This window comes from Arachis stenosperma, chromosome 5, assembly GCF_014773155.1.
Source record: "Arachis stenosperma cultivar V10309 chromosome 5, arast.V10309.gnm1.PFL2, whole genome shotgun sequence".
Lineage (NCBI taxonomy): Eukaryota > Viridiplantae > Streptophyta > Magnoliopsida > Fabales > Fabaceae > Arachis > Arachis stenosperma.
This window is the reverse complement of record NC_080381.1, coordinates 137,875,759-137,999,042: the sequence shown is the minus strand read 5'-3', so window position 1 is coordinate 137,999,042 and position 123,284 is coordinate 137,875,759. Positions and strand designations below refer to the sequence as shown.

The 123,284-nt window shown below is 31.6% G+C and overlaps 12 protein-coding genes across 17 annotated transcripts; 7 read left to right on the top strand and 5 right to left on the bottom strand.

Moving 5' to 3' along the window:
• The first annotated feature begins 18,254 nt into the window (after positions 1-18,254).
• On the top strand, positions 18,255-20,756 carry LOC130980040 (remorin-like). The gene is made up of 6 exons (XM_057903639.1): positions 18,255-18,509; positions 18,590-18,786; positions 19,402-19,446; positions 19,567-19,654; positions 19,854-19,935; positions 20,331-20,756. The coding sequence occupies exons 2-6, from the start codon at positions 18,594-18,596 to the stop codon at positions 20,523-20,525; spliced, it is 603 nt and encodes a 200-aa protein (XP_057759622.1). The 5' UTR covers positions 18,255-18,509; positions 18,590-18,593; the 3' UTR covers positions 20,526-20,756.
• A 201-nt stretch (positions 20,757-20,957) lies between these two features.
• LOC130980039 (transcription factor MYB17-like) lies at positions 20,958-22,369 on the bottom strand. The gene is made up of 3 exons (XM_057903638.1): positions 22,237-22,369; positions 21,763-21,892; positions 20,958-21,588 (listed from the first exon to the last, which is right to left on the bottom strand). Exons 1-3 carry the CDS (start codon positions 22,367-22,369, stop codon positions 20,958-20,960), a joined length of 894 nt encoding a protein of 297 aa, XP_057759621.1.
• A 1,360-nt stretch (positions 22,370-23,729) lies between these two features.
• Positions 23,730-26,968, bottom strand: LOC130980038 (transcription factor LAF1-like). Its single transcript, XM_057903637.1, has 3 exons — positions 26,675-26,968; positions 26,010-26,139; positions 23,730-24,499 (listed from the first exon to the last, which is right to left on the bottom strand). Exons 1-3 carry the CDS (start codon positions 26,808-26,810, stop codon positions 23,824-23,826), a joined length of 942 nt encoding a protein of 313 aa, XP_057759620.1. The 5' UTR covers positions 26,811-26,968; the 3' UTR covers positions 23,730-23,823.
• A 9,667-nt stretch (positions 26,969-36,635) lies between these two features.
• LOC130982808 (single-strand DNA endonuclease 1) lies at positions 36,636-40,891 on the bottom strand. The gene is made up of 14 exons (XM_057906907.1): positions 40,735-40,891; positions 40,472-40,629; positions 39,616-39,677; positions 39,339-39,466; positions 39,026-39,077; positions 38,812-38,884; positions 38,632-38,705; positions 38,407-38,466; positions 38,214-38,307; positions 37,995-38,094; positions 37,837-37,919; positions 37,547-37,647; positions 37,320-37,450; positions 36,636-37,234 (listed from the first exon to the last, which is right to left on the bottom strand). The coding sequence occupies exons 1-14, from the start codon at positions 40,800-40,802 to the stop codon at positions 36,721-36,723; spliced, it is 1,698 nt and encodes a 565-aa protein (XP_057762890.1). The 5' UTR covers positions 40,803-40,891; the 3' UTR covers positions 36,636-36,720.
• A 5,309-nt stretch (positions 40,892-46,200) lies between these two features.
• On the top strand, positions 46,201-48,399 carry LOC130982273 (membrane steroid-binding protein 1-like). Its single transcript, XM_057906212.1, has 2 exons — positions 46,201-46,576; positions 47,809-48,399. Exons 1-2 carry the CDS (start codon positions 46,266-46,268, stop codon positions 48,164-48,166), a joined length of 669 nt encoding a protein of 222 aa, XP_057762195.1. The 5' UTR covers positions 46,201-46,265; the 3' UTR covers positions 48,167-48,399.
• Positions 48,400-58,272: 9,873 nt separating this feature from the next.
• On the top strand, positions 58,273-62,503 carry LOC130982162 (uncharacterized). Of its 5 annotated transcripts, none has more exons than XM_057906039.1 (6): positions 58,273-58,571; positions 59,251-59,292; positions 59,461-59,544; positions 60,378-60,518; positions 60,902-61,049; positions 61,207-62,503. In XM_057906039.1, the coding sequence occupies exons 1-6, from the start codon at positions 58,488-58,490 to the stop codon at positions 62,208-62,210; spliced, it is 1,503 nt and encodes a 500-aa protein (XP_057762022.1). In that variant the 5' UTR covers positions 58,273-58,487; the 3' UTR covers positions 62,211-62,503. The 5 variants fall into 5 exon arrangements, with proteins under 5 accessions (XP_057762022.1, XP_057762021.1, XP_057762023.1 ...); XM_057906038.1 differs by having other exon boundaries at positions 59,251-59,358; XM_057906040.1 differs by lacking the exon at positions 59,461-59,544 and having other exon boundaries at positions 58,274-58,571; positions 59,251-59,358.
• A 5,921-nt stretch (positions 62,504-68,424) lies between these two features.
• LOC130982567 (uncharacterized) lies at positions 68,425-72,955 on the top strand. The gene is made up of 3 exons (XM_057906604.1): positions 68,425-68,641; positions 68,758-68,962; positions 72,577-72,955. The coding sequence occupies exons 1-3, from the start codon at positions 68,480-68,482 to the stop codon at positions 72,648-72,650; spliced, it is 441 nt and encodes a 146-aa protein (XP_057762587.1). The 5' UTR covers positions 68,425-68,479; the 3' UTR covers positions 72,651-72,955.
• Positions 72,956-74,776: 1,821 nt separating this feature from the next.
• On the bottom strand, positions 74,777-76,508 carry LOC130979179 (E3 ubiquitin-protein ligase ATL31-like). Its single transcript, XM_057902552.1, has one exon. The coding sequence runs from the start codon at positions 76,166-76,168 to the stop codon at positions 75,158-75,160; it is 1,011 nt and encodes a 336-aa protein (XP_057758535.1). The 5' UTR covers positions 76,169-76,508; the 3' UTR covers positions 74,777-75,157.
• A 7,724-nt stretch (positions 76,509-84,232) lies between these two features.
• Positions 84,233-86,278, bottom strand: LOC130979271 (E3 ubiquitin-protein ligase ATL31-like). The gene is made up of 2 exons (XM_057902676.1): positions 85,019-86,278; positions 84,233-84,667 (listed from the first exon to the last, which is right to left on the bottom strand). The coding sequence occupies exon 1, from the start codon at positions 86,204-86,206 to the stop codon at positions 85,124-85,126; it is 1,083 nt and encodes a 360-aa protein (XP_057758659.1). The 5' UTR covers positions 86,207-86,278; the 3' UTR covers positions 84,233-84,667; positions 85,019-85,123.
• A 3,760-nt stretch (positions 86,279-90,038) lies between these two features.
• On the top strand, positions 90,039-93,035 carry LOC130979616 (protein phosphatase inhibitor 2-like). 2 transcript variants are annotated; one of them, XM_057903092.1, is made up of 5 exons: positions 90,039-90,246; positions 90,903-90,973; positions 91,704-91,816; positions 92,187-92,375; positions 92,669-93,035. In XM_057903092.1, exons 2-5 carry the CDS (start codon positions 90,969-90,971, stop codon positions 92,911-92,913), a joined length of 552 nt encoding a protein of 183 aa, XP_057759075.1. In that variant the 5' UTR covers positions 90,039-90,246; positions 90,903-90,968; the 3' UTR covers positions 92,914-93,035. The 2 variants fall into 2 exon arrangements, with proteins under 2 accessions (XP_057759075.1, XP_057759076.1); XM_057903093.1 differs by lacking the exon at positions 90,039-90,246 and adding an exon at positions 90,290-90,313.
• Positions 93,036-96,571: 3,536 nt separating this feature from the next.
• On the top strand, positions 96,572-101,221 carry LOC130982919 (uncharacterized). Its single transcript, XM_057907061.1, has 3 exons — positions 96,572-96,890; positions 100,420-100,484; positions 100,870-101,221. The coding sequence occupies exons 1-3, from the start codon at positions 96,683-96,685 to the stop codon at positions 100,918-100,920; spliced, it is 324 nt and encodes a 107-aa protein (XP_057763044.1). The 5' UTR covers positions 96,572-96,682; the 3' UTR covers positions 100,921-101,221.
• A 7,283-nt stretch (positions 101,222-108,504) lies between these two features.
• On the top strand, positions 108,505-110,368 carry LOC130982165 (heat stress transcription factor B-2b-like). Its single transcript, XM_057906044.1, has 2 exons — positions 108,505-108,914; positions 109,002-110,368. The coding sequence occupies exons 1-2, from the start codon at positions 108,654-108,656 to the stop codon at positions 109,851-109,853; spliced, it is 1,113 nt and encodes a 370-aa protein (XP_057762027.1). The 5' UTR covers positions 108,505-108,653; the 3' UTR covers positions 109,854-110,368.
• Positions 110,369-123,284: the final 12,916 nt, after the last annotated feature.

Below are 123,284 nucleotides of genomic sequence, written 5' to 3'. Positions count from 1 at the left end.
ATAATAATAATAATAATAAATTATTATTATTATTATTTTATTATTATCAAAATAATTAAAAATATTTTTGATAATTGATAAGTTTTAATAATGCATTAAATATTAATTTTATATAACTAAAAAGATATTTTATAAAATAAACCTAGAAGAGAAAATAGTGCATTCATTTTAGCGAAAAAATGGATTAATGAAAAATCGACACCTCACTTTTATTAGTTGGGGAAAAACCCAGTTTTAGTATATATTATATATATATATATAGATATATATATATATATATATATATATTATACTGTCCACATTAATTATATAACAAAATTGAGAAAAGAGATGAACAGGAAATATATAAATGTATAATATTATTATTATATATGAAGCGGTTTATATTGCTATAATTATAGAAACTTACTATAATTATATCAATTTTAATTATGAATGTAAATAAATAAAATAAAAATAATCAAAATAATTTTTTTTTATAGTCAAAATTGACTGTAAATGTAAAAAATAAAATCATTAATATTGATTGAGAAATAAAACTCCATAATAAATTTAATTTGTTAACTAATTATTCTTGTGTATAATAAAATAATAATAATAATTAATTTTAATTTTTATTATTATTATTATTATTATTATTATTATTATATGATTAAAATATGATATATATTAGATTATTAAATATGAATGAGAATTAGATTAATCAAATTATTATTATTATTATTATTATTATTATTATATTATTATTATTGCATAATAGGTTATTAGACACGTGAATTATTATTATGAAGTCACGTTAATTATGCTTGAAATTGATAATTGCTATAATTGCCATACTCTCAATCATATGATATATCAATTTAATTATATCAATTATATTCAAATTATTAGTCAATTATTTTAATGAAATTCTTGCTATAATTAGGTTATTACTTATTATTATCTTGTATGAATTGTTATAATTAATTCAATAAAGATATTTATTCATTATATAGTTATCTATATTAATTATATGGCATATTTTATAAGAATGAGTTAAAAAAAAGTGGTATATAAATATATATAATATTATTGTTATATAAAAAATAATATAATGGATAAAAACTGTATTAAAAAAATAAAGCCTATATATAGGAATAAAAAACTCAAGTAATTATTTATTAGTTTTTATGGTTTCTATTACGCTTAATGAATATTAAGTGATCTAAAATAAATATGGAGGTGACATGCATACGTATATAATACGAAAGAATATATTTAGAAGCATTTTTTTATTATATCACTTATTACTCACATCCTTACAGTCTTTAAAAATATACATTGTATTATCATTCAAACACAGATTCATCTTTTATTTTTATTAAATATTAGATTAATTCAGTTAGATGAGTGTTTTAATAAAAGGATAGACTATTATTATTATTACTATTAAAAAAAAATCATTAATTGATAATTTTTAATAATATATTAAATATTAATTTGATATAATTATAATAAAATATTTTTTCAAAATAATATAATCATACATTATTCATGAGCTAATTATTATACAATTAAAGATATTATTATAACATAATATTTACTTACTATATTTTCTATTACACTTGTATATATCATCAAAAAAATTGCTTTTCATTATTTTTTTTCTAAATAAAATCCGTTTTTTATCGGCAAAGAAATTGTGTTTAGGTCAATGATTACTATATATTAGGTGGAGATTTTTTTTCGAATATAATGAAAATACAATTAATAAATAAAGGATAAAAATAAACTTAAAGTCTTAAATATATCTGACACCACTTTATTTATTAAAAAGGAAATTTCTTAAAAAGGAATAAAAAATTTCTCAAAAATAAACTTAAACCCCTGAATGGCATTGCATGCATGCAAAAGAAAGCCGTAGTTTCTCAAAAAAATAACAATATGTTATAAAATTATTCTAATAACAAAAAACTTAAAATAAGAAAATTTAAATATATTACGAATGTTGAAATTCGTGGAACAATTCCTCAATAAAAATCGAACTCCTCCAAGAAAGCTATCTTAACCACATTCCATTAGGTGTCATAATATGTGAGTAGATCTAACCATCCTTCGGTAAAGTAGAGATTATTGCCCCTTCTTTGAACGCTTACATTCATGTAGTGAAACGAATCAGTGAAGACACTCGATGAGGTATTCATGGATGTGATACATTGTAAACGATTATGGCAAAGACAATTGAACTGGAACATTAGACGATAAGAATAACTAGAGTAACAACAATTAATAAATATTAAAGAATAATATAATAGAATGGAGTAATGGAAAAACATTACAAAAAATTATAATTGTACCTTAAAAGGATCAACTTCAATAAAAAACAAAGAATACATTCTTATTCTATGAAGTAGTAAAAAATACTAAATAAATTATGACTGATCTCTCAAATTTAGATTCATGTACGCCAAAAACACTATTTATAGACCTTAGTAAAACAAAATAAATATGTAATTAATACTAAGGCAATTTTTATTATGTACATTATTACGCATTATAATTGATAAGTAGTTAATAGTGCATTAAATATTGATTGATATAATTATAATGAAGATATGTTCCTAAATTAGTTAGATTATATATTTAAATATTAAATAAATATAATATAATATAAATAATATAATAAATAATTTAGAATAGATGAAAAAATTCATTCATTTGGAGGGAAAATGACTCACGAGAGAGCGCACGTCACTTATTAGCTGGGGGAAAACCCAATTTAGTATATTAAGTAGATTTTCCTGAGATAACCTCTTATAAATTTACGCGTAAATCTAAGTGTTATTTCTCTTATTACTTTAATAATCTGGTCTATCTCATATTAGTTATGAAATTACCGAAACTTTATCACATTAGTGTCACAACAAACTACGATGATCCCATACTAAAATACTCAACCACATAGATTAAATTTACATGAGAAAATTCAAAAATTACATGCAAAAATAATCTCATGCATATCTATTTTAACTTGAATAAAAATTCTATTTTATTCGGTGACAGACTCGATGAAACTGCAACGGCAACATCCGGACATAGCGAAGGTGACTAAGTAATGAGTCTATAGAAGAAGAAAGAACTTAACAGACTCACAATGAGAGAGAAAGAGAAAGAGAGAGAGAGAGGAAAATTTACCTAGAGAAAAAACTCGGAAGGAGAATGGTGCGACGGGCTCAACAACGACGGTAACGGGGATGAGCAGCGCTGATGACATAAGCTGAACAGGCCGGACCCAGAAAAATTTAGTAATGGAGACAAAATATAATAAAATTTAGGTATAGATATTTTTTTGCTTCCCACGATATTCAACAAGTTAAGGACTAATCCGTCGTGAATTTGAATTCCATTTAAGAATCTACAATTGGCCGCAACGAGTTGCTATACATACGACAGAATTCGAACCCTCAATACTTATTTAAGCGGACGACTAAGTTGATCACTTGATCAATCTAAATTAGTTTAGATATATTCAAAATTTAAATTAGAACTATCTAATACATATTGATAAGAACTATAAATATACACACAATCATTATTATATATATTAATAATAAAAAATAATTTCATACACATAGTATAATATTTAAAATAACAAAAAAATATTTATAAGGATCTTTTTTTTTTTAACATGATTAAATATATTTGTTTTATATATATTTTTAAACAATTATTTTACTTATTTGTCAAATCTACTTATTAATTTTTATAGTATAAATAAATTTTTTAACCAAAATAATTACAGTATATTAATACATAGATAATAAATTTTTTATCTTAAACAATTTTTAAAAAATCACTAATAATTTAAGTTGTATTTAATTAGAAAACTAAGTTTTAATTTAAGTATTAATTAATTAACTAATAATATAATTAATCATCACTATTTTTTGAGTGTATTTATTTATTTTTCATACTAAATCAATTTAACAATATAATTATTATTATGTGTTAAGTTTAACAATATTTTTTAACATAAAATACAAAAAAACTATTTATATTTTATTTGATATAAAATATATAATAAGCGGTATATGTATATAAGTATTACTTTTTAAAAAAAAATTGTGGGGGCATAAACGTGGGTCCGTCTCTGGCTATGAAGGAAGATGAGAGTTGTGAATAGGTAAGTGACGATGGACTCAGCAACAATATAACAGGAGCTATGCGGTTTTTTTGTGAAGAAGTCGAGAAGAAGATTTAGCTAAGATGATGAGTTTATCTTGCATGGCTATAAAGTATAGACCGAAACTATGAATCATGTGTGATGTGAGGCAAATTCTAATTTCTAAAAAGTGTTTATACGTATATATTTGGGGCGGGTACACTCTAAACTCCATCCTGTCTTGAGCAAAATCTGTCCTGACTCGGGTCAAGATATTACCCTTTTCATCCGGGTATGGACGGGTCGGGTACCTGCATATTCGAAAACTCCTGCCAAGTCTAACCACATATTGATACTCTATTTATTAAGGTTTATCGCTAGTCAATGGATTATTATATACATGTTCATACCCTGGTCCAAGGTTAAGGGCCCAGGTCCAATTGAAGGCCTGATCCAATAGATTAAGCCTAGCAAAGCACCCACCTCCATTCAAGAGGTCGGTGTCAACCCCGACTTAGTACAAAGAAGTCGGTTGTGAGATTAGCTGGCATATAAATACTCATTCAAATGAGTAACCGCCCCTAAAATCTCTCTAACCACTTCCTAAAGCCATATCTTAACCTCCCTACGATAGTGGGACGGTTATTATCCTAAAGATACGGCACTCCAACGGTGGTTATGGCTCACCACTATAAGACACTGACACGCCTCAGGTATTCCTAAGTCCAATACTCTCTAAGACCTGCTTACACCCTTGCTAACTTAGGCATCGAGTGTCTTTGCAGGTACCACCCCCCATTCGCACGCGAGCACAAGTCGGACGGAGCCTCCCGAGTTGCGAACCTACCTGGAGTCCTCCTCTATTATACACTTGGGCCGCCGAACGCCATCCATTGGACCAATCTCCGGTTACCTACCGTAACATTGGCGCCGTTGCCGGGGACCCGCGAGATCATCCCTCGATGGCAGAAAGATCCATGAAGAAGGCCATGTCGAAACGGATTTGAGCAAGAGAATCTAGACATGGGCAATGACAACGAAGACACAGCCCACATCAAGACAATGATCAACATAGAGAGGGTACCTCCGGAGTAAAGAATCCGAAGGTAAATTCCTCAGATGGGCGTGAATCAGAAAAAGGAGGGACCATCCCACGTAGCTGAACTAATAGGATTGGTCCATAGCCGCCTGGAGCAATTGGAACAAGAACGGGAAAGGCAAAAGGAAACCGAAAGGTACCTTAAAGAAGAGATGGAACGGCGAAAAGAGTTAGAAAGAAAACTCTTGCAGCTAAATCCTCTCTCAAGAACTCCCGCGATGAAGGAGAAGATCAACTCCCAGGCGGAGAAGATCCTTTCAGCGAGGACATAATGAGGCAAAAGTTCCAAGAAACTTCAAAAGCCCTGATATGGACCTCTATGATGGAACTACGGATCCAAAGCATCATCTTAGCAATTTTAAAAGTCGGATGTATCTGGCTGACGCCTCCGACGCTACGAGATGCAAGGCCTTCCCGACCACTTTGTCGAAAGCAGCGATGAAGTGGTTCGATAGCCTTCCCCCAAGATCCATCACCAGTTTTGAAGACCTCTCAAGAAAATTCTTGATGAGGTTCTCAATCCAAAAAGATAAGGTAAAACATGCACCGAGCCTCCTGGGGATAAAACAGGAGGTCGGAGAATCTCTACGAGCCTATATGGAAAGGTTCAATAAAGCATGTTTAGAAATCCAAGACCTGCCCACGGAGGCAGTAATAATGGGGTTAGTCAATGGACTTAGAGAAGGTCCCTTCTCACAGTCCATATCTAAAAGACACCCCGTTTCTCTAAGTGATGTACAAGAAAGGGCCGAGAAGTACATCAACATGGAAGAGAATGCCAAACTAAGAGACCTAAGTTCACGACCTGGACCTACTTCCTCCTCTAGGGAGAGGGAAAGGGAAGTCAGGAAGAAGGAAGAACCCGGTCTCGAAAGGCCCAGAAAGTATCACTCTTATACTCCTCTAAAGACTTCTATAGTGGACGTATACAGAGAGATCTGCAACACTGAAAGGCTGCCACCCCCAAGACCTATTAAAATAAAAAAGGGGGAAGTCGCAGCGAATATTGCGAGTACCATAAGATATATGGTCACTCCACCAACGACTGTTACGACCTCAAAAATGTGATAGAAAAGCTGGCTAGAGAAGGTCGGCTTGATAGATATCTCATGGAGAGGTCGGACACCCATGGAAAGAGAAAGCGAGATGACATGGACAGGAGAGATCCTCCACCACAGACCCCTGAGAGACACATTCACATGATCTCAGAGGATTTGCGGGAGGAGGGATCACCAAATCTTCTCGCAAAAGACATCTCAAAAGAGTCTACCAAGTCGAGGAAGAGATCCCCGACTTCCCCACTATCTCATTTACAAAAGAAGATGGGCAAGGGATATACCCGGGCATGATGATCCCGTGGTAATAACCATGATCCTAGCTAATGCCCATCTCCATAGAACCCTAGTAGACCAAGGAAGCTCGGCGGACATCCTTTTCAAGCCCGCCTTCGACAACTAGGGTTAGATGAGAAAGAGCTGAGAGCCTACCCCGACACTCTATATGGGTTAGGGGATACGCCAATAAAGCCGCTAGGTTTTTTACCCCTTCACACAACTTTCGGAAAAGGGGAAAAATCAAGAACTCTAAGCATAGACTTCATAGTCATGATGAAGGGTCAGCCTACAATGCCCTAATTGGCAGGACTACCCTTAATCGTCTTGGAGCAGTGGTATCAACTCCTCACCTCTGCATGAAATTCCCAACCCCAGGAGGAATAGCCACGGTGAGGGGAGATCAAAAATTGGCAAGGAAGTGCTATAACGAAAGCCTAAATCTGAGAGGAAAGGGCAAAGAAGTCCACACCATAGAGTTAGGTGGGACAAGAACCAAAGAAGAGCTACGACCTCAGCCGGGAGGAAAACCGAGGAGATACAAGTCGGTGAAGGGGAAGAAAAGAATACCTACATAGGAGCCAACCTAGGGGAAACCCTGAAACAAAGGTTGGGTGAACTCCTAAAAGCTAATTCCGACCTCTTCGCCTGGAAGGCTTCCGACATGCCCGGGATTGACCCCGAGCTCATGTCTCACAGGCTCTCGGTTTACCCAGGGTCCCGACCTGTACATCAAAGAAGACGCAAGCTCGGCCCAGAGAGGGCCTCCATAGTAGAAGAGCAAGTACAGGCGCTCCTGGAAGCCGGCTTTATCAGAGAGGTCAAATACCCAACATGGCTAGCCAATGTAGTGCTAGTCAAAAAACAAAACGGTAAATGGAGAATGTGCGTCGACTATACCGACTTGAATAAGGCGTGTCCTAAGGACCCTTATCCTCTACCGAATATTGATACCCTGGTAGACTCCAGCTCAGGGTACCAATACCTATCATTCATGGACGCCTACTCGGGATATAACCAGATCCCGATGCATGAACCCGACCAGGAGAAAACATCGTTCATCACACCAAAAGCCAACTATTGCTACGTGGTCATGCCATTCGGATTGAAGAATGCAGGAGCCACGTATCAAAGGCTGATGAACAAAGTGTTTTCCTCCCATTTAGGGAGCCTAATGGAGGTATACGTCGACGACATGTTAGTAAAAACCAAGCAAGAAGTCGACCTCTTAACCGACCTCTCAAAAGTCTTCGACACTATAAGGTTGCATGGGATGAGATTAAATCCCGCAAAATGCGCCTTCGCAGTAGAGGCAGGGAAATTTCTAGGCTTCATGCTAACACAAAGAGGGATTGAGACCAATCCCGACAAGTGCAGAGCCATCCTAGAAATGAAGAGCCCGACTTGTTTAAGAGAGGTTCAACAGCTCAACGGCCGACTTGCAGCCCTCTCCAGATTTATGGCAGGATCGGCACTAAAATCCCTTCCATTATTCTCCCTGTTAAGGAAGGGATGCCAGTTTGAATGGACCCCGGAATGTGAGGAGGCGTTCCAGGAGTTCAAAAAATTCTTAAGCCAACCTCCTATCTTGACCCGACCAATACCGGGAAAAGACCTAGTCCTATACCTATCCGTCGCAAACAGGGCTGTCTCATCAGCCCTGATCACAGAAGACGAGGTCGGTCAACGCCCGGTCTACTTTACCAGTAAGGTTCTACAAGGCCCTGAGCTAAGGTACCACAAACTAGAGAAGTTTGCCTACTCCTTAGTGATAGCCTCACGAAGGCTACGACCTTACTTTCAGGCTCATACAATAAGAGTCCGCACAAACCAACCCATAAAGCAAATCCTCCAAAAGACGGACGTTGCAGGGAGAATGGTTCAATGGGCGATAGAACTCTCCGAGTTCGATTTGAGATACGAAACTCGGACTGCAATTAAAGCCCAATGCCTCGCCGACTTCATCGCGGAATACGCAGGTGAACAAGAGGAAAAACCGACCACATGGGAACTCTATGTAGACGGATCCTCCAACAAGACAGGGAGCGGCGCAGGCATAATATTGGTAGATGAAAAAGGGACCCAGATAGAGGTCTCCTTAAAATTTGAATTTCCAGCTTCAAACAATCAGGCAGAATATGAAGCCTTGATTGCCGGATTAAAGTTAGCAGAAGAAGTTGGCACTACAAAGGTGATGGTCCACAGCGACTCACAAGTGGTAACTTCCCAAATAAGTGGAGAGTATCAGGCAAAGGACCCCAATATGAAGAAATACTTGGAAAAAACCTTGGAACACCTCGGGCACTTTGCGGAAACCGAGGTTAAGCACATAACTCGGGATCTAAATAGCAGAGCTGACGCCCTATCCAAGTTAGCAAGTACCAAACCCGGAGGAAACAATAGAAGCCTGATCCAGGAAACCCTCCAAGAACCCTCGGTATCAAAAACAGAGGATCAACAAAAGGTACTTGAGGTAGTCGGCCTAAACCTCGGATGGATGAACCCCTTAGTCGAATACCTGAAGTTCGACATCCTCCCCAAAGAGGAGAAAGAGGCTAAAAGATCCGAAGGGAAGCACAACATTATACTTTGGTGAGAAATGTCCTTTACAGAAGAGGGATATCAACGCCATTACTAAAGTGCGTACCGACCTCAAAAACCACCGAGGTGTTGGAGGAAGTACATAGTGGGATCTGCGGAAACCATCTCGGAGCGAGGTCGCTGGCCAGAAAAGTGATCCGAGCAGGATTCTATTGGCCGACCTTGCAGAAAGAGGCAACAGACTTTGTGAAAAAATGCCAGCCATGTCAGATGCATGCAAATTTCCACGTGGCTCCACCAGAAGAGCTCATCAGTATAACTTCCCCCTGGCCCTTCGCAAAATGGGGAATGGATTTGTTAGGTCCTTTTCCCCAAGCACCAGGGCAAGTCAAATACTTGATCGTGGGAATAGATTACTTCACAAAGTGGATAGAAGCAGAACCACTAGCTACTATCACCGCTCAAAGAAGTCGCAGGTTCCTCTACAAAAACATTATCACAAGGTATGGAATACCTTATTCCATCACCACGGATAATGGGACTCAGTTCACCGACGCCTCCTTCAGAAGTTTTGTAGCCAGTATGAAAATCAAACATCAATTCACCTCGGTAGAACACCCACAAGCCAATGGGCAAGCCGAGGCAGCTAACAAAGTCATACTGGCAGGACTGAAGAAGAGATTACAAGAAGCCAAGGGAGCTTGGGCTGACGAGCTCCCCCAAGTGCTATGGGCTTATAGGACGACCCCCCAATCCGCCACAGGAGAAACACCCTTCCGACTAGTCTACGGCGTAGAAGCCATGATTCCTATAGAAATCAGTGAGCAAAGCCCAAGGGTAATTCTCCATGATGAGGTCGGAAATGTACAGGGGCACAAAGAGGAGCTCGACTTGCTCCCCGAAGTCCGAGAGAACGCCCAGATAAGAGAAGCGGCATTAAAGCAAAGGATGACTACCAGATACAACAAGAAAGTCATTCGAAGAACATTCGCCGTAGACGACTTGGTCCTAACCAGAAACGACATTGGAGTCCACAAGACGGGGGAAGGAAAGCTCGCCGCCAATTGGAAAGGGCCATACAAAATTAAAGAAGTGTTAGGGAAAGGTTATTATAAAATAACCGACCTGGATGGCACTGAGTTACCAAGGTCGTGGCATGCTTGTAATATGAAAAGGTACTACAGCTAGAAGCGAACTCTACTCCCTGATGTACTCTTTTCCCAGCTTCATGATTTTTTCCCAAAAAAGGGTTTTTTCTGGAGAGGGGTTTTTAACGAGGCATCATAGTAGAGGCTAAGGGAAAATATACTGTCAAGACCCTTAGTAGCAAAAAGGTACCTTCCCGATTAATAAAGATCTTTTTCATTCATATGTCTCTATTAAATATCCTCCTGTATTTTTCTAAGTCTTTCTACGAAACGCGCCGACTTAAGCTCGACAAAACGTGAAAATCCCATGAACCGACCTAGACGGTCGTCAGGATAAAACGACGAGGTACAAGTCGGTGTAAAGAGGTTATATAAGTCGATCGTAAAAAACTCGTAAATCAACCCGACTCATAAGTCGGAGAGTGATCCCGAGTAAGGAAACTTGGAAAACTTTGATCCACAGATCGGAGTATAACACCGAGTAAGAAGAAAAACGCATCGCAAAAATAACCTAAGTCATAAAAACTCACTAAAGCAAAAGCTGAGTAAAAAGGATAACAAAAGAGATAGGAGAGCCTGAGAAAGTTTAAAGTTTGCACGCAGGCCTTTTCACGAAAAAGGCTCAAGAAAACAATGCAAGCAAACAAAAGGCTTTTCCGAAAAGATCAAACATATCAAAATAAAAAAGCATGCATACGCGCAAAGTAACTTATAACCCCTATCTAAAAAGGGGCACCCACTCCGACTAGAAAACCCTTATCCAAAAAAGGGAATTTATTTTGTTTAAACCCTTATCCAAAAAAGGGAAACAAACGAAATATTTTGTTTACGGCCTTAAAAGGCCAGAAGCAAATTGTTCACAAATCACCAACAAATAAATATAAGTTCAAAAAAGGGGGACCCACAGGCCGGGCCCCCATATAGCCACAAAAATAAAAAGAAGTCATTTCTTGGAAGCAGAGGAATCACCACCACCAGGAGGAACACCACCAGGACCGGGAGGAGGAACGGAAGAAGAACCGGAGGCATCTGTAGGACGAGGAGGAGACTCGATAATTCTCTGTCCCCGAGTCTTCAGGTCTGACTCGGAAATGACCTCGGGGACGGGAGGATCAACGATGGCGCCGTCAATAACCACCTTGTCGGGATGGAGCGGAGAGAGGTCCAAGTCGGGAGCGATAACTCTGACTTGTTCCAAGAAAATCCTCCAGGACTCCTCGGCACCATCGGCGATAGAGTCCTCCAACTCGGCATATGCGTTCCGAGAATTCAGCAAGTCCTTCCTCACGGCCACAATATCTTGAAATAAGCTGTGGTAGCTGTCTTGCGCCGTCTTCCTCAGATTAGCCTCCAGGGTACATTGGGCCCGTAGCTTACCCTCCTCCTCCTTCAGGTGATCCCTCTCCTTCCTCAACCTATCCTTCTCCTCTTTTAGCTCCTTTTCATGTTTTTCAAAATACGAAGTCTCCCCTCTAACTCCTCAACCCTCGAGGTTGCACCCAAAGAGCTAAGGGGAGCCTTCTCAAAGATATCCAAAAGCTTGCCACAGACACCCGCCGTCCTAAAACTCTCCTCAGCCATGGTGGTAAGGTGGTTCCGAACAGAAGCATCATCCATATGTATAAAAGGATAGATGTTCTTTCGGACGAATGCCATAGCATCCGCCTTAACCCCACCATCGAAGGAAGAAGAGCCAGACTCTGAAGTCTTGCGCTTCTTCTTCTCAGGTTCAGCGAGAATTTGGGCAGAAGGGGGTGGTCGGGGCAAGCTCGAGGAAGAAAGTACAATAGGTTGAGTAGGAGTGCCAGTGTTCTTAGGAGGAGGAGGCGGAGGGGGTGGAGAGATGACCACCCCGGACCTAGCCCGGGACTTCGCCTTAGCCTCCCGGACCCTTTGGTAGGCCTCCTGAGCGTTCCTTTTTGCCATATCTACAAAAGAAAACAAATAACAACCGAGTTACAAGTCGGTAAAATATAAGGCAACAACTCGTCGGCAAAATATAAGTCGGCGAAAACTACTCGGAGATAAAGAATGCATGCACTACCTATTTGAGATTGAACAAAGGTCGGTGTACCCTGGAGAATTTTCCTGGTATCCAAGTAGGGGGACTTCCCCACGCCTCTCGGAAAAACCCTACAATGGCCGCCTCCACCTCGTCTAGGTCGTCTAGACCAATCTTTTCGCAAGGGGTGGCCGGCAGCCAGTAAAGGGGAAAGCGAGGGGAGGAATGCTCATCCAGAAAAAAGGGGTGGTGACCCTCTACAGCTTGAACCTTGAAGAAGAAGTTTTTGAAGTCGTGGAAAGACTCGTCAAAAAGGGTGAAAATCCTCCGACCTTGAATGGCTCGGAAGGATACCCATTGTTGCTTATTATTTAGCCCACTAAAGGGCTTAGTCATATGGAAAAGATAAAAAAAGATTCTCAAGGAAGTCGGGAAGTCCAGAGCGTGGCTTATAAACTGATAAATCTTCAAAAAACCCCAGGAATTGGGATGGAGTTGAGTAGGGGCAACCTTACAATGGTGCAGAACGGATATCTCAAAATCCGAGAAAGGAAGAAAAACACCCAAACGGGTGATCATGCATTCATATATAAAGAAAAAATGAGAGGCTGCCTCATCAACTCTCCCAAAACAGACCCGGTCTTCAAGACCCGGGATTATCAGTTCATATTTGGGCTCGTCCTCATCCGAAGTACAGAGCCTGTGATGAGTACGGAGGTGGGTGATGAACTCAGCGTCAACCAACGGTTCCTCCCCAAGAACCGTATCGTCAACCCACTGAGAAAGAATGTCTACAGAAGCCATTTTTTATAAAAGAGAAAGTGGCAGAAAACCTACAAAAAGGAAAAAGAAAAAGAAAATCAAAAAACAAGGCCGCTAAAGAAGAAAAATTCGAAACTAGAACCTACGGGTCAACCTATCTACTCGCCAAACAAAACATGCAAACAAAAATGACATGGGAAAAGCAGAACTAACCTTTATCCGAAAATGAAGGTTGGAGAGAGCTGACGTCTTCAAACACAAGAATGCAACACGAACAGGATAAGGAGAAGTTTGAAAGATTGCAGAAACGGAAAATGGAAAGAGAGGGAAAGTATTTATAAATAGGCTAAGGGGCATAGTGGTAAAAATGGGGCAGTCATTAAATGCGACTGCACCGTTACCAAAGCCCTCAATCCCTAAATAATCCCTCAACGGACACGACGCTTGAATTGACGTAACTGTCAGAAACCAAAAGTCGCGAAAATCACGTCGGTTTCCAAGATCCGTGTTCTTTCAAACAGGTCGACTACAAACCCGAGCTAAATACTTGAACCTAAACTTTAAAAAGATTTGGGCTCAAGTAGGGGCAATGTTCATACCCTGGTCCAAGGTTAAGGGCCCAGGTCCAATTGAAAGGCCTGATCCAATAGATTAAGCCTAGCAAAGCACCCACCTCCATTCAAGAGGTCGGTGTCAACCCCGACTTGGTACAAAGAAGTCGGTTGTGAGATTAGCTGGCATATAAATACTCATTCAAATGAGTAACCGCCCCTAAAATCTCTCTAACCACTTCCTAAAGCCATATCTTAACCTCCCTACGATAGTGGGACGGTTATTATCCTAAAGATACGGCACTACTCCAACGGTGGTTATTGGCTCACCACTATAAGTACACTGACACGCCTCAGGTATTCCTAAGTTCCAATACTCTCTAAGGCCTGCTTGCACCCTTGCTAACTTAGGCATCGGAGTGTCTTTGCAGGTACCACCCCCCATTCGCACGCGAGCACAAGTCGGACGGAGCCTCCCGAGTTGCGAACCTACCTGGAGTCCTCCTCTATTATACACTTGGGCCGCCGAACGCCATCCATTGGACCAATCTCCGGTTACCTACCGTAACAACATACATATTCATATTTACTTGAAACTATATTTAATTTCACAAATTAAAATTAATTGTTTCATGCAATAATAAATATTTTACTCTTTAACTATTGGATCTATAGCATTTACAAATATAAATACAATTCTATTTCTTTTTCTAATAGGGATACTTTAATTTTTCTGGTTTGTGTTTCCTTGTGTGAGATATACATTTTCCTAATTTTTTTCTTCGACAAAAAGAAGAATAGTACCTTCGATTTTTTTTTTAAATTGGAGGACCACAATAAAATTAGGTTGGTTCACCAGATTTTTCTACTATTCATAATTGGGTTGGACTATCCTGATTATCTCGAAACAAAAAATAGAATTTTACAAATAATATAATTTTATTTGTTTATGAAAATATTATTACTTTTATCTTGAATCCAACATTTTATATTTTTATTACATGACTTAAGAGTTAGATGAACAATAAATAAAGAAATAATGGAGGACATGCTATGTTGTACCTGTAATTTAGATTGTCGAGAATGATCCTGAGAAATAAGGAGAAGCCCAATAATGGCTGATATTTTTTACTAACAAATATGGCTTGCACTCTCTAATAAAGTGGAAGCTAATGGGATAACTATTGATGATAACAAAATTAATAAATTATGCTTTATAAAGTAAAACTATTGATGATACTACTTTTTTCTACACATTTCCTATAATAATTCTCAGGATTAGATACCCTTCTATGAGAAAAAATCCTATTTGAAATTTGATATGCCCACTCATCACTAAATCAATAAAAAATAATTAATAGAAAATATAAGAATCAAATGTAATTAGTTAATAATATTAGTGTTCGGTTGCTTGTCAAGATTAGAAGTCAATTGGGTGTTGGATCAAGAACAACTACTAAATAGAGGAAGGTATTTGGACCTGAACGCAGAATTTATAAAAAAAAGGTGCTATTACGATCGTTGGTGGGTCGGCGGATGGGACCACTTATAAAGATATTCTGATAACAAAATAAGTGTCTGTACGACGAGACGACTAATTAGAATAAAGATAATATATCTTGGAGGAGGGGAATGTCCCTCCTCATTTATACTTTGTACTTGAGTGGGTCTTTTGACTTAGACTCATTCGCTTGAAAGCTTTTGCTAGCTGTTTAGGTTTTTCTCGAAAAGTAGAGTAACACGCAGGTCATTTTTGCACATATGGATCAAAGATCCGTCAGATCGGTGGTCCACAAATTGAATTTTTGGCTTTTATTGAGTTGGGTTAGAACAATTAATTAATTTTAAAATTTAAATTTATAATTTAAGATTTAGAAGTAATAGTTTATAATTTAGACTCTAAATTTAAAATAAATAAATTAATTTAAAAAACTAATTGATATTAATTGAAAAAATTAGTTATGTAATATTATTCAAAAATTAAAAATCCGTTATCAAGTGAGCTATGCACTCCATATTGTTGTTTATGGTATCAATTAGTAATTAGTTAGACTAATTTGCAATAATGAGTTCAGCTGCTTTATAAAATCACTTAAATAGTAGCATACTAGCATGTATTATACTATTATTTCAAACAGTTATTATCAACACTTGAATGTTTATAATAATTTTCAGTAAATATAATTCAACAATAAAAGGACCTTTGTTACTTCTCAGAGAGAGATAATGTAGTAATAATAATTAGTAACAATCACACCCTCAACTTTATTGCAATAAATAAAAGGACCCTCACCCCTTATAATAATCTTCTATATCTTCCAGCTAAGATTTGTCTTCAAAATGATAAATACATTGAAAGCAAAAGAAAATTATGAAAAGCATTATTAATAAATAAATATATAAATAAATAAAGGGTTGGACAAGTTGAGCAAGAAACCAACGTTGGTCGATTGGGATTGATTGTGAGAGATTTAATGAGCTGTGTTTTTCTAAGGTTGTCCCACAAACAAAATAAGATTCCGTTTTGTGCACGATTATGAAAACTCTAAAGAATCTCTATGAAGTTATTGAATCTTTCTCCGTTTTCTCTTTCATCATGGAATTGAAGCTACTCCACACACAAATTTAACACCGTTTGATATATATATATATATATATATATATATATATATATCATTCTAAAATTAAGGTTAATACTTAAATTAATCTTTAATTAATCGTATGTCAATTTAATTTTTTAAAAATTAAACGTCTTAAAAAGACGAATGTGATTATATAACTGTGTAAAATATTTTATATTGTTAGTATATCAAATTAAATTCATATTATATATGTTTATTTAATTAAAGTAGAGACCAATTTAATTTATTATAAGTGTATTTTTTAAAGATAACATTTTAATCTCTTAAAAATAAAATTAACACATGAGTGGGTTTTTAGAGATTATTGACCTTTAGAACTAAACTCATTAATTTGTTACACCTGGTGAAACCTTGATTAATACGATACTGCCAACGAATTATGTTCAACTTTATAGTATCCACCAATATTCCCATTTGGAAGATTATGAAATGATTAAATTAAAGAATATTTTCCTCACAAAAAGGAAGGCATGTTTATTGGCGTGAAATGTTTTGATTTAGGTATTTATATTATGGACATAATAATTTAGGGTGTTGGCTTATTGATTAAGGAGATGTTCTTTCTATATTAACTATTTCGGTTCAGATCTTAGGGCTATTATTATTGAACTTAATGATTAATTAAATTGCTCCTTTTTAGTTATCATTTTTCAAAGAAAGAGATTTACATACCCACAAAATTAAGAGTTATTAAATATGAGATCCTTTGTTAATGAAATAATAAAAAGAACTGATGCCCTTGGCCTTATAAATAAAATCTCGAATATAACTGAGTATTCATTATCAAATATTATTTCGTTTTGAGAACCTTTATGTTTGAGGTTTTTTTTTTTATTTTTTTTTATTAGAGCTATGTAACCCTTCCACTAGACTAATATTCATATTCATCTAATTAGAATTGATTCCATCTTTGTTATCTACGGTTTTTTCTTTTCTCTCCGAGAATAAAGTATATTTTTTATTTTTAAAATTTATTAAAAATTTAAAAAATAATATATTTAAATTTTATTTTATTTTAATATTGTCTCAAAAAAATTTTATTTGTATCAAATATACTCTTTACGACTAATTTTTTAGGATAAATTTAACAATAATTTTACAAGAACAACTTTTAATATAAACAAATCAGACATAAATGTCATACGTTATTGCTGAATTGATTCTAAATTTTTTAAAAATTTAGTTATTAACTATGATGCACGAACATGGATACGGGATACGACACGACACGAGACACGGCGACACGAATTTTAAAATCTTATACGACAAGGGGACACGCATACATATAAAATATAAAGTAATTTTTAGATAAATTGTAATGCTATTCTGATATTTTATTGATATTAAAATATAAATTAATTTTTAATTATTTTTAATGTCTTATTTTAGTTATATAAAATATTTAAAATATTTTTTGTTTCAATAAATAATAATATATACTATATCTAAATTTATTTCAAGAATATATGTTAAAAATAAAACTGGACACACAGACACGTGATGGTATTTAGGTGTGTCCAAGCATGTCCGGAGTAGAATTTTTCACTTTTTATTAAGACACGGTTGGACACAATAGACATGCGTATCAGACGAGTATCAGTGAGTGTTGTGTCCAACACACGGACACGATAACTCAGGGAAGTGTCCGTACTTCATAGGTTATTAGGAGTATATTTGATACAAATCAAAACTTATTCAAAGATAAAATTAAAATAAAATAAAAATTAAAGATATTTTTAAAATTTTTAACAAACTCCATTCAGCGATAAAAATATACTCTCTGTCTCGCTAATAGTTATACTTTCCTCAATTCAAAATTATGTTTGCTTATTAAAAATAGTTATCATATATATTTTTGTGTATTAACAATTATGGCAATCAAATTACTTTTTTTTTTTTCGTTTTAATCCTATCTGAATGAATCATACATGAAAACTCAAAGGAGAAAAATGATGAAACAAATGAAATCAAGGGGGAAAAAAAAAGAAAATGGATCCCACAAAGGGGTATGTGTAAAAGAGTGATTGAAACTTTGAAGTTTGGTTATCCATTTTGGTGTTGTTTTGTGTGTATAAATAATTTGATTGGAAGATAGCATGTGGAGCTGCTTTCATACTCCATAATCTGTTACTGTGCCAACTCATTCTGAGGCCAATTTGTACCTAACACACCCCCTAAGAAATCAGAAAAATCCTTCTTCATATTCTTCATTTAACAGCTACAACCATAATATCTCAACCAACCCCTTACTTCTCTCTCTCTTTCTTTCAACTTTGAACTACTTCTTCCCTAGTAAGTGAAACTGCTTTCTTTGTTTTCTGTTACATATAATTCAATTTTCTAAACTAAACTGAGCTCTCTTATTGGTAAAGAAAAATGACAGAAGAGCAACCTCAAACTAGTGTGGAATCACAAAAACCTTCTTCTGATGATCCTTCTCCAGCTGCTACAACTGAGGCTCCTTCTCATGAAGAACATGTTCATGAAGCTTCTAAGGATGTGGCTGAGGAGAAATCTGTAATTCCAGATACCAAGCCTGATGAATCCAAGGCTCTTGTTCTAGTTGAGAGTATGATATAATTATATATATACTATACCTACTACCCTTTTTATTATTATATTATATGCTCCAAAAGGATTCTTGTTTCTATTCTTTTATTAATGATTAATATATGTTTGGTTGTGAGCAAGTGTTGTTTATATTTTTCTGTTGTTCTTCTGAATTTCAACTTACAAGGTTGTTTTTTTTCCAAATTTTAGTGCCAAAACAAAAATCTTGCATCATGGTGTTTATAGATATTATATTTCTCTTCTTTCCCAAACAAGTATAAAAATCACTGAAATTTTTAATTGTTATAATTCTATAGAATAGGTTGTTGTTATTTTATCATATCCCTTCCCCCTTTTGGAAATAAAATTAGAAATTGTATTTGATTATTTTTGTTCTTGTTCTTTTATGTGTTAACTCTATGCTAGGATTTTTCTATTTAAGTTAAATTACTCTGCACCCTTCAGCTTCTATTAGCAGAGAGATTGATTCTTCTATTAGCAAAGAATTCATTTAGCTCAAACTTTCTAAACTTTCACCATGCAGTTTAGTTCATAAACATGAGTATAATCACAATCATAAGTTGATGTTAATTGTTTTTGTTATGTTTATTCTTGTTAATTTGGTGATTGCCAGAGCCTCTTGTTGAAGAGAAACCATCTGAGGGCTCCGTTGACCGAGGTATGTCGATTTTCTTTGTGAATTTTGGTTTCTCTTTTATGCAACATTATCTTCAAATTACAGATTATGAAACATGTTTTTTCTTTTTCTTTTTTCTTTTTTTGTTTTTGGGGTTTGTAGATGCTGTGCTTGCAAGAGTTGCAACAGAGAAGAGGCTATCACTAGTCAAAGCATGGGAAGAAAGTGAAAAGTCAAAAGCAGAAAACAAGTAAGAGCATCCATTACTTGCTTCAAATGAAAACATCTTGTTCTTCTTTTGGTCTTTTAAATGAAAATTTTCTATTAGAAAGTAGCTTTGTTTTTGCTAATTTAGCATTAGGCATTCATATTAGTTTATCATATTCTTTTGTTCTTTGGCTTTATTTAATAATGTTTTCAATACTAATTGAAATGAAAATGTTGAGCAGGGCTCACAAGAAGCTTTCAGCCATTTCTGCATGGGAGAACAGCAAGAAAGCTTCTGTGGAGGCTGAGTTGAGAAAAATTGAAGTAAGAATTTATTTCATTACTAATTTCATTAGTTATTTTCTCTTTCTGTTTTATTAGACTTGATTCTACAAGCAAATAGAAGTTAATTCTCAAAGTGGTCCTCGAAATTGATCGCATGCATTAAAATAAGTCTCTGATATTTTAATCACATCAATTACGTCCTTAAGATTGACAAAAAAACATTAGTATCTAACGACATGACAAAACTAACGTGATGCACTTTCGCTAATCTCGTGCAATTGGGATCTCGAGAACTATTTCAATGCATGCGAGCCAATTTGAGGGACCACTTAGATTTAAATACCAAATTGTGGCTTATTTCATATCACTTTCTTGGGATTTTTTATGGAAAAAGAGAGGAATCTAAGTTGACAAATTTTTTCACATGTGAGTAGGAGCAACTAGAGAAGAAAAAGGCAGAATATGCAGAGAAAATAAAGAACAAAATAGCTGCAATCCACAAAGAAGCTGAAGAAAAGAGAGCTATCATTGAAGCTAAAAAAGGAGAGGATCTCTTGAAGGCAGAGGAGGTAGCTGCAAAGTATAGGGCTACTGGGACTGCTCCAAAGAAACTCCTTGGTTGTTTCTAATGCCTCTCATTCAAGCAAAAAAGCCTGTTTGGAAATCAAAGATGTGAATTACTATTTGTGCATTTCTTTCATCTCTTCCCATTCATATATCAATACAACTGTGTGATCTGAGTTTAATTTTATGTCATGCAAAATTTAGTTCAATGTTCCTTTCATTATGTGTCTATAGAGATTGTTATGTTGGAGTGTATATATATATATATATTTATATTTATTTATATATACCATCTACTTTGAGGACAATGAAATTAAATTATTCCATTCCTTTTGTCCAATAATTACTCTTTGATTAGTCTAGGACCCTGGAAAAATGATATAATCAATGATAAGGACATTATTAAGATCTCAAATTAGTTGCTGCAACATTATGACTACATTAGGAAAAAGCAATAAAATGATCCTAAAATCAAAGCATATTATTAAGACTCTTTCTTACTCACATCTACCATCAAGGGTATTGAGGAAATTGTCATTCTGTCCTAAGAACAACACTTCACCATCAGGCACATCTAGCAGATGATTTATTGAAGAATCAGAAGTATCAAGAAATTCATAATAGCCTAAACTCGACTCGGCCGTGCCACCATCTTCAAGCTTTGCCTTAGAGCTACTTTTTTGTTGTTCATGTGTAATGTCAGCAAAGAAACTGCTTTCTGTGTTCTTCAGCTTCAATGAAACTTCAGAACTCGACTCCAATTTGGACGAAGATAATGATGCTTGTGACACAAGGTTCTGAGTCACAACTGCTCCTTCTTCTTTCGCCTTGATCACGCGAAAAGACTGTCCAACCTCAGAATGCCAGAGTTGGAGAAAGTGATCCTGGTATGATTCACTTGCTGAGAATGAATTATGCAATGAGGATTCCATTGACAACCTTGCCTCAGCTTCAACTCTTGCACTTTCCCATTGCACCATATGGCGCGTAGAAGGAGACTCAGATTTAACATTGTTATGATCAGGCACGAAGGAGGATCGAGGCAGGCGCTTCTTCAGTTGCGTGTTCCAAAAGTTCTTGATTTCATTATCTGTTCTTCCTGGAAGATGGGATGCTATAGCAGCCCACCTAAAAAGTATTTGTTTTTTTACATGCAAATTGAATGTAACATTACAAGCATAATGGAATTGCAACATAAATGCTGAAACTGAAGAAATCAACATTAAAGGAATCAACTAGAGTTCATTCATTCATTCATTCAAGCACTATTATTGTTCTTTGTTAACTCATAATGTGAGGTACCTGTTTCCAAGCATGCCATGAAGCTGAATAATTGTACCCTCTTCTTCAGTTGTAAATGGACCACGTTTTATGTCAGGGCGAAGGTAATTTATCCACCTTAGACGACAGCTTTTGCCACATCTCAGGAGACCTTAGTTAGTGCCAAGTTTAAAGATTAGAGTTCACCAACAGAATCATATAATGTGTCATGTTTGTTCATTTTTTCATACAACATTTAACCAATTTTTAGGACCTATAGTTAGATACTTAGATATACATGGTTCTGTGAACCATTTCTCAAGGGTATAAAAGTTATATTCATCTAAGACTTGACCAGTTAAATTCAAGAATTTGAGTTGGTGCAATTTTAAGACACCCCACTTGGTTTTTCTGTTTTTTTCTAGCTTCAAAAAGTTCTAAAAAACTCCACACTAGAAAAGAAAGCAAAAAAAGAAGAAAAAGAAATGCAATGACACAGGGAATTCAAACTTGCACCTGCTTGCTTTGGAACTGTTCTCCAACTTCCATGGCCATGTTTCTTAATGTATTCAATCAATGCTTCATCTTCTTCAGGAGTCCAAGCACCTCTTCTCACTCCATGTTTATCACAGCATGGTGTTTTCCCCATCTTCACCACCACTACTTCTACTACTAGTGCCTCATCACCACAACAATAATAATAAAACTCTCACTCTAAAATAAGAGTTGGAGTGTTGCAGAAGTAAAAAGATCAAGTGAAGTGAAGTGATGGGATGAGTCAAATTGAAAACAACTGAGGGCAATAAATGCATAATGTATAGGACAATTGAGTTTTCAGGCTTGCATTTAATGAAGTTCATGACCACTATGGCAATGCATCAAGGTTCTCAATGACAGCATAAAAAGCAAAAAAATAATAAACATCACAATCCCTTTAAAGAGAATGGTGCAAAATGACAAAATACTCAGAGAAACAAGTGTTGGGATGTGAAGAATCCTCAAAAAAGCTATCAGATAGTGAGAGATTCCTGCATCAAGATAAATAGCAGTGATCACAGTTTGAAATAAACTGAATTGATTGATATACAAATTTTGATAAGTAAATATCACATTTGACACATTGTTAATATCATAAAGATATATATATTAGACATTTGATGATTAATGTTACTTATGAGTTTGTTATTAAATGTTTAGGGAGAGTATAGAAGCTGCATTGTGATTGTGTGAGTGAAAAAATATATGAACCAATGGACAAAAGTTAGAAAAGACAAGGCACAGATGTATATATCATAAATGGGAAAAAATCATTAGAATTGAACTATTCCAAGGAATGTCATAGAGGGGCCATATTCCACGTGTCAGCTAACAAGACTTATTGCTATTAAATGAACAATAATGATGATGTCAATTGCATTGCAGGGTAACTGAGGAGTCAAATATGTCAACTTGGCTTCTATATTTTGGTACTTTGGTCACTGGTAAATGTTACTTTCACAAATATGTTGGGTACAATTCCAACCCAAAGGATTAAAATTCAATGCTTGGTCCATAGATTATAAAAACCTTTGTTTCATTCATGTGCTGAAAAGGCCATCAAAGTTAGTATGAAGTACTTTTTCTGTTTCTTTCTAATTATTTATTACTATAAAATTCTGATACATTTTAGGTTCATGTGTATATTAAATTGAGGGTGTACTGAATTTGCAATAACTTTAAGTGAAAGGATCGTTATCAATGCCAAAGATATGAGTTAATTTCTTGATCATGACAAAATTAAATGCTAAAGATTTGGCATATATGCTTGGATTTTTTCTCACACTTTAGCCTTATAAGTTCCAATGCTAGAAATTTTAAACATTTACAGACAAACAAATTGATTTAATTAAGACCAGCAGATTTTGACATCTTTATTTGAATCAAATTTACATCAGCAAAAAATATATATATATGAAGAATAACAACTAAATACAGATACATGTCTTGTATATATATATATATCCTTCTGAACTCATATAAGTATACTATAATGCTGAGATTTGTTTGGTTTCAGTATGTAATGTAAGACAATAATAAATTAGAAGACATTTGGAAACTTTGTCCTCATAGTGAATTACTCATAACATACATTGCACCATTGTTGAGGCTGAAATTGCTGCACAAATCAGCATCATCATCAATGAAATGTTGAATGTAGTCATTTCCAACAACCTGATTTGAGAACTTATTAACCTGTGAATTGTACACTTCAGTTGCTGAACATTGACTTAGACTATTCTGATATTCTCCACCAAAGGGTCCTTCTGATGATGACATATGCATCAAATCTTCTTGAAAAGTTGAATTTTGATCAAACCCATTTCCCAATATCATCAAAGACTCATCTGAGTTCATAGAACTACCACCATTTACTTGGTCTAAAGAAAGCCACTCAGCAAACAACAATTTTGGTAAGGAGCCATGTGAAGCCTCCTTGGATAATTGGTAATTATTATTAGTAATATTATTATGATTATGTTCATATGAGTGATCAACTAAATTTGGTGCTGGTTTATCCATGTTTTGTAGTAACAATCCATAGTTTGGATCATTAGTTACAAGTTTATTGGGAGAGAATGAATAGTCTATTGTTTCTGAGCTTGAGGTAGCATACTGAACTTGTTGATGAGATTCATCAATCTCTTTTTCTTTGGCAACTTTCTTCTTCAAATATGAATGCCAATAATTCTTTATCTCATTGTCAGTTCTTCCTGGCAATTTTTGTGCTATCTGAGACCACCTATAACCAAACATAATTCAAGTTAGTCTATAATATTCAGAATAAAATGTTTTCAATTATAGAGAGATTTTATGAAAAAATTTGTGCTTGTTTTTTAAGATAATGTGTTGATTCATATTATTCGTTGATTTAAAATGGATGTAGAGGTGTGGACTTAACTTAGATAAGATTTATATTTCATTTGGAATACACTATATATCATTTTTACTATTAAAATTTTAGATGCTAATAAATTTATTATACATCACAAAAAATAGTATTTATAAACATGATTTTTGTATAACAAATATATTCCGATGTTAATTTTATTCATGAATAGATTTATCAGTATTTTCTTATAAAAAAAATAGTTTATTATCTCATTTGATAGTGAATAATACCTACTTTAGTATTATAGGATTAGCAAATATTATTATTTTAGATTAATATTTGATCAACAATAATTTATACTCATATTTATAAAAAAATTGTACTCATAATTATATTTGCATATATTTATTAGAATTTACATATATAAATTTATATTAAAGACAATTTGATACTTGTGCTAATTAAATACCAACCAAAATTGATAATAAAAAGAAAACCTACTCGCCTCTATTTTTTGTAATACCTAAATCAATATGGTATTTTGTATCATATATTGTATGAACAAATGACAAAGTTCTAAATTTTGCATAAATAATATATTAAATATCAATGATGTCAGATATATATTAAAATTAATTATTAATATAAAATATATATTAAAAATAAATTAAAAAATATATATTTATACACAAATATATAATACTGATTTTAGTGTTAAATTAGTGTATATGCAGCAATTTTTTATTAAATATTATAGGTAACATTTTTTACATAGCAAAGGAAGTTATGCAAGTGCTTTGTTATTAGAAATAAATGAAATCTGGACCCCCACAATAGCACAAGTAGGGATAAAATTTTGTTGACTTTCTGTTCTAAAAATTGGAGGATGGAGGTCTTAGTTAAGCTTATCATGTTCACTACAATGATCATACACATTTCAAAGCATGATAATTGTGAAGAAAGAATAAAGAAGAATTATCCAATTATAAAATGTATAAATAAATGATTGAATGTGATGGAGGGTCAGATAAACAAATAAGGAATATTAGCCCATGTGTCTTTTCTTCTAAGTACATTCACTTAAAAACAAAGGAGCATGCTTTCTATGCCAGTTGTTCATGGTCTACTAACCTATTAGATTTTCCATTTAGCATAAAATATCATTAAATGGAAAATAAGCTGCCAAATCCAATTGAATTCTTTAACTTAAGAGCTTAGAAGAAAAAAACAATGAAATGAATAAAATTTCCTTTCCTTGAACCATTTGCACTAATTATTATTAGGTGATTAAGACTTTAAAATGTTATCATAATTTTGACTTGCAAAGCAATTATCCAATTCAGTTTTAAAATAATAATAATAAATTAATAATTTAATAATTATGAAAAAAAGTACAATTATTTGTGTATGTGTTGCTTACTTGTTTCCCAACATGTGGTGAAAAGTGAGAATTGTATCCTCCTCTTGTTTGGTGAACATGCCTCTTTTTAATCCTGGCCTCAAGTAATTAATCCACCTTAATCTGCAACTCTTTCCATTTCTTTGCAACCCTATGTATTTATATATACATTTAATTATATATGGAGAATACTAGATAAATAATGACTATCTTGAATAACATGAATAATCACCAATTAAATAAAAACACACTACATCTCTAAATTAATCATCTAAATTTTAATATTAAAATAATTATCCGTACGCCTAATGAAATAAACATCCGATATATCTATTGTTCACATTGTTTAAAATTTTCCTTATCTATCTGTACTTTTTCCATTATATATAACAACTCACCATGTAGTAAAATAATGAATACTACCAATCAAAATGATCCTGAACTTCAAATCACATTTCTGATTCTCAATTTGTATTGGAATTAGTGATTAATTATATTGAACAAGCTTATCATTGATGTCAAATTCATTGAAGCATGCCAGCATTAGAAAATAACTAATTAGTATCAAGGCACATTTTATCATATGAAACTATAATTAAAGCAAAGCTTTATATATATATGGAATTAATGAGTGGTAAAGAGAAAGAGAAAGAGAAAGATGAAGAGAAAAATGATGAAACACTAACCTGCTTTAATGGGGACTGAACTCCAACAACCATGACCATAGTTTAGGATATAATTTCTGAGCTTGTTATCTTCTTCAGGTGACCATAACCCTTTTCTGTGTTTTGCTTTTGTTTTTTCTATTTGCTGGCACCCCATTTTCTGTTTCTTAATTATAACACACAAAATTCAGTTTAATGTATGGTATATATATGTAAGCTTTATTGATTCCTTAAAAACAGATATATATGAGGAAGTAGAGACACACGGAATAGACACAAAGAGGCTAAGAGAAAGAGAGAAAGAGAGACAGAGAAAAAAATTAAGAATAATATTTGGCATGGAAACGCTGATTGATATATATAAAGCAGTGAATAATAGTGTTGCTATAATTAATTCAGTTATTCACATACACAAGAGCTTTAATTTGAAATAAAAAGATGTATATAAAAACAAAAGCATGTAACTTCCTTATGTAATAACTATAAATAAATAAATAAACTTTTGTTTTATATATTGGTGTGTGAGTTTGAAACCAGGTTCATTTCATTCTATATACCTCTCTCAAAGGTTACCAACTTGAAAAATGTTGGAATAGTTTTGTACAATTTTTTTTCTATTTGCCATTTTTCTCTGCACCAATCATAGAATTTCTTCAAAAAAATTTTACGATATTTTTCAACCCGATAGATCAAAGGTTAATCTGGGGAGTGAATCCTCTCAAATGAAGAAAAAACTGGATGGTGTCAATTGTGATCTCTCATCTTTCAATACTCTCTCTCATATTTAATTTTGACCCCACTTATAAAGTTAATGGTGGGAGATCACACTGCATTTCCTCAAGTGTTAAAAAAACGGGAGATGATCCATTTCCGTTAATCTGTCGCGAATCTGAATTTCATCTAAAAATTTGCTACTGGTCAATAAATTATTGCCAATATTTACTTAAGCAAACGAGTAAGTTGACCACTCGACCAACTCAAGTTGATTATACTCAAATTAAAAACCACGTCAATGTGCATGGTTTGATTTTTTGCAAAAGGACTGGCCCATTTTGATCATTGTTATTAATTTGTTATATGAGACAGTATATTTTAAACCTTAAGTAGGGTTTATAATAGTTTAATGTCTAATGATTTCCTTTCTTACCTAATAATATCAAAATCTTATTTTATGTTATATTTGGCCTTTGTTAATGATACATGATAAGAATCTTCCAACTTCACCTACAACCTAAAATCCTAAACTATGCCTAATTGATTCAAATTTAATTAATTAATTTGTCTAAGTCCTTAAACACCTAATGTTTTAGGACACTCAATTAGCTTGTTCAAGGTCAACCTTTACCTGCTTTTGTGCCGACACATTTTTTATCCCAAAAGCAATAATTAACATAAAGTACTGTGTGTGTATACAAGACTTGATAAACTCAAACTCTTTGATTTCCTGTTTCGTTATAGTTGTGACCTATGAATAGTAAAATAAAATAAAAATATGTGGAAAAGATAAGTTAAACAAACTTGTAAAATTGTTCTTTCTAGTTTCTTCAAACATTATTTACATCCCAAAGATTTCAAGTATAGTTTAAATTTGGTAAGAGAAAAAATACTGTGTATTTATTTTATTAATATATACACTACAACAAAAATTATTTTTAATAATAAAAATTTAATAACAATAATATAACGATTGTTATATATCTTATTTAACTTATATTTTTGTGTCAATTATATATTTATTGTAATTACTATATATATGTTATAATGATAATTATATACTATTTTTTGTGGCAATTAAACAAATTTTTACCAACAATAATTATATAATTATCATTAAAATCTTTCAGCAACGAAGTATAAAATAATTAATATCTAATTGTTGGTAATTTATTAACGATTATTTTGTTTATTGTTAAAAATAAAATAAATGACTGCTAAAAAAATAATTTTTCTGTAATATAGTAGATGAATAAATATTATGGTATATTTAAATTAATATTAATTAAGTTTATATACTTATTAAATCTAACCTTAAACTTAGTAAATAAGGAAAAAATAAGCAAAGTCCATAATTTGATAAAATTGATGATGTGAAAAGAAAGACCAAATAAACTTAATTAATTAATCTCAAGGGATATGCTTTGATTAAAAAAGGCACTATATATAGATATCTAGGAATATATATGTTATTGCATAAGGAAAAAGACAAAAAGAATTATATATTGTATAGTAACTGATCAAATAATTCCCCTATTCTTGTGGCACACGTCAAATTTTCTCTTACAAAAAATATCCCCTATGATTGGATGATGTATGCATCTAATGAGTGGTGACATAAAATACCAGCTCCAACTAATTAACTATGCAAGAATCAGCGATAAGATTATATTCAAGAATTATTTGAACCAAAATCAACCTTGCCAGAATAATTGCACCTTCAAAAAATTATATGTCTATGATTATTATTATTAAATATATATTAATTAGGTCCACAAAATTATACATTAATAGCTTAGAGGCTGTAATTATTGGAGAAGTATAATAATCTTGATTGACAATAATGTCAAGGTATTATCCACATTATTAACACATACATATGGTTTTGATTCAAAAAAATTTTGTTCCACATGGTTTCAAAACTGACATATATATATATTCTGTCTTCATTGTTTTCCTTAGTTGGCACACATAAAGTATTTGGGAAGCTCCAATAAAAATGCGTAAAACGCTTTTTTATAGAAATATTTATGTGTTATATTATTATTAAACGTATTAGTGAATTGATTATTTTTTAATTTTTTAATAAATTAGAATAAAATCAAATTTTTTATAATAATAACAATAAATTCAATTTTTTTATGAATTTAATTGTATTTTTAAATTTTTAGGAATTTAAATATCCACGAACAAAAATTTAGGGATATATTTATTTTTTTATTAAAAAAATTAAAAATATTCGATTTAAATTGTATAATTTGATCAGATTAAACTAAGTCTAATAATTATAATGCTGACATTTAGATATTAAATTTATTATTATTGTTATAATAAATCGATTTTGTACTGATTTATTAAAAATAAATTATTAATCAATTTAATAAAAATGTCTAATAATAATATGATACATATAACATCTTTAAAAAAATATATTTTTAATGTCTTTATTAAAATAGTCTCCTAAATACATAACCACCTCTATGGCTTTCTCCATCCAAAATTATGAAGGAAAAAGCGTGTATTAGGTTTTGGAATTTTACTTATTAGAAAAATCTTATTAATAACAATAATAAATTAAAGGAACACCCAAAACGAGTACTATTGCCACATCTCTCTCATTTATTTTTGTATGCTCTTCTTAATATACCCTTTATTTTTTATATAAATGAATAATTCAAAGGAAAAATTATTTAATATATTTTATTATAATATTTTTTATTTTTATGAAGTTATAATTAATAAATACTAATTAAATTCATATATAATCTAATTAATATAAAACATGGATTTTTTTTTTTACTATTTTAGTTTTTAAAATAAAATTTTATGTTTCATTTCTTAATTAAAAATAAATTACAATAAAACTACTCTAAAATATTATAATATCTAACATGTATATCCAATATTATACCATTCAGTGTTGGTATTAATCAATAAATAATTTTACTATTATTCAATACACATACAAACACATATATAAAAGAGAACCCAAAAAGACTAATATTATAAATTCTTTAGGTTTTTGTTTCACCTTTTTTTTATTATTATTCTCATTAAATAAACATGATTAATTAGTTTCAGAATACTTAATTAAGAGATGGATAAAATTAAAATACAAATCACTTTAACTAATGTAATTTATTTGGTAGATTATTTTAGTCTAATCCTTAATGGGGATGAAAAGTCTAATCCTTTAATATTATATTAATTACTTCAGTTGATATTAACAAATTACTTTCACTTCATCAAATATTTAGATGGTCTTTTTAAAGCTCACGAAACATGAGAAAAGATTTTAGTTAATAAATTAGTTGGCACATTTTATTCAAATAGAGAAAAATACATAAGCTGAGAAGCAAGGTCATATTTTATTCAAATATTTTAAAATATATAAAAATTTTGGTAGGTTCCGTTTAATATATAATTAATGAAGCATATGCCAAATTCAAAACAGGAACATTTATCCCATCATTGACTCTAATGTGATCTCAATTTGGTCAACGGACACAGGAATATGAGAGAGATGGGACAAACAAAAAAGATTACTCAGTAAGTTCCAAAACTCGTGCAAGGTACATTATTACAAATTTGAGAAGATTTAATCAATAATTAATAATAAAATAGTTAAATGAGATCAACAAGAAATCTTAAATATTGCTGATAATTGAAAATGCGATTCTTTAAAACATAAAATAATGAAGAAATTTTAATAATTGGGTTTTAGTTAAATAAATTAACATACTAGTAATCTCTTTGCCAGATTATTGTTGTACATGCATTAAAAATTTATTAAAAAAATTAGAATTGTTGTACATGCATTGAAAATTGATTAAAAAAATTAGACATCAAGTTAATTGGTTTTAAATCTGGCCACGTACTCGGTACCAAGAGATGTTCATTTCATAATGGACTATATATATTATTATGGTTGAAAATAGCTAGTGATGATAAAATTTTGAGACAGACTTATTTTAATTTATAGTTAGTATTCTTTAACCTATCTATGATTTGGTGTGTTAATATTAAATTGTCCATCAAAATTTCAAAGGTATAATACAAGCATTAAATTAGAATGCCAAAGAAAATATGTAATAAATAGGAAAGTTCATGTGATAAATTTTCTAGAAACTTGTATTGTATTCCAACCATTTTTATTTTATTATGTTATTAAAATTAAATCAATCTTGTCATAGAATCTTAAAAGTTTTGAGAGTTAGAAGAAGTCGCATATTATTTTTTTTTTGTGATAGAGAGATGTGTATCATAAAATAGTATAAGAGAAGAGTGTTTTTATACAAATTGGTGTCTTCAATTTCTTTGTATTTTTAATTTTTTAAATAAACAATGATAAATTGGATGGTTCGATTTATGTTTTTAAAATTAAAAAATTTTTAATACTAAAATTGGATCGTCTGATTTTTATTTTTAAAAATAAAAAAAATTAAAAATATAAATGGAATAGTTTATTTTTTTTCAAATAAATTGGACCATCCAATTTAAATAATATTAATTAAAAAAATATTATATAAAAAATACCTAATTTTTCAATAATAACGTATTACACATATATTTAATTATTATAAAAAAATTAACCTAAAAGAAGTAGTTTTATGAACTCAGAATAAAAATTTAACTCAAAAAAATTACTTCACACTTATAATAAATATCATAATATTATTTTCACAAATATATTTGGTATCACAATTTTATTATATTCTAAAAAACACTCTAAAAAAGTGACTTTTTTTAGGCACAGTACTGAGAAGTTAAAAACTAATTTGTCGCATACATACACAAGATAAGATTTAAATTCCAACATTTGTTTAAGCGGACAAATAAACTGACAACTCAGACCAAACCATGTTAATTGTGTGACAAAGTGAATTGAGGTAATATTAAATGTGGAATCCAAACGTGCTTTCTGCGTTGAAAAAGTTTGTGATGTAAATCTTTTGTTCATAAGAGATCTTAGATTTGTCCATATAAATATCAGAACATGGAGCATGCGACACAGAAAGTTATGAAGTCCTTCTTAAAAGATCAATTCATGGTAGAGCATGCTTAATAAATTAATTGAATTTTTAGATCTAATTGCATTGTTTTCTTGTGTATTAGCTAGGATCTTACTGTGATGGCTTATAACTTATAAGCGTGTAATATTTGGATATAGGTCGTTTGGGAGTCTTCAATAATTACCACAAATTTTGTGTGGTTTTATTTTTCCTTACACAATCTTTGTACTAATTAACAATAATAAAAGAATATTTTACAATACTACTACTATGACGATTATTACTATTTACATAAATAGAGAAACCACAAACAACATTGAATGAAAATAAAATATAATTTAATTATATTATAATTTTTTATTATATTTTTTTACTTAATAAAGAGTTATCAATTATTATTTATTAATAAATTATTATATACATAAAACAATATTTAAATTTTAAAATTATTTTAATAAATGAGTAAACTAATTATTAGATCAAGTAAAATTGTTAGTTATAATTTAATTATATTAATTTAAAACAATGTAGATATTCTTATGGAAGAATTCAATTATGGAAAAATTTAGGGGCTAGTAATTTTATTAAATTTTGGCCAGCATGTAATCAATAGAGAAAAATGAGTCATTGGATGAAATTTCACACTAATCTCACACCATCAAATCATCATTAATAATTAATTAATGACTAATAATCACAAAAATTACTGACCCGTAACATTCCTCTTCAATTATTACATTCACGTATCTAGACGGCGGCCTTTCTCCAAGGTTTTGACTATAATTTTCATTCTAATTTTAGCTAACTCAATTCATTAATTAAGCTGGACTATGATTTGAGATAATATTATTAATAATATCTAATGTTTCGGTTAAGTTTATTTCGTCTTTAACATTTAAAATATTTTATTTTTTTATTTTTGTCTTATTTGATTAAAATTAAAAGTTTTTCTTTTTAAAAATATTACCGTTATCCGTTTCTTTTTCTTATTCTTCTATTATTTTCATTTTCAAATTACACTAGTTACAATTATGATTTTTGCTGCTACTTTAAACAAAAAACAAAACATATTTTAGAAAAAAATTAATTTATTTTAGTTAAAAAATTAAAATATGACGAAATAAAATACTTAAAATAAAAATACATAAGAGATTTTAAAAGTTAAACATAAAATTAAAATTTAATATAAATATCAAAAATTAAAATATACTTTTTATAATAATAATAATAATAATAATAATAATAATAATATTTTATACACTCGTAAACGAAGTCCGATCTTTTGCTCGACCACACTTAATTATATTTTTATTAGTTTAGTAAATCATACTTAGTTTTAATTAATTAAGAGCCGACGGACAAAATAACAACTTATTTTAATCCAATTTAAATTTAACAAAATTATCATTTTATTTTATATACACGAGATATACATTAATTAATATTTTTAAATAATATAATTTCTCCATACTCAATTAAGAGGTTGCGAGTTCGAGTCTCCTATTTTTAGTAAAAAAAATAAAAAAAATCAAAGAAAGTAAAATATTTATTCTTAAAATTTTATAAATCAATAATGAATGAATATATATAGACGGTCTTTTGGTTCTAGCAACATGTGTCCTCATGACAATGATAATGTGGACTTGGTTTAGCTCAACTTTCAACTCATCATAATTGGAGAAACTTACGCATCGAATTATTAATGATTTGACACATTATATTGATTGTGACATCCTTGTAATATACTATACTATACATGAAAAACCAGCTAGCCAATTGAACATTGTTAAAAACTATAATTCCTGCATGGTTAGTATGTATCCAAGTTATTTATTAGCAACGATTATACAGGTCAATTCATATTATGATATAAAATTATCTCCCATAAAAACTTAAATTATTAGATAGAAGTATGTAATAAATTTTAGGTTTAATTACTCTATTATTAATTCTTATATTTTCATAAAATTTATAATTATATTTTTATATATTTTCTTTTAATTATATTTTTAAATTTTATAATTAGGTTTTTTTTATGTAAAAATGATTACAATTAATAAAATATTTTTTCTAAAAAATATATAATAAAAAATTTAATTAAATTTTTAATTATAGATATTTTTAATTTATAAAAAAAATTCTATTAACTACTTTAATATTTTTTATATTGATAAAAATTTAATTATAAAATTAAACTAAAACAGTATATATATTCAAATAAAAAATATAAAAATATAATTATAAATTTTATAAATTTACAAAAATGAATACAATAATTTAACCTAAATTTTATATCTAATAATAATTTCATCGCCTCTCTATTTTAAACTTATAGGTTATTGTATTATTGTGTCATTAACTTAATTATACCAAAGAGAGATTCTCTTCTGTTCAATTCAATAATTTATCTTCTGGTACAATAATTGTTATAAGTTATTCATTTCTTGAGCATGCTTTGCTTCTTTGACTATCTCAATCATAATAAATAATAATAGGCTATACAATTTTGGACAATAATTAAGAAAACAGTATATAAGCTAAGAGTTTATACGTAATTTTGGATTCCCTGTACTACTTACGTGTGCATTTGCATTGCTAAACTTAAAATAAGGTTGGCTGAAATTAAATAGTATTATTTTAAAAAATTACCTACAAGTTATATGTTTAACTTATAAAAGTAGTATATTAAAGTTTAATTCTGATGTATTCATAATTTTTATACAATATTTTAAATTGTATTTATTTTTAAAAATATTTTTTTATATGTTAAATATAAAAAAATAGTTATTTTTATTAATAATATTTGATTAAAAGTGAATCAAAATTAAGTTCATAGATTTAAAATAAAAAAATACTAAAAAAAAAAAGTAAAAGCTTAGGATCTTAACGTATCACTGGCAAAGAATGAAATTCTACTTGAAAAGAATGACCGAATGACACTATAAATGGATGAGGTTCTTTTGGCATTATTGTTAACACGTGGTCCTTATCAAGAGATTGACCAAGACTTTTATACATCTTGTATTTTAATTACTTTACTATGTCTATATTATTTTATGCCGTACAATAGTTTCAATATAGAATTGATCAATATGAACATTTTATATATATGATTTTTCTTATATTTATAATGAATATTCGTTCAAAAAACTTATCCATGATAATAAATAACAAGATTAACATAATCGACCAATATTATGAATAGGGGTGGTAAAACCGGTCGATTCCGTCGGGTTGGCCCGTCGAATCTATTAAAAATATAGATTGGACTAAATTTTGGAACCTGTCAAATTAAAAAAATCCGTCAAACTCGCACTGTCAAATTTGTGGGTTTTGGCGGGACGGGGTGGGCTAATCCATCAGGCCAAGAATTTTTGTTTTTTTTTTTTATTAAATAAAAGAGTGATTACTACTACAAAATTAATAATTATATAATTTTCAAACACTTTTTTTTATTTTTTATTTTTATTCTTTTTTTGATTATTAACTTTATTTATTTAATTTTACAATTTCGTATATATGCTTAAATTATATGACTTATTTTTTAAAACAAAGATGATTCTATTGATAAATATTATTTTGAACAATTTTATTGAAGTTAAAAATAAAAAAAAATAGTAAAAAAAATATATTATAATTTAACTATTTTTTATTTGTATTTAATTTTTTAATTATTATTTTTTGATTAATTTTAATAAATTTTATTCTTAAAAAAAAAAGATCAAGCGAGCTAGCTCGTCAGCCCGCCAATCTGCCATAAAGTAGGACAGGCTAGCATTTTAAACCCACTTTAATTGGCGGGAGGCCCACTCCATTTATAGTACGGACCTAGACAGGGCAAAACGAATTGAGACAGACCGGCTCACTTTGCCACCCCTAAAATTTCAATATTTCAGTAACTTTAAAAAGTGAAGACAAGAGACTGAAAATTTTGAAAATAGAGACCGAAATTTTAATAATATTTTATACCTTAAATACCCTATTTTAATTAATTAATTCTAATTTTATTCTTTGTGCAAATTAAATTAGAACGTCATTCTTATTTTAGTCTTTGTCTCCTATTTTACATAAAAACACAATATTAAAACTTATTTCAATCTGTGTCTCTTAATCTCTAATCCTCAATCTCATTCTCCCAATCATTGTCTCTCTTCCAAACACTACCTCAATGTAGTAGCCAAATCTAAATAATAATGATAACACCAGCAACAATAATTCGAGCTTAATATAATCAAATAAGCGTTAGAATTCTTTCATCAACATATTTAACATCGAAGATGAGTAACAATAATACATCTGTTTTTTACATATTAGTTTACAATTAGAAACAAACATTGCCATTCAGTGCATTTCATTTCTAATACTTGCTAAGAACAATCTCAAGTCTTTTGCTTTCTCCTTGTGTTCAGGTGACATGTCATTTTCTATGTCACTCAAATTAATCACTTCAACATTTTGTTTACTTGATCGTTGTTCATGAGATTTCTTAGGTGCTGGTGAAGGGCTCAGAAGATCTATGACCTCAACTTTATGCATACTTGAAATGGTAATGGAACTAGAAACAGCATCATTGGTAGATATGTTCCTGGTATGTTCGATGTTACCATGAGATTGATATGAAAACTCTGAGGTGCTGAGATCAGTTGCAGCCATTGCAGTTGAAAATCCGAAACTCTCACCATTGTGGTTGCCTTTGTCTCCCAGATTAATATCCAGCAACAAATTCTGAAGCTTTTCATCAAGTTCAGCCACAGATGATGCAGTTTCATTCTTCTTTGATCTTCTTTTCTGAATGTTTTGTTTCTTCTTTTGAGCTTTTTTCTCCTCAAACTCCAAAATCTTCTCAGGACATGCACTGCACATCATGAATAACATAACAAATACTACTTTAAGTGTGATTAAAGGAAGGAATTAAACAGGTTCATCAGTTACATTACTACCTTTCTATAAGATCTGCAGGTACTATTGAAGTTTCAAGTCCATCCATTTTTTCCCAAGAAACTTCATAGCATTCCCTCCCTTGAACTCTTCTGTTCTTGACTATTTCGGAAACAGGACACTTCACAGGGATCTGTAATACAAGAGAGACATCTTCACATTCTATTTCAATTGTGCATCCAATAATATAACATTCTAAGTAAAAACAATACAAGGGGATTAGCAGAACCTCATGTAAAGGAGGGTTCAATCCAAGTTCAGATGAAGTTATCCGCAAATTAGCAAATCTTCGTAAATCTCTCTCAGCGATGCTCGGAAGGATGTAACCATCTATTTCATGAAATGAAACTTCAATCAGCATAACTAACCATCTATTATTGCAAACTTGTAACATTTCTTAATATTAGAATAACATTGAATATAAACTCTATAGTTCTGAACCAATATCATTATTGTCACATAGCAACCCAACTAAAGCATAAGAATATAAGATCTTGACTAATTATGAAGATTAAGAACCTGTTTTCTCTGAAGGCCACTCAAACAATTCAGTACATATCTGATGGAGTTTAATACGTTGAAACTGGTACTGAGCCAAAGCCCTAAAAATAGTTGAAATTACTGATGTCACTCAACAACTATGGTTTACTTGTAACGAATGAACGAAATAAGCCTACCTATGCACGACATCTGAATCTGCTGAGTGACATTTTGGTTTCATATAAGCATTAATTACTTGCAAAACCTTCTCGTCTTTCTGTAAATTATTTACACCTCCTACATAGATAAAAATAGAAGACAAAAAATTCTCACTGATAAGTATCTTGAAAAATGTTCCTGACATGAGTAAAAGTTGTATAAAACTAATGGAACTAAAATGTAGCATAGAAGATAACCTTTTCTTTTTTTGGCCCATTCAAGCCCTTCAGAAGCAATTTTTTTAAGAACAAATTTGTCCCCAATTGATTTTACAATCTGGCAAGCTGATTCCTACAGAAAAGGAGAAAATCAGGCAAAAATATAAGCATCTGTATAACATGTAATCCCCAGCTCTGCTAAGCAACATGGTGTTATTCTGGACCGACTTACCGGACCCAAACCATGAACCCCTTGGTAATAGTCACAGCCAAGAAGTAAAGAGAGAGCAATCTGAAGAATGAACAATTCGAATTAGCAACAGAACTGTTTGAATTAGCAATATACAAACACAGTGCCCAATGACACATAATCAATCAGTTATAAAATGTAAAAATAAAAGAAAACAAGTGTGATGATTCTTAAGTACTACTACTTGAAACTCAATCAGAAGGTTACCAGTGAATCTCTTCCAAATCCAAGTTTTGTTTCAATGTCTGCCATCTCATAACAAACAATATGTCCACCGTCACCTAACCAATAATAAAAAGTTTCTTATAAGTTGTATGTATGGATATAATGAGTAATCAATGCCCAAAAAAATCAACATATGATAAAAAAAAATGGTGTTCTGCTCACCGAGACAGATATCCCTATACACCGTCCTTGCACCAAAAAGAAATATATCTGAATCTGAACTGAAACATCCATCCTACCAAAATTAAAATGGATGGCAAGAGTAACAATACTTTAGTCAACAAAAATAGCATAAGGCATAAGCATCACACGAAAATCAAATAATAATGAGTAAAACAACAGTGTTTGTGGCCAAATAAGTATACATGGTACCCACACATAATGACTCAAAGTTCAACAAAGCACACTGAGCTTCAGCTTCTTCAATCCTGATTTTTGAAAAAAACAGCAATTCAACATTAGTTCAAAATAACACACTTTTAAATCATTTGGTGCAACCTTTTCAATCAACCACTAAAAAGAACTAAAGTAGATACTAGATGTATTCATTTACTCTAGAACTAATATCATCTTAAATTTACAAAAATTAACTGAGAGATTTTCATGGTCTATTAAATACAAAGTTAAATGTACTTTCATGTAGACAAATTATGACAGCATTATTTAGAGGAAAACAGATTACATTATACCCATTCAAACAAGAAATGCCAAGAGCCATCCCCAAGGCTTTAGCCTCCTTTATCATTATAGAAAACTCAGACCCCATGTTTCTTCTTAATGATGTCACTTGCTGTGAGTTAGTTTCATTATGTTCCACCTGTTATTATTAATGTTAGTTAGTTAGTTAGTGAGTTTAAAAGAGGCAAGAAAGGGAATGGGAGAAATATAACATATACAAGTAAATATTTATAAAGTGTGCTATATTTAAAAATGGAAAAAGGAAACAAATATGAGAGGGCAACTAACCTCTTTCCCCATGTTCAAGCGACGCCTATAAGTTGATAATTTGATGGCAGGAATTGACCCGTCTGCCAGACATTGAAGATTACTCATTATCAAGGGTTACAAGAGGCTAATGTAAAAGCAAGCAAATTCAACAGGGATGCATATAGGCAGAATACACGATAATAAAAACATCATAATTAATGTAGGAAGATAAACCCTAACTATCACCACTATAAAAGATGCCATAAGTCAATAGCATACATCGTTACATCCAATTACTGAAAAAACAAGAGCCAGGAAAAAGCATTCACCCCATTGCTTCCTGAATCAAGGGTTTATCCTTAAGTTTGGGACCATTGGTTGTTATGCATATGGTGGATAGGATAACTAATAAAAACCATCAGTAATTCTATACCAATGAAACTAACCTTTAGATGTTTGAACAGTGAAATTCCCAAACTAAAATCAAATTCAGATCCATACTCGTCTCATCATTCTTAAATTACCCCTGCAACTTCAATAACTATACTTCCAGCTCCAATGGTCAATCCAATCACAGTGGACAACCACCACAGTGGAAGAAATAGATACATGTATGCCTAAAGTGTATCACCTCTAACCATAAATAAAAATCACTCACTTTGTTCATATCTATCACAATTCAACTACCCTCCCTGCATTCACTATACCCAAACCTCACCAGTAAAAAATGGAGGCCAAAAAAAAAAGACTCAAATTTGCATTTGAAAGCTACAATCATATAGTTACATAAAAAAAAAAAAAAAAAAAAAATAGAAAACACCCCTTTTCTCTAAAGACTGTGTTTTTAGTTCACCCAAATCTGAAAACTTGAGAAGAAAAATTCTCAGTGGCACACCTGCGACGAAAACAACGTTGCAATTGAGAGCAATGAGAGCTCTGAGGCGGTGAAAGAGGCCTCTGAGGTAAACCTTCTCCTTCATGCAAGCGTGTGACTTGCTCACATTCTGAAGCTGCACCATCCAGCACGATAGGTCCACGCACACCCTCTTGTTCCTGTAGCTCAAAATGAAAAATCCAACATACACCAACTTCAATTCAGCAAAAAGGGTACACAATTCTGCATAAAAAACAGATTTTGACAGTGAAAGTGCGCTTAACTGGAGATGGTGAAGCGGAACCGTTTTCTTGCATGATTCGAGGATGTCCCACAAATTCTTGACACCCATTTTTAGAACGGAGAATGAGAGTATGAGACGTTGCTCTGATTGAGAGGCAGAGACAGTGTTGCTTCTTCAAAAGGAGGGAAAAATGCGAAACTTTTTGGAGAGAGAACGAGAGGTTTCGATTTCAAACTCGTTAGATTGGAAGTAGTTTCGAACAAAGGGACCAAAGAACGACGCCGTTTTGAGACAAATTACGTTTATAATTTAATTCACTAGCTATAATTAACAAAATTTTTAAAATAATTGTTCAGCACAAAAAATTTACTTTTCAACTATAATTATTATCATTTGAAAAGAACCTAAATAATATTGATTTTGATACATCTTTTTATAAACAATACAATACACTTAATAGTTTTAAGTTTTAAAATAATTATTCATATTTATTTATAAAATTTTATGAAAAATAAAATTATTTTACAATTTAACATAATTTAATAGTAATAATTATAATTAATCTATATCCCAAACACTTTGCAAATATGATCGTAACATAATTTAAAGAGTAATTTACCTAAATAAATTAAAATACAACCAAAATTATTCAATTATAATTTTCTATAATTCATTATCTGAATAAATTTTTTCACCTATCATATCTTACACAACAAAATATTTTTACTTTATATTAATCTTTTTACACTACTAATTTATGTGAAATGAATCTTTAATCATCGTTTAAATAAGATAATTAAGTTTAAAATATAATTTTATTTTTCTTTCTTTGATACAGTACAATAATTATATTTCAATATAAATTAATTGTATTTTATTATATCTTAGACATAATAAAATATAATTAATTTATATTTAAAGTGTAATTATTATACTGTATCCAAAAGAGAACAATAAAATTGTATTTTAAACTTAATTATCTTATTTAAACAATGATTAAAAATTCGTTTCACATAGATGGGTAGTGTAAAAAAATTAATATAAAATAAAAATATTTTATTGTGTAGAATATGATATGTAAAAAAATTATTGTATAACTAATATTTAGTATTTTATTGTGTATGATATGGTAGGTAAAAATAAAAAACAAATGTAAAATATGTGTTATGTATATTTTATTGGGGTCTAGAACTTTGTACTATAAAAAAATAGCAAACTATATAAAAACAAAACCAAATGTGAAAAAAATATAATTAAAATTGAAATTTCATACCACACACAATGTTAAATATAAATTTAATAATAAAAATAAAGTGGTAAAATATAAAAAATTTCTATTATAAATGATTTTATTTTTATAAAAAAAATCCGTATAAACGTTTTAAATAGTTTTATTTTGATATAGAAATTAAATTAATTTTTTAATATTTTTATTTTTTATATTAAGATATAAGAAAATATAATACTTGACAAAATAAAATAGGTTAATTATTTAATTTGGAGCTTATTCAAGATTAAGTTAAATATGTAACGGCCGTAAAAATAGAAAACTCTCTCCATCCTCCATTATGAAGAATGGCACTCAACTATTTCACATTTGCCTATCACTTGTCACGATCTTGGACACACTTCAATGCTATCATGCCGACACTCGAATTTACTCAACCTCTCGAGTTAAGACCAAGTCAGTCTAACCCTAAATACTAGCAAGAAAGCTAAGAACACAAGAGAAATGAAGTTTTGGTGGAAATAACATTTTATTACTCAAGTGTTCGTTACAAATGACTCACACATGACCGTTATAAATGCCTCACACATGACCCACACACAAACTCTAACTCTCACCTCCTATTTATAGTCATCCACCTCTTCAATAGATGGTTGGGATTAAATCTAATCTACGGTCTAGATTAATCATCTAAAACCTTCATTACAAATATCTATCATACCACAACTTTCTAAACATTTCTAGATTATTCCATACTACTATTCATATTTCTATATATATCCACACTCTTCTAGAATACTCCATGACCTTCTAAAGTCTTCTAAAACCTTTTAGGGTATTTCGGGACCTTCTAGGACATTCTAGAATGTTCCGGAACCATTTAGAGCATTCTCAAACACTCCAGAAAACTATACAAAAACGGTTAAATTTAACTTTCTAAAATTTATCGTGATATCACCAACCACTCATACAATCCATACCTCGTGACACATGTGGTCTTAGGCTCATCACCATCAGCAATTCTCACTTGGTGATATCCTAACCTCAATCCAATTTTGAGAACCACTTAACTCTACTAAGTTGATCAAACAAATCAGCTATCACAGGAATAAAGTATTTATTCTTGATGGGTTACCTTGTTAAGTGCTCGATAGTCAATGCATAGTCTCAACAAACCATCATGCTTCTTTTGGAATAAGGCTGGTGCGCCATAAGGTGCCTTCGATGGACAGATGAATCCAGCATCTAGCAAATCCTTGAGTTGCTTATTCAACTCCTCAAGTTTTGATGGTGCCATCCTATAAGGTGTTGAGGCAAGCGGCTTTGCTCCTTAATCCAATTCAATCTTGTGGTTCACCTTCCTCTTAGGTAGTGGTTGTTTTGGCAACTCGGGAGGCATCACATCTTTAATTTCTTCAAGGACTTTCTTGATTTTAGGACGAACGTATTCTCTTTCAGATATTGACTCCTCTTGTAATAGAGCCAAATATGTAATCTCTCATTTCTTAAACCCTTTCTTGAGCTGCATAATAGAGAACATCGATGGTCCTCCAACTTTAGAGACTGTAGGGACCATGCATGGAGACCTTTTCTCCATGACGCATACTATGTCATACTATAGCATATGTATTATATTTGCCTTCCTTTGCAAATCAAGCCCGATGACTATTTTGAAATCGTCCATGGAAGTTACTGAGAAATCCACAAGACCCTTCTAAGAACCAAGAGTCATCTCAATCCCTTTTGCTACTCCTTTAAGAGGTTTATCATTGGTATTCACGGGTTTGAACCAACCATTCTTTTCGGTGATCTTCAACCTAAGCCTCTTTACTTCATCAGGCGTGATGAAGTTGTGTGTAGCACCAGTGTCGATCATAGCCATGATGGATTTTTCATTGATAAAGGCATTTACATATATCAAGCCTTTCTTGTCTGCGGTGCTTGCCTCTTTGCCATTTACAGTATTCATGAGTTGAATAGATCCAACACACTCATTTACTTGAGTTTGGGCCTCTCGTTCCTCGGCGATAGATGCCAGAGTCCCTAGCTTGGGACAGTCATTCATTTGGTGTGGTCCCTTGCACATGAAGCATCCTCCTTTGGGCACGAAAATCTTCTTCTTTTTCTTGTACTCTTTCTTTGAATAGTATTTTCCTTCCTTAGCTTCTTGGTTGAGAAACTCTTCTCCTTGCCTCCCCCACCTTTAGTAGAACTAGATTTGGAGGAAAACTTGGGTTTAGAGTCTCCCCTATGATATTCAATGAGTGATTCGGCCACCACGATGGCCTCATCGACATCATTAATATTCCTTCTTTGTAGTTGTTGCTTTGTCCAAGGTTGGAGTCCATCAATGAAAAAAAACAATGCATCATCTGATGCTAAGTTGAGGATTTGAAGCGTGAGAGTAGTGAACTCCTTTACATAGTCGTTAATCATACTCTTGTGCTTCAACTCCCTCAACTTCTTTCTTACTTCATAAACCACATTCTCAGGGAAGAATTTTATTTTCAATTCCCTTTTGAAATCTCTCCGTGTGGCTGTGTTGCAAGTACCCTTCTCCATATCTACGCATTTTATCCTCCACCACAAAGTAGCATTATCAGAAAGGTAGAGAGGTGCAGTGCGTACCTTTATTGCTTCTTCGACCACCCCTTGGCCTTCAAAGTACCTCTCCATTTGCCATAGGAAGTTTTTCACCTCTCGAGCATCCCTCACACCCTTGAATTCCTTTGGCTTTGGAAGATCAATCTTTGTCGTCTCCCTTATAAAGGTTGGTAAAGATTTTGCTTCCTCGAACCAAACTCAAACTTCCTCAAATAGTTTCAAAGAATTCTCAAGTTTCTCTTCGATTTGGAGCATGCTTTCTTTAAAGCATCTAGTTCTCCTAACACATGAACCTCGAGGGTCTCCTTTTCATGTTCTATCCTTTGAAAACGCTCATCCATAGAGGATAGAACATTCTCCAACATAGAAACTCTCTCTTCTAAGAAATTAGAGTTCTTACCTCTAAGCTCACTTGAAGAGCGCACCTTCTTGCTTCCCCATTAAGAAGGAATAATATCCCTTCCCTTTTGAGACTCAACATGCTCTATAGTTGCGCTAGAAGTCATACCCACAAACTATTTGTACTCCCTCTCGAACTTTGATCTGATACCGAATTGTCACGGCCTTGAATACACTCCAACGCTACCATGTCGGCGCTCGAACTTACTCAACCTCTCGAGTTAAGACCAAGTCAGCCTAACCCTCAATACTTAACAAGAAAGTTAAGAACACAAGAGAAAAGAAGTTTTGGTGAAAAGACTACTTTATTACTCAAGTGTTTGTTACAAATGACTCACACATGACCCACACACAAACTCTAATTCTCACCTCCTATTTATAGCTATCCAGCTCCTCAATGGATGGTTGGGATTAAATCTAATCAACGGTCTAGATTAATCATCTAAAACCTTCATTATAAATATCTATCATATCACAACTTTCTAAACATTTATAGATTATTCCATACTACTATTCATACTTCTATATATATCCACACTCTTCTAGAATACTCCATGATCTTCCAGAGTCTTCTAGAACCTTCTAGGGTATTCTGAGATTTTCTAGGACATTTTAGAACGTTTTGAAACCATCTAGAGCATTCTCAAACACTCCAGAAAACCATACAAACACTATTAAATTTAACTTTTTAAAATTTACAATGACACAGCTATATATAGGGAGTTTAGCTATGAATAATCCGTGGCTCCCTCCCACAGATTCCATAAGTCTCTATTTTCGCATAAACAACTACACCCTCTAACAATTTATGCATGTTTATTCTTTCTTAGAAATTGTTCCACTCTATAGCGATTTCTAGTCAATCAGCTTTTCTTCATAATTCGTACTAGATTGTTGCAGATTTTTTATGTTTCGTAATCTGCTACACCCTGCATCGGTTTACATAAAAGTGTGAAAATGTATATAATACTAATTATGTATATAAGGTAAAACTGAAAATTGTATGTATATTTATAAATGATACTATAAATTTGTATAAAAATATATAAATTATTTTACACATAGTACAATATTTACTAATATATTTTTAAAATTAGAATAAATAATTTGAAATAATTTTTTTTTAAAAAAAATCATTTATATTGTACTTTTTTTTACCCACTAGTTAAAAATAAAAAAGATAACGTTTTTACTTTTTAGTTTTTACAAATCTAAGGCACCAAATAAGCTACGGAGTTTGATGCTGTTCTGTTCCTATAAAAATCTCACTTGTCTCTTTGTACGTGTCACTCTCTCTCTTCTCTTTTCTCTCTCTCTCTCTCTCTCACAGTCACACACAAATGGCTCTGCAACTGTGGGAGACTTTGAAGGAAGCAATAGTGGCTTACACTGGCCTCTCTCCACCCACCTTCTTCACTCTTTTGGCACTCTTCCTTGCCATTTACTACGTCGTTTCGGGCCTCTTTGGTTCCTCCGCTAATAACACCCATGGAGCCACCAGGGATTTCGAGCCGCAGATGCAGCCTCTGAAACCGCCGGTTCAGCTCGGTGAGGTCACGGAGGAGGAGCTCAAGGCCTATGATGGCACTGATCCTGAGAAGCCTCTTCTCATGGCCATCAAGGGTGAGATCTATGATGTTTCACAGAGCAGGTATATATAGTTTGGGGGAAAGGGGAAAAATTTGATTTTTTTTTTTTTTTTGGTATTTGGAAAAATTTGATTTTGATGATGACTCTTTTTGCTTTTTGTGATTGGGGATATGGGTCTTGTTTTTGATGGTCAAAGTATTTTTTTTTGGGTATATTTTGTATTTTGAACCGAGTGTGAGTTTCAAGGAACTTTTTTTGTTTGCTTTTTAATGAAAAGGTAAAAATAGAAAATTGGGTATTGTATATTTCTGGAATTTCATTCTGTTTGTTTAACTTTAATACTTCTTGTGCCTTTTTTCTTTTTGTGTTGTAATCAGGTGATGATTTTATTTCATGCTTGTTTCTTATTTATTTATTTATATTTCTGTTGGGTTTGAAACTGATTTGTTTTTGTTTGCATGGAGGTCTTATTATTGTTTTTTAGAATGTGATTAGTGGTTATTTTGTTGTTGATATCATGAAAAGAGGATGTGCTTCTATAAAAGTTCTGAAATTTGGTGTGTTAAGCTAACTGAAACTATGGATGTATGTAGACCTATGTGGTATCCAAGTACACTCTTAAATTCTAAACCTACATTTTCCAACTTCTGGTAATCTGGACCACTTTTGCTATGTCTAGTTTCAGTTAGGTGGAGAGTGGGTTGGTAAAATCTAGATTCTTGAGCGCTTTAGTGAAAATGACTTTTAACCAAAGTTGTGGCCTATGGTGAAAGTGACTGAATTTTATTTTCAACTCTTCATGAATGTGAGGTTCATGAGGTGCCTTCATTTGAACATTTCCACACCTTGTAAGCAACCTAACCTAATCAACCAAGCAGTCCCTTAGTGAGGAGTCAGAAGTGATTTTTTCTCTAGCTGAAAAGGGTGTCTTGTTTGCATGTAGATGCTTCACACACTTCCATATGTAATTGTGTTCTTTCCAATTTTTATAACTACATCTTTTTGATGAATTTCAAATTGATTTGGAGAAACTATAGAATTGTATGCTTCCTTAATCTGAATGAACCATGGTTTGATTGAAGTGGTTCTCTTTACAGCATTGATGTCCTATCTATTGTACCCGCATAATGGATTTACCTGGAATTATGTTTTGTTAGGTTACTTATTTTGAAATTAAGCTTGTTGGAGACTGATATTTTGAAGTTATGAGCTTTAGACATATAAAAAATCATCCAAAAGTAATCTGTCCTACAAAAAATTGATAAATGCTTCTGTATGTGTATTTTCTGTTAGGATGTTTTATGGACCTGGTGGACCATATGCTCTATTTGCCGGCAAGGATGCTAGCAGAGCCTTAGCAAAAATGTCTTTCGAAGAGAAAGACCTAACTGGTGATATTTCTGGTCTTGGACCATTTGAGCTTGAGGCGTTGCAAGACTGGGAATACAAGTTTATGAGCAAGTATGTTAAAGTTGGAACCATCAAAAAGGAAGTTCCAGTGACCAAAGGAGAATTCAAAGGTGAATCATCAGAATCCTCTCCCCAAGATGGTGATGCTCCCAAACCTACTATTGAAGAAGGTGGCTCCTCAGAAAACGTAGCTGTTAAAAGTGAGGAAAACCATTCACATGTTGATGCAGATAAAGAGTAATGGCTGATGTCTAACAAATACTTACAAATAATGGAGTCGGTTACATAGAGGCTTATGAAAAAGGTTGATCTTTTGTGGATGTGTTCCACATGATTTGGGACAAGTTTTCTTTTAGTTTAGGTTGGATTTTACTATGGAACTTTGTTTAAATGTTGCATTTGATGAATAATGAATCTTAAAGGGTCAATTTTCTATATTACTGGACCTCTATTTAAATGTTGGTCAATTTTCTATATTACTTTGGTACAACGGATTCTGTTAGTATTGCTTATGTGATTGAGATGCATGGTTGATTCCTGAACACAACAAAAAACTAAGGTTATGTTTGAGAGAATTTCTTAGAATAGAGATTCTGTTAGATGATTTAACATGTTTGATTGAATTACTATTTACCTGTTCTTAACTATCAATTTTTACATAAAGACAATTATATGTAAATTTCTATCATTTTTTAGTGGATAGTGTGTCATCAACAGTTTGGACTCCAGAAGGGGATGGTCGGGTGCGAAGGGACCGGTGACGATGATAGGGGTGAGCATCGATTCGGAGTTGGAAGATGGTTACAGTCACACATGGATAGCTGTTCCCTTGTCTCTCACCCCATTCCACAACTTCAAGGGTGACGAAAACTTGCCATAGCTGATTTGTGCAAGCATCTTTTCCATGCTGGCTATCATTCCCAAACAGATGTTGAAAGTTGCATTGCATGTCTCTTTTTCATAACACGCATACCAATCAACATTTGAGAACTTCAAAGTACTTAGTTTTCCTGTCAAAGTGATATGATACAAAAGATGGACAGTGAAAAGTGAATTCAAGCTCAAAATTGCATATCTAAAAGGCATATATGTATCTTATCCAACATCAAATTTTAGGATTGAATTACAGGGTGGTGGGGCGTGTGTGGGGGTGTATGACAGGTTTGAAACTTGCTGGGATCTTGGCTTTGTGCATGTTGTTATGAGAGCAGACAGCAAAGTTGTGGTTGGACACTACACTCCTAACAAATGGAAAAGGCCATGCCTTGCATTGTCACATCCATTTTTGTAGTTTCTAGAACCACTCAACCAATCCTTGGATTGTATTCTTTGTCATCATCATCTAATCATCAACAACAAAGTCTTCTATCCAATACATATTACTCTTGTATATATGTGTATTATATATCTTCTTACTATTAGATAATGTGAATTTCATACTGATGTAAGTCTGTTTGATGCATAAGATGGAGCATAAATATCTGAAAATCTCCACTCATACATTAAATAGTCCTCTAATTTTTATTGAAAAAATATCAAACCACTTAGTTTGGTATGGTAGACCCTTGAAATAATTTGTCAATTTTGATCTTAATTTGGCATGAGATAAACGTGGATATGGATTGGATTTGTGGACAAAATTGGGGTACCCAAATTTAAATTTTAAACTCATACTAACTTGTTTATGATATACATGCTTTCTATTTCACCTGTTGCACAAAGTTAGAACCACTATTCATATTATGCAGAAAAAATAAAAAATAAAAGGTGACGTGTAAAATTAGTACTGCTTTGCTTGCATATTCATTGCACTCTCTACTTACCTACCCCATACTCTATGGTCATAGATTTAAAAGCTCAAATTAATTGGGTTGTCCCATTTCCCTTGTTAATTATGAACCAACAACTGCTGTTTTATTCAATCAAAATCAAAATCCAATACGAATGAGAAGATGCCAGTTCATTCAGCTTCTTATTACCCATTGCTACCCTAAGAGATTGATGAATAAACTTGCCCATTATAACAAAATACTCCATATCTTTGGAAAAGTCAAATGAGTTAAGTTACCCTTCTACTGTTTCTTCTTCCTTTTTTCCCACCTTAAATTTCTCTTGGCCCTTCCAACTGTATTTTATGATCTCTAAGCAATCTCCTTGTTAGAACCATAAGAAAGAATGAAAGATAATTTTGTACATTGAGACACATAAATGACATTGCTAAACATTCAAATTAGTTAGACACACTTCAATTATATTTACCTTTCAAAATAATAATAAAGGTATGATTATTTGATTTTTCATATTTATATTGAATTTTTATAAAATAGCTTACAAACTTTAAATATTTTGATATATTTGACTAAATTATTTAACATAATAAGTGTTAATATCTTAATTATTATTTTCACATAAAAATATTTTTATGGAAGTAATCACCGGTGTTTTATTCCAGAATACTATGTATAAGTATCACTTCAGAATTCAAAGAGACACTTGAATTTAAGTGTTCATAGATCATATAATTAATTGTTCCTAAAAATAAAAGCTCTTCACATTGTAGTTCTCTCAAAATTTCAAAACTTCTGTGTTGTTATAATAATGAGTTTTTAAACTAAAGTCATGAATAATTTGCTCTTATTGTTATTAATTATTGGAGTCAAACAATTAGGAAACAAAATAGTTTGTAAGAAACAATGATAATTACAGAGATTTCAGACATGCATGAGGGATGTCTGCACAATTGAGCTATTCAAAAAAGTTAACTAATAAGTTCAATTGTTAAATAAGAGTTTGTAGAGTACGTGCATGTAACATTAGTACTCCTAATCCTTTAGCCATCTGTGGCCAATGAAAACATCAATTATTAACCTAAGGCCTACCTCTGATTGAGATATAATTTGGCTCATGTGTCTACACTCTTATCACATGTTCATTGATTGCAAAATATATATATATATATATATATATATATATATATATATATATATTAATGAAGAAAAAAAAAAGAAAAGAAGAAATACAGTATAACAATTAAAACACATAAAGAAGAAAATATAGGGAAGCAGTAACAAAATCATTTGAGTAAATTAAATAACACAACTGCAAAACCACCTACTATAGTATATATTTATAGGAGTTATATAACTAAACACTGAAGTAATGTCTTTTCCATTTTGTGCTATTAAAATCAATGTGTATTATTCATCTTCACTCTCTCTCCTTTTAGTTTCCTTATCATTTTGAAATTATGAGAGTTCATCATCATAAATCTTCATCCTTAATCATAATGTTCCTTTTCTTTATACTAGTGATGATACACTTAAATCTCTCAAGTTGGAGGCACATTTCCTGGGGTGGCAAGGAACAAAGAACAACAACAACAAGGTTTTTCACTGCATTCCCTAATTTTGATTCAGCACAACAAGTTGTTAAAGACAAAAAGGTTAGTAAACTTCACACTGTTACACATGCAACTACACCTGGAGGACCGAATCCACTTCACAACTGAGATTTAAGCACCATTATGAAATTTGTAGTGAGATTAGATCTGGTAGTTCTAGGTGGCATAAGAATTATAATTAAAGGGGTGCTATTTTGTTTTATATATATAGTGAAAGAGAATACTTTATGTTAGATTAATTACTTAATTATGTCATGTTCTTATTAGTAATAGTATTTTTATTTTTATTTTCATCTGTATCTAGCAAGTTCATACTGAAGAAGATCCTCATCAACTTTGTTCAGGTTCAATTGATTTACTTGTCCTCAATTTCAATGATCCTCGTCAACTTTGTTCAAGTTCAATTGATTTATTTGTCCTCAGTTTCTTGGATTCTTGTTCTGCAATTGAAATTATAAAAACAAGGAGATACATGAATGAGCACCAGTATGATAAAAAAAAATAAATAGATTTTTAAGTACATTTACAAAATCTTCAATCTAACTTCAACACAGAAATTAATCAATTCTGTTTTAACCATGAAGGTTTCTTTTTCCCCTTTTTTCACACAGTGGTTTCTCATTTTTCAATTACTTCCCTTTAGTTATTTGATTCATCCACAATGTAAATCATCTTAACTAATTCATGAAAATAATTCAAGAAAATTTAATGGAGTTAGTTAACTGAATCTTAATTGATGTAGTAGCGCACCCTTTGCATGAATTGACAAATGGCAAAGATCATGAATTCAATGACTTTAAATCTTTGGTCTGCTAGTACAAGAAGTGAAATTAATAAGTTACTGAGTAGAAAAAAAAAAGAAAAATTGATTATAGCCATCAAACTGCATATGAAGTTTGCTTTCTAAATTTTTAAATTAAAGCATGAGAAAGTATAATAATAAGTCTTTTATAAAGGCTGTGCAACCCTTACCCACTTGATTCATAAGGTATGCATTTCAATACGAACAATGTTATATGTTCAGCAATAATTTGCTCCCATATTTATAGACGTTTAATACACAATAATCATATAATTTGCACTTATATTTACTAAAATTTTATATACATAAATTAATATAATTTATATTTATATTTTTTTAAAAATTTATATATATAAATTAATAAATTTTATTTATTAAAAATAATTTAATATTTATATTGATCAACAATATTAAAAATTGCTGCTTCAAGAGTTTCTCTTTCAATATATTTGTTTATAAACAGTGTAAAAAATTATTGAGTCATAAAGTAGTGAGAAAATGTGCTACCCCTATGAAAAGGTGGACACTAAATTTGTCCTGTACTTAAGACTACAACTTATAAACTTGCTTGTTGGTGTTAACTTGTCTTGCTCATTCATTATTGCTTTTGCCATCTTCAAATTATTGAAAAATTGAAGGTTTGAAACCATTACTATAACATCATAATATTATTATATATGTATATAATTTAGTATGTTCAAGGATGCAACTTTTCAACTCATGAGAGCTACATTAAAAGATGATGACGATACTATTTTATAGAGTTTAATTTGTTCAAGTAAATTACATATATAACAAGGACACAGTTTAAAGATTTTTTTTCTAATAATTTTTTATATTACTTTCTTTTCGATAAAATGTATTCATAGTTTGATGTATATTAGTTAACTGACAGTATTTAAATATAATAAAAAACAATTAATTTATATTAGAAATGTAATTATTGTACTGCATCAAAAAGAGAGAATAATGAAATTGTATTTTAAATTTAATTAGCTTACTTAAATTATCATTAAAGATTCGTTTTATATACACTAGTAGTCTATAAAGTATTGCATATCGGACACATTTCGGACACGACACTCACCGGCGATACTCGCCTGACACGCGTGTCTATTGTGTCCAATCGTGTCTTAATAAAAAATAATAAAAAAATTTCGGACACGTTTAAACACACCTAAATACTATCACGTGTCAGCATGTCCAATCTTATTCTTAATATATATTCTTAAAATAAAGTTAGATATAATATATATTATTATTTATTAAAACAAAAAATATTTTAAATACTTGATATATATAATTAAAATAAAACATTAAAAATAATTAAAATTTTTAATTTATATTTTAATATCAATAAAATATCAAAGTATCATTACAATTTATCTAAAAAATACTTTATATTTTATATGTATACTTATCTCTTGTCATGTAAGTTTTTAAAATTCGCAAATCGACGTATCCCATGTCGTGTCCCGTGTTCGTGTTCGTGTCCGTGTCCGTGCATCGTAACTAGTAGTATAAAAAATAATATAAAATAAAAATATTTAACTTAATTACAATTTTTATTGCAATTACAATCCTTAATAAATTTTAAATTAAAAATTAATATATTTTATTTTTTTACAATTTAATATAAAAACTAGAAAATAAAAGAACATTCATTTGATTTCTATATCAAAATAAAATTATTTAAAAAATTTATACGATTAAATTAGAGGACCCAATTTAAATTCTCTAAATTTTGAATTTCATTTTAAAAGATAAAAATGTGATCTTTCACCATTTATTTTATAAGTAAAACTAAAAGAAAAAATATGAGAGAAATTATTAAAAAATAAAAAAATTATATTTTATTCTCTAAAGTAAAAATTTAAAATTTAAAAGATAGAAATTCTTTTATATTCTACTCTATCACCCAATACATCAAATTAAATGGCAACTTCTGCAAAGTCAATTTTTGACATTTAAGCATATACCACATTTGGTCATGGAATTAATATGCCAACCATAATCTAACTATATCAGGGTATTAGATATTTTTTTCCAATTTTTTTTGTTTTATTATATAATATACGTTAATTAATACTTAATCGATCGAGTAGGAAACAATCATAATAATAATATAATATAATTAATGCCTTTCAGAACCCTAAAGAAGAAAATTTTGTATTATATTAAAATCAGATTAGTGAAATTTCTAATACCACGCCAAATAATTAATATAACGAAGAGATATGCATATCTACATGACTATATGTTAAATTTGCTTCAATATTTCATATTCATGGTTATAAAATATTTAATAACAAAAAAAAATTTGACAATAAATTATCAAATTTTATTTTTTTTGGTTTTTATTTAATATATTCTATAATAAATAAATATTAAATAAAATAAATCTAAATAATTTATCCTAATTAATTTTTTTGTCTCTCTAATATTATCGTTTTTTTTATTGCTGTAGACCGTAGTCTCTTACTTGCTAGACTAAACAACCTTCCTTAGACTTTTAAAGAAAAAATGCCACAATTATTTTCAATGACACATTAATATTTCATCAGTTATTTTCTATCCATTCATCATCATCACAATTATGATAGCTTCAAAATCCCTATTAGTCCTTTTTCTGCATCTCATCATCATTCTGTTATTCACACTAATGCAAGGTTCAGCTACTTCTCGCTTAGTCAACCATGCTAATAACTTGGTGAAAGTTGAATACAGTGATGGAGAAATGAGATCAGAAACATGGTCCAAACATTATTCTTCTTCTATGTTTGTGGAGAGTTATTCAGCAGTTTTATCCTCTTTGAAGAAGAACTCAAAGAAGAACAAGTTGAAGCATATTCAAGCAGTTTCTCACAGGGTTGTTCCTTCTGGACCAAACCCTCTTCACAATTGATCACATGTTTCAAACTCTTGTAGTGTTCTGTTTTTCATGCAGTTAATTAGAGGCTCTTTTCTCTTCTTTTGAGTAAGGTGCAAGTTATCTCATTCCTGATCATGCTATTGTCTTTTTGGTTTTTGTTACCAGTATCTGATTATTAAGAATTCAACTCCATCAAGATACTACTAAGAATAGGATGAATTTGTGTACCAATCTTTCAACCCAGTGTTACTATCTTTAGTGTGTTCCATTATTTATCATATGCTTTTTTTATATATATATTGTTATTATTCTCCAATAGAGTACAATAATAGATATATGCACTTATTATTAGTATGTTGTCCTATGCTTTTAGTTTGTACAAGTTTCCAATTGTTCTTTCTTTCTTCTCATGTGCTTTACACTTGGATATTCTGTGTGACCAATGAATTTTGCACTAAAAATTCAAATCCTTTTTTTAGTTTGATTCATCTTCAAATGAGTAGGAGGGAACCATGATTAACAATTCGTGTGCGTTACATTTATCTCACCTCAAAAAAGTGAAAAATTATATATACTTTTTTTTGTTAGGATAGAGTTGCTAACTCCATTCATTGTGATAGGGATAAACACATATCAGATTGATAAAAGTTTTTAACCAAAAAGCGAAGACCTTTAAGTAAAAATTTAACATTTAGGTGAATATAAAAATTAAATCAATTTAGTGACATATAAATAGTTAAATACTAAATTATAACTCCAATATCTCATCATATTATTGAATATTGCATTTGTTATGATCCGAGGGTAGGGTCAGATACTTGCAAGTTAAGGACGAATAAAGTTAGAATTAAGATGTTATAAAGTTGCGGATAAGGTTAGGATTGAGTCTACCTATCCCTAAGTCCGAAAAGTCAAGGACGAATCTATCGCAAATTTGAACTCCATTTAAGAGTCTGTCGCTGGCCAATGAGTTATTACATGCACAATATGGAATTCAAACCTTCAATATTTACTTAAGAGAAAAAGTACAGGTAGACAATAAAAATATTAAATAATGTGAACAATGGATATATCGGATGTTCAATTTATTAAGTGTGCGAATGATTATCCTAATATTAAGATTTAGGTGGATAATTTGAAAATGTAGTGTATTTTTACATTATTAGACTAATTTTAGAACTCATTATTTACAAAAATTATTATCTACCTAACAAAATCCTTACTTAAGTAGAGGAGTAAACTTATCATTTAACAATCAATCAAGTAAAATTATATATTTAATATTTGTAGGGGGAAGCCAACTATGTGAGCCAATTTGTTTTTGACTTTTTGGTCCAACATAGGGTGTTTTATTTAGGTAAGGGTCTTCCGGTCTTGGGCTTAATCTACTTCCAGATCCAATATGTAGCTATTTTTTAAATAAGCCCAAAGGAAAATTTAAGATAGAAGCCTGAAAAAGCGATTATTCTCCATCAAATTCGTACGGCCAATGCCAAAACATGATAATATAATAAAAAGACATTCCTATGGTCTGGTTTTTGAAGGTCACAGATTTAACGAGCTCTAGTCAATAGATTTGTGGTAAAATATGAAGCTCTTAATAATAGTATAATTGTTTTCATTAATTAGAAGTATAGGCTTAATTTAAACTCAATTGATTATCAATGTTGAATGTAAACTACTAATTAAGATAATTTTGAATATATATATTGACCCTTCATTTTTAATTAATATAATCTAAAAAAAATGAAATTAAATGATGCACTTTGTCCGAATCCCCATAATAGCATATCCATCATCCATTTCTTATTAATATTAATTAATATTAGTACAGCTTATCCAAATCTAATACATCATTTTCATTGAATTTTCATTTGCTTTATGTAGAATCATTTTCCAAAACTATAATGCTCCATTTTTTAAAAAAATAAACATCATTTTCCTTTTTTAGATTCATTAAATAAATTCAAAAAATAGGAGAAACATTTCTTTGAAAAAGAAAGTAGTAGCTATCACAATTCATTAGTGACTTCTATTCTCTTTTTTTTTTTTAATTTACTCTATATTTTATATTTATAGACCCATTTTGGGTCAAAACATAGCAAGGAATAATAATTACTTATATTGGAGTATGTATTAGAAATTTAAAACAAAAAAATGTAAAGATTCCATAGGAAGAGAGGGAAAGAGAAGAAGTGAAAATCCCAGAAGGCCCAAAAAAGCAGTTAAAGGTATTGTTGAATCCGTGGCTTTGAAAGTTGTGTATGATGAAGGCAACAAAAACAATGAATGATTGGAGAAACGTGAAGCCAAGACTCAAGAGGTGGTGGTGGGGACACATTGGTCTTTTTAGCAGAATCCAGCGCCAACTTTCCTCAACAAAATAAAGTGCAATTCAAAGATGAATTAAGAGAAAAAAAGGCGTCATCACAAGTTCCAACCATAGAACAAGGAACAAAACATGCATAGTTTAGATACAAAATTTTGTGAACTAACATTCATACTTAAACATAGTTAACATAACATGTGTAATAATTAAAAAAAAAAAAGCAATTTTGCATAAGACATTTTCATTTTCGAAAAAAAATTATTATTTAAAAATTTTTAAATTTTATAAAAGTGAGACATATAAGTTCTTTCGCTACACTTTTGAAAACCTATTTGTTTAAATAAAAATGACGACTCTAACTAAAATAGAGACTTATATATCTTATTTTTATAAAATTTAAAAAATTTTGTTTTAGAAACAAATGCCTGAGGTAAAATTTTTCAAAGACCTATTTGATCATATACTCATAAAAAAATACAAATAAATAAGGATAATTTTATAAATAATTTTTTAATTAGAGTAAAATGAGAAATATTCTAAATTAAAAAAAGTGATGGTAAATAGACAGGGAAAAGGTATATAGTGAAGAAAGTTTTCTCTTTTGTGAAGAGAAAAAAAGAGATCTAAAGTGGAGTGTGTACGGTGAAAGCAGACACAGAGAACTGAAGCACATAAGATTGCATCACATAAGATAAGAGAGATTCATAGATAGATAGATGTCATAATGTTGAAGTGTGCATCACAATGGAAGCACCCAAACATAGGAAAATTCTACTATCATAGTTTCCTAAGAAGAAAAATGAGAAACCAAAACCAAGTTGCAAAATGCCAAATGTGTTTGGCACCACGTGGCCATGCAAATTCCATTTTTTTAAATTTTTTTATTTTTTTTGGTTTGTCTGAAAAATGCAAGTTATGTTTATGGAACCCCATTTTCTCTTTTTCTATGTTTTCTGACTCGGTGGTAGGTACTAGGCTAGTGGCGCACACACACTATACACAGAAAACGAGACAAAGAAAAAGAACACATACAATAACAATAGTAGCCAGTGGGGGTCACACAAGTTCATAGAGAGAGATATATAGATAGATACAAAGGTTCAACACACCACAGCCAGAGGAACTTGATTCTCCGGCCACCGGAGACTTGCCGGAGCGGATGGAAGACCCCAGCTCCGGCGACTGTTTGCCACAAGGTTGGACTGTGGAAGTTAAAGTCAGAAAGAATGGTAGGAGAGACAAGGTAAACCCCTTTTTCTCTCTTTTGACTCTACCAATGTTATATCCTGCTTCATTGTTTTTATGGGGTTTGAAGAAAATGTGAGATCTTGGAACTAGGCCTACCTAGTTGGGTTCAAAGACTGGAAATTTTTTAGACTTGTACTTGGTTTTGTTGTAGTTTGCTATGTTAGTATGTTTAGTACTTTGTAGTCTGAAAAATCTTAGGTTGGAACTTGGAATCTTTGGTGTTGCTTAATGCTTAACTTGTTTTCAAGGAAGGGTTTTAGGAGTTGCTGTGAATTTGAGAGGGGAAAATGTTACATGCTTGACATTTGAGATTAATCTATGCTTTGCATGTTATCCATGGACCCTTTGGATTGTATCTCCAGAAAATCACTGTTACTTGTTGAATCTATAAGATGAGCACAGGATCTGGCTATGCTCTTTTGAAAAGGAGAAATTTTGGGATAATTTTCTCATAAGAAAGTTTGGTGAATGCCATATTTGGGTTCAATTTATGACATGGTTTTTGGTTACTTTTATTGCTCTACATCCCTATTTGACTTGATTTAAAATGCACATTTCTTAAATTATAAGCATTTTTAAGATATTACCTCTCATTGACTTCTGTTATTGCTTGGAAATAATAAAAACTCTTTATCAAAGATGATATTCAAGGTAAAATCTTATATTTATTGCAGTATTACTTTTCACCCTCGAGCGGACTAAAATTCAGTTCCAAGGTAGAGGTTTTTCGGCATCTCGAAAATGCTCGGAACAAAGTCGGCATTCGGAGAGTTGCGGACAATGTCTGTCAACAAAATCTTTCTTTTCATGGCATTGTTTAAGTTTAATGTGTATCTTGTTGTTTTAGCTTATGTGGTAAAACTTTGGTTATTCAAGCGATCTAGGTTGTAGTTGAGAAAGGATTGCCGGCCGGACCGATGAAAAAGACCAGAATCACAACAAAGGGCGACACAGTTAGGAGAGATTCCGTAAATAACACTCTCTTGGTCCCAAATTTTGTTTGTCCCACACAATATTTGTCTCTTTTTTCTACCTAGAATCTATTATTGCATTGTCAATTGTACCCTTAAATTAACTATCATGTTAGAGGAAATTAAATTTGGTCTTTCATTTCCTATATAAGATGCTGATTTTTTATGTGGTAGTTTTGTAACTTTACTTTTTTTTAATCACTTGATTTTAGATTTCTTAGTAGTGTGCATTTATCCAATAGTAATACACTAATTCCATAGTACATTGCCACTTACTCTTCAATTCCATAGTAATACACCATTTCCATTCATCTTGAAAATATTTTGCTGTACCTCACATTGTCCTCCGGAGATAAACGAAATTAACTGTTTGACTTCTATTAAATGAAAAAATGCCTCTTTCTGGCCATAATTATTCATATTTTGATATGAATATGTTGAGCAATAGTGTACAAATGCTATTAATTTCTACTTCAATATTCTCTTTCATCATTCACATCCCCTCATATTAAGGCAGAAATTGCATTGACAATCAGAGTCTGTTCACACATTCCATGAAAACACTCCACTGATTAAATGCATTTACACATATCTGTAACTGACTATGACTCAAATTTGAGTTATAAATGTCTCTTTGGACACACATGATAAATGAGCGTTGACTCTCCTGAAATTATGACTGCTGGTTAACCTTTTCGACAGCATTTCAGGAGAGGTCTCTCATGCTTACTCTTTCATTTGAACACTCAAGTGCTTTATACATCTATATATATCACCTCTTGCCTCTCCTGAATGACTCACTTCTTTAGATTATCTGCTTTTCTTTGCAGTACTACATAGATCCTGCAAGCGGCTATGTGTTCCGCTCGCTAAGAGACGTTGATCGTTATCTTGAATCTGGGGAAATAGGAAGGAACGCGTTCAAGCCGAAAGACAACGGCGATACAGAGTTAAAAGCTGACAAGTTCTCTGTAAGGATTGCCACCTTTGGGCTTATTGTAATTCGATGAAATTTTACTTCTGCATGCCATGCTTTTTGTGTATGAGTTGATGTTAAATGTGAAATAGAAAAAAAATATGTTGGTTAGGTTACTCTTCTTTTGTTGTGTTACTGTTTTCTTATTTTGCTTGTGTTAATGAAGGGGGAGTTTTATGGAGTTGGTTAGGTAATCCATTATTAAGAATATTACAATTAGGAACAAGCATAACTCATATCTAACTATTTTGGTACCTTAATTAATATTCATTAGAAGATTCTGTCTTAAAATTATTTCTGTTAAATCTGTTGTCTTAAAACTATTTCTATGAAAAGAATTCTACTTTATTAACTTCTTAATTACTGTTCATTTTTCAGCCAGTATCGACCACAAAACCAACTGTATCTGTTAGCATGGGTTTGAGCTCAGATTCAGACAGGATATCCAATGATCAACAGGATCAAAAGCCTGTGTGTTCAGCAGAATATGCATCTACACCAATCTCTGAAAATACTTCAGCTCAGTGTAAAGTTCCCAATTTCTCTCTCATGTACACATATTGTTATAATTTTTCCTTTTAACAATTTAGTTTTATTCTAAACATATGCAAGCTTTTCTTTATCAATGTTACTTTATAAGATCTTGCATGCATGTATCAATGTATGTTTATTACATGATCTAGGCATGATGGGGACAAAATCGACCACCTTAGGCTCGGATCAGATAGAAGGGAAGGCTAGTGAAGAAGATTCTCAAGCAAAGCAACTTCCCCAAAATGAAAAATCTCAAAAGCGACAAAGGCGTAAAAAGGAGATCAATCTTCCTCGCCGTTCCTCAAAGCGCCTTGCTGGAATTCAGCTTGATCCAGTTCCAGAACTTGTAACAAGAAGCCGAGCACGCCGAGCTGCAGTTAAACAATCAGGCCAGGGAGAAACCATCAGAAATGAGGATAAATCCTCTAACAGCTTGCCTAATGCTGCAGCGAAAAGGATGAATGTGACTGATGGTGGATCAGAAACAAAGTGCAAGTCTGAGAGTGCAGCAAACATGCTACAGTCAACTAAGTTCTCTACTCCAGAAAGGCTTCCCAACAAGCCTACACAAGAGGATGGAAGCAACAAGGATCAAGAATGCTTCTCATTTTGGCCTCAAGAGAACAATGCTACTATGAAAGATCATGTGCTCGATTACTCCCATGAGTTTCCTCTTAAAGAACTGCTGCAGGACCCATGCATTGCATTCGCAATACAAACTCTCACCGGCGAAACATTCGAAATGCAAGTATCCGGCGAATCAAGTGAGCATTCTGAAGCTCTTACTGCAAATATGGGTGGTGATGACAAGGGAGGGTGCAATGTGTTCTCACATCCAGAAAACTATGCTATTATACCGCAACAACATGCTGGTGCAGCCGAAACAGCAATCAAGACTAATGAAAACCAAACAGGATCATCATCTTCTGAAAAGGAACCTGATGTTTCATGGATGGATCCATGCATTGAATTTGCAATCAAAACGCTCACTGGCTCTATCCCGTTAGATTCAGAGCAGAATCCTAAGAACTGCATTCAACAGCAGCTTAGCTCATCAAACACAAATCCCGGCGACATGGCCTATAAACAGGAACCAATGTTTAAAGAGTCTTTTGTGGATCCAACAGCATCATCAACACACAAGAAATGTTGACATGGGAAATTCTGGTGGAGCTAGAATCCCTCCTTGTGGTGATGATAGAAGGAATGTTTGCTAGAAAAGAGAAGAGAGTTGCAATCAACTTTTGATATGTACAGTTTAGGAAGCTATGCAAAGAACAAGTAGAACTTAGAACTCTTGCCTTTGTATGGTTATGGTGCTTTTGTTAGGTCTTTAATCCTTTAAACTAGTCTCATAAACTGTAGAATTTTCTCTTAGCCTGAGGTAGGCCGTAGTTTTCATGTTAGCATGAAAGTGGAAATGGTGTATAATTTTAAGTTTTTCAAAAGAAGGTATTTACTTACTCTAATCTAAGTTACTTATGTAGAATTTTCCTATGGTAGAACTTAGGACCATCAATTGCATTGCATTTATAACATATCAAACGGTTTTGATGATGTTCGGTAACAATAACAATGCTGGGATCCAGAAACTGCCTTAAAGAAGGAAAAAAAATGTTTTTACTTTTTACTGCACTATTCATTCAACAAAACTTAATAAGTATCCATTTCTTTTCCCTTTATCTGCATCTATTTAGGTTCACATTGTCTCCAAAATGTGTTAATCGTACTCTGTTATGATTTATATTATAAAATGAAAATATGGTCGTTAGAAAATTAACTTTATTTTTTAGTAATAATTGGTCAATAAAATTGTAGATGAATATGTTTTTGGGTTGCTTGCAAAGATGATCTCTATTTAAGGTTTATCGTTGCTACTCGCTACATGTAACAAGTAGAATTTGAATCGCAACATATTTTTTTTTAAGTCAGATCATTTCATTCATAAAATGAAAGAAATATATAGGTGTTCATGTATGAGACAAATAAAAGAAACGAAAGACTTCCAACGTTTTAGTATAGAGATAATATTATATAATAATCTAATAAGAGAAATAAAAAAATAAAGTATTCATCAATTAAAAAGTGAAAATTTATTAAAACTCTTTTTGCAACTTCAAAATGAATACCATTACTTCTGGTAGACAATAAACGTAAAGATTTGAGGAATTACTATTTTATTTTGCAAACATACTATAACTATAGTTATATTAAAAGTTAATCATTAAATTAAATATTATGTATTTATATATATTTTTTAATTAAATAATCATCCATAGAATATTAATTCTATCATAGAAGTAGGAATTTGATCCTTAACTCTTTCTTAAGTCAAAGAGCGAATGGTTACTCAACTAATCTAAGTTGATTATAATAGATGAATATTAATATTGATATGTTCATTAATGAATCAGTTAGATTAATATTATTTATCGTTATTTCCTTCAAAATTTTATAAGACACAATCTTTTTTCCTTGTATTAAGAATAAATAACTATTTTTCATCACGAAAGATTCAAATGCCGACAAAATTAATTATAAAAAAATAAAATTAAAGTTATACCCATAAAAAAATAAATTATATTGGACAAAAATAATCAATTATTAATTTTTTATTATTTCTATTAAAAATTTAATTACAATACCCAAATTATTCCATTTTCTTCCATTATCTTCAACTTTTCAAATCTTTCAACTCAAATCTCTATTAAACAACAAAATCACAAAGAGAGTGAGACAAAAGAGATAAGAGAAAAGCTCTGCATACAAGTTATTAGGGCTTGTATGCTTTACAAATTAATTAACAAATAAACCTCAAAAACGCGATGCAAGGTCTATGTTCTTTTTCTTCTTCCTCTTCCTCTTCTCCTTCTTCTTTTCTTTCGTTTCTTACCTTTTCTTTCTCCTTCTTCTTCTTCTTGCTGCACGTTATTCTTCCTCTTCCTCTTCTTCTTCTTCTTTTCTTTCGTTTCTTGCTTTCCCTTTCTCGTTCTTCTTCTTCTTGCACGTTCTTCTTCCTCTTCCTCTTCTTCTTTTTTTTATTTCATTTCTTGCCTTCTCTTTCTCCTTCTTCTTCTTGCTGCACGTTCTTCTTCCTCTTTCTGTTCTTCTTCTTCATTTACGTGATTTTCTCTCTGTTTTCTTTCTTCGTTATTTTCGATTTCTATTTTTTTTACATCAAACTCTGAAATCGTTTTTGAAGAAGAAGCAGCAGAAGATGAGGAGGAGAAAGAGAAAGAGTTTTGAAATATGCATAAGGTGTACTTCAACGAATTTTGGGTGTATTTCTTAAATCCTTTGAGTATATTTTTGTAATCCTTCTATAATCGTTTGGGTGAATTTCTGTAACCGTTTGAGTGTATTTCTGTAATCCGTTGGGTGTATTTCTGTAATCGTTTATGTGTATTTCTGAAGTTCCATTATCTTCAAATTTGGCAAGAAAATTGTTTTCATGGAAAAAGAAGAAAAAGAATCGTTCATAATACATGGTGAGTAGCGCGCTTTGGAAACAGAAAGTTGTTGAATAACGTGCGTTATATTTACTCTTGAATGTGGAAGTGTGTAATGCGTTAATTAAGTGTAATGCGTGTGTTTTATTGGACTTGTAAGACTTGTAAGCCAAAAAGACTTGTATGTGTAGCAGTCCTCAATAGATAAACTAAACACAATTATGCTAACAACCATTGATTTTCTTCTTGCAATCCTCTTCAATAGTTTGCCACCAAAAAACTCTGTTTCGCACACAAACATGAAAATCACGAAAAGTAAAGCAAGAAGAAATAATCAAGTAAGGGGCAAACAAAACAAAAGTTCAATAAAAATCTGTAAGCTCAAATAATAACTTTTTTTGGTCCAATTTAGAGAATTTATATAGAAAATGAAATGAGCTATAGCTCTTATTCAATTTCTCTGACAACTATAATAACCTTTCAATTTCTCTGACAACAGATCTATTGCTGCAACCAAAAGACGCCGGGAATATACTGGAATTAGGGAATTAGGGTTAGAGCATCTTTCTTCCGTCGCCGCCTCCGACAGAACCGCCTCAATGATGGAAGTAACGCTTCTCCTCTTTCTCCCGAACTTAATGAAAAGACAATGGCGTTGATAATTTTTGCTCTTCGTTACTGCTCATAGCTTTGTTTATCTCCCTTCAGTGATTTATCTCCCTTGAGGATAATGGAAGAGAATGGAATAATTTGGGTATTGTAATTAAATTTTTAATAGAAATAATAAAAAATAATAATTAGTTATTTTTGTCTAATATAATTTATCTTTTATGGGTATAACTTTAATTTTATTCTTTTATGGTTAGAAATGATTATTTACTCCTGTATTAATAGTAACTAGGGTGACAAAACGGGTCGTGTCCATCAAGCCGACCCGTCGAATCCGCTAAAAAGTCAGGATGGGCGAGGATTTAAAACCCACCAAACCTGCACCGCCGAATTCGCATATTTTAACGGGACAGGTGGGTTGACCTGCTGGACCAAATATTTTTATTTTTTATTAAATAAAAAAGTGATTAATGCTACAAAATTAATAATTATATAATTTTTAATTTTTTTTTATTTTTCTTTTTACGATTCTTTTAGTTATTAATTTTATTTTGTTTTATATACTCAAATTATATGATTTATTTTTTTAATTAAAAATGATTCTATTGACAAATATGATTTTGAACAATTTTATTAAAATTAATAATTAAAAAAAATATACAAAAATTATATTATAATTTGACTATTTTTATTTTATTTAATTTTTTAATTATTATTTTTTATTAATTTTAATAAATTTTATTAAAAAAAAACAAGCACACAATCTGCCATAAAGCAGACTTAACTAGCATTTTAAATCTATTTTAATTGATAAAGCATAAAAGTTTTATAGTGCGGGACGGACAACAGGTTTACCATCTCTAAATTAGTAATACAGTATATTTATTTTTTCTATTGTTATGATTATTATTTAAATGATCATTTCAAATAATTTAAAACATTAAAAAATGTCAAAATAATCACAAAATTTAATTTTATTCGTATTCAAATATATATTATTATGAAAATTGTGGAAATCGCTTTGAAAATATAAAATAAAAAGAAAATACATAATCAATTGATTTTCATTTCCGCCAATGAGTAATAGCTCAAATGGCATAGTCTCTTCATACTCAATTAAAGAGGTTGCGGGTTTGAATCTCTTATCTTTGATAAAAAAAAAGATTGGTTTTCATTTCCTTAAACCTTATTGCTGTTTTTCTTAATCTTCTTCTAACCATATTTCTCTAGCATAACGTGCACATCTTTTTTTTTTTCACATCTCTTTCATTGGTATAGCTGCATCATTTGGGATGAGAAAGATTGACTCATTTGCTCAGATTTAACAAGTAAACACTGAAAAATAAATTTATACTCATTTTCTGGGAATTAATGAATGCTTATATACCACTGATAAAAAAGAATCCACGTGTAACAATCACTCAAACAAGAGATTTCAAGATTAAGTATATTGTGCTCAAACACCACTAACAAAGAAATACATAGATAACAATGGATCAACAAGGAATATTAAGATTAGTTATATCTTAGATTATGATGGCTTTCAAAACTTTTATAGAGGCACTTATATCTTGGAGTTTTATTTCATGAAAATTTTATTAAATATGTGAACAAGTCTACCATGCAATTTATGTTTCTTAGAGATGGTATTTCATGTAAATTTTATTGAATATGTGAACAACTCTATCACATAATCTATATGTTTCTACCACTTTTTTAAATAAAAAATATTTAAATAATAGCATCTCAACAACTTATGCTTATCAAATTTATTTTGTTCTTGATAATTAAATTCTTAAATAATGATAATACAACTTAAAAAAAATATTAGAAAAACTACTAGATAAGCATTAAAATCATTAGTTTAAGATTTAATTGCTTTGTTAGTTCTTATATTTTTATCAAATTTCTAATATTAAAGCTTATAATTGATTTTTTTTGTTAAATAATTTTTTTAGTTAAGTCTTTACTATCTATTTTTTATTAAAACATAAATGTTTTTTGAAAATTGTTTTATCGATTATTCTAAGATGAATTGCAGAATAAAAAAAAGTAAATCTATTAAGATAATTATATTTTTTTTCTTAAAAATAACTACAATAAAAAATTTAATTAAAAAATTATCTATTATAAAGACCAAATTATAAATTTTCTATAAATACCTAACTAAAAATTAGTAAAAAAATAAAATGACAAATAAATTTTGAAAATTTATATTTTGAATAGATTAGTCTTTAAAAAAAAGTACCAATAAATTAAAGTCTTTTAAGATGGCAAATATAGATACGTTATCTTCAAATTAGCCCCTATAATTAAGATAGAATGTCTTAATTTAAACTAACTTATTCACATTTATTATCTTATAGGACTTTATTGATATTTTTTTTTTAATGACTAATCTATTCGAAATGATCAATCCTTAGTTCAAATAAGAGTAGACCCAATCTAACATCCGTCTATTTTTACGAAAGAAAAGACACCCTTTGTCCAACAAAAAGAAATATTTCAGTCCTCAATTTTTTTTATTTTTAGATAATATGACTCTTCTGTTAAAAAATTAATTAAATAGTAATAAAAATTAATTTTGTGAGAGTTTTATTTGTATTTGATAGGATTTTTAAACCCCACACAATTATTTTTAACAATACAATCAATTATGACCATTATTACTACCACCACCTTATTCATTCTCATCATTATCACTTCTATTTTACCATTTCTATTATGTAACCATATTTTATTACCATCGTTATCTCTTCTATTGTCATCATCACTAAATATTGATATTTATATTATCTTATTTCATTTCTTGTTTTATGCTATTTTTTTTCTTAAAAGGTTTTATATTATAATGACTTTTTTTTTATGATATCATTTTTAACAATAGTGTTTCTCTATTTAATCACTGCCAGTAAAAAAATTTTTTAAAAATAAATTTATTAATAGTTCGGAGGAGTTTAAAATTCCCACATATTATAAATAAAATTTTTACAAAACTAATTTTTATTACTATTTAACAGATTTTTAAGTAAAACTATCACATCATCCTAAAATAAAAAAAATAAAAAACTGAAATATCTTTTTTTTTTTTTTTTGACAAAAATCACCTTATTCTTCGTAAAAATAACCAAATACCGAATTGAATCTTTACTAAACGAATAATTAGTTTGTTGACACAACATTTTACAGCGGAGTCAAATTTTCAAAATTCAGTTGACTAAACCAATTAAGGCCCTCTTCTTCCCCCCTTTTTTTTTTATTTATATATATAAAGCGCGGGAAAAGCAATCCTCATTGCCGCCAATAAAATCCCCAAATAAAACCCTCTCTTTTTGAGAAAGAGAAAACAGAACAACCGAGAAGAATGGAGATTCGAGTAAGATGCAACTGCGGAGAAGATAAAGAAGAAGGAAGATGCAAAGAATGGGCCATCGTTGAACTCCAAGGCGTCGTCGAACCCCAACCAGGTTTCCATGACTCCCTCCCAAACCTTCAAATCGGAACTCTCTGCCGTCCTTCTTCTCAGGTCCACAAAAAAAAAAATCATTTTTTTATTGCACCCCACAAATAAATTAGAGATTTTTGTTGCGACCCATGATTTCTTATGCACCATTGGTTGCGTGAACGGTCCTTGTTGTTCAGGAAGTGTATACTTTGACTATTGGGTATCACGAGCTGACTGGGTCAAAGGTTCCTCTGAAGAAGCCAATGATGGTGCTCAAGAAAGTGAAGCACTCTCCCATTGATAGAGGAGAAAGCAGCGGTTGTGGTGAGATTGAGCTTCAAGTTGTTGGAATCATTCGACATAAGATCCTGTTCAAGAACAGACCTAAAGCCCTCATTTCTAGTAAGTCATTCCCTATGCTTATATACTTACATCTGTCCCTTGTTGGAATTTCAATATTTGTGGAACAAGGAAAAAAAGGTGCCAATGCTCTATTATATTTTATTGGCACCATAGGTTTTTTTAAAAAAATTGATTGATGCCGTCCTCATTCTAATACCTTAGTCCTTTGCTTTTATCTTTAAATAGTGTTTGGTATCATAGTTATTTAAATTTCTAGTGTGCAAATATATATTAAGGGTTTTACTAGAATTTTAGAAGTAGATTTTATTAAAAAAATATATTTTTTTTTAGTTATTGATTCCTTGAAAGGTATTGAATAATTCAAAGTTTTTTATTTCAAAATTCTTAAGAACACTAGTTAGCAAAACATTTATAATAATTTAACACTTAAATTTTATGAAAATACTAGAGTCAAGATATTTATATAGACCACTAGACAAATAAATAGATCTAAACACTTTAACTTTATTCTCTTTAACCATCCTCCTTGTGTTTTGTGGGCTGTTTTTTGACTTTTGCTATTTGTGTAGCATTACTCCTCATTGAATGTGCTATTGCTGCTTTCAGTTTTCTTTATTATTTTACTTTTGATCAAAATAATTGAGATGTTAAATTGTGGACACAAGACCATCTTAGAGCTCATTTGTTCTTTAAGTCTTCCTAAGAAAAGTAAGAATTTGGCTTCATTCTTTTCTGAAGTTACTTTTGGCAAAAGTGCTTCATAAAGTCAAATTCCTCCCCCTCCCTTTTATTTTATTAGTAAAAAAATGTAAATCAAACACGCTTATTCTTATGCTGGCAGCACCTTAGAATTTCTCTTTGTATATTAGGACAGTTGTGGAGCAACATATGACACATCAAAAAAGTGTCAGCATTTACAAGTTTTTTAGCGAGTCCCATTTGTTAGGGAGATTCTTAGGTGCATTCAGGTGTAATACAAAACCGTTGAATGTGTGTCTTATAACTTATGTGAGTCATTCTTCTCTCTCATTTTAGTATTTACAATTTCACTTTAATTTTTATTTAGTTTTTGAGTGCTCTCATGTAGCATGGCATGAGAATATTAAGAATCTTATCATCTGGTGTTATGCCTTTGGCTTTGGCTTTGGCTTTGGCTTAGTGCTTGCTCACTTGGTAGTAAGTGGGGTGTCCCTTTTTCTCAAAGTTTGAGGCTCAAGCAAATTATAAATATTATCATCTAATTATTTTAATATCACATCATTTGAAAGACTATGACTATAACCATCTAAAATGTTTTTGAGTTCTTGAATGTTGTGTTCAACAAAATGATTCCATGAATTCTTACACTATAGGTGGATCAGAATTAAACATAATACTAATAATGGTAAAAGTCTAATAATAAACTAGTTTTATATATTTCTGTTTATCTTCTTAGGCATTATTAATACAAGGAAATTTCAAATTTCAACTAAGATATGGTCCATGGTCTAAGACTTAACATAATGGGAATCTTTTTTCCTTTGGCTCTCTATCCGTATGTACTTATGTATGTGAAAAAGATTCTGATGTAGCAATCTGCCTACCTTAATGTGGGGTCTCACATGGTTCTGCTGTACAGCTTGTATTGCAAAACCACAAGCACTATCTTTCTAGTTTCTATCATTAGCATTTCAAGGAAAAATCCTTTTCACCTGTTAGGTAATTATCCCAAAACATAAAATACAAAGGCATAGAGATAATAATAAAAAAGAAAATTGTTTTGGTAAAGTTGTTGTCTGCCTTTATTTATCATTTTTTTTACTGATTGATGTTCTGGTGTCAATTTGATAAAATTTTTATTTTTTAAAAATAATTTATTAAAATCAGTTTATGAAAGATAATTTTTTTAAAAACTATATCATTTATATTTGACAAATTTAACTAAAATAATAAAAGTGAATTTTCATAATAGATATAAATATAAATGTAAATTTAGATATTTATTAATATATAAGATTATGTTAGATTTTTAAATTTTAATATGTATGAGCGAACTTCAAAAAAGTATCTACCTAAATGTTTATAAAAGTATCCATAATTTTTAAAAATTACAAATACAAGCACATAATCTTTTTAGTTTATCAAATACAAAATGAAATACTTATGCTTCTCTAATAAACTTTACTAAACCAACCAAGTCTCAATATTATTTATTTTCTAAAAAGATATTCAAACATAGTCTTTTTAATTTGCAATCTATCTATTTGAACACGTCACCCATGTCACCTTCTTATCCCTTAAATGTTCTCAATCCAAGATGATCACTCCTACCCTTAAAGAAAGCACTGCCTACCCCAATCAAGCAGTCCCAACCATGAAATAAAACCTTCATAATTTTTCCTTACATGCTTCTTTGTACTAGTATTTGTCCTTCTCAATGTTACCAACTTTTGCAAGTTGCAACTCCACTTTGAATTCTTTATTAATTGCTTTTCTTACTCTTGTCTTCAAGTAACCCAATTTTCAATGTATAATGCATATCAGGTGGGGGCATGCAACTTCTTCATCACAAAAGATCACATCTTCTAATTAAACTATAGCATGCTAAAATACTAACCCCATGATTTGTGTTATCTATCTCCTATTAGAATACTGACTTCAAATTTCCATTGTCCAATCTTAGTAGCATTCCTAATCATTCTTCAAGCATTGTTAAACATTATTGCCTCAAATCTAGAACTTTACTCTACTTATAAGATTCTACACTACATATAAAAAAATTGCCCCACACGCATTAGCTTACACCTCATGCCTCAAGGTGGGGAAAGAAGAAATTAGCAGATTCTTACAATGAAGAGATTGATTGCTTCTTTAGACATTTCTTTGAACCTTCACTTGTAGTTGCTACACGTGCCTTCATTGTCTCTCTCTTCTATTTTCTCTTTAATGGAAGTTTATTCTTTTTTTGCATACTCATAATATATTATCATTCATATTCTTAGAATAGAAATCTATTATTACATGGCTGCTAGAATTGGAACATAGATGGAAACCTGCTACAAATTTGTTGCTATGTTATATTAGCATTTAAGGGATGATGACCAAATGTAATTTCATTTTGCCATTTGATGAAAGATTCTGTCAAGCAATCATTTCAGTTCTAAAGGGTTAGTTAGATGACTGAAAAAAATCATTGAACAATTTCACCTAATTATTATCCTGATTAAGGCAGTGTTTGATTGAGGAGTAAAAGTAGGTGAAATTTTCTAAGAATGATGGCATTCATAGCTCCAACCAAACATAAAGTAAAAAGGAAAATGGGTAATCAATTTATTTCAAATAGGATATCATTAAAAGTTTATTTGGTATGTTAAAGTTAAACTGTGAAGTTTAAACCCTCAAAATCTGTTATCTATAGTTTAATAACAATTTTTGTGGTTATAAAAAGGCAATTATTTACTGCTTTGAGTACATGCACTTGGCAAAGATTTAACTTGGGTACAGTTGACTCTTCAACTAGTTATTGAGAAAAAGGAAATGATTGGTTTTGTCATTGTCAAATATTTGCATTATGTATAGTTTGTCACCATTTGGAAGGGCTTGCATTTATTTGAAGAAATTAGAATCACAATTGCTAATGTAATCCTTGCTTCTTGTATCCTTTGTTTTTGAAGAACCACAGCCAACATCAAAGGAAAGACAAAAGTCTATCATGTTGGGTTCTGTTCCTTCAAATCAAGCTTTGTGACATTCTAAGTCATTTTCACACTGAAATCACATTAGACCAGAAAGCTGTGAGGAACTTGAAAGAGACCCTTATCATCATCCTCTTCTTATTATCATAGTTTTATAATTATGATAATTTAGAAGCCAAAAATCATCTGAGTCCATCTGTCATTGATTCACATTTGTAATCTTAGTGACCACAGATATGTGGAACACCAATAATGGCAAAAGTGATTGTGATTTATCATTATTGGCAATTTGTCATTATCTTTACTATTTTGTTTTGATGTAAATATATGACTTAAAACTTAAATGATAAAAGCTTGGAACTTGTAGCAAATTATACTATAAAAGTTCTACATAATTTTTTTAAATGTATTGATTTGATAAAATATTCAGTTTGATTTTTGAAGTTATATTTTTTAATTGACTTTGTGACAAAAATTACCGTACAAACTAACGTGATTAAAATTTAAAAAGTTTAAGAACTAAATTGAGTCAATTGAAACTTCAAGGTTTAAATTGAGGTTCGAGTGAAATTTTAGGAATTACACTAAGTATTTTCTTGTGTTGATTTTTATTATTAATGAGGTAATTTTGTGATTCTTAACTCTTTTTTTTTGTTTGAAATTCTCATATTTGACTTTTTTTTCTTCTTCTTAATAATCAATAATAAAAATGCATACATGATAAGATTATGTAATTTTTTTTAGAGAATCTATTCTAATCATTGTAATATATGTAGGGACACATTTTTTAGTGTTATTGTTACATGTTAAGATTTGTATGCAATTTGTTGAGAAGCAATTGCTATGAATCTTATACAATCTTAAAAGTGAGATTAGTTAAGTATTTAAAAATAAGGAGGATAAAGCTGAGTTTTGCAACCATGGAAGATTAGAATGATATTAGTAAATTGTTAAATGGAGCTGCCACTTCCTTTTTCATTAAATATATAAAGCTGTTTCCTTTGTTGTGTCATGTGAGATGCAAAGCGGTTAAGTTTAACAAATACTATTTGATTAGATAAGAACCCTTTTTTTTTAATAAAAAGAATTTAATTTTGATACATTATCAGTGTAAAATAATTTTATACGTATATCTAATTACATAGTTTTACATCAATAAAAATAACTATTTTTTATATAAATTATGTAAATAGTCATCTAAAAAAACAAAAGTGATTATACAACGGTGTGAAATGTATTAAAATTAAACTCATAAAATAAACTTAAAAAATTGGGTCTATGGATATCTACGGATTAAATTTATGTAACTTTTCTTTCTTTCTTTTTTTGGTGATTAAATTTATATGATTTTTCCCAATTATTTTGATTATGCATTTTCCTAGCTAGACACTTTTTAGTTGTGTTGTGGGAGTTATCCATTGGAAATCATTATGTCATTTTGGGACACTATTCAAAAAGTAAACACATTGAAAATCATTGTGCCTTAAGCCCTTTAAGATTCGAATTGGCTTGATTTGTTTGCCTTAGATAATGAAAGGCACCAACTTTTTTTTATATTGGTTTTTGATGATCAAAATATCTTCTGATTTCTGCTTTTGGTGCCTCCAGGGGTTGGATAAGTTCTTTAAATATGAAATATGAATGGTTAATTTTTTTTTTCGGTATTGAATTTGAATATACTATTTTAATGTTTGGTATTTGTATTGTCAATAGAATATAGTTCTAGTATAGTTATATTGTTAAATAAAAGAACATATTTAAAATTTTTTTTGGAAGAGTTCAAACTTTCAATACTAAAAGAATGCATTACGATTAATTAATAAAAAAAAAGTTTTGTTAAATTTACCAAAAAAGTAAAAAATAAACACATTGATTCACGTAGCCATATGTTAGTTTTCTCTTCTATTTTAACATGAACTTCGTTTTATTTTTGGCTTTTAAACAATAAACTTATACAAATTAAATGATCACACCAAAATATAATAGATTGATTGCTTGATCACACCAAAATTTGTCTTTTGGGATGAACCTAAATCCTCCAAGGAATATTTATCTTGAATATATTATATATATTATCTTAAAATTCTAATTGTCAAGTTCAGGTGTAATATGAAAGAAGCACAAAGTATTTAAATATTTTTTTTCTAACAAGATGAAATTTAATATACTATGTCATAAATGATAAATATGAATAGAGACTAATAATAATATTAATATTAATGCGCGAAAAACAATAAAATATTTACCTACGCTCTAACAAAAACAAAATAAAAAATTCCCACAAAACGAGTCAACTCGGATTCCGAAAGGTAAAGAACGAGTAGACTCAGTCATTGAACACTTCCCCTGTTTGGAATCGTCGTTCTTCTTCCTCCTCCTCCTCAATATCGCCAAAACCCCATTTATTGAATCACCCTAATCCCTAAACACCACCAGTATTCATTTTGAAAAGCTCGTCAGCTCCATAACGATGCTAAAAAAGGGTGCAATGCAGAGTGCAGGGAACATGTTCGATGAAATTCCCCATATAACAGAGAGAACAAAAACAGAGCAACCTTCTTCAACCACGGCTACAAAGCACCCACCTCTCCACCTTCACCTCACCATTGTTGCTTCTCTTACCGCCACCGCTGCTCTCTTCAATCTCACTCCAACACACCCCTCTCACCACGTTGTTGCCATTGTTGTTGTTGTAGCTGGAGGAACGCTGCACCGTTTCACCATGGTTCACCAGAATGTACCTCCTCACATCTTCCGGTAACCTCAGTGTGTACCTCTCCTCGCTCTTCACTTGCTCCACAACCGTGTGTCCCGTTGAATTTGACTTCAAAAGCTTCGGTTTTGACACAACCCCATCACTACCACCATCACCTTCACCACCACCATCGTTGCTGTTCAAAACCTCGTTTTTCTCGACATGGTTTTGTTCCACCGCGTTGTTCTCTTCACCACCGTTGTTTTCAGCTTCAAGTCCTAGACTTTCTTCACCACTTTGGGGAGTGCTCAATTGGGTCGGAACAGCTATGGCGATTTCGCATGTGTCTTGGTTCAGATTCGCGCGACAAACCGGGCACGTGACATGGGAACATAACCATGAGTCTATGCATTGAGGGTGAAAGACATGGTTGCACTTTGGTAGAAGCCTCAGTGTGTCATAGTCCTTGAAATCAGTTAAGCAAATTGCACATTCCAATGATGCTTTACCTATCTTGAGGTCCTTGATGGTGGGGTAGAAGAGGATTGGGAAAGTGTTGAGGAGTTCCTTAGTGATCCCTTGTGAACAAGAACATGAACATTCTGAGGAGGTTTGGTTGGTTTGGTTTCTGTTGTTGATGTGTGAACCAGTACAGTTACGAAGGTAGACTGTGATGATCCCCATGAAGAGGAAGGCACAGATGATGGCACCTATGGTGATTGCAAAAGAAGGTTGCCAACTGTGGTGGGAGATGTCTGTGGGAATTGGCTCCATGGAACCTTGTGCATGAACTACACTATGACTACCATGGAGGAGGAAGAGGAGGATGAGGTGAAGGTGAATCCAAGTGAGATGATTGGGGTGAGGTTGAGCCATTTTTTTAGGGAGTTTGGAAGGAAGTTGTGTAACTTTGGAGTGAATAAAAGTGTGTGATTAGAGGATTTGAGGTGAGTTTTGTTTTGTGTGAGGGGGTGGCTTCAATGAATGAGAGGGTGAAGAGTGATTGTTGCTTGTTGCTTGTTATAAGAGGAGAGAAAGGAGAGTGGGGAATTCCAATGGGGGGTTTCTATGGTGATCAGAGAGGGAACAGGTATGGATTTGGTGTCATTGATAGAGATGGAACGATGAGGAATGAATGGATGATTGAATGAATAGAGTCAAAAAGAGAAACGGGTTAAGAGAGAGAGAGAGAGAGGCCAATCAGCAATGCATTGAGGGACTTGAAGAATAAGCCTCTGGTTTTGTGGAGAATGGAAAGAACGGTTAACCTTAGCCTGTTAGCCAAGCACTTTTCAGTTTTTTTTTTTTTTTTTTTTAAATTATTTTCTCTTTGGTTTTGTTTATAAATCCTCAAGTCCTATGTAGAAAGATATTTTTTAATTGCGCTTTTTAATTTTATTATGGAGAAGTTAATGGTGTAGGACAGCAATATGGAAAAGCAGCGTGTTTTGCGGGCGTGTGTTGTCAAGAAACTACAAATCGGGCGGTGCGAGTGCTCCTAAAGAAATCGGACGGTCCGATTTTCGTTTTATTAGAAAAATTTTTTTTTTTATACAATACGGACGATCCGATTTTCTTCTTCCAAAACACAGCATATCACATACACATTTTTTATTTTTCGTGTGAGAGAGAAAAACGTGTATGACAATATGGTGTGAGGAGAGGTGTTTTATTTAGCTATGGGATGACAAAAATCGGAGGCACTGATTTGTTTGTATTATTTTATTTTTTAAACAAATAATCACAAATCAGACGGTCCGATTTGTGATTTCGAAAATAAAAAAAATTAATGTTAAAATCAGACTGTCCGATTTTTATTTTAACAAATAAAAAAAATAAAAAATACAAATTAGGCCCTTCAATTTGGAGTTTATTTTTTTCTTCAGACAAATTAGACCTTTCAATTTGTAATTTATTTTTTTCATCAAACAAATCGAACCGTCCAATTTAAATAAAATACTATATAAAAAAAACATCTAATTTTTTAATAACAATGTATTACACATATATTTAATCAATATAAAAAAATTAGCCATCACATACATGCCTCCAATAACAAAAAAAAAAAAAGCCTTTTAATTGTGCTTTATTTACTTGTTGGGACATCAATTCGGTGAAACAGATAGTGGATTAGTTGTTAAGAAGATAGGAGTAGCTACAAAATTAGCTCGTCACCTAAGGCCACCTTTGGTTTATGATAACAGAATAAGATACAATATTGATAATAGAATACAAAAATAAAAGACATAAAAATTAATATTTTTATATTTTATTTAATAATAAATTAATAAAAATAGAATAAATAATAAAAATAAAATTTTTATTATTTTTTTTAAACAAAATTTAAAAATAATAATAATAAAAAATATATTTATAAAAATTTAATAGTAATAATAAAAAATTATATGTTTTACTTAATATTTTTATATCTTTTCTAATTAAAAAAATACACAATATATTAATTTAATATTTTAAAGCACAATATTTCTATTTATTTTTTATTTATCAAATACCGTTAGTGTTCTATATTTATAAATAAACACGCACTTACTGAATGGTCAACAAGACTACATGAGTAATTCCTTATTTGAACAGAAGGTAAGGTGCTAATTATTTCCCATTGACAACATTTATGATGATGATGTAACTAGTATAAGATATTGACGAAGATTATACTATTCTAAGATCAGTGCATTTTATTTAATCATTTCTCTATATTTTCATATACAAATTAAAGTAAATTTACTATTGGAATCTATTAAATTGAAGGATAAAAAATTAAAACCAAAATATTTAAATGAGAGTTGTTAATAAAATTATGAAAGAATAAGAAAATGAAAGATGAAAAAATTTTATTGTTATATTGTTATTGTGGTATTTTATGAGAGAATAATGCTATTTATTTATATTAATTACTAAATTAATTTTAAATTTTAAAATAAACTAAAATCATCAGAATTTTTAAATAATTTGGTTTAAAAAAAAACAAGCATAACTAACTTAAAAAAATAAACATAACAAATTTTATTTTAAAAAAAAATAATAAATAAAAATAACACAAGAATTTAATAGCTGTACTATCAAAATTTGTTAATTATGGAATAGCAATACTCTGTCTCTAACTAAAAAATATGTGTATTTGAAGAATAAGTACACACAGTGACACACTTCCAATATAGGGTAAAAGAAATACCGTTAATTTTTTGCTGATTGAAAGCAGCGTAAATCATCATCATCATACTCAGGTTCTAAATTCTAAAATTAATGGTGTATTTGTGTTAAAAAAAAATTTTCTTTGCATACTTATATTAAAAATGTGTTTATTTATAACATTTTGGATATTGAATTTGTTGTTGTATACTTGTATATATAGCATGCATTAGAAGAGTTTTACCACAAAATATAATATTAGTAGAAAATTTTTTACGGTCTTTTTTTTATCTAATAAACTAAGGTAAACTTTAAACTCTTAATATTTATTTAAATAAATAAGTATACTAACTACTCAATCAATTTAAATTAGTTTAGTGTTAGTAGAAGTTTAAAACATATTTTGGTACAGATTAATCCAGCTTCTAAAAAATACATTTAATTAACCACTTTTCCCAATATTTGATTTGCATTATTTTGAGAAGCATAATACAGCTAAGTACAGTTATAATATTTGACAAACTCACAAGTCAAGATTATATTATTAGCTAAATTTATTTGAAACACATAGCATTATAAGTATGTGATTTAGCTGAAACTTCTAACCTATGCATGTGACATTTTCTCTACCATAAATTTTGATTTTTTTTTTCTAAAAAGAAAACGTATAATAAATAAATAAAATAAAAAAAAATTGAAATAATGATTAATGAATAAGAATAAGACGGAACAGAAATGTATTACGCAAGTATTGTCAAAACTTGATGCCCAAGAAGGCTCTAGAAGCGTCCTTGTCACTTGGCAGCACACATTACCTGAGAAATTAATAGGGTCTCCTCGTTCATACTATTTTTAATAAACTAGTTGCGAAAATAAGGGCTAAAATTTTTATATACGAATAATTTAAATGTGAAATACTAAAATATTTAATCATTTTAGTGTTTTATACGATTGTGGTGATAGCACAAAATGTTATTGACGTTTTTTAATAAAAAAAATTTTTAATTATGAAAGAATAAAACGTCATTTATGTTTTGTAATAAAAAATATTATTTTAATTAAAAGAACACAAAACGTCAGTGATATTTTGAAAATGGCCATAATAATGTTTAACATACAATTTGGTTCATCATAAAAGATTTTATCCATACTAATACAATATTAAAAAGAAAAAATTCCGAAAATAAGAGGGGAGAAAAAAAGTTATGAAAACTATTTTTAGTGACATTGGAACATTTTACCAAAAATTAAAATTGATAAGGGGAGATGCTAACAAAGAGAATTAATGAGAATTAACCAAATTGGTAAAACAAACCTAATAAATGGAACATGGTAAAATCAGGTTTTTTTTTCCTCCAAAAATTAAGCCACTTTCAATTTTTGTATAAAACTAGTATATGTTTTCTTACTCTATATGGAATAATACTTAAAATTATATAAAAATATTTATCAAAAAGTTAAATAAAATATATATAGTAATTATTATTATAAATATTTAGTATTTGTTTTAATCAATACAACTATTAGGAGTTAGAATATCGTTTTGTGTGCGTAGCAATTCATTAGCTAGCAATAAATAGGACTGATAATTCATACCCTATCTGCGAATATCCACTCTGGTCCAACCCGTTCGAATATGGTAGGCTACCCAACCTGTTGCGGGTAGGGTAGAGATCGGCACCCCATATATAACACATATTTTATAAAAATTATGTATATAGTAAAGGAGGTGAAAGTTGAACTCACAACATCTCTCATGTACTAACTTACAATAAGTACGCAACTACTAACCTAGTTAGTTAATTTAATAATTTAGACCATTATTTTTTATTTTTTATTTTATTAATATGTATGAAATTCGAAATGATTGAATTTTATATTTACTTTGAAAAAAATTGATATTTTTGCGGGTAGGATATGGTTTAGAACTTTAGGATGCGGGTAGGGTTAAGATAGAGTTTTAATAAAATTTTCAACCTGTGGGTAGGGTTAGGGTAGGGTCCATATCCTACCATACCCTACTCGTTGCCAGCCTTAGCGGTAAATCCTTAATAAATGGAGCATCAATACGTGGTTAGACTCGCCAGGAGTACCCGAATATGCGGGTATCCGACCCGTCCATATATACCCGATTAGGGAGGGTAATAACTTGACTTGAGTTGGGACATATTTTGCTTAGGACAACGCATGGGCGGATTTAGGATGTACTTGCCCCAGATATATACGTATAAACACTTTTTAGTAATTAGGATTTGTTTCACATCACAAATTCAGTGATTCACAGCTTCAATCTATACTCTCTATAGCCATGCAAGAAAAACTCAGTCATCCTCACCTAAAGTCTTCTTCTTGTCGGCTTCTTCAGAAAAATCCTCATAACTCCCGTCATCATTGTTGTTGAGCCCATCGCTGCTTATCCCATTACCATTATTGTTGAGCCTGTCGCCATCTCTCTCTCTCTCTCTCTCATTGTGAATCTGTTAAGTTCTTCTCTTCTTCTTCTACAAACTCATCACTTAGTCGCCACGTTATGAGCACGGACGTTACCTGTCACCAAATAAAATAAATTTTTTATTCAAGTTGAACCAGTTGGAAATAGGCATACATGAGATCATTTTTGCATATAATTTATAAATTTTCTCATCCAAATTTGATTTATGTGGTTGAGTATTTTTGTCTGGCGATCATCGTGGTTTCATTACGACACTAACGTGATAAAAGTTGCGGTAATTTCATAACTAATATATGAGACAAACCAGATTCTTAAAGTAATCAGAGACATAATAGTCAGATGTGCGTATAAAATTTATAATCTAGATGTGATTATTTCAGAAAAATATATGTATAGCCCAAATAAAAATTGTTAGAAAATTATTATTTCTTAATATATTTATGGGTAATATATATATTAATTATAATTACAAATTAAGAAATTTCACATTAAATTATTTATATAACGGTGATCTTATTTATTATCATAAGTGTTGAATTAAATAAATTATTATTACTTTTAATTTGAATAAATGAGATTAAAATCATAGATATTATTTTATTTAAATTTTTGGGTTTAATAAATGTCACATTTAAATATAAATAATGACTTCAGAATTTTGGTCAAATATACCATAAGATTGATTATTGTAGTCACCAAAAAAAGATTAATTATTGTTTTGGAGGAGTTTGGAGTTGATTGGTGAAAGTACTTGCAAAGACTCTTCAGTACTTAAATTAGCTTGAGTATGAGATGTACAAATATTAAAGTTCGATTACCTTATTGATACGGGTGAAAAAAAAGGTCAGGCAATCATATGGGGTCTGTAGTTTGCCCGTGTTTAGTCTGATTTGGTCTGAAATGTTATAAAATAGAAATAAGTTTAAATTTTTATAGAAATCTTAATATGTGAATATACCAAGTTTACACTCCTAATTAGTTTTATTGGCCTACTAAGTCTGTCTGGATCTGTTAACACATAATTATATATATGAATAATTTTTTTATTATTAACAAATTATGAGATATGTTAAATTTATTATATTTAATTATAAATATTTTTGTATATTTTAAATATTTTAAAAATTATTATAAATATTAAATATAACATATTATATATAAATATTTTTATTAAAAAATAATTTTTTTTTAAATAATATTTTTATTTTTGTAGACCTTTTAACAAATTTCAAGTTAGGTCAGGCTGAATAACAGACCAGGTTTAATACTTTAAAAATAAGTCTATAGTAGACTGCAGGTGAGGCTCAGACCAATTAACTACATAAGAGGCCTATTAAAAGTAAAGTCTGACTTGACTTTATCTATTTTCACCCCTATTTATTATGACACATTTGGCCTTTTATTTATAGTATTAAGGAGTAATTATCTATGATGTAGATGAACATAGAACACGACATGAAATAAAATATGTGTATACACGAATTTTAAAATCTTATAAGACACAAAAACACAGCATATATATAAAATATAAAATATTTTTTAAATAAATTATAATGATATTTTGATATTTTATTCATATTAAAATATAAAATAATTTTTTAACTATTTTTAATATTTTTTAATTATATAAAATATTTAAAATATTTTTTGTTTTAATAAATAATAATATATATTATTTTTAAATTTATTTTAAAAATTTATATTAAAAATAAAATTAGACATATTATTACGTAATAATATTTTAGTATATTTAATTGTGGCTGGAGTAAAATCTTTTATTTTTTAATAAGATACTATTAGATACAAAAATTTCGCATACTGAACAAATATCAATAATTATTGTGTTTGAAATATATATACAAATATATTTAACATACAGATATGACAACTTAACAAATAACTGCTTTCATAGCTAGTTATAAGGAAGACCTCGATGAAGCTGTACAGTGCACAAGATTTTACATGGATACCATCTTGATTACGTTTTTATGGGTTACTATGCGCTCGAATGGGCTATTTTTGGGCCAATCATGCTTTTAGGCCCGGTTTAAAAGCTAGACTGTGATAACGATTTTGTTAGTAAAAATTAATATAGTTTATAATTTTCATGTAAAATAATACTTTTAAATAATAAGAGTTTTATAAGCTAATTTTTCAGAACATACAATGGCTTTGATGGGTTGACTGGTGTTTATTATTAAAAAAAATTTAAAATTGGTCCGGATCTTGTAGTTAACAACTTAACATCTTAGTTTAATAAGAAAAAAATCAAAGAAATCGGTAGATGTAGCTTAACGTCGTAGTATTTTCACTGTTTCTAATCCAGGTTCACTTGGGAAAAAGAACCCAGAATAAATTGTTCCGTTCCTAAAATGGGAAAAGAGAATAAATCTCAGGTTAAAAAGTAAAAAGGCTTTTAAAAAAGACAGTTACTTTGCCATGCAATCATAATAAATTAATAGGGATTTCTTTTCTCCAATGCTCTTTCCAGAAATAAGTAATTGTCATTTGACAGCTAATTCAGCATTAGCCCTTTGTAATACTGTAGCAGCTATCAAATCAAATTATTGCTTAGTAATTTAATAGAAATAAAAAACTTTCAAAAGAAGGTGGTTGGCGATATAGCCTTTTTATTTATGATATTGTGTTTTATTATTATTATTGACATTTGAAACTTGAAGATAATTTCTAATTCTAACTGATGTTGATGGCCACAATTTTGTTATTTATTTATTTATTTATTTATTAAGATGTCCACAAAATTTTCTTCTTTTCTTCCTGGGGCAATTTTACATATGGTATCTTTATCTTTAAAAACCCAGCCAGAATCATGAGATTTTAACTCAATAGTAGTAACTACTAGTTAAAGCGGTAAGCATGTTGGTTAAATATTTTGTTGTAATTAGTAAGCATGTTCCTTTCACAGCTTTCATGGGTTGTTATGGAATATTTTGGGATGATGTTAAAGTTGTAATGTGATAAGATATTTTTCTACTTTTTCCTTGGTCTTCAACCAATATGTTGCATTAGCTTTTGGCCACTCAACATGATAGCCCTGACCTAGAATATGTTAGCTTAACTTTCCTTAAAACTTTTGCAGATACCCCTTCAACTAATTAATTAGGTTGAGATCAGAGCACTTTTCTAATCATTGCTGATTATGTAAAATTACAATGATTCTCCTTTTATTTAGTATATATGCTCATAACGACACCTCTATAAGAATACTCATGTGTTAGTACAAGAATGTTCAGCATACATACACTCCCAAAATGTAGGAAGGTAATGTATAGTTGTGTACAATGTGTAACATTGCATGGTTCCAAGAAAACTCAATGTCAATTAATTTACCCTAATTGTCAATGGCATTCAAACAATTACAATTAGGACTCCAATTTGGATTCACAAAACATGTAACAGTGGAACAGCTGAGACTCAAATTACATTCTACATGGGTTTAGGAAATCTCAAAATATCACTTCTCTTATTGTTGATCTAAATCTGCACGCATAACCACACTTCAACAATAAATGCCAGAAAATTTTTATATACATGATAAATATACAATGAATTAAGATATACAACTAGAGGCTAGAGCTAGTGAAGCTTGTTACAACTTACGAAGTAACAAGGCGTATTGTGAGTTTATAAACAGCTGAGAAAGCCAGTAATTGGGAATTGGTTATTCTCTCATGGCATCCAGCTTGTCCTTGGTGCTGAAATCAACAAAGGAGCTCTTTGCAGATCTTTATCCGGTGGTAGGAAGTACCTTTCTGCTAGACAAGTTGGAAGTTATCAGATCATTGTAGTTGAAAACTTGAATATAATATGTTCTAATCTCATACGACTAAAAATTAAAGTAAACACAGTCCTATGTGACATAAAACCAGATGAAAGCCACTGCCAATTAAAAAACAATATTAGTGTCTTAATTAATATTAATTTAAGCCTATAACATCAGCAGAAGCAGGATGTAAGCCTCTAAACAACTATAGCGCTTAATTTTTGTCCTTATGAAGACACCTAATTAGTAACAAAAGTACAAAACTATTCATATAAACAATGTTAAGAAACAAACAAGAACATTATATAGTGTAATAGTAGTACTTAATTTCGTCACATACCTGATGGACTAGAAAATCCAATTTTGTTATTGTTCCACTTCCACCCTTTCAACAAATGGATCAAGTTGATTAAGAAACTCATCCCAAAAAAAGTTCGAATTTTCATCATACCAGTTGCAAACCCTCTCTCCCTTCACATCCTTTCTCTTCCCTTGCCGCTGAAGAACCCCAAAGCCTAGGAATCCCAGAGCATGTTGAGCACTCATTTGGCGGTACCAAACCAGAAGTACTAAAATGACCCCAATCGCGAGAAACAAACGGAGGTGTCATAGACAGCACCCACCTACCATTCTTACTCCCCTTATTACTACTACTACCTTCACCAACTTCACTCTGCAAAACGACGTCGTAGCTTGCCGAACGCTTCATCCCACCACTACCGCCACTACACTTATCATTGGCTTCCAGAATCTGCTTCCTCAATTCCTCAGGCAACCTCAAAGTAAACCTCTCTAAGCTCTTCCCTGGTTCCACAAGAGAGTGACCCGTAGAGTGCGACCTCAGCAACAACCCAAAAGCTCTCACCTTTGAGGTCCCATTACACTTCCCAACAACCCCATCAACTCCCTCACCAACCCCACCTTCGTTCCCATCACAAGAAACCTCACCTATTCTTCCAGACATTTCATCGAACACATGGTTGGCACTTCCCTCTAACTCCTGAATCTCAACCTTGAACTCCATGTTTTCCGACTTCATCTTGGCCCTGCAGACAGGACAAGTCACGTGCGAGGCGAGCCACGCGTCGATGCATTCGGGGTGAAACACGTGACTGCACTTGGGCAAAAGTCTGAGCTTGTCCATGTCCTTGAACTCGCTCAAGCACACAGCGCACTGAAGCGACGCACTGTGACCCGTTTTGAGGTGCTTCACGGTGGAATAAACCATAATTGGGAACGTGGAGAGCACCTCCGGATCGACGCCACGTGGAGCAGTGGCGGCGTTGGCAGCGGCAGCTCCCTGAACGACGTAGCTTTCATTGCAGTGGCGAATGTAGACGGCGCAGAAGCCAGTCATGAAGAATGCGAAGATGAGAACGACGAGAACAATCGCAATCGAAGGGTTTCCGTCGTTGTTTTGGGTGACTACTGGTCGGTGAGCTGGCGGAGCCGCCAATTGAGCGGTAATGTTGGGTACTGATAGAAGGAAGATGGTGGTGATGACGTGGCAGTACCTGAGGAAATTCATCGGGTAAGGTGGTTGTGAATTGTGTTTGTGAGAGATGAAATGAGATATGAGATGAAGTGAGGTGGTTATAACAAATAATTATATAGTGAAAGTTGGTTGGTTTAAGGTTCAAGAAAAACGGTTTAGTTTGGCGGCAAAAAAACAGAATCACTATAACTAGAAAACCGGGAGTAGTAGTACATTGGTTTGGTGAAGACTATGGTCTACCAAGTGGCGGCTACATTACTCCACAAAAATATTATTTGTACACTAAAATTAATTAATAATATATTTATATATAAATATACATATTATTTAATTTATTTTTAATATATATTTATAATTTAATATATATTTTATATTAATAATTAATTTTGATATAATATGTTTACATTTTTTTTTTTGTAAACTTTACTTGAATAATAAATTATTCAAAAATCTTTATTCACAAATAAATGATGAGTAGTAATTGCTAAGAAAATACGGCAAGTTAATAGAAATTTGTACAGGTTGGCAGGGAACCATAATCAACGTAAAATGAGTTGAATTCAAATTGAATTCTTTCTTTGACTTTTCAAATTTTTATTACTTGCTTATTTTAATTTATGGTATTTCTAGCAAGTAAATAATGTTCATCTAATTATTACCATCAAAATTCTTCAGTAGTTTAAACTTATCTAACAAGTTGTATATCCAAAGAAATTAAATGTAAGAGAATATAAAATGAGATAAAATACCATACCACAAAATAATATTTCTCATTGCATGCACTTGAGTACTAAATTAATAGGGTGAGTATATGTTCCAGACAAAATTGTTAGTCAAACTAAGCTCCACTTTCGCCTGCGCAATCTATGGACCTCAAATGGAATTAGTTTGGTGTGCCGTATGAACTATTGTAATATCAATTTCTTATGTTATCAAATTGACTATAATAGAAATTTAACAGGTAATATAAAACATGGCCTAAAACCTTGGTATATACTATATAGGTAGAGAGGTTTCTAGCTTCATCGTTCCCTAATATTTTCACCAACCAAAAATCCAACGTGGCTTTTGTTTGTCTCTAACCACATTCGTGTGATATTTATCGGCTATTAAAATCTTGCAACGTATGTAACACCACGTGCTGTGTTATTACTACTTACACGACACTTAGTAGAAATCAAGTAGAAAAAGTAACAATGGTACTATATATTTATGCTTAAATTATTGGCGTTATTAGTAGTTAGCATATATGATGATGATGCGTAATCATAGGGTGAAAAGGAAATTAAAGCTGAAAAAGAAAAGCATTTAAAACAACTTTACCTTCTTCGTCTCTAGGTTTTGCTTTCCGGGCAAGTTTTTTTTTTTGTTTCCCACGGTATCCCCCAACTCGACAGGTCAAGGACTAATCCGTCGCAGTACTGAGCTCCATTTAAGGGTTTGCCGCTGGCCAATGGGTTGCTGCATGCACAAGGCGGGATTCGAACCCCCGACACTTGTTTAAGCAGACTAGTGAACTAACCACTAGACCAACCCAACTTGATTTATTATTAAAGTAATTGACTAATTGTTTTGTAAATACACACATCTAGATCATCCTAATCAGTGACCACTATTTAATATATTGTGATGCGTATTTTAAATCTTCGTAATATAAAAAATTTAAATATTATTTAAAAAATAGTAGTTTATATTTTTTAAAATAATTTAATTTAATTTAATATATTTTAATTTTGTTTATTTAATTATTAGATTGAGTTTTATATTTATAAATTTAAAATTTTTTATATTTTAATTTAATAAAAAATTATAAATATCTCCAAAATTAAGATAATTTTAGTATAGAATGATTTAGAGATTTAAAATTTTTTTTTTGATTTTATAATAAAATTATAGTATGAACAATTGAGGTTGAAGAGTCCCTCTCTCTTATTACATTAAAAAATTGAGTAGAACGATTTAATTTTTAAATTATAAAGTTGATAAATTAAGTTAAAAATTTTTTTTATGACGTTAAAAAATTAGATAATTTTTATTTTAATTAGAATTATCTTTTTAATTTAATTTCAATTTTTATCCAATTTATCCTTTTATTTCTTTATCCTATTGGTTCTTCCAAATCGATTTCTTCCTCTTTGTTCTAATCATATGCCCAGTTTGAGCCAAATTATTATAGTTTGATGATGAATCTTTGATGGGTTTTGTTTACCTATTTTGATTTTGAATTACACGTCACTGAAAATTGACTCCTTAGTGTTCCCCCCCCCCCCCCCCCCTTCTCTTTTTTTTCAATGCAAAATCAAATTAAAATGATGACAAAAACTACACTAGCTAGGCCCGACTAAAAATATCTTCTATCTAACTAAACACTAATGAATAATGATGTTTACATATTGTCCTTTATCCACAAAGAAGGTGGCCAATAGCCTTCATAACTCTAAATATCAAACATTGTGGCATAATAAGGATAAGTACTTTTTGGAATTTATAAGTGAGGTGGTCTTGGTGTATGTCAATTTGTGATATAAACATAGAAACTTTTTGGAAATGAAGCACAAAGAAAAAATTTCATATTATAGTTAATTAGTATCTGTTCTAGAGTTTATTGCTGCACATATATCATTAGTATCACATATGCATCACAAAGTATAATTTCCAAAATAATTAATGACATAGTACATATGTTAACTTTTCCACCGTAAGTTAGAATGGAGGATAAGATTATTAGAATGGAGGAGTCACTTTGATTATCTTCAAGCTAAAGCAAAGTAATAAAATGTGCAAAAAGCCAAAAATATGTGTAGGGACAGGCGAATTCATTACTTATTTTCTTTTCTTATGCAACTAAAATCTAAGAATCATATGTAAGAAAATGAATATATGCGTGTATATATATATAAATAGAACACTACTGTTCTTTTCACATCTCTATATAGGACCGACTGATATAACATTTCTCTTTATTAAGAATCAACCAAACCTATCCCATACTGGCCACACACTATTCTTTTGTTCTTTATGACATTTTAGTTTCTCAAAAATTTTCAAGTCAAATACTTTTTTTTATGATCGATAAACAGAGATTAGTGAACTGAACTCGTTGGGTTGGCCCAATCGTCCGAAGAAGAAGGTCCTTTGACTAGTTTTGTATCTGAAGATTTCCGTCCGACTTGTATATACGGAAGAATGGAGGGTGGTGCCTAAGTCAACAATGGTCTAAGCAAGTTTATAAAATATTGGAACTTAGTGATTCCTGAGGAGCGTCAGTGTATTTATAGTGATGAATCAATAACTACCGTTAGAATAGTTTTACCTTTAAAAGTGGATAACCGTCCCTTTATCTTAGGAAAGTTAATATATGGCTCCTAGAAGTGGGTTGAGAGATTTTAAAGACAGTTACTTATTAAATAAGCATTATCTGATAGCTGATCCTTGGTCCCGACTTCCTTAGAGTAGTTTTTGTGTTGAAACCGACCTCTTTGGTAGAGCTCGGTTGCGAGAGAAGTCAATCTATGGATTAGGCATTTTTTTATCTTATTTGAACTTTGACCTTAACGTTGGGTCAGGGTATGAATACTTTTTCTTGACAAATTTTAAACAGTAAATTAGTTTTTAATATTTTAGTAAAAAAAATAGATAAAACACTTTTGTAGTTATTGAATAAAGATATAATAGTTTTTAGAAAAAATTAAATCAATCGTTTATAAAGATAAACAATTTGATGTGAAGATTAATTTATATTATAAAATAAAAATTTAAAAATTAATTTAATAACTAAAATTTATTGAGAATTAAAATATATATCTAATTAAAATACTTTTAGCAACTAATTTAGATATTACTCATCATATAAATATCGGTTCCGCTAAAACATGATATAATTTCTAAATTCTAATTTTAAATAATTAATTAAAAATTATCATTAAAGTAAAATAAAAATTAAAAGGGTAGGACTGGAAATATGAGAGAGTAGACTATGGAGAAGAAGAATCTTCATTCTTGAGAGGTAAAGTTTAAAGCTTTAAGCATACTGCACCTGCTTCCTCCTTTAACACGCCGAATTCATCTTCCAGGTATATACAACTCTATATTTTTCTTTGTTGTTTGTTTCCCGAGAAAATTCAATTCTATATTTTCTAGGTGAAAGTTTTCAACCGAAGTTTTTGGGGGTTTTTCTTTGCAATGGGCTCGTCTCTCTTTCTTTTTCGGATTCGATGAGAATTTAATGATGCTAAGCTGTTTTAGATCACCTAATGTTTCGTCAATTAAGTTTTAGGGTTTGTTAGTTTGTGAATTTTTCTGCTTGATTGTGAAGTTTAGCAAAATCGTGGGTTGTGAACTGTAGAACGTAATTGGAGTAGTTCGATTTGCCCAATTTGGATTCAGTTTTTTTTTTTCGCGTTGCTTAATGTTTACTGTGTAATGAAAAAAAAAATTTTGCTTTTTGTTTATTGAGTACTAATTATCCACAAGGGTTTGAATTTTCGCTGTTAACTGTTAAGTACCTTACTCTTCCCAATCATGGTGTGCTTTCTCTTTCAAATGCTTAGTTCAGAGTTTATGTTTTATCAGTTTGTGTATCTAGTTGCTTTCATGCTTTGACAATCTTTGACTTGTTTGGAATGTCGTTGAGTAGCATTTTCAGAGTTTTCTTTTCTTATTATTTGGTTTCTATTAATTGTAGTGTTCTGAGGCTCTTACCACATGACTTGTTATGTTTTTTCTCCAGCTGATCAGGCCACTTGTTGATTGCTTTGAATAATTTTGGTGTTTGAAGAGATCATTGTATTCCAAAATGAGGTAATGCAAGCAAGTAATTTTCTGTTTGTTAGTTGCTTATGCTCCAGCTTCTTGTATATTTTGTATTATAATATAAGGAGAAAATTAGACGAATTTGTTTGTCCGGGTAATTTGCACTACATTCTACTATGGATGTTTCTGAACAGTTAATACCTTCCCTTGAGTTGAAAATTCATCTTCTAAGACCATGCTAGGAATGAACTCTTTTAAAGGAAAGGGTTGAGATGGGTTTTATATGTCCATCAATGGAAATATTCCCAAAACCATGATGCTAAATTGAAAGCCTATGAAGGAAAGGAATGACACCCTTTTAGTCAAAAGATATTTTCAACATAACCTTCTCTGTGTCTGGTGGTATGTTTACCTGTTCAGCAGAAAGTGTGTACTGTGTACAAATGCAAGACTAAAGGGGATAGTACACATCAAACACTCCTTAGGTCAAAATAAAGAAAGGAACAGGAATGGTTCCAAATCCTATTTGATCCCTTTTGATATACTGGAGATCTGTTGGTTCGGCTAATTTTATAGGTACATTACGTTGCCTGTTTAATGAACATGATTGTCGATAGAAGAATGAAAATTGTTATGGAGTCCCCTCTTGCATTTCTCCGCTGATAGGATATATCTTTATAAAGCATCATCACCATGTTTTTTATTTATATAATGTCTTATTTTCAAGCACATTACATTGCAAGTTCCAAATATCATGAATTTTTGTTGCACATTGTAGGGGACGCGTAAGATGGGACGAGGCTAACATTGGAGAAATTGAGGCAAACAAACCTGTGAGGCAGAAAATTACTGAGCCTAAGACTCCATATCACCCGATGATTGATGACGATAGTATGTAAAGAAGATCACCGGAAGTGCAAATTTCATGCTGCTTTCTCGTTCACATCAATTTTTTAATTAGTAATTTAGTATTCAATTATGCATGCATTGATATACCTCTTCTTGCAAATAATAGCTTGATTGTATTTCAGCAAGGGGGAAAGAGATATTTTACTGCTTTAAACTACAGTATTGCTTCTAGTGTTCTCTCAATGGATTTTTAATGGTTTTCAAAATTTTCATTTCAAACATTTACTTAGGCTTTGGTGTAGTTCGGTTTCTTTTTGTAAAGAATATTAAGTTAACATTGTTAATGACTTAATGGGATTTCTAGAACACGATTTATGTGTAACAACTGTTCTGAAATAAACTAATCTTTTAGGTTCTCTATCCCCTGTACGAGGAAGTTTTGATGCATGTATTGGTGATGAAAATGATAATCACACAGTGCATGCTGAAGCAATATGGAGTGCTCTGAATGACATGGCTTCTAGTAGCCAGAAAGGTGCTGGGCAATCCGGCGGTTGGTCATCTGAGGATGAGGCAGAAGCAATGGATCAAGATGGTGACGGTATGATACTGTTACTCGATCTTCGCTTGGTGGTTTCATCACATATGATTGTCATTCTTTCATTTCGTAATAGTATTTGCTCATATGGGACTTTTGGTTTTGATGATTGATTTTTTATCCAATAATTCAAATATTTGAATAACTAATGTATTATACTATATTTACTTTATTGCATAAGTTGGGTTTGTCCATCAAAATATTTCTATAGAAAACACCACGGTAGTAGTGGATTAATGATGTGCATGGTATTGAATTGAAAGAGTACCCTTACATGTTGTTAGTTTCTGAAACAGAGAAGAGCTTAAGGTTTAAAGAACATAGAAAGGCCCACTATGACGAATTTCTGAAAGTTAGAGAGTTGCGGCAGAAGGGGCTTCTTGAAGAAGAAGAAGAAGAAGAAAAGGATGAGGATGATGGTTCTGTAGTTTGTAAAGGAGAGTATGAATCTGAACCATCGTCTTCATTGAGTGATGGCGTCAAAGAGATAGATATTGAAGGGAAACAAAAAGTTTCAATGCCTTCAGCTAATGGTTCTTAGACATTGGTTGATAAACAAAACCCATTGTTATTATTAGCTTTCTTTTTTTCTTTTAACATATATCATATCTTTGGGCTTAAAATAATGAATAACACTAAATCATGTACTGTATTTTTGTATTCTTGTATTATTGTTGGTACATAAGTTATTTCATGAAAATCTCTGGCAATTTTCGCCAATTTGCTCTGGCTTTTATTATGAAACGTTTTAGGTTTTATAAATTTGTTGTTTAAAAGTCCATTTGTTAAGAAAAAGTTGAGACAAAAAAAAAAGTGATAATTAAAGTTGATAGCTAAAAGTCGTTAAATGATAATTTAATTAAATCTATTAAATTATTTTATGATTTTTAACTATAAATTTTACATGAAATTAACTGTTTTTGAATTTTTATAAAAGAAAAAAACATGAATTTATTCCGATAGTCAGATACATATATTTTTCGTAAAGGAAATTAATTTTTTTGTCCAAAAAGAATAAAAAAAGGAATGGGCCATAGATGAGAAGAGAAATAATAAGAGATGTCACCCAGCACTGAAAAATTATCAATGGGATAGAAAACCCAAAGGACACCACAGAAAAAATAAAACTCAACCAATAAAAAAAGGAAATAAATAGTTCTTTTATTTTTTGAATTGTTTATTTGTACCTCTAAAGAAATAACAGAAGCAGAAAATAAGTAGTTCGTCTATGTTTTTTTGAGAAGTATCAAGTATAAACAAAAATGTCCATTATGATCTAACCAAAGTGAAATAAATCATGGCTTCACATGGAGAACGCTTGTTACTGTTGATTGTTTGGCTGCTCCTTAAAATGTTTTCAACAATATCTTATATAATCATGATTAAATTATTAAAGAATAACTCAATTGAAAGAATGAATTCTCCAAATGCTTTGCAAACTTAAATATAAGAAATAATTAAGAGGGAAAAAAGAGGAATAAATCAATTGCACATAAGTATGCAAATCTCTATTTATCGTCGAGGAAATAAACATATTACTCATAATATAGAGGAAATAAAAACACTAGCATCCTACACCAAAACTCTCCGAATATAGAGGAAATAAAAACTCTCTACATAACTTCATATTATTCGTAAACTTCACTTAAGAATTAGAGCATATATAAATCTCCTAACTTCTTGCCTTCTAGTTTTTTATTCAATTTTGCTTTTAAATTTTTCAAAGTTATATATTCTTCAACGTTTGGTCAAAGCTTAGCAACTCATATTTGACTTTAATTTGAGTTATTTTACCTGCTTAATTCTTCTTACTTCTAGTGTGTATAAAATGGTAATCAACAAGTCAACAACTTACATGAGTATGTAACCAATTATTAGATACGTTTTGATTTGTCAAATATTTAACTTTTATCATCTTTTTCTTGTTTTCATCGGTATTAATAAATTTAATTTACACTTTTATTAGATATTTGAATGTGATTATGTGAGTTATCATATTAGAGACTTCTACAATCTTTTAGCAATTTGATCAATAAAGACAAATTTATTTATATATCTAACACTTTTTAAAAATTAGAGATAATAAATAAATTAAGGAGAAGAGTACAAAATAAACATCTTCTCGAAAAATTATTTTAATTTTTGGGTTCACCAAGGATCGAACTCTTGACCTTTCGGATCTAGCGCTTTAATACTATGTTATGATACCACTCATCCCAAAAGCTTCAGCTGATGGAAAAATGTAACACTAATGATTATATCTCTAATACTCCATAAACCTTCATTATACACATTGTATAAATATTTCATTGGTTTCTCATACTTTCTCTTTTTCTTATAATCTTAAAAAAAGGTGTAGAATCTTATTAGTAAATTATTCTTTTAAATTTGATGAATAATTAATATAAAATATAATAAATAATTGAAATTTGATAAGTATCTAGTAAAAAATATTAAAAAATGAGTTGTTTATATTATAAAATCTTTTCTTTAAACCCCATAAACTAACACATTATGATCCGTAATTGCCCACCGTATCTAAATTAATCGACTATATTATTACTTTTTTTTTAAAATAACACTTTTAGATAATATTCTTTTTTTATTTGATCTAAAAATTTGATCCACCAACTAAAAAAATATTATTTATTTAAAATTTTTGACATAAAAATAATATTTTTGGTAAAAATATTTTTTTAAAAATAAAATAAAAAAATAAACAAACTAATCCATTTTATTCATTGGACTTGTAAAAAACGATGCTAACTAAAACTATGACCTACAAATAAAATGAACTTAAATAAACCAAATTGACCCATTTGACAACCCTAACAAAAAAAAAAAAAAATCTAAACTGTATATTTTCAGTAGAGATACAATAAGTAGAACCGGAAGACGCAAAGGGAAGTATATATATATGTAGTACATGACATGTTTGTGTTGGTTTCATATTTCGAAGCAAAAAGGTCACTCTCAAGTCTCAAGATTGATTTGGACTAACCATTGGTCGCCATCTCAACTTAGCTCATACCACTTTCTTTTTTTATGTTTTTTTCTTCGTTAATCCCCAAAATATCTTCTTCCGTGCATCACATTCATGAATCGCAGAGATATTTTATAGCCTCATCATGGTCATGCTTATATCATTCACATTCATCATAAGTTAGAAAACTAACAAATTGTATAAGTTGAAAATATAAGTACCATGTACGTTATCATTTATTATGTATCTTAAGCTCTTTCATATATTAATTAATCGTCTTCAAGAAGTTATAAATTATACAATACAAGTTAAAGTTAAAACAATCCTCTAGTTGATTTGTGTTTTAAGGGAAGAAGTTTAGCAAACTAAGTACTAAAGAGTAAAGAGAGTCTTCATTGTAAATAATTAATTTTCATAATATAAAGAACGAAAAAGAAAGTTTACATGAGTGTTGTATACAAAGAATTATATAATAATATATTTTAATATATACTTTTTCAAAAGTTTATCAACTCATTATCATAAGATATACTGTGATTCTCATTTCCTTTTATAATAATAATAATGAGGCTAATTATACGGTGTCTATGAATTATTATCTAATTTTTGTCTAATTTATATTTTGTAATAAGTTTTAATTTTTTAAAAATAATTTATTTTTATATTTTTTAAATTAAATATCCATTTTTTATTTTTTTTAGTAAATATACACCATTTTTTAAGTACTATAACATTCATCTAATAATGAAGCGATGATCGTGGGCAAAAGAAGTTAATGACTCGCTTACAATTATTTTTAAGTAAAGTTTGATCATTAAAAATTATTATATAATAATTTAATCAAATTTATTAAATTATTAAAAATGTTCAAATATCAACTTTTACAACCGAGTTTTCACTCTTAAAAAAAGTATACTTATTATTTATTGAAATTTGAAAAGAAAGTTATTGATGATTATAAATAGAGAAAATCTTGTTTGTGCGAAGATCTTTTTTTCCCCTAGGTAGGTCTAGTATATATATATATAATATTGGAAAGTTATCAGGTGTACCTAGGAACATCGGTGTTCCAGTTGTTTTAACCGTTGATTTTAATTAATATATATTATATATATTTTTTATAATTTAGATCAACGGTTAAAACAACTGGAACACCGATGTTTCCAGTACACCTGATAACCTTCCTATAATATTAGAGGATAAAATTGGGACATTAGAGGCTGAAATAAATTCCCAGTTTGTTGTATCACTATTCTAGTGATTTATTAGTTACATCCTCTTCATTATTCTTCATATCAAAACCAAGAAACCCTCTTCAACCACGAGCATGGAGTCTCCAACATATTGGACACAAGAGAAGCACATGCAATTCCTCAACACCATAGAAGCCTCCTTTGTCCGCACCATGCTCCAAAACAGCATACACCGCCGCCGCTTCCTCCGCCTCGATCGCCACCTCCCGGACGCCTTCGATTCCACCCTCAACCACCGCCACCGGAACCGCAGTTGTGCCACAAAACAGAATGCACGCTCAGGTACGTGATCCTAACCATCCAGGCTTCCACCGTTACACCAAATTAAAGTGTGAGTGAGTCGATAAGACAGCGTTTGGGTGGATGCATATTGTGGCATTTTTTCTGATTAATGCGTTTTGACTTGTGTGCTAGAAGCTGGTTTTTGACTTTGTGTGACACCTGAACCAAATAGCACGTAACTAAGGGGACCGTGAAGAAAAATACATGCGGAATATGCCTTAGATATTTATTATCCGCATCAATCTTTAAGCTTTTTCTTTTAGCTTTTTTCCTCCTCCTTTAATTATTATTCACTTCAAAAGTTTATAAACAATAATAATATATCATAAATGATGGTACACGTTTATCAAAAAGAGTAAAGTATTGTTTTTGTCCCTAACGTTTGGGGTAAATCTCAAAATTGTCCCTAACGTTTCAATCGTTCTATTTACGTCCCTAACGTTTTAAAATTGACTCAATGTTGTCCTGCCGTTAGGGATCCGTTAATAAAATTAACGGCGGGACAAAATTGAGACGATTTTGAAACGTTAAGGACGTAAATAGGACTAAAACGTTGGGGACAAAAACGATACATAGAAATAAATTTTAATTTTATTCTTCAATGATATCAATTTTTTACTGTACATAGTATTCAATTATTTTTAATCATATTTACACTTAATCACCTTATTTTCATTCTAAATAAATTTATTTTTTTAATTTTACACTTAAAGTAATGTATTTTTTTATAAATAAATAAATTTTACACTTTTATTCTAAATAAATAATGTAATGTGATTAGAATGAAAGTGTAAAACTATAAAAAAAATATAAGTAATGTAATTAAGTAATGAAAGTAAAATTACGTTATTTATTTAGAATGAAAGTATAAAATTTATTTATTTATAAAAAAATTATATTACTTTAAGCGTAAAATTATAAAAAATTGATTTATTTAGAATGAAAATAAAGTGATTAAGTGTAAATATGATTAAAAATAATTGAATACTATGTACAGTAGAAGAAAGTAAAATTAAGTAATGTAAAAATAAATAATGTAATGTGATTAGAATGAAAGTGTAAAACTATAAAAAAAATATAAGTAATGTAATTAAGTAATGAAAGTAAAATTACGTTATTTATTTAGAATGAAAGTATAAAATTTATTTATTTATAAAAAAATTATATTACTTTAAGCGTAAAATTATAAAAAATTGATTTATTTAGAATGAAAATAAGGTGATTAAGTGTAAATATGATTAAAAATAATTGAATACTATGTACAGTAGAAAATTGATATTATTGAAGAATAAAATTAAAATTTATTTCTATGTATCGTTTTTGTCCCCAACGTTTTAGTCCTATTTACGTCCCTAACGTTTCAAAATCGTCTCAATTTTGTCCCGCCGTTAATTTTATTAACGGATTCCTAACGGCAGGACAACATTGAGTCAATTTTAAAACGTTAGGGACGTAAATAGGACGATTGAAACGTTATGGACAATTTTGAGATTTATCCCAAATGTTGGGGACAAAAATAATACTTTACTCTATCAAAAATTATGTATTTGTGTATAAATATATATAATTTAATTTTTTTAATATATATTTTATTTTAATAATTAATTTTGGTGATTAATTATATCTTAGATGTATATTTAGTGTGTGTCCATTTATTTAATTTGTAATAATGGCTTGCATGTTCTTTAAAAATTAAAATACATTTAGTGATCTTTGATATTTGTTTTGTTATAGATAATTCTCAAACATCATAGGAAATTAAGAAGTGAGTAATGAAGTAGCTATACATACACTCACACTCGCTGAGTTGTTGATACTTGCTCATCATTTGTTGTATTCTTGTGACTTCGAATAAATTTTGAATATAATACTTATTTGATATTTATTTAATATATTTATTTTTTATATTTAGTGATGTCTTAATAAAAAATAAAAAATATTTTAATTTTTAATATATTTAAATATACTTAAATATTATTGTATGTTAACGTGTTTAATTTTATTTTTAATTTATTTTAAAAATATATTTAAAAATAATATATATTATTATTTATTAAAATAAAAAATATTTTAAATATTTTATATAATTAAAAATATAACTAAAAATAGTTAAAGTATTAATTTATATTTTAATATTAATAAAATATTTAAATATTATTATAATTTATTTAAAAAATATTTTATATTTATATATATATATGTTATATTTTTGTATCTTATAAAAAATTAAAATTTATATATTTGTATATGTGTCATGTTATATTCTGTGTTTTTGTCCGTATATCATAATAAATTTGTATTTTTGGGAGGTAACATTCAACCAACATTTAGATAGGCCCATTAAAATAATTATAATCACAAACGTCTGAATTTAAATTTATGAGTGCTCCTCTCACCTACTAATTTCAAAACAAAAACAGAATCTCCAAATAAATAATTTCATCTAACGACGTTTAAGTATAAAAATACGTTGGAAATTAGCTAAGTAATAATATGTGTATTATACATATAAATATATAGTAATTAATTTTTGGTGATTAATTTTTAGGATGCACATTACACTTTTTATACTAGTTAAATGATATATAGGAAGGTGAGATATTAATTAAAACAATCAAATTTTTAATTATGCATCTTGTTGAATATTTATTGAAATAATATTATATAATTCATAAAATTTATCAATTTTAACCCAAAACTTAGTTAATTCTAAATACTAAATATTAATTTTAAATTTTAATGGCATAAAATTAAAATATTAATCTAAAATATTGACTAATTGATATTATTGATATAAGAAAAATGTTATATGTATAAGGTTTTTTTTAAACTAAATTTAATTAAGTTAAACAATAAAATTTAGGTAAGTGAGGGAGTAAGAATGATAAAAATAATTAATTATTGTTGACATTAGATCAACTTAATTGATAAAAAAATTTGTATGTATCATATTATTCTAAAAAAATATTAACTTCCTAATATTTTGTCTTTCTAAGCTGATTTTAGTTGAGTACCATTTTCTTTTTGAAACATTTAGGCTAGGAGCTTGAGCTTGCAAAGATTCTCTTTTATTTATGTATTTTTTTTTGGATTTTGTCAAATAAATAATGACTTTTATAAATAAAATGAATATAGGTTCTTGAATAAATTTAATAAAATAAAAAAATATTTCACCCTGTAAATTACTTTTTAAATCTTAATATTAGAATAACTATCTGCATATCTAGTGAATTGAGCATTCAGTCATTGTTAATTGTGCATGAGTAAATCGAAGTAAAAAAAATAATCATCTAATTAAAAATAATGAATATAATTATCTACATACTTATTGAATTAAACATTCGACATATCCATTATTCACATTATTTAATATTCTTATTGTTTACCTATATATATTTTTTCATATTTTTTTCATCAAAAGATCTTATGTTCTTTAATTATCTTTCCTGAATCATGTGTTTATATCATAAAAGTAGTTGTTTTATTTGATCTCTATATTTTATTTTTTTATATACGACGGATAATTCAGTGGGTCTAGCCATCATCAGAAGAACAAAGAGATCATCGCTGTCGTTCAATTCATTAGAGGATCAGGTTTGTTTTGCTTCTTTAAAATGAATATTATATAAAAAAAAAACTAATGATCAAATTAATAATGTACAAAAATATTATTTTAATATTAAAATTAATTACTAAAATTAAATATTAAAATATAATATATTTTAAAATATAAAATATATATTAAAAATAAATTAAATTATTTATATTTATTATAATATATAATAACTAATTTTAATATACATATAATATAATTAAAATACATATACACATATGTTAATTCAACATATATTTTATATAAATAACAGATTAAATAATTAATTTTTTATGTATAAAGAACACAAGATTTGAGTGTGTATTCTAATTTCTAAAACAAAACATGATGAGAAAAAGGACTAATAGGTAATTTAAACGTGAACAGGTGGTCCCACAAGTTGGAAACGAAGGTGAAGCTGCGTTAGTGATATCTTAGTGATGATCGTCAAAAAGATAAAGTGGCAGCACAGAATTAATGTTTTTATCTTCAATCCGACTTGACTTTTTGTCAAAGTTTGTATGTGAAGTTGTGAACTCTAAAGTCTAAAGTCTCTCTATCTAGCTAGCTCTAAATTTTCATGATCTTTTTAAATTCAATTTAATTCAATTGAATGCGTGTCATTTAAGATATAGTGGTGGCCTTGCCATTAGTTTTCGGAGATTGAAGCTTACGTTTTTTTAATATATAGTTTGCTATGGTTGAATTGGATTGAGTGTTTATTATTATTTTATTATTATAAAAGCTACATACTATTATGGGTCACAAAGATATTTAGAATGTGTATGTTTGAGTAGTGCACTTTACTCACAAGATGTATACAAAAGATACTTGAAGTTATTATAAATGCTCGTGATATCACTTTCAAAAAAAAAAAAAAAAAACTTAAACTAATATAAAAAATACATGAATTATTATATTTGTAACATATTTTTTAAATAAAAGTTTTTTTTTTTAATTTGTTTGAACTTTTTTACATAATCTTTTATTTATCTTGTATTTATATTTTTATAGTTTAAAAAAATAACTTTAAATTTTTTATATTTTAATTATAAAAATTTTAATTTATGTCATGATATTTTTTTAAAAAAATTTAAATTAATAAAAAATAAAAATGATGATATATTTATTAATAAACCTATCATACCACTCCTTAATAAGTTGATGTACTTGATATTGTTCATTTCAATGTTATTTGCATTCACATACGCATGCCGTCGCTCGTCTTTTCTCTTGCAAAAGAAATTAAAGAAAGTTATATAGGCTAAGCAAAGGATTAAGCTATCAAAAAAGGTTAATCATGGATTAAAGATATAGGTCTAATTTGGTTAAATAGTTTAATTAAAATTTTTTTAAAAAAATAATTTAAATAATAAATATTTATATTAAAAGTAATTTATAAATAAGTTATTTTGTGTTTGATTTTTTAGTTTTAAAAATATTTATTTTAAGAGAAGAATGATAAAAAAAAATTATTATGAAAGAAGTCATTTTTTTAATTTTTTTATAAACACTAAAATAATTTTTTAAAAAATTATAATTTAATTTTAAAAATTATACCAAACATTAATATTATATTTTTTTATACGATAAAAATAAAAAAAATAATGTATAAACCTATCTAGACGGACATAATATGAGATATTTTATGAAAGCTCTAGGTAAAGTTAGTTAAAGATAGTTATTAGATTATCATATTATTTAGGCGTCTTGGGATATAGAATGGAGAAAAAAATAATAATAAGTCGTTGGTTTTTTAACCGATATATGTTGGGTATATGACATGATAATAATTGTATGCATGTTATAGTACAAAGCGGATAAGGTGGAGAGTTTCGAGTTTTCAACCTTATCTGTATGGCTGGGAGATGGTGACTTCTTGGTTAATGCTTTTTAATTTCCAAATCTAACCTAAATTCGATGATGCACATATATGCTTATGTACTTCTTTTAAGTAATTAGGTATATATATATATATATTTTATTTTCCATCTCATCGCCAACTTTGCATGACTGCTCTAGATCATGTATGCCATGCCATTTTTATTTAGTTTTTATTTTCTGTTGTATTTTGAGAACATCTTTTTTTTTTCTGGGTCATGGCAAATTGGCAATTGAGAACATGTATCCATTTTGCGCTGGTTTATGGACTGCCACATTTTAAACGGAGAAACCAAATGATCCATGAATCCTATTTGGGCCCATTTGCCTACTTGGGTTGTTAACTAATGAAATATGTTGCAAAAAAAAAAACACTAATAGAACATGTGTGCAACCAACGAATTACAACTCAAATAATATAGTCTATCCCTCTCCACCTAGAGGTCTCGAGTTTGAGTCCATTATTTGTAAATCGAAAAAACTCCGAACTGGTGTGGTAAGGATGAATTCATTTAAACTATGCCAAAATTACTAGATTATCCTATAAACAAATTCGTTGGTATTTTGTTCTCCCAATTTTTATATAAATTTGGCCTTTATATATACAAGTTTTAGTTTTTACCGTAAATCATGTACAAAATTAACGATTTATGTAGTCCAAAATATTTTGATCCATATTCTAAATCGCTACCTTATATCAAGTTTTGTATTCTTTCGTGGCTAAATTGTGAGATTAATATAGGTTTTACGCCTTCTCCTTATAAACCGTGGCCTTTTTTGCATGGTTTTATGCTGCAACTTCTTGAACTTCCCCCACAAATCGTTGTATTAAATCATGAATTAGGTTAGCTTTTTGAAATCCATAAAACTCATGAATTTTTATAATTAATATAAATTCAAATAAGTTGTGAATTTTGTCAAGATTTTATGTGAAACCTAAAATTTATATAAATGCCACGATTTATATAAAAAGTGGAAGAACATAATAGTAGCAGTTCTGTTTTAGGACAATATAATGATTTTGGAGTGCATATAGTTTAAATAAGTAAATTTTAGACTCTATTTTGCTAACTACTTTTTTTTAGAATAGTGAGGGCTCTGTTTTGCTAACGTGCATTTCCTTCGTTCAAAAAAAAAGCATATATATATATATAATATATATATATATATATATATATATATATGATTTTAATTTTTAACCTGTAAATTAAGGATTTTTCATTTTAATATGAAAGAGTGGAGAGAGTTTTACGTTAATGTTATAAAAAATAGAGATTTACAGTGTTATGGAGGGCGCTGTTCTGTGCAAGCACAATACGCAGAAGACGTATTATATTGACAATATGTAAACTGTGTATTTACAATACGCAAACTGTGTATTGTAATTTAATATTAAAATAATATAATACGCAGTTTGCATATTGTAATTTAATATTAAAATAATACAATACACAGCTTGTGTATTGTCTTTATAAATTAAAAAAAATTAATCTGACAATTCGCACTCTGCAAATTCTATAGCCCCCCAAAATTTTGTAAAACACCATAACTTCCAATATTAAAGAATTACACCAATTTTTATCCAATATCCAAAAATATTAACCGTAAATTAAAAGGCATATAAATTTCAAATATCCGCAATACAAACATGTTCCCAAAAGAAAACTTTGTTCATTCCTTCAAAATGACACATTTACCCCTAGAAATATGTCCATCTCCCAAAAGAATCAACTATGTTAATTTTTCATAAAGTGACATATTTATTTATCCCTTAAAAAATTGAAGAAGAACAACAATAATATAGCAGTCACTTTCCTTTATTGGATAATTATTTATTGTTAGCTTTTCATCTTAATTCTTCCAGATATAGGATAAGCAGATAAAATCATCATTGTTGTCTCTAAAATCTAAATTGGTGGATGCAGTAACTTTGGATTCCATGGTATGGGGGACCAAGGGACATAGAGCATATCATTTATTTACAAATTTGGAAGGAACCCATTCATTTGGATGTTGTGAAATACTTGGTAGTCCCTGGAAACAAAACAATTATATATATATATAAGAAAATGATTCATTTATATCTATCTATTATTCAAAGGAACTATTATTGCTTTGGTCTCATAAGGAATAATATGGTCTTTGTGTGTATCTTTCTATGACTCTGTCTTCAATCTCTACAACATATATTGTGGTCATTGACATGATTAAGATATATATAATATACTAATACTAATACTAGCTTATATCAATGTGTGAATAGCGGCGTATCATGTATTATATATACGTGTGTATGTGATATTATGTTATAGCATAATATGAAAGTAAGAAATTAACACTTATTATTATTATGGGGCATCACAACTAAAATATTCAAGTAGCAAGGGACACTTGTGAGGTCCAAATCGCTTTGTTTTTTCTAGTATTCTCCAGAGAATCTGTTTGCATCAAATAATATTTTTCTTTTTCTTTTATTTTTTCTATCTTTGAAAGGAAATTGCTGGTTAGACTTAGACAAGATGACAGTTAAGTTTTGGAACCTGAAGAAGCTTTTATCTTTGAGGTTTGGTGTTGTTTAGTGAGGAATTAGTTGATCCATTTCCATGAGATCAGTTTCCCCTAGACAGGAATTAAGTTAATGGACTAAACTAATTAGCTTCTCATTGATCTGGTAGCTTATAGGTATTACATATAAAAAATTAAAATTTATAATAATTAAATGTGATAATCTGTTGCTACATGCAGGGAGGAGAAACTAATAAAAGGTTAAAGCTAAATAGAAGCTCAAAATCGTTAAGTGCATGGGATCCAGTAAAATTACATACATAAATAAATATTAGTTTGATATTTTTTTATATATTTTTTATATGAATAATGCTAAATAATAATATTTTTCAGTCAATATCTCAGCTATTTTTTAAAGTTTTTTATTCATTTTAATTTTTAAATTATATATAAGTCTTTTACTCTAAATATTTAATTATAAATTATAAATTTCAAATTAAAAAAATAAAAATAAAAAACTAGTATTTATTTACTAACTAAAAATGAATTACATATATTTTTTCTTTATAGTTTATATATTAATATTTAATCAAGAATAGGGCTCACTGCCACTCATTCCCCAATAGTAACTGAAAGTCTGAAACCCGCTGCTTTAGGTTAAAGTAATCTAGTGGGAACAAAAATACATGAAAAATGATATCTATGTTATTTGTGTATAATTTTTTTTTATATTTTGTATGGTATAAAATATAAATTTTATTTTTTTACTTTATATTAGTTATTTTTAACTTAAAAATATAAGTAATATATATATATATATATATATATAATATAAAATTCTTTTAAAAATTATATCCTATAATCCTAAGAATAGATAGTTGGAGTGAAATCAAAAGAAGCCTAGCTAGCCTTCTCTTTCTCTCCCGCCATAGCCTTTGAGGAGAAATATCACTGTTGCTTAGTAAGAGTGTCTGGGATTGTGGGGCTTCATATTATATAATTTCTCTTTTTATAAAAGAAAGATCTGGAACTTACCTTAAAAAGCAGAAATACGTATATATAATGTAAATAGAAAATCCATTTGGCATTCTAATATCTAATTAGAATTTAGGATAGATAAAAGTAACAATGAATAAAAATGTTATTGAATTTGTAGATATAGTATATGTTTGACAACCACGTTGGAGAGGATAGAAGTGTGTTTAAGTTCTTTGAATGCTGTTTTTTTATGTTTGACCATTTTTCTTTTATGTTTTCTCCATCATTTTTTTATCACTTTTAATACTTGTTTTTCATATTTTAATTTTTTTTATTAATTTTTTTATTGATTTTATTAAAAAAGACAAAATAAATATAAGATTGATCATATATAACAATAGAATCATAAGTAATAAAATTTTATCATCCAAAATAATACTAAATGAAAGAATACTAAGAATATTAAAATAATTATTTTAATTTTTTATAATATATTATTGTTTCTATTAAAAATGATAAATTAAATAAAAAATTAATAATAAATAATAATAAAAATATAACTAATAAAAAATTAGAATCTAAAATAATAATAAAAATAAGATTATTAAGAATACTTAAAAAAATACTAAAATGTGTTATTTAATTTTATATATTATTTTTAATTTAATAAATAAATATTAATTTTTATTATAAAAAATATTTAAAAATATTAATTTTTATATGTTATTTTTAATTTTATAAATAAATTATTAATTTTTATTATAATAATAAAAAATTATAAATATACTAAAATAGAATATTATAAAAAATATTATATAAAAAATAATAAAAAAATATAAAAAATTAAATATATTTAAAAAATAATATTATAATTTAATATTATATTTTTTTAATAATTAATTAATTATTTATCTAAAAATAATTTTAACTAATATTATTTAAATAATATTTATTTTATTAAAATTAATTTTAATATAAAATTATCAAATATAAATTATGTTGATATAAATTTTATTTTTATCCAAAATCATTCTATAAAATTATTTTCATTCAAATTTTCAATTTTACCAACCTAAATTAAAATACACATAATTTATTATTCACATTGTTTATAGCCCTTATCTTCTATCTATCTAGAGAAATTGATATTGAAAAGCAAATTTGCTTTTACCTGACTCAAAATATCCTATGTACTTTTGAAGATCTTTGTGATGGATCAGATGGACGAGTTTGCTGGCTTAGCACTTTGTTTGGATAGATAATAGAAAATGGAAAAAAAGAAAATGAGAAGAAAGAAAATGAGAGGAAAAAAAATAGAAAGAAAATAGATTATTTTATGTGTTGTTTGGATAAAGAGAAAATGGATGGAAAAAAAATAGAGAAAAAATTTTCTATTGTTTGGATGAAAAAAAAGTGAGAGGAGAGAAAATTATAATAGAAAAAAATTACATTAATATCCTTATATCTTTTATTTTTTTAATTAATCAAAAGTTAAATTAGTAATTTTACACTTATTACACATTTTCCTTTTATTTTCATCTCATCTTTAAAAAGAAAACATTTTTATGAGTCCCACATCAATTTTTTTCTTTTCACTCTATTTTCTTTCCTCGTCCAAACAACAAAAAACTCATATTTCCATCCATTTTCTTTCTTCACATTTTCTTTCCTTTCATATTCACCTCATTCAAACAAAGTGTAAATCTATCTATAGGCTTCATTCAGTTATTTTTAATGAAAGATAGCGTTTCATTAAAAAAAAAATAAAAAACCCATAAGGCAGTTACAGATATTAAAGAAAAATTAAATTTTAATTTAAACTAAATATCTATTAAGTTGAACTACAATTTGAGATTTAATCTAAGATTCGATTTCTAAGAATTTAAAAGACAAGAGCAAGAACAAAGATATATAAACTTCTTTAGTTTCTAGACGAACTTTTTTATTATCTTCTATCTGATCATGTATTTTTCTTTTTATTTTTAATAATCTCGATTTTAAGCAATAACAAAAAAAATATTACATAACTAACAAAATTTATTAATATTTAATATTTAAATATCTTAAATTTTAAGTATTAAATTATAATTTTAAAATTTTAAATTTTAATAATATAAAAAATAAAATATTGATTAAGTATACTAAATAATATTAATAAAAAATATTGACATTTAACATTAAAATTCAAAAAATAAGTAATAAAAATTGATATGATTGGTTTTAAAATTAAACTAAATTAAAAATTTTAAAATATATCAATATATCAATATTTTAATAAATTTTAATTCTTAATCTTAATTATATATATATTTTTTATAACTAAAATTAACTATTAAAAATCATTAAAACAGTACACATGGGTACACTTGAAACTTCTCCTAAAGTATATGAATTATGAAAGAAATTGAATGATGGCGTTGTATGTATGGTTATTGTGATAGTTGATGAGTGAGGTGGATTAAATAAATTTGGTGGCTAAGAATGTGTAGAAGTTTCTTGGGTGGCAAAAAGAGGCGTGTAACTCATATTACAAGGATCGCAGTTAAAAAGAGTTAGCAAGACCCTCACATAACGTACGTCACTCGGAGACAAATGCGGTAAACAAATCCTTTCACACGGAACTTTCTCGACATAAGACGTAACGCAGTACCTTCTCGCCCCTTCCTTTTTGTTTCCCACCCCTGACCCCCCTTTCCTTCTCTCCATCTTTCTCTCTCTCCCCTTCATTCCCCCCTTTTATTATTATTATTCCCTCACATCGGAACCTTCTAGAATCACCTCTTTCTCTCTCTCTCATCGACTCCTCCATGACTCCGCCTCCACCCACGCCGGTGGACACCTCCGACTCCCCCGCTACCGGCGGTGAGTCTCAGAGATCCATTCCGACTCCCTTTCTAACTAAGACCTACCAGCTCGTTGAGGACCAGTCCATTGATGACGTCATCTCCTGGAACGACGACGGATCCACCTTCATCGTCTGGAATCCTACCGTCTTCGCCAGAGACCTTCTCCCTAAGTATTTCAAGCACAACAATTTCTCCAGCTTTGTTCGCCAGCTCAACACCTATGTAATTCTTTTACTCCTTTCTTTTCTTTCTTTTAAAGATTCCTGTTATTGTTATTTTATTTCCTAAACCTTTCATGTTTTTGTGCAGGGATTTAGAAAAGTTGTACCTGATCGGTGGGAATTCTCCAACGACTGTTTCCGCCGGGGAGAGAAGCGCCTCCTCTGCGAGATTCAGCGCCGGAAGATCTCCACGCCCTCACCGTCGCCGTCTCCCACGGCTGCCGGGATTGCCACCGCCACCGTCGCGGTTCCTTCTCCGATGCCGTTGACTGCCATACCCACGGCGATGCCGATAATATCACCGTCTAACTCCGGCGACGAGCAGGTGATATCGTCGAGCTCTTCGCCGTCGCGAGCCCCGGCGGAGCTCCTCGACGAAAACGAGAGGCTACGGAAGGAGAACGTGCAGCTCACGAAGGAGCTCGCCGAGATGAGATCGCTTTGCAACAACATCTTCTCCCTCATGTCGAATTACGCCACCACCAACGCCGCCACAACTACCACTACAAACAACAGCAACAGCAACCAAATCGATGGAAGCGCCCAAGGAAGCAGAGATTCCGCTTTCACGGCAGTGAGGCCGCTAGATTTGATGCCGGTGAAGAGGAGTTCGAGCGGGGAACCATGGACGGAAACGGCGACGGCGATGATGGTGGAGGAGATGAATCCGAAGCTCTTTGGCGTGGCAATTGGAGCAAAGCGTGCGAGAGAAGGTGGTGGTGGTGGTGGTGAAGGAGGAGGAGGAGGAGGAGGAGGAGGAGGAGGTAGTGCTGGTGGGAGAGAAGGGGAGGAGGATACGCTGTTGCGCCTTCATCAGCCTGGTTATGCGGACGTGAAATCGGAGCCGTTAGATTGCCAGAACCATCGCGATAATAGTAGTAATCAGGAGACCCCATGGCTGAATCAGTGCCACAGAGCGAATCAAAGAGTTTGCAATTGACAAGTGGCAGTGTGCAAGCTGTAGGGAGCATGTTAGATTAGATACACGGTGGTGCAGAGAATCAGAGTCCGTGCACGCGGAGGCGCACGTGACGAATCGGTCACGTGCGTCGTTTAACCGTATGGGACCGATTCCGAGAAGTTTCTCAGGGGGACGCATAAAAAGTCCGTCTCACTGTTCTCACTTCTCAGAAGAAAACAATACGTCTCGTCCTTTTCTTTTGTACCCTTTTTCTTTAGTTTTTATTTTTTTTTTTTCATTTTTTTTGGCATTATATATTTTAATTGGAACTTGGCCTGTAGATTTACCTCTGTTAGTGAGAATTTTACTTGTGGCTGTCAAACTTGGTGATTCATAATCAATGTGAAGTTGTCAATATCCTGACAAAAAATGAAAAACCATGTGGATATATTGTAGTGGTAGAGTGGTAGTAAGTAGTGAAATGTTTCTATTTAGTAAATTTTGTGTGTTCCGCATAGGTAAAATAAGTCTTATCTTTTCAGTTTTCACGGAAACGCATAGAATGTTTTTTGGTGTATGATGGAAGTATCAAAATTAATTTTAAAAAGTCAGAAAATTGAAGGTAGTAATTAATTATGTGCTAATTTAATTCAGCGGTAAATTCAACTCCAAAAGGATTAACCGTTAAAAAAACGAACCAGTGAATGAGGGCAAAATGAGATACGAAATTAAAGGAGGGTGAAAAGGAAAAAGAAAAAAGAAAAAATATTCTGGTGATTAAAAGGAGATTAAGTGGCGGACAGAAAGGAAAAAGGGCATAAATTTTCCTTTTTGTTATTGCTTATTGTGAAGATAAGGCTAGTAACAAGCAAAATGAACTAGGCAAAAACGGGTCTAACAATGCAGTTGTTAGCTTTTTTGCATTACGCTAGTCAAATTTGGAAGGCAACAATATAGTACTGGACTCATTAATCCATAGCTTGACGTTTATCATCTCTTTATTAAAGTTTAATTAACAACTATATTAAATAATTGCATTTCTCATAAATTGATATGATCACTGACCAAGTATGTATAACGAACCATACATTAATCACTCCATTCAAGTTTCTTCCACAATTCAAAGAAGAAGAAAAAAAGTGGTCTACTTTTCCAAATATGGGCAAGGATGTTGAATGATTGAAGGGAAGAAAGCAGGTGTTGATGTTATGGTCACAGAAGCATAATAAAAGTGCAACTTTATGGGCTTCTCAAAGCTTCACAACACTATATTAATATAATATTAAGAATAAAATTTTCAAATAGCACTAGAGCACTTTTTCTTTATATTATACACACCGTCTAGTCTAGGCTGTAGATCTTTTTGAATAGAAGTATGGACATCGTTATCAGCCATATACATACTCATCAGAGACTCAAAGGCTTCTCTAGAAGAAATAAAGGTAACCTCCCTTTCGTTCCGTCAATTACCGAAGCTTTTGGAATTTCGAATACATGGCGTGTGAGAATTACCTATCACGCTCAGCTGCATTTGTTGAACCTAAATAATTCTCACATGTCCCGTTCAATTGACTTATTCCATTGCATGTTCTATCTATCTTTTACACTAACTATTTAATTAATCACCACGTAGTTAACACTTTGCTTAATTTCATTATCTCATGCGAATGCTAGTTTCATCGTTTAGGCTTTATTTAGATGTTTACTTCAAGTGCTAAACTTTTATTTAATTTGCTACTACTAACTTTTTCACACTATTAAACTAAGATAATCCATGCATTCAAGTGTCTTGCATATCTTTTCCCTTATTTCATTCCAAAAATAAATAACCATATAACATCAAATCATCAAATCTTATTAATGTTAAAGTTGATTACTCTTATAATCTTCTAGCGGATTAGCGTATTTTCCCCCTCCTCATCAGTCACCCATGCATAATAAATACTTGCATGATTTTATTAAAATTGGACTGAACACATCAATTTAGCCGAAAAATCAATAAATTAAATTTTAAACTAGTCTAAATTAATATTTTTTATAAAAATTGACTACTGTTCCGGGGCTTACCTAGAACCGGACGGTGGTTGGACTTGTTTGAGGCCCAAGCGCTGGAGGAGTGTGGTCTCCGACTTGGTTTACGTCTGGGAGCCGCCTCCGAGTTGTGTGTTCCAAGAGATGGGGGGTGATACCTGCAAAGACACTCTGATGCCTAAGTCAGCATGGGGTTAAGCAGGTTTAGAATGTATTGGAACTTAGAGATACCTGAGGGGTGTCAGGGTATTTGGGTATTTATAGTGGTGATCCAATAACCACCGTTGGAGTAGTGCCACCTTTTTAGGTGGATAACCGTCCCTTTTATCTAGGGATTGTTGGGATATGGCTTCTAGAAGTGGGTTGAGAGATTTTAGGGGCAGTTACTTATTTGAATAAATGTTATCTGCCAGCTATCTTTTGAACCCGACTTCTTTGAAAAGAAGTCTGTGTTGAGCCCGACCTCTTCTAAAGAGGTTGGTGAATAACGAAGGCCAATCTTTAGATTGGGCCTTTTGGTGTATTTGGACCTGGGCCTTAGTGTTGGGCCAGTGTATGAACAACTACAATATTCCTATTATAAAAAATAACTAAAATCTTATATTAATATATAATAGGAGTATTTTAGTTATTTTTATAATAAAAATATTGTAGTCATTTTCTATAAAAACTAATATTAATTTAAACCAATTCGAGATTTGATTCATTATTTTTTCGATCAAATTAATTTGTCTGGTCTAATTTTGACAAAAATAACACAGTTTAATTAATTATATATGTTACATTTTAATTATAAAAAAATATCTTTAAAAAAAAGACGTTTTAGACGTTTTTATCTGAGTAACTCCCTTCATTCTAAATCATTTATAACTACGTGCTTGTATGGGCGCCATTATCTTGATAAAAAATATCTTTTTTCAATAAAAAATATCTTTTTATTATTTAGCATCTTTGGCAAATTTCTAGTAATAAAAGTAAAAGTACTAGAAAAATAAAAAAAACATCTTTTTTGAGAAGCTATAATTTACATTTTTTTTAAAAGATCTTTTTTTCTTAAAAAAAGATGTTTTCGTATAATAAATAAACAAAAAAGTACTTTTATATTGTTATACCCAAACATAATTGATAAATAAAAAAAAATTTACATGAGATACCCAAACATAAAATTACTTTTATTTTTTTCATAAGATTTTTTTTTAAAAATATCTCAAAAAAAGATCTGTTCATACCCTGGCCCAATGCGAAGGCCCGGGTCCAACCAAAAGGACTAATCTAAAGGATTAGAGCCTTGCTAAGTGCCGACCTTCACATAAGAAGTCGGTGCCAACCACGACTTGGTCTGAAGAGGTCGGATGTGAGATTAGCTGGCAGATAAACCCTCATTCAAATGAGTAACCGCCCCTAAAATCTCTCTAACCGCCTCATAAAGCCATATCTTAACCTCCCCAAGATATTAGGGACGGTTACCGCCCTAAAGATACGGCACTACCCCAACGTGGTTATTGGGCTCACCCTAAGTACACTGACACCCCTCAGGTATCTCTAAGTCCAATACTCTCTGCTCACACTCTTGCTAACTTAGGCATCGGAGTGTCTTTGCAAGTACCACCCCCCATTCAACGCGCGCACAAGTCGGACGGAGCCTCCCGAGTTGCGGCCTACCCTTTCTCCTTCTCACACACTTGGGCCGCTAAACGCCATTCGTCTATTAATCTCCGGTTACCTACCGTAACATTGGCGCCGTTGCCGGGGACCCGTGAGATCATCCCACGATGGCAGATAGATCCCATGAAGAAGGCCATGTCGAAACAGATTCTGAACAAGAGAATCTAGACATGGGAAATGGCAATGAAGACAATGACCAGCACAGAGAGGGTACCTCCGGAGTAAAGAATCCGAAGGTAAATTCCTCAGATGGGCGTGAATCAGAAAAGGACGGACCATCCCACGTAGCTGAACTAATAGGATTGGTCCATAGCCGCCGCAGCAATTAGCGGAGAAACAAAAGGAAACCGAAAGGTACCTTAAAGAGGAGATGGAACGGCGAAAAGAGTTAGAAAGAAAACTCTTACAGCTAGAATCCTCCCTCAAGAACTCCCGCGACGAAGGTGAAGATCAACTCCTGGGCGGAGAAGATCCCTTCAGCGAGGACATAATGAGGGCAAAAGTTCCAACGAACTTCAAAAGCCCTGATATGGACCTCTATGATGGAACCACGGATCCAAAGCATCATCTAAGCAATTTTAAAAGTCGGATGTATCTAGCCGATGCCTCCGACGCTACGAGATGCAAGGCATTCCCGACAACTTTATCGAAAGCAGCGATGAAATGGTTCGATAGCCTTTCCCCGAGATCCATCACCAGCTTTGAAGACCTCTCTAGGAAATTCTTGATGAGGTTCTCAATCCAAAAGGACAAAGTAAAACATGCACCCAGCCTCCTGGAAATAAAACAGGAGGTCGGAGAGTCTTTACGAGCCTATATGGAAAGGTTCAATAAGGCATGTTTAGAGATCCAAGACCTGCCCACAGAGGCAGTAATAATGGGGTTAGTCAATGGACTCAGAGAAGGTCCCTTCTCACAGTCCATATCTAAAAGACACCCCGTCTCTCTAAGTGATGTACAAGAGAGGGCCGAGAAGAGTACATCAACATGGAAGAGAATGCAAAGCTAAGAGACCTGAGTTCACGACCTGGACCCACTTCCTCCTCTAGGGAGAGAGAAAGGGAAGTCAAAAGAAGGAAGAACTCGGTCTCGAGAGGCCCAGGAAGTATCACTCTTATACTCCTCTAAAGACTTCTATAGGATGTATACAGAGAGATTTGCAACACTGAAAGGCTGCCACCCCCAAGACCTATTAAAAATAAAAAAGGGGGAAGTCGCAGCGAGTATTGCGAGTACCATAAAATATATGGTCACTCCACCAACGACTGTTACGACCTCAAAAATGTGATAGAAAAGCTGGCTAGAGAAGGTCGGCTTGACAGATATCTCATGGAGAGGTCGGACATCCATGGAAAGAGAAAGCGAGATGATATGGACAGGAGAGATCCTCCACCACAGACCCCTGAGAGACACATCCACATGATCTCAGGAGGATTTGCGGGAGGTGGAATCACCAAATCTTCTCGCAAAAGACATCTCAAAAGAGTCTATCAGGTCGGGGATGAGACACCTGACCTCCCCACTATATCATTCACAAAAGAAGATGGGCAAGGGATAATCCCAGGGCATTACGATCCCGTAGTGATAACTATGATCCTAGCCAACGCCCATCTCCACAGAACCCTAGTAGACCAAGGAAGCTCGGCGGACATCCTTTTCAAGCCCGCCTTCGACAAGTTAGGGTTAGATGAAAAAGAGTTGAGAGCTTACCCCGACACCCTATATGGGTTAGGGGATACGCCAATAAAGCCGCTGGGATTTTTACCCCTTCACACTACCTTTGGAAAAGGGGAAAAATCAAGGACTCTGAGCATAGACTTTATAGTCATCGATGAAGGGTCGGCCTACAATGCCTTAATCGGCAGAACTACCCTTAATCGCCTTGGAGCAGTGGTATCAACTCCTCACCTCTGCATGAAATTCCCGACTCCAGGAGGAATAGCAACGGTGAGGGGAGATCAAAAACTGGCAAGGAAGTGCTATAACGAAAGCCTAAATCTGAGAGGAAAGGGCAAAGAAGTCCACGCCATAGAGCTGGGCGGCACAAGGACCAGAGAAGAGCTACGACCCCAGAGGAAAAACGGGAGAGACGGTCAAGTCAGGAGGAAGGAAAAAACACTTACATAGGAGCCAACCTAGGGGAAACCCTGAAACAAAGGTTGGGTGAACTCCTAAGAGCTAATTCCGACCTCTTCGCCTGGAAAGCTTCCGACATGCCCGGGATTGATCCCGAGCTCATGTCTCACAGGCTCTCGGTTTACCCAGGGTCCCGACCTGTACAGCAAAGAAGACGCAAGCTCGGCCCAGAGAGGGCCTCCATAGTAGAAGAGCAAGTACAGGCGCTCCTGGAAGCCGGCTTTATTAGAGAGGTCAAATACCCAACGTGGCTAGCCAACGTAGTACTAGTCAAAAAACAAAATGGTAAATGGAGAATGTGCGTCGACTATACCGACTTGAATAAGGCATGTCCTAAGGACCCTTATCCCCTACCGAGTATTGATGCCCTGGTAGACTCCAGCTCAGGGTACCAATACCTATCATTCATGGACGCCTACTCGGGATATAACCAAATCCCGATGCATGAACCCGACCAAGAGAAAACATCGTTCATCACACCAAAAGCCAACTATTGCTACGTGGTCATGCCATTCGGACTGAAGAATGCAGGAGCCACGTACCAAAAGCTGATGAACAAAGTGTTTTCCCCCCATTTAGGGAGCTTAATGGAAGTATACGTCGACGACATGTTAGTAAAAACCAAGCAAGAAGTCGACCTCTTAACCGACCTCTCACAAGTCTTCAATACTATAAGGTTGCATGGGATGAGACTAAATCCCGCAAAATGCGCCTTCGCAGTAGAAGCAGGGAAATTTCTAGGCTTCATGCTAACACAAAGAGGGATTGAGGCCAATCCCGACAAATGCAGAGCCATCCTAGAAATGAAGAGCCCGACTTGTTTAAGAGAGGTTCAACAGCTCAATGGCCGACTTGCAGCCCTCTCCAGATTTTTGGCAGGATCAGCACTAAAATCCCTGCCATTATTCTCCTTATTAAGGAAGGAATGCCAGTTTGAATGGACTCCGGAATGTGAGGAGGCGTTCCAAGAGTTCAAAAAATTCTTAAGCCAACCTCCTATCTTAACCCGACCAGTACCGGGAAAAGACCTTGTCCTCTACCTATCCGTGGCAAACAGGGCTGTCTCATCAGCCTTGATCAGAGAAGACGAGGTCGGTCAACACCCGGTCTACTTTACCAGTAAGGTCTTACAAGGCCCTGAGCTAAGGTACCACAAAATAGAAAAGTTTGCCTACTCCTTAGTAATAGCCTCACGAAGGCTACGACCTTACTTTCAGGCTCACACAATAAGAGTCCGTACGAACCAACCCATGAAGCAAATCCTCCAAAAGACGGATGTTGCAGGGAGAATGGTTCAATGGGCAATAGAGCTCTCCGAGTTTGATTTGAGATACGAAACTCGGACTGCAATTAAAGCCCAATGCCTCGCCGACTTCATTGCAGAATATGCAGGAGAACAAGAGGAAAAACCGACTACATGGGAACTCTATGTAGACGGATCCTCCAACAAAACAGGGAGCGGCGCAGGTATAATATTGGTAGATGGAAAAGGAACCCAGATAGAGGTCTCCTTAAAATTTGAATTTCCGACTTCAAACAATCAGGCAGAATATGAAGCCTTGATTGCCGGATTAAAGTTAGCAGAAGAAGTTGGCGCTACAAAGGTGATAATCTACAGCGACTCACAAGTGGTGACGTCCCAAATAAGTGGAGAATATCAGGCGAAGGACCCCAATATGAAGAAATACTTGGAAAAAACCTTGGAACACCTTGGGCACTTTGCGGAAACCGAGGTTAAGCACATAACTCGGGATCTAAATAGCAGAGCTGACGCCCTATCCAAATTAGCAAGTACCAAACCCGGAGGGAACAATAGAAGCCTGATCCAAGAAATCCTCCAAGAGCCCTCGGTTTCAAAAACAGAGGATCAACAAGAGGTACTTGAGGTAGTCGGCCTAAACCTCGGGTGGATGAATCCCTTAGTCGAATACCTGAAATTCGACATCCTCCCCAAAGAGGAGAAAGAGGCTAAAAAGATCCGAAGGGAAGCACAACATTATACTTTGGTGAGAAATGTCCTTTACAGAAGAGGGATATCAACGCCATTGCTGAAGTGCGTACCGACCTCAAGAACCACCGAGGTGTTGGAGGAAGTACATAGTGGGATCTGCGGAAACCATCTCGGAGCAAGGTCGCTGGCCAGGAAAGTAATCCGAGCAGGATTCTATTGGCCGACCTTGCAGAGAGATGCAACAGACTTTGTGAAAAAATGCCAGCCATGCCAGATGCATGCAAATTTCCACGTGGCTCCACCAGAAGAGCTCATCAGTATAACTTCCCCTTGGCCTTTCGCAAAATGGGGAATGGATTTGTTAGGTCCTTTTCCCCAAGCACCAGGGCAAGTCAAATACTTGATCGTAGGAATAGATTACTTCACAAAGTGGATAGAAGCAGAACCACTAGCCACTATCACCGCTCAAAGAAGTCGCAGGTTCCTCTACAAAAACATTATCACAAGGTATGGAATACCTTATTCCATCACCACAGATAATGGAACCCAATTCACCGACGCCACCTTCAGAAGTTTGGTAGCCAGTATGAAAATCAAACATCAATTCACCTCGGTAGAACACCCACAAGCCAATGGGCAAGCCGAGGCAGCTAACAAAGTCATACTGGCAGGACTGAAGAAGAGACTACAGGAAGCAAAGGGAGCTTGGGCTGAGGAGCTCCCCCAAGTGCTATGGGCTTATAGGACAACCCCCCAATCCGCCACAGGGGAAACACCCTTCCGACTAGTCTACGGCGTAGAAGCCATGATTCCTATAGAAATCAGTGAGCGAAGCCCAAGGGTAATTCTCCATGATGAGGTCGGAAATATACAGGGGCACAAAGAGGAGCTCGACTTGCTCCCCGAAGTCCGAGAAAATGCCCAGATAAGAGAAGCGGCACTAAAGCAAAGGATGACCACCAGATACAACAAGAAAGTCATTCGAAGAACATTTGCCTTAGATGACCTGGTCCTAATCAGAAACGACATCGGAGTCAACAAATCAGGAGATGGAAAGCTCGCCGCAAATTGGAAAGGGCCATACAAAATCAAGGAAGTGTTAGGGAAAGGTTATTATAAAGTAACCGACCTAAATGGCACTGAGCTACCAAGGTCGTGGCATGCTTGTAATATGAAAAGGTACTACAGTTAGAAGCGAACTCTACTCCCTGATGTACTCTTTTCCCAGCTTCATGATTTTTTCCCAAAAAAAGGTTTTTTTTTCTGGAGAGGGGTTTTTAACGAGGCATCATAGTAGAGGCTAAGGGAAAACATAATGTCAAGACCCTTAGTAGCGAAAAGGTACCTTCCCAATTAATAAAGATCTTTTTTGCAATATCTCTCTTAAAATCCTCCTTTATTTTATAAGTCTTTCTACGAAACGTGCCAACTTAAGCTCGACAAAACGTGAAAATCCCATGAACCGACCTAACATGGTCGTCAGGATGAAACGACGAGGTACAAGTCGGCGTAAAGAGGTTATATGAGTTGATCGTATTAAACTCGGGAACGGTCCGACTCATAAGTCGAAGACAAAAACCTGAGTAGAAAAACTCGGATATATCCCGAGTAAATGAAAAACGCATCACAAAAATAACCTAAGTCATAAAAACTCACTAAAGCAAAGTTGAGTATAAAGGATAACAAAAGAGATATGAAAACCTGAAAAGTTTAAAGTTTGCATACAAGCCTTTGCACGAAAAAAGGCTCGAGAAAACAATGCAAGCTAACAAAGGTTTTTTTTTCGAAAAAGATCAAACATATTCAAAACAGAAAAGCATGTACACGCGCAAAGCAACTTAAACCCTTATCCAAAAAAGGGCATTTATTTTGTTTAAAACCCTTATCCAAAAAGGGCACCGAACAGAATATTTTGTTTACGGCCTTAAAAGGCCAGAAGAAAATTGTTCACAACCACCAACAAATAAATAGAAGTTTAAAAAAGGGGGGGACCCACAGGCCGGGCCCCCATATAGCCGTAAAATAGAAGTCATTTTTTCAAAGGAGTCGAGGAATCACCACCGCTAGGCTCAGGAGGGGCGCCACCAGGACCGGCCGGAGGAACAGAGGAAGAACCCGAGGCATCCTTAGGACGAGGAGGAGACTCTATAATCCTCTGCCCCCGAGTCTTCAGGTCTGACTCGGAAATGACCTCGGGGACAGGAGGATCCACGATGGCGCCATCAATAACTACCTTGTCGGGATGTAAAGGAGAAAGGTCCAAGTCGGGAGCAATAACCCTGACTTGTTCCAAGAAAATTCTCCAAGACTCCTCGGCACCATCGGCGATAGAGTCCTCCAACTCGGCGTAGGTGTTCCGAGAGTTCAGCAAGTCCTTCCTCACAGCAACAATATCTTGAAATAAACTGTGGTAGCTGTCTTGTGCTGTTTTCCTCAAATTTGCCTCCAAAGTGCATTGAGCCCGCAGCTTACCTACCTCCCTAAGGTGATCCCTCTCCTTCCTCAATTTGTCTCTCTCCTCCTTCAACTCCTTCTCATGTTTTTCGTAAAGAAGAATCCTCCCCTCCAACTCCTCAACCTTCGAGGATGCCCCCAAGGAGCTGAGGGGAGTCTTCTCAAAAATGTCCAAAAGTTTGCCACAAACACCCGCTGTCCTAAAACTCTCCTCGGCCATGGTGGTGAGGTGGTTTCGAACAGAAACATCATCCATATTTATAAAAGGATAGATGTTCTTTCGGACGAATGCCAAAGCATCCGCCTTAACCCCACCATCAAAAGAAGAAGGGCCAGACTCTGAAGTCTTGCGTTTCTTCTTCTCTGGCTCGGAGGGAATTTGGGCAGAAGGGGGTGGTCGAGGCAAACTTGAGGAAGAAATAACAATGGGTTGAGAGGGAGTCCCAGTATTTGTAGGAGGAGGAGGAAGAGGAGGAGGAGAGGTGATCGCCCTGGCACCTCCCGATCTAGCCCGGGACTTCGCCTTAGCCTCCTGGACCCTTTGGTAGGCCTCTTGCGCATTCTTCTTTGCCATATCTACAAGAAAAACGACCAACAGTCATAAGTCGGTAATGTCCAAGTCGGTAATGTTCAAAGTCATTAGAAACAACTCGGAAATCAAGAATGCATGCACTACCTAATTGAGTTTGAACAAAGGTCGGCGTTCCTTGAAGGATTTTTCGGGTATCCAAGTATGGGGACCTCCCCCACGCTTCTCGGAAAAACCCCACAATAGCCGCCTCCACCTCGTCCAGGTCATCTGGACCATATTTTCACAAGGGGAGGCCGGCAACCAATAAAGGGGAAAGCGAGGGGAGGAATGCTCATCCAGGAAAAAAGGGATGGTGACCCTCTACAGCTTGAAGTTTGAAAAAGAAGTTTTTGAAGTCATGAAAGATTCGTCAAAAAGGGTGAAAATCCTCCGACCTTGTATGGCTCGGAAGGATACCCACTGCTGTTTGTTGTTTAGCCCACTAAAGGGCTTGGTCATATGGAAAAGAAAGAAGAAAACCCTCAAAGAGGTCGGGAAGTCCAGAGCATGGCTTATAAACTGGTAGATCTTTAAAAAACCCCAAGAATTGGGGTGAAGCTGAGTAGGGGCAACTTTACAGTGGTGCAAAACAGATATCTCGAAATCGAGAAAGGAAGAAAAACACCCAAACGGGTGAGCATACACTCATACATAAGAAAAAATGAGGGGCCGCCTCATTTTCTCTCCCAAAACAGACCCGGTCTTCAGGACCCGGGGTTATCAGTTCATATTTGGGCTCGTCCTCCTCCGAAGTACAGAGCCGGTGATGAGTGCGGAGATGAGTGATAAACTCAGCATCGACCAGGGGTTCCTCCCCAAGAACAGTGTCATCAACCCACAAAGAAAGAACATCTACGGAAGCCATTTTTTATACAAAGAAAAGTGGCAGAAACCTACAAAAAGAAAAAGAAAAAGAAAAATCAAAAAACACGGCCCCTAAAGAGAAGAGATACGAATCTGAGGTCTATGGGTCAACCTATCTACTCGCTAAACAAAACATGCAAACAAGACATGGAGAAAGCAAAACTAACCTTTATCCGAAAATGAAGGTTGGAGAAGAACAGAAGTCTTCGAACGCAAGAATGCAGCACAAACAAGATAAGGAGAAGTTTGAAAGATTGCAGAAACGGAAAATAGAGAGAGAGGGAAAGTATTTATAAATGCACCCAGGGGCATAATGGTAAAAACGAAGCAGTCATTAATGAGATTGCACCATTACCAAAGCACTTCCCCAACGGACACGACGCTTGAACTGACGTAACTGTCAGAAACAAAGGGTCGCGAAAATCACGTCGGTTTCTAAAACCCACGTTTTCTTCAAACAAGTCGACTACGCACCCGAGTTGAATACTTGAACCCAAACTTTTAAGAAAATTTGGGCTCAAGTAGGGGCACTGTTCATACCCTGGCCCAATGCGAAGGCCCGGGTCCAACCAAAAGGACTAATCTAAAGGATTAGAGCCTTGCTAAGTGCCGACCTTCACATAAGAAGTCGGTGCCAACCACGACTTGGTCTGAAGAGGTCGGATGTGAGATTAGCTGGCAGATAAACCCTCATTCAAATGAGTAACTGCCCCTAAAATCTCTCTAACCGCCTCATAAAGCCATATCTTAACCTCCCCAAGATATTAGGGACGGTTACCGCCCTAAAGATACGGCACTACCCCAACGGTGGTTATTGGCTCACCATTATAAGTACACTGACACCCCTCAGGTATCTCTAAGTCCAATACTCTCTAGACCTGCTCACACTCTTGCTAACTTAGGCATCGGAGTGTCTTTGCAGGTACCACCCCCCATTCACACGCGCGCACAAGTCGGACGGAGCCTCCCGAGTTGCGGACCTACCCGGAGTTCTCCTTCATCACACACTTGGGCCGCTAAACGCCATTCGTCCTATTAATCTCCGGTTACCTACCGTAACAAGATCTTTTTTTAGAAGTTCACCCAAACAAACCATAATATTTACTTTTTTAAGAGTGTTATCTGCACACTAAAATATAAGGTGAGTTTAACAGAGTTTTATGGTAGAAGTGTTCCTACTGTTTAGAAGTATAAATATCTTATTTTATATTTGGTAAATAAAAAAATATATTTGTATTTTTTAATAAATAAAATAAATATTTTAATTACGAAAATATTAATTTGAGGGTATTTATAAATCTCTATTAAATAACTTATTTTATTTACAGTGTAAACGAAATAAGTATAGTTTTAGACTTGGTATCTGCGACTGACATGAGAGTACGTGGAGGAACTCTTGGATTAGATCCCCACACTATCCACAACAAAGTACCCAAAAGAAGGAGTCGTTTAACATCAAGATGACATGACTTTGGGACAGACCGCAGGCACGCACCATCAAGTGGCCATCATAATACGACACTGCACTGATGTCACATACAGTGCGTGCTAGGGAGATCGACAAGTCTATAACGCTTGAAGCAATCGTAGTACCTTATTGTACAAGCAATAATCGTGGCACCTTATTGTACAACTACTCCCAATCACCATATATTTGCGTAATTGTCTTTTGTTTTGTCATTCAAATCTTCATGTACAACGGTTTAAAGTGATAGCTCAGTCTCATTGTACTCTGTAGAACAAGAATGGGCACTGATGGACTGGACTGTATGAGTAACAGGATGATTCTGCATATGAG

Bases quoted from the DNA above. Each gene is read 5' to 3' on its own strand.
- LOC130979271 (XM_057902676.1), bottom strand. From the start codon at position 86,206: ATGAATTTCCTCAGGTACTGCCACGTCATCACCACCATCTTCCTTCTA.
- LOC130980039 (XM_057903638.1), bottom strand. From the start codon at position 22,369: ATGGGGAAAACACCATGCTGTGATAAACATGGAGTGAGAAGAGGTGCT. The intron at 21,893-22,236 runs GTGCAAGTTTGA...GCACTAACTAAG, and splicing joins AACAGTTCCAAAGCAAGCAG to GTCTCCTGAGATGTGGCAAA. The intron at 21,589-21,762 runs GTACCTCACATT...AATACTTTTTAG, and splicing joins CATGGCATGCTTGGAAACAG to GTGGGCTGCTATAGCATCCC.
- LOC130982273 (XM_057906212.1), top strand. From the start codon at position 46,266: ATGGCTCTGCAACTGTGGGAGACTTTGAAGGAAGCAATAGTGGCTTAC. The intron at 46,577-47,808 runs GTATATATAGTT...ATTTTCTGTTAG, and splicing joins TATGATGTTTCACAGAGCAG to GATGTTTTATGGACCTGGTG.
- LOC130980040 (XM_057903639.1), top strand. From the start codon at position 18,594: ATGACAGAAGAGCAACCTCAAACTAGTGTGGAATCACAAAAACCTTCT. The intron at 19,447-19,566 runs GTATGTCGATTT...TGGGGTTTGTAG, and splicing joins TGAGGGCTCCGTTGACCGAG to ATGCTGTGCTTGCAAGAGTT. The intron at 19,936-20,330 runs GTAAGAATTTAT...ACATGTGAGTAG, and splicing joins CTGAGTTGAGAAAAATTGAA to GAGCAACTAGAGAAGAAAAA.
- LOC130979616 (XM_057903092.1), top strand. The intron at 91,817-92,186 runs GTATGTAAAGAA...CTAATCTTTTAG, and splicing joins CCCGATGATTGATGACGATA to GTTCTCTATCCCCTGTACGA. The intron at 92,376-92,668 runs GTATGATACTGT...TTTCTGAAACAG, and splicing joins AATGGATCAAGATGGTGACG to AGAAGAGCTTAAGGTTTAAA.
- LOC130982919 (XM_057907061.1), top strand. From the start codon at position 96,683: ATGGAGTCTCCAACATATTGGACACAAGAGAAGCACATGCAATTCCTC. The intron at 96,891-100,419 runs GTACGTGATCCT...CGGATAATTCAG, and splicing joins AAAACAGAATGCACGCTCAG to TGGGTCTAGCCATCATCAGA. The intron at 100,485-100,869 runs GTTTGTTTTGCT...AAACGTGAACAG, and splicing joins TCAATTCATTAGAGGATCAG to GTGGTCCCACAAGTTGGAAA.
- LOC130980038 (XM_057903637.1), bottom strand. From the start codon at position 26,810: ATGGGGTGCCAGCAAATAGAAAAAACAAAAGCAAAACACAGAAAAGGG. The intron at 26,140-26,674 runs GTTAGTGTTTCA...ATAAATACATAG, and splicing joins TTCAGTCCCCATTAAAGCAG to GGTTGCAAAGAAATGGAAAG. The intron at 24,500-26,009 runs GTAAGCAACACA...GTTTGGTTATAG, and splicing joins CACCACATGTTGGGAAACAA to GTGGTCTCAGATAGCACAAA.
- LOC130982165 (XM_057906044.1), top strand. From the start codon at position 108,654: ATGACTCCGCCTCCACCCACGCCGGTGGACACCTCCGACTCCCCCGCT. The intron at 108,915-109,001 runs GTAATTCTTTTA...GTTTTTGTGCAG, and splicing joins TTCGCCAGCTCAACACCTAT to GGATTTAGAAAAGTTGTACC.
- LOC130982808 (XM_057906907.1), bottom strand. From the start codon at position 40,802: ATGGGTGTCAAGAATTTGTGGGACATCCTCGAATCATGCAAGAAAACG. The intron at 38,706-38,811 runs GTGAGCAGAACA...ATTATTGGTTAG, and splicing joins GTATAGGGATATCTGTCTCG to GTGACGGTGGACATATTGTT. The intron at 37,648-37,836 runs GTTCTTAATCTT...TTCATGAAATAG, and splicing joins GTGGCCTTCAGAGAAAACAG to ATGGTTACATCCTTCCGAGC.
- LOC130982162 (XM_057906038.1), top strand. From the start codon at position 58,488: ATGGAAGACCCCAGCTCCGGCGACTGTTTGCCACAAGGTTGGACTGTG. The intron at 59,545-60,377 runs GTAAATAACACT...TTTTCTTTGCAG, and splicing joins ACACAGTTAGGAGAGATTCC to TACTACATAGATCCTGCAAG. The intron at 60,519-60,901 runs GTAAGGATTGCC...TTCATTTTTCAG, and splicing joins TAAAAGCTGACAAGTTCTCT to CCAGTATCGACCACAAAACC.
- LOC130979179 (XM_057902552.1), bottom strand. From the start codon at position 76,168: ATGGCTCAACCTCACCCCAATCATCTCACTTGGATTCACCTTCACCTC.
- LOC130982567 (XM_057906604.1), top strand. From the start codon at position 68,480: ATGGAGATTCGAGTAAGATGCAACTGCGGAGAAGATAAAGAAGAAGGA. The intron at 68,642-68,757 runs GTCCACAAAAAA...CTTGTTGTTCAG, and splicing joins TCTGCCGTCCTTCTTCTCAG to GAAGTGTATACTTTGACTAT. The intron at 68,963-72,576 runs GTAAGTCATTCC...TTGTTTTTGAAG, and splicing joins ACCTAAAGCCCTCATTTCTA to AACCACAGCCAACATCAAAG.